The following is a 144,179-nucleotide window of genomic DNA, read 5'->3' as shown; positions in this document are numbered from 1 at the left end:
TTCCCCTAAAGTGAGGGAAATTGGCTTCTACCTCACAGTTTTTTTTTTTGCCTTCCTCTGGATCAACTTGCAGTATAACAGGCCGAACTGGATGGACAAATGTCTTTTTTCGGCCTTATGTACTATGTTACTATGTTACTATGTGTCATAAAGAACATTTCCTGAAGAAGTATAAAAAATGACCAGTATAAAGACTCATGCACATGGTCTTGTTATTGGATCTGTAATATGGTAGTGATACTGTAGGATTCTATTGACCCATACTGTACCTATGTGTGTTTCTGGTTTTGCATGGACAGTAAATTGGGGCATGTTCTATTGAATGCCTCTAGGAGAGAATAAGATGTGGCTCCATACAGAGGTGCACGGGGTACCTCCATATGCTGTTGCTGTATGCATGTAGAGTTGTCCTCTATCAACACTCTGTTTAGCTGTACTGTTGTATGACATATCTATCCAGTATAAGCCCCTTTATACGGGCCTATGATTGAGGCAATTATTCAGAAGGATAATTCCTAGGAACAATTGCACTTAATAATTGCCCTGTGTAAAGGTGCTGTCAATCTCCTGATGAATGAGCATACACTTATTCATCGCATAAAAGAAATTGATGTGGTCACCAAAATCATTGTATCTGGCCAGGGATCTGCTGCCCAGAAACAATGATTATGTGTGAGAACGAGCAATCGTTGGCTTGTAAATGCAACTTTTATCTTCTCTGACAAGCAGACAATTATCAAGAATGAAGAGTTTATTCAATGTAAATGCCTGCTGAATTGGCCCAAGTAAAGGAGCCTAAGGGGCTGTCTCTTCTGAGATGTTGGTGGCATATCTCTAGGATATGCCACCAATACCAGAGGTGAGACTCCTGAAGTGAGCGGAGAGCGGCCGCGCATTAATTTCTAAGGGACTGCCGAAAATAGCTGAGAGCTGGCTCGGCTATCTTCAGCAGTCCCAACAAAATGAATAGAGTGGCAGCTATGCTTGTGAAGTGAGTTGTCCTTCACTTTCTGGGGCCTATTCTGGAGATAGTTGCAGGTCCCACTTCTGCGACATTCACTCTAGTGATATGCCACCAATGTCTTAGATGAGACAACCCCTTTATCTGCCGGGTGTGCAGCGCTGGCTCGGTCAGCGTGATGAAGTACAACTATTGCTCCAGGTCCCAGCACCAGGAGCAGCAGTAAAAGATAGCTCCAAGATGAACCTGCTCACTAGGCCGCTGACAGCAATACCGCCAGTACTGCCCTGATGGTGGCTCTGACCTTGTTGGCCATGGACAGTATCCCTAACTACAGGAATTTAATTTCTAAGGGTTCAAGCTGATGTGTGGATGTGGGTGGACTTATTATTGGCACCAGCTTCATAAGATAAGTACCGTGAGATGTGAATGGAGGCTTCTAAAATCTGAGATGCTAGAGTAGAGAAGAGGTGAGCACAGTTGTATTCCCAAATATAGAATCTGGCACTGTTTATGGGGGCAGTTTCTGGTTGACACTGTGTATGAGGCATTTGGCCACTGATTGTCTGCCTGTATGATAAACTGTCTTTCTGACCTCAGCGCCATATTTGGAGCAGGTCGGGTCCCCGGCTGTCACGTAATCACCGGGTAGAACAGAGCTGCCAGGTCTTAGCAGACTCTGATTAGCTCTGCCTGTGTGGAGTGCTTCCACAGGGGCCTGTTTTCAACTGTAAGTGGGGCTTGTTTGGTTGCAAAATACAAAAAAATATTAAAGTGTCAGTGCACCCCAAAGGTCTTTTAATGGCCTCTTAGAGAACATATTACGTGCCAGGATAAATAAAAAATAATAATTAAAAATATAATAAAATACAAATAAAAGAAAAAGTTAAAATGCCTATGCTAAACAAAACTGTCGTAATTACTGCCCCATTCATGTGAAACTACCCATATTATTTATCAATATGAACGGCACAAAGTAGGGAACTAATTTTAATAATTTATTTTGGTGTCAGTTTGCATATTTTAAGAAATGTTTGCACACTTTTCCTCAAATAAAACGAATTAAAAAAAAATTACTCAAAACATATTAGAAACCCTGCGTGGGCAGTCCAACAAATAAAAAATTACAAATGTTAAACCACCTTTTCATGCCTGTTCACTAAAGAGTTAACCAATGAGTGCTTTCCCCACTAGTAAGGGAAAGTTCTTACTGGTTATTGTACTGTATGGCACCTGTCACGCAGATATAACCAAAACTTGGGGGGGTCCTTTCTGCTGCAACTTTCTCTCTATCAAAGCCCAGGAGGCCTTTGAAAAATGGAACTGAGCATGTGCGTCTACCATAACTAGGTGGCACTATACAGATACATTATATTAAATACTGTAACTCAGTGGCTATACTAAATGTTTAAGTACATGGAGTTACAAAAGTATTCTGATCCAGGTCCTGGTTTTAAAATTACTAAATATTTTTGGTGGGACAACCCCTTTGAGCCCCTATTACACTGCACAATTTTCAGGCCAATTATTGGGAACAATCATTCCTAGGAACGCTCATTCCTGATAATAGGCCTGTAGTATAAGGGTACAGCTACACTGCGACTTTTTGTTGCGCGACTGATAGCGACAGCTGCAGTTCACAAGATTGCATTCAATTGAACACATTCATTTGGCCTGCAACTGTAGTTCAACAGCTAAAATCAATCAGTCCTGGTACAAAATGTCGCAGTGTAGCTGTACCCTAATCGTTCTGCCAATCAGCCCATAAACAAGCAGCAGGGATGTAATCAGGGATGTGCTGGCCATAATCAATAGTCAACTGAGTGAGAGAAGACTGCGGTAGCGATCATTCCTCCTCCCAATCACTGTGCATCAGTCTGTGTAATACGAGCATTGATCAACTTTTTTTTTTGCAACCCCTTGAAATAAAACAATACGACAATGCAGCCCTCAGACCAAAAAAGTATGTGCACCCCTGGTATAAAAGGACTGAGGTGCAGGACTAGACATGCGCATGGACAAGAGTAGTGCTGTTTAAAAAAAGAACTTTATCTAATCCTGCAAAACCTCTTTAAATTAAAGAATGTAATTCTCTAAAGTAAGTGTCAAACTGGAGCTATTTTATATTTTTTCACCAATCTATTTTTCCTGTATGTTATTTTTAAGATGATTTAGACAGTGTAGGATTTTCTTGTTACATTCCTGAACAAACACTGTCACTGTGAAATCTTGTCCTGTCAGTGTGATGAATGGATTCTCAGGTTTGTCCTTTACAGGTCAGTGGGTTACATCAGACTATTGAATGGCAATGCATTGTATGTCACACAGTGTGTAAGATGATAAGATCATATGAGTTTCCAGTGTGACCAAACCCGAGGAGGTTTCATTTTAATTCTGTCTGCTGGAAATAAAGCCACCAAATAGGTCTGTATTTACTACATAGGCAATGAGGATCATAGCCAGGATAGCATAGTGCAGGGGTCACAAAAAGGGCTTAAAGGGTTGTCTTAGATAATTGAAAACCCTAGTGATGCCAATGAATGCTGTAAAAATTAAAAAGAGTACATACTTACCTCTTTCTCTCTTCTACTGGTCCAGTCCTTCTCCTACATACTGTTTACAGACTGCAGAGGTGACGTGGCATCATGTGACTGCTGCAGCCATTCACTGTCCTCAGTAGTATACCATTGAGGACAGTAATTGGCTGCAGCAGCCATAAGCCGTATACCTGCAGGTCACTATTCATGTCACAGTAATTTTCAGACAACCCCTTTAATATTAATTACTCTTATGGTAAAATTCCAATATGTAGCACTCAGTTTTCTAGAAATCTATTTTTGTATTGTCTGTGTTATATTTTTTGTATGCATATTGTAATAGATCTTACATGATCACATTGTACCAGAAAATGTTTGACACACCAGAGAGATGTGTCCATTATTGTGTGTTTCTACACTGAAATATTTTGATCCTGCCATATCCATCCCAAATAGTCAACAAATAGTCTTGATGTTACAAACAGTGGACCCTCTGTTTCAACTAACTGGTTTTACCTTGGGCTTCCAGAGGACATTGTCCTGGCAGTCCTCTGGTTTCAACCTTCAACTCCTGTACAGGGATCTGGCCTTCGCTGCAGGGGAGCCACCAGGCCACTACCTCTTGGAATAGTCACAGTGTAGTGGGTAGCTGACCCATGGGGGTCATAGATGCCGATGCGAATCACTAAGGGATCAAGCAAAACACGCAGTCAGGGAACAGGCCAAGGCCAGGACAGGCAAAGTTTGTCTATATGCGAGAAACAAGTCCAAGTTTGAGGCAGTCAACTGTAGGTCAATATGGTAAACAGGCAGGAGTCAGGGCAGGCAGCAGAAGGTCAGAGTTGTTAAACATTCAGAGTTTGCTACGCGGGCAGACAGACTGAATACATACACCTTCACTAGGACTAGCAAAAACTAGAATGCCTAAAGCTCAGACACCTCTCCCTTGAGAAAGGCTCCTAAAGTACCCACAGGTGTCCAGCCATTGGCTGGCAGAGATTGGAACAGTTGGGTACTGGAGCTTCAAGATCCGTAGAGTGTGTGCACCCCCTATGGGAGCCAAGAAGAGGCCTTGCAGCCTGACATAGACAGTGGCCTCTAACGTGTGACAAAGGATTCTGGTGGCCAGTCCCACTACCGGAGAGCAGAGAAGAAGCAAAGAAATCAGCAGCTAGTGGAGAAGGAGGATGTGCTTCCCTGAAGTTCCCTGCAATAAAACCCTCCTGAGCCCCTGCATACAGTAGGCATTTGAAAGATTTTTTCTGGTCGCTGTCCTGCATGAAAATAGGCGGGGCTAACAAAAAGTAGTCGGAGCCTAGATTTTACCAAATATATATATATATATAAAATCACAAATATCGCAGCAGCACAGTCAGATGTAGTAAACTGGGTGCAATTCCCCACAGAGGCCGGCCCCTCCTCCACGATATATACTTCACAAATAACGAGGCAGCACTTCCAGCTTTAGGTGGTAGGGTGAAGACCCCAAAACTTTAATCCCAGCAACATTTCGGCCTTGATAAAGGCCTCATTGAGCAGGCCGAAACGTTGCTGGGATTAAAGTTTTGGGGTCTTCACCCTACCACCTAAAGCTGGAAGTGCTGCCTCGTTATTTGTGAAGTATATACACTGCTCAAAAAAATAAAGGGAACACAAATATAACACATCCTAGATCTGAATTAATTAAATATTCTTCTGAAATACTTTGTTCTTTACATAGTTGAATGTGCTGACAACAAAATCACACAAAAATAAAAAAATGGAAATCTAATTTTTCAACCCATGGAGGTCTGGATTTGGAGTCACCCTGAAAAATAAAGTGGAAAAACACACTACAGGCTGATCCAACTTTGATGTAATGTCCTTAAAACAAGTCAAAATGAGGCTCAGTAGTGTGTGTGGCCTCCACGTGCCTGTATGACCTCCCTACAACGCCTGTGCATGCTCCTGGTGAGGTGGCGGACGGTCTCCTGAGGGATCTCCTCCCAGACCTGGACTAAAGCATCTGCCAACTCCTGGACAGTCTGTGGTGCAACGTGACGTTGGTGGATAGAGCGAGACATGATGTCCCAGATGTGCTCAATTGGATTCAGGTCTGGGGAACGGGCGGGCCAGTCCATAGCATCAATGCCTTCGTCTTGCAGGAACTGCTGACACACTCCAGCCACATGAGGTCTAGCATTGTCTTGCATTAGGAGGAACCCAGGGCCAACCGCACCAGCATATGGTCTCACAAGGGGTCTGAGGATCTCATCTCGGTACCTAATGGCAGTCAGGCTACCTCTGGCGAGCACATGGAGGGCTGTGCGGCCCTCCAAAGAAATGCCACCCCACACCATTACTGACCCAATGCCAAACTGGTCATGCTGGAGGATGTTGCAGGCAGCAGATTGTTCTCCACGGCGTCTCAAGACTCTGTCACGTTTGTCACATGTGCTCAGTGTGAACCTGCTTTCATCTGTGAAGAGCACAGGGCGCCAGTGGCGAATTTGCCAATATTGGTGTTCTCTGGAAAATGCCAAACGTCCTGCACGGTGTTGGGCTGTAAGCACAACCGCCACCTGTGGACGTCGGGCCCTCATATCACCCTCATGGAGTCTGTTTCTGACCGTTTGAGCAGACACATGCACATTTGTGGCCTGCTGGAGGTCATTTTGCAGGGCTCTGGCAGTGCTCCTCCTGTTCCTCCTTGCACAAAGGCAGAGGTAGCGGTCCTGCTGCTGGGTTGTTGCCCTCCTACGGCCTCCTCCACGTCTCCTGATGTACTGGCCTGTCTCCTGGTAGCGCCTCCATGCTCTGGACACTACGCTGACAGACACAGCAAACCTTCTTGCCACAGCTCGCATTGATGTGCCATCCTGGATAAGCTGCACTACCTGAGCCACTTGTGTGGGTTGTAGACTCCGTCTCATGCTACCACTAGAGTGAAAGCACCGCCAGCATTCAAAAGTGACCAAAACATCAGCCAGGAAGCAGAGGAACTGAGAAATGGTCTGTTGTCACCACCTGCAGAACCACTCATTTATTGGGGGTGTCTTGCTAATTGCCTATAATTTCCACCTGTTGTCTATCCCATTTGCACAACAGCATGTGAAATTGATTGTCACTCAGTGTTGCTTCCTAAGTGGACAGTTTGATTTCACAGAAGTGTGATTGACTTGGAGTTACATTGTGTTGTTTAAGTGTTCCCTTTATTTTTTTGAGCAGTGTATATATATATATATATATATATATACAGTACAGACCAAAAGTTTGAACACACCTTCTCATTCAAAGAGTTTTCTTTATTTTCATGACTATGAAAATTGTAGATTCACACTGAAGTCATCAAAACTATGAATTAACACATGTGGAATTATATACATAACAAACAAGTGTGAAACAACTGAAAATATGTCATATTCTAGGTTCTTCAAAGTAGCCACCTTTTGCTTTGATTACTGCTTTGCACACTCTTGGCATTCTCTTGATGAGCTTCAAGAGGTAGTCCCCTGAAATGGTTTTCACTTCACAGGTGTGCCCTATCAGGTTTAATAAGTGGGATTTCTTGCCTTATAAATGGGGGTGGGACCATCAGTGGCGTTGAGGAGAAGTCAGGTGGATACACAGCTGATAGTCCTACCGAATAGACTGTTAGAATTTGTATTAAGGCAAGAAAAAAGCAGCTAAGTAAATAAAAATGAGTGGCCATAATTACTTTAAGAAATGATGGTCAGTCAGTCAGCCGAAAAATTGGGAAAACTTTGAAAGTAAGCGCTATTTGACCATGAAGGAGAGTGATGGGGTGCTGCGCCAGATGACCTGGCCTCCACAGTCACCGGACCTGAACCCAGACGAGATGGTTTGGGGTGAGCTGGACCGCAGAGTGAAGGCAAAAGGGCCAACAAGTGCTAAGCATCTCTGGGAACTCCTTCAAGACTGTTGGAAGACCATTTCAGGGGACTACCTCTTGAAGCTCATCAAGAGAATGCCAAGAGTGTGCAAAGCAGTAATCAAAGCAAAAGGTGGCTACTTTGAAGAACCTAGAATATTACATATTTTCTGTTTTTTCACACTTGTTTGTTATGTATATAATTCCACATGTGTTAATTCATAGTTTTAATGCCTTCATAGTCATGAAAATAAAGAAAACTCTTTGAACGAGAAGGTGTGTCCAAACTTTTGGTCTGTACTGTATATATACACTCACCTAAAGAATTATTAGGAACACCATACTAATACGGTGTTGGACCCCCTTTTGCCTTCAGAACTGCCTTACTTCTACGTGGCATTGATTTAACAAGGTGCTGATAGCATTCTTTAAAAATGTTGGCCCATATTGATAGGATAGCATCTTGCAGTTGATGGAGATTTGAGGGATGCACATCCAGGGCACGAAGCTCCCGTTCCACCACATCCCAAAGATGCTCTATTGGGTTGAGATCTGGTGACTGTGGGGGCCATTTTAGTACAGTGAACTCATTGTCATGTTCAAGAAACCAATTTGAAATGATTCGAGCTTTGTGACATGGTGCATTATCCTGCTGGAAGTAGCCATCAGAGGATGGATACATGTTCTCATTCTGTTTACGCCAAATTCAGACTCTACCATTTGAATGTCTCAACAGAAATCGAGACTCATCAGACCAGGCAACATTTTTCCAGTCTTCAACAGTCCAATTTTGGTGAGCTCGTGCAAATTGTAGCCTCTTTTTCCTATTTGTAGTGGAGATGAGTGGTACCCGGTGGGGTCTTCTGCTGTTGTAGCCCATCCGCCTCAAGGTTGTGCGTGTTGTGGCTTCACAAATGCTTTGCTGCATACCTCGGTTGTAACGAGTGGTTATTTCAGTCAACGTTGCTCTTCTATCAGCTTGAATCAGTCGGCCCATTCTCCTCTGACCTCTAGCATCCACAAGGCATTTTTGCCCACAGGACTGCCGCATACTGGATGTTTTTCCCTTTTCACACCATTTTTTGTAAACCCTAGAAATGCTTGTGCGTGAAAATCCCAGTAACTGAGCAGATTGTGAAATACTCAGACTGGCCCGTCTGGCACCAACAACCATGCCACGCTCAAAATTGCTTAAATCACCTTTCTTTCCCATTCTGACATTCAGTTTGGAGTTCAGGAGATTGTCTTGACCAGGACCACACCCCTAAATGCATTGAAGAAACTGCCATGTGATTGGTTGACTAGATAATTGCATTAATGAGAAATAGAACAGGTGTTCCTAATAATTCTTTAGGTGAGTATATATATATATATATATATATATATATATATATATATATATATATATATATATATATAGATAAACACACAACTTCTAAGCCTTCTAATGTCCCCCAAAAAATAAAATGGCATTCACAAAATGATCCAAACATGAAGTAGACATATGGGGAATGCAAAGTAATAACTATTTTTGGAGTTATTACTATCTATTATAAAAGTAGAGAAATTGAAATTTGGAAATTTTTCACATTTTTGGTAAATTTGGTATTTTTTTTATAAATAAAAATGAAATATTTTGACTCAATTACCATTGTCATGAAGTACAATATGTGATGAGAAAACTCACCCACATCTCAGAATGGCCTGGATAAGTAAAAGCTTTTTAAAGTTATTACCACATAAATTGACACATGTCAGATTTGCTAAAAATGGCCTGGGCAGAAAGGTGAAAAATGGCTTTGTCCTGAAAGGGTTAAAGGGACCATCCAGATCTATTGATGACATATTCTCAGGATAGGTCATCAGTATCTGATCGGTGGGGGCCTGACAATCGGCATCCCCACCAATCAGCTGGATGAAGAGGAGGCAGTTCTCCATGTGGGTGCTGCTTCCTCTTCATTACACTGCTTGTCGTCTCGCAAGTGCAGTGTAATAGAAGTACTCACTGCATTCAGGTGAATGGAGCCAGTGCTTGCAATTATACTACGTCTCTGCTCCAGGCGAGACAACGCATAGTGTAATGACCAGGAAGCACCGCCTTCTGTTCATACAGCTGATTGTCGGGGTGCCGAGTTTCAGACCCCTGCCGATCAGATATTGATGACCTATCTTGATGATCATGAATATATATGGTAGGACAACCCCTTTCACCCCTTCAGGACCAGGCCATTTTCCAATTTTTACTTTTGGCCTTCCCGAAGCCTTAACTTTTATAATTTTCCGTTCAAATAGCTGTATGAGGGCTTGTTTTTGCAGGACAAATAGCATTTTTTATTAGCACCATCTACTTTTGAATTTGCTGTGGTGTAAAGCTGTAAAATCCTGATAGGGTGTAATGTAAAAAATGGATTAATAAATCTGCCATAGTGTAATTACATTTGCAATTTTTTTCTTTTAATACTGAAAAAGATAATTTCAAAAAAATATATTCTTTTCTTTGCATCTCCATATTCTGATCCCCATTTCTGTTTTAGAATTCTGTCTACGTTGATGAATGAGGGCTCATTTTTTGCGTTGTGATCTGTAGTTGTATTATTTATACCACTTTGGAGGGTGTGGGTGAGTCACTTTTTATTCTTTTTTTTTATTTCTTTACAAAGCAATGAAAAAAAGTCAAATTGGCCATTATTTTTTTTTCAGTTATACCACCCTATGGGATACATATTTTAGTAGTGATAGCTTTTTTTTTTTTTTTTAAAGTGGCGGTGTCAAAGATAATTTATATTTTTACTTTTTAATTAATTTTATCTTTATTATGGAGAAAGAGGGATGATTTTAATATTTTAACAAGCCCTTCTTATTTAAAAGCCCTCCTAAAGGATCTGAACATGCGATCTTTAGATTGCTTCTCCTATAGACTGCTGTGAATTAGCATTTGCAGTCTAAGGGCTCATGCACACAAGCGTATGTGCCCCGTTCCTGTATTGCGGACAGCAAACATCCCATTGACTTGAATGGGTCTGCAATCTGCAAGATACAGAATGGTATGGAGCAGAGGCACGGATCAAAAGCCCACGGAAGCAGTACAAAGTGCTTCCAAAGGATTTCTCTCAGTGCTTCTGCACCGCAAAAATATAGAACGTGTTCTATCTTTTTGTGGTGTGGAGCGTATCTTGCGGATCACAGACCCATTGAAGTGAATGGGTCCCGATCTGCAAACTGCCTGTACTCGGCTAGTACCTGTGCATTGCGGACCACTATATGTGGTACAGCACTCTTGGGGAAAGCCACCTCAGATCTGTCTGGCATCTGTCTGCGATCGGCATTATGGTCAATAACAGACATTAGCCCTGGGTCTCTTTAAAACAGCAGACACCCAGAACAGAATCTAAGCAAACCTGTTTCAGCAAACTACACTTTGCTGAAACCACTGCAGCTTTTCAGTTTTGCACTGCAGGATTTCAGTTATCTCCCCCATCTGAGGTATCTGGGTGAGATATACACACCTTCCACCATAATAGATATAGATACACTCACCTAAAGAATTATTAGGAACACCTGTTCTATTTCTCATTAATGCAATTATCTAGTCAACCAATCACATGGCAGTTGCTTCAATGCATTTAGGGGTGTGGTCCTGGTGAAGACAATCTCCTGAATTCCAAACTGAATGTCAGAATGGGAAAGAAAGGTGATTTAAGCAATTTTGAGCATGACATGGTCTGAGTATTTCACAATCTGCTCAGTTACTGGGATTTTCACGCACAACCATTTCTAGGGTTTACAAAGAATGGTGTGAAAAGGGAAAACCATCCAGTATGCGGCAGTCCTGTGGGCGAAAATGCCTTGTGGATGCTAGAGGTCAGAGGAGAATGGGCCGACTGATTCAAGCTGATAGAAGAGCAACGTTGACTGAAATAACCACTCGTTACAACCGAGGTATGCAGCAAAGCATTTGTGAAGCCACAACATGCACAACCTTGAGGCGGATGGGCTACAACAGCAGAAGACCCCACCGGGTACCACTCATCTCCACTACAAATAGGAAAAAGAGGCTACAATTTGCACGAGCTCACCAAAATTGGACTGTTGAAGACTGGAAAAATATTGCCTGGTCTGATGAGTCTCGATTTCTGTTGAGACATTCAAATGGTAGAATCCGAATTTGGCGTAAACAGAATGAGAACATGTATCCATCCTCTGGTGGCTACTTCCAGCAGGATAATGCACCATGTCACAAAGCTCGAATCATTTCAAATTGGTTTCTTGAACATGACAATGAGTTCACTGTACTAAAATGGCCCCCACAGTCACCAGATCTCAATCCAATAGAGCATCTTTGGGATGTGGTGGAACGGGAGCTTCGTGCCCTGGATGTGCATCCCTCAAATCTCCATCAACTGCAAGATGCTATCCTATCAATATGGGCCAACATTTCTAAAGAATGCTATCAGCACCTTGTTAAATCAATGCCACGTAGAATTAAGACAATTCTGAAGGCAAAAGGGGGTCCAACACCGTATTAGTATGGTGTTCCTAATAATTCTTTAGGTGAGTGTAGATATAGAGATGTAAATAGATACAGTAAATGATGATGGATAGATATCTCTCCATCTTCACACACATATTTTATATATATATATACACACACACACCCTGTACACCTATGTACATATCCACACACATGTATTGTGGCAGGCGCAGCACTATGAAGTGCCTTTTGCACTGTGGCATTAGAAGAATTCTGATATCTCTGACTTTTAAGTCTAAGCAGACTGTCTATTACTCTGCAATTCCTCTAGCGCCGTTCTATGGCAAGAGTAGGTTTAAAGAGCACACCAAATGCTTGAAATAACTTCTTTATTAACTTCAACTTTTCTTCATATATAACAAATCTATTTTTAATTCCACTTCTTCTCTCAGAAACTTGCTTACTAATGATGAAACAACAGCTGCTGTCAGTTCAAGTCTTGGTATTGTCTGAATACTTGTAGGTGCAACTCTGGCCTTCCCCATAACCAGGGAACAGTGTATCTTTTCTTTTCCTATCACTCTGATGTAGGAGCACTGACCATAACCATACCTACTGGCATCTGAAAAGTGATGAAGTTCTATTTTCTTGCACTTCCGAAATCATGAGGTACAAAACAACAAGTTTTGCAAGTCTCTTATCCAACTCTCCCACCTTGGCCTCAAATTTTGAGGTATGGGTATATCCCATCCTAACTTCTGTCTGCATAATTCTTGTAGTATTTCTTTTGCTCTGAGGATTATTGGGGCCAAGAATCCTAATGGATCATATATAGTAGAAATAGTGGATATTCTGTGGAAAGAATGGTACGTCTAGTTGCAACTTTCTCTTCAATAGATACTTCAAAGAAAAATTCTCTACATTCCATCCCAATCCAAGTACGTTTTGAACTGGAAGATGATCATAATTGAGATCTACATTCTTCATTGTTGCTGCTTGTTCAGAGTCACTGATGGATTCCAGTACCTCTCTGTTGTTTGAGATGAATTTGTGAAGGCGCAGATTTCCTCTTGGCTTTCTTTCACTAGTTTGATTGCAGATTCTGTGGACTATAGACTTATAAGACCATCATCTACATAAAAGTTTTTTTTCAGAAAATTTGCTGCTGACGGGCAGTCCTTTTCATTCTGATTGGCCAGGTACTTCATACCATAATTGGCGCAACCTGGAAATGATGCTCCTCCAAAGAAATGTACTCTCATTCTGTATTCTGCTGTCTCTGAATCTGTATCTCCGTTTTCCCACCATAGGAACCTCAGGAAGTCTCTATCTTCATTCTTCACATGAAACTGGTGGAACATCTTTTCAACATCACACATGACTGCTACGGGATACTTTCTGAATTTACAGAGTACTCCAGGCAAAGTGTTTGTAAGATATGATCCTTTTACTAGATAATCATTCAATGCAACTCCATCGTACTTTGCTGAGCAATCAAACACCACTCTAACCTTATCTGGTTTCTTTTAGTGGCAGACACCTTGATGTGGGATGTACCACACTTCTCCTTCTTTAGGTTGGTTATTAACTTTCTCTGCATGTTCTTCTTCGAGGATGCCTTCCATGAATTTCAAATAATCCTGCTGGAATTTGGAATCTCTTCCTATCTTTTTCTTCAAACATTTCAATCTTGCTTGGGCAAGATTTCTGTTATTTGGCAGACGAGGTCGTTCTCTAAAAGATAAGGGCATTTCAAGATGACCTTGTTGATTCTGCTGAATACTTTCTTCTAGAGTGTGTACGAACTTTATGTCTTCTTGGGATACACTCTTTACTTTAGAACTTATGTCTGCAAAGTCGGATTCAAGGATCTTGATTACTTTTGCTGGACTTACAGTTGATAACTCTTGGACAGATATTCGATGACACAATCCTGCCACCTGTTTTGAGTTTGCCATCTGCTGTTTTTCTCCAACAACACCCCATCCTAGATCAGTTTGAACAACGTAGGGTTCACCCTTTCCTCCTGTCATTACCTTTCGTGGTACCAAGGCTTTGGGATAATCGTAGCCTATTAACAGTCCAACACCAAACTCCTTCAGCGGGGACATTTCATGAGATATGACAGATAGGTGATCCCATTTATTGGCTGTTTCACAGGCAGGTATGCAATCTCGATCTAGAGGTATATCGTCTTTTGTATAAGCTGGAGGTAGATCTAATGTGAAGTTTGAATGAAGTCCTCTAACTCTCAGTCCTTTGACCCTTTGACTGTTCACCCGACCCGAGCTACTTGAGAAACCTTGGCGCGGTGCTCGGGCTCAGAAATGTCCTCCATAGTTGGACATGTTGGCTAATCTCTCAATTTTAACATCAGTTTGAGGGTTTAGTAAGACCGCAGAGTTGCAAATACTATTATATTGTTATATTGGTTATCACATCCACATAATTGCTATCTTGTGTATGATGTCTCTTGTGGTCCTCTGCGGGCATCCCTCACTGTATGCATTTTTGCTGGGGAGCGCCATTAGCAATGGGCCACAAGTGCAGGATTTGCTCCCCTGTATATACTTGCACAACTGCATATGGGTTTGAGCACTTCCTGCCTGTTTAACACCATGCCATTTTTTCAGTTCATTTGACTGTTTACTAATGTGTCTCTCCCCGTCATTGTGGTTAGAGTTTCACTGGTTCTGTAGCCACTTGTAATTTCTTGCAGATTTCTTGATCAATGAAGGTGATGTCACTCTGGGCATCCAGTAGCGCATAGGCGTATACCTTATTGTTCCTCCTTTTAGGATTTGAAATGCACACTGGTACAACCATTGATGTGCTATTGCTTTCTCCTACCCTTACTCTGCAAGAGAATACCGATACTTTCTTTTCTTCCTCAGTATCTTTAGGTATTGAGGATTTATCTTTCTTTGGACGTTCTTCATGTAGTGTAGGATGGCATCCTTTACAAACGCTGCATGTGGCCTTTTTCTTACACTCCTTAGTAACATGGCCATTCCTTAGACAACCGAAACACAGTTGGTTCTCAAGTACAAACCGCTTCTTTTCACCTGGGGGCTTCTCCTTCAATTGTTGGCACTTGTGCATGGAGTGGTTCTCTCCACAGAACATACACTTGAAGGTAGTCTGAAGATTTGTCGGTTCTGTCTCTCTACTGATCCCAGTAGTGACTTTGAACTAGCTCTTGTAGGTATCTGGACCTTTAGCTGCTGCGTTGGTTGCAAAGCTAGTTGCTCTTGCATGTCTTATCTCTCTTGCAGGCCTTTCTTCTAAGGATTTTAAGACGCAAGATGATGTTACTGGATTACATGCTATCCGTGCTTCCTTATTGACGAACTCAGAGAACTCTTTAAAACTTGGGAAGTTCTTGCCTAGATCTAACTGTTCAGCCACATAGCGATTACATCTAGAAGCCACTTCTTCAGGTAGCTTGGCTAGCATCCTGTGGTTTTCTAGATAGTCGTTCAGTACTTCTAGACCTTGAACATGTGTGATGGCATTGCTGCATGCTTGCAGGAAGTCACTATACTCTTGGAGTCTGAAGTGGTATTTAGGACCTATTTTAGGCCTCTCTCTAAAAGCTCTTTGTACTAAGAAAGGATGACCATATCTTGCATGTAATTTTTCCAAAGCTTGCTTGTAGGCTTCTTCGTCTTTTCTATAGAAGTTACCTTCAAGAACTTTCTTTGCTTCCCCACCAACATATCTCTGAAGGTAGAATAACTTGTTGACTGGACTGAAGCAATGATGCTCAATGATCATTTCAAAACTTGCCTTCCACTCTATGAACTTCAGTACGTCTCCTGAAAATACAGTAGGTTCTCGAACGCAAAGTCTAGCTAGGAATGTTCTCTGTGGTCTTGTTGGGACAATGGTTGTAACATTCTCCTGATCATTGCCGTGGCATCTAGGAATAGAATCATCCGGTTCTATTTTCTCACTTATTTCTGAATTAGATGAGTCCCTTTCTTATTCTTTTCCGGTAGAGATAGAGGGTAAATCCACACACCATTTTACTTAACACTGGACTAGGCCTCACTTTGTGTTTCTGAGCAGGGATGGAAGGATAATGACTTATTTCCTCACTAAGTGCTGGAGATTTCCTTCCATTCTCCTGGGGGTATGTAGGAAAGTAGGAGTCTGCTTCTTCACTTACTCCAGATTTGAACCTATGACTACTCATATCCTCTTTGTGTACTCTGAGTCTGGCTTCTATGATCTTAACTTCTTTTTGCCTTTCCAGATTTTTCAATTCAGCTTCCATTTGATGGCGCTGTGCCTCCATTTCAGCTTCCATTTGATGGCTCTGTGCTTCCATTTGACAGCGCTGTGCCTTGATGGCAGCTTCCATTTCAATTTCTGCTCTCTTGACAGCAAGTTGTTCAGCTAATTCCTTTCTTTTGGCTGAAGTATTTGGGGACTCTGATATATGGGTGTCACTTCTGCTAGCGAGGGAAGTTACATTTGAGATTATAGTTCCCCCTAAGGACCTAGCATAGTCTCTCACTTTAAATGCAATACTGACAAAATGCAGAAATAAATGACTTTCACTTTAAATACTTTAGAGTCCATATACTACAAACTGTCCTTTGCTTTGACTTTATTCCTAAACACGAAAATGTCTGTTTATGCCAAAGCCTATATGCAATGATAAGTAATAAAGGAAAGCTCTGACCTTATTCTGAAGAGCAGGAACAAATGTCTGTCCTAAATAAGATGTGTCTTATAAATAAGATGTGGCAGGCGCAGAACTATGAAGTGCATTTTGCGCTGTGGCATTAGAATAATTCTAATATCTCTGACTTTTTAGGCTAACCAGACTGTCTATTACTCTGTAATTCCTCTAGCGCCATTCTATGGAAACAGTAGGTTTAAAAAGCACACCAAATGCTTGAAATAACTTCTTTATTAACTTCAACTTTTCTTCATATATAACACTGCCGCCTCCGCAGCAGATAGTTCATGTACATAACACGTGTTGAAAAGATATCACAAAATGGCGGTATACATAACATGGTGGTTCAACTGTTCAATCTTGTCATTCAACATAAAATGGTGGATATATTTCTCTTTTCAGTATCTGTACTGTCACTTTAAGTTATTTGAGCACTTTATGATCTCTCTGAGAGGTATATCTAAGGTCTAACTAATAGATCTACTTGCTGAATTTGGTCGCAATTTGCAGTATGCAGTTAGCAGTAACTATTTGCAGATTGGTTGAGTATGATCTAGTATAGTTGTATGCAATTTGGATTGCAATATGGAATTTGAATTTGGATTGTGAACTTTGTAGTTTGCAATTGATTTTGGTGGAACTTAGTAAACACACATATAACTAGTTCAGTATACAGTTCTAATCACTATATTAATAGTGGGAACATTATACTGTATAACTGTTTTAAATACCTATTTTGGACTCTCTGCTTCCATAAAACACAGCTCCTAGTGGAGTAAATGTCTGTTCAGCTTCTATCTCTGGTGAATAATAATTTCTAGCAGCTCCTGCTACGGAATTTCCCATACAGGCTGTGTGTGAGGCTGGCTGTGATTGACCAAGACTCCTGCTGTGTGTGAGGCTGGCTGTGATTGGTCTAGACTCCTGCCCAGCAACAACAGTTTAACTCTATGCTTTCTGTTGTTTCTGCTATGTTATTGAGCTTACCTCACATCCATGTAATGAATCTTAAAGGCATATTAACTTTTCTGCTTCAGTAAACACAAGATATATAACAGTTATATGACATCCAAACATAAAGTCACTGTAAATAACTCTGCTTTTGTCTTTAACACACAAACATAGGAACTGTATTAAAGTTATTGGAGGGTCTAGCAGTATAAACATATTAGGGTACTTTCACACTAGCGTTATTCTTTTCCGGCATTGAGTTCCGTCCTAGGGGCTCAATACCGGAAAAGAACTGATCAGTATTATCCTAATGCATTCTGAATGGAGAGAAATCCGTTCAGGATGTATCAGGACGTCTTCAGTTCAGTCTTTTTACCTTTTCAGGACCGAGATAATACTGCAGCATGCTGTGGTTTTATCTCCGTCCGAAATTCCAGAACACTTGCCAGAATGTGTTAAATGCATTAATGCCGGATCTGGCCCCCAGTGTTTTGGCAAAACGGATCCAGCATTGCGATCTGCGCATGCTCAGACGGCAAAAAAAATCCGGATAACACTGGAGAGACGGATCCGGCATTTCAATGCATTTGTCATATGGATCAGGATCCTGATCCGTCTGACAAATGCCATCAGTTTGCATAAGTTATGACGGATCCGGCAGGCAGTTTCGGCAATGGAACTGCCTGCCGGAATCCTCTGCTGCAAGTGTGAAAGTACCCTAAGCTATGTTAGCAACATAGGACATGTCTTAGCTGGCCAGCAACATGTAGAAAAATTATATGTACACACAGTATATCTCATGATACAAATACCTCTTGTCTTTAGTTATTGTCTGGGGCACTTTATTGTTTTTTATACTTATGGTGGCCAACCCCTTTTAAAGGTAGTTTCTGCTCCATTTATATTGATGACCTGTCCTCAGGATAGGCAAAATAAAGAATGTCCCAGCATCCAGAGCTTCAGAAGGTTGCTTTGCCTTTATTTAGATTCATAAAAAGAAATACATCGAGTACACAGGATAGGCAATCAATATCAGACTGGCAGAGGTCTGACACCTAGGACCCCCGCTGATCAGCTGTTCTGAGTAGCTCCAATGCCGAAGGTACACAGCTGTGTTCATTTTGTAGTGGATGAAGCTGGATACTGCAGCACTGCTCCCATTCAGTTTAGTAGGAGCATTGCTGCAGTAACCAGCTCTGTCTGCTATAGAGTGGATGAGGCGGTGTAATTCTGATCCTGGCTTCCAGTGCCAGAGCTACTGCAGAACAGCTGATTGGTGGGATACAGGATGTTGGACTACCACCAATCAGATATTAAAAGACTATCCTGAGGATAGGATGTCAATATAAAAGCATTGGCAAATCCCTTTAAGTATGTAGTGAAAGAACTGAGAACCTGGGAATGCCTATTCGAGATTTGGCAGATTGTGTTGTACTGCGACATGCTTTGAGAAAGTCATAGTGAAAAATGTCTGGAGAATTCAATATTACAGCAGTCTGGCTGTGTAGTCCAGACCTCCCCCATAACAGCAGTCTGGTTGGGTAGACAAGAATGCCCCCTGTAACAGCAAGCTGCCTGCGCTGTCTTGGGTGAGCAGTATGCCACAGGAATGTGACGTTCCCTGGGCCATGCAGCGATAGGACGGGTGCACCTGTTCTTCCTTTCAGGGCACTCCCTGATGTTGGGGTTCTCCTGCTTGATGGTGTTTAGGGGTGCCCTTGGTGTTAGTGGGCTGAGGCTCTTTTCAATAGTCCGAGCAATCTTTCCAACTTGACCAAGGGTGTGTTTTATCTCTCTCACTCTGGGTAACTGTTAGCTCTGTAGTATCCTTAGTTGAATACAGTCTCTAAACAGAGGGCCCTTTCTGTCCTGTAGATATGAAGGGATGAAGCCAGCCCTGCCTAGCCACTAGGAATCTAGCGCTCCATACACAACCTTATGAGACAAACTGTGCTTAACATACAGTACATTAAGTACAGTTCATAAAGAACATTACATTAAGACAATAAGTATAAAGGGCAAACACTACCTCCCACTCTGCATCAAAAAAACCTTAACGTGTGGCAGCACCCTAGCACATTACCCACTTGCAGTGGGGACACTGCAATTGTCCCTTAAAAGAACTGTCTGACTTTGTAGTACCCCTATAACAGCAGTCTGAATGTGCAGTCTGGAGAGTTCCCTTTTTCAGCAGCTTGGTTGTGTAGTCTGGAGCGCCCCCCATAGCAGCAGTCTATATGTGTAGTCTGCAGTGCCCCCTATAACTGCTGTCTGACTGTGTAGTCTGGAGCGCCCCCCATAGCAGAAGTCTCTCTGTGTAGTCTGTAGCTCCCTCTATAACAGCAGTCTGGTTGTGTAGTCTGCAGTGCCCCCTATAACTGCTGTCTGACTGTGTATTCTGGAGCGCCCCCCATAGCAGAAGTCTCTCTGTGTAGTCTGTAGCTCCCTCTATAACAGCAGTCTGGCTGTGTAGTCTGCAGTGCCCCCTATAACTGCTGTCTGACTGTGTAGTCTGGAGTGCCCCCTATAACAGCAGTCTGGCTATGTAGTCTGGAGAGCCCCTATAACAGCAGTCTGGCTGTGTAGTCTGCAGTGCCCCCTATAACAGCAGTCTGGCTGTGTAGTCTTGAGCGCCCCCTATAACAGCAGTCTGGCTATGTAGTCTGGAGAGCCCCTATAACAGCAGTCTGGCTGTGTAGTCTGGAGTGCCCCCTTTAACAGCAGTCTGGCTGTGTAGTTTGGAGTGCCCCCTATAACAGCAGTCTGACTGTGTAGTCTGGAGAGCCTCTATAACAGCAGTATGGTTGTGTAGTCTGGAGTGCCCCCTATAGCAGAAGTCTGTATGTGTAGTCTGTAGTGCCCCCTATAACTGCTGTCCGACTGTGTAGTCTATAGCTATAGTATACACTCACCTAAATAATTATTAGGAACACCTTACAAATACGGTGTTGGACCCTGTTTTGCCTTCAGAACTGCCTTAATTCTACGTGACATTGATTCAACAAGGTGCTGATAGCATTCTTTAGAAATGTTGGCCCATATTGATAGGATAGCATCTTGCAGTTGATGGAGATTTGAGGGATGCACATCCAGGGCACGAAGCTCCCGTTCCACCACATCCCAAAGATGCTCTATTGGGTTGAGATCTGGTGACTGTGGGGGCCATTTTAGCACAGTGAACTCATTGTCATGTTCAAGAAACCAATTTGAAATGATTCGAGCTTTGTGACATGGTGCATTATCCTGCTGGAAGTAGCCATCAGAGGATGGATACATGTTCTCATTCTGTTTACGCCAAATTCAGACTCTACCATTTGAATGTCTCAACAGAAATCGAGACTCATCAGACCAGGCAACATTTTTCCAGTCATCAACAGTCCAATTTTGGTGAGCTCGTGCAAATTGTAGCCTCTTTTTCCTATTTGTAGTGGAGATGAGTGGTACCCGGTGGGGTCTTCTGCTGTTGTAGCCCATCCGCCTCAAGGTTGTGCGTGTTGTGGCTTCACAAATGCTTTGCTGCATACCTCGGTTGTAACGAGTGGTTATTTCAGTCAACGTTGCTCTTCTATCAGCTTGAATCAGTCGGCCCATTCTCCTCTGACCTCTAGCATCCACAAGGCATTTTTGCCCACAGGACTGCCGCATACTGGATGTTTTTCCCTTTTCACACCATTCTTTGTAAACCCTAGAAATGGTTGTGCGTGAAAATCCCAGTAACTGAGCAGATTGTGAAATACTCAGACCGGCCCGTCTGGCACCAACAACCATGCCACGCTCAAAATTGCTTAAATCACCTTTCTTTCCCATTCTGACATTCCGTTTGGAGTTCAGGAGATTGTCTTGACCAGGACCACCCCCCTAAATGCATTGAAGCAACTGCCATGTGATTGGTTGACTAGATAATTGCATTAATGAGAAATAGAACAGGTGTTCCTAATAATTCTTTAGGTGAGTGTATATCTCTATAACAACCGTTTTCCTAGATTTAAATAACATTTCACAGGATTATTTTTGCCAGCACCATTGTGCATGACATCAACAGTGAACTTTACTCTCTGAGATCAATTTAAACTACATTTTTGTAAATGATTCCTTCCCATTTTATCTGTCACAGACCTTCAGATAATGACTCATCCCCATAATTAAATAGTTGCAATAATGAAGGACCGGCATTAATTCCATGAAGCAAATATTTCCTGCTGTAAGTGGATTACATATGGTAGAAGGCAGCCAGTGCTTCCTCTTGCTGTAGGGATCCAATCCAATTTGGACGAAAGAAAATATCATGCACCACAGTTGCAAATTTGTTAGAAGAAATTAGAATAATCTCAGCGATGGCGGTGCCTTGTTTGGCCGTTGTCCTCGTGTTTGGTGTTCGCACGTCACACAGAGCTTTGGTTTGTGTTGAGAAGAAACGGCAGACGGCTTTGCATAAGCTCAGGGAGACAGTAAACACGTTTCCAACTCAATGCCTTTGGCATAATGCGGAGGATGTGTTGTGTGACAGAATGAGGAGCCGCACTGTTTTACAACATGTTTATTTAGTCCTAGCTAAAAGTGCAAAAAAAATAAAAATCCAAAAAATGCAGAATTTTATGACTGAGGTCTGTTTTTTCATGCTTCCAGTTAGAAATTGGCTGTAGTATGATATTGTAATTGGAAAGTCCTGCAGATGAAGCTGTCAATCGCCCAGAGTTAAAGGGAAGTGATGGCCAAATCTCAGTGTGCGATTGTGGTCCAACCCTAAATGATCACTGCTTCATTGCTGTACCAACACAATGGCACACGGTTGTCGAGGTGGCACAAGCTCCTTGGGCCTAAGGAAGGGCTTAGTCTTTGTCTCAACTATGCACACAACTAAGCTACTGTATCCAGGGGTGCATATAGCCTTTCTGCTGCCTGGGGCGAAAACTGAAATATTGCCCCCCCATGCCAAATCCTCAACCTAACGCCTTCCCTCCAGCCTTACAGTTAAAGGCATACTTGGAAAACATTACATATAGTGCTACAAAACATACTGTTTAATATAGCAATACAGTTGAGTATGCAGTGACGAGCGCTTCTACAATGAAAGCACTCATTGCCCAGGGCCTTTCCGCTGCGCCCCTCTTGCCCCTACCTGGTGCTGCCTGAGGCAATCGCCTCACCTGTCCTCATTGGCAGTGCACCCCTGACTGTATCCAGGACTTCAGTTTCCCCCCATTTACTTGAAACGGCCGAGCTATTGTTCCAGACACAGCATAAGATGTGTCTAGGGCAAAAGCAAGCATTACTGCCCCTTGGTTTTGATCAGATTCGAGCTTCCCACTGATCACACATTTTCATATCCTGAGGGTAGGTCATAAGTGTGAACATGGGCAAAATGGGCCTTACAGGGGTGGGGCATATGCTAATGTGTCACAAAAAGGGGAAGTGTGGTGAGTTTTGTGACTATTGCTGGGTGGATTGGAGGTAAAGCTTAATGGCTATAGATACCTTTTGGAAACAATTTTTATTATTTCATTTTACTCATTTTGAGCTAAAATCCTTCATTTCAATTGGTCTTTATAAAAAACTGTCATAGTTTTTTTTTTCTACAGCTTTCTTTTTAAGTGCATTTGCAGTCTAGCATGCCCTCTCCTTCAACCTGAAACCATTAGAGATCTGCTTTAATGGCTCAATAAAGTAGCCCTTATGTGTACTTTCTTAAAGGGCCAACACAGCAGGTAATTATTGGGAACAATCAGTGCAGCCCTGCTGTGATTGCTCATCCGCATAGAAAATAATTGTTTCTGAGCAGTAGATCAGTGTTTAGACAGCACGATCTGATGCCCAGAAATAATGATTTAGGTGTCTGCACCAGTGATGCTTTCACTCGATGTACATGCGTGGGCTTGATCATTAAGTGATTGGTGGCACCTTTACACAGGGCAATTATCAGTAATACAAAATTGTGGAATCACTGTGCTAACCAAAGTTTTGGACTTAGCGCTAAACCTAGTAGGGTTATCCTAGAAGTTCCCTGGTTTTCATCTGTTAAACCCTATACAGGGATCTGGCCTTTGCTGCAAGGAACACACCAGGCCACTATCTCTTGGAGTAGTCTTCGTGTGGTTGGCTGCTGACCCACGGAGTTCAAGAGACACTGGTGCAAAGCACAGATAGGGCAGGCTAAATTCATAGTCAACAGGACAAGGTCAGGGCAGGCAAAGTACGTTCAAATTGGCAAAACAGGCCAAAGGGCAGTGCAGGCAGTGGTCAGTCAATATGGTAAACAGACATGGGTTAGGTTAGGCAGTTGAGAATCAGAGTCAGGAATTGGGAAGTCAAATAGAATAGCACACCCTTGCAGGAACTAGCAAGCTAGATACACCTATTGCTCAGGCACCCTTCCCTTAAGGGAAGGTGTCTTAAGTACCCTGAGGCGGCCAGCTATAGGCTGGGGAAGATTAGGATGCATTTGTACTGGCCCTTAAGGAGCTAGGAACCATACGCACCCTACGGGCAGACTGAAGAGGCCTAGCTGGAAAGCACAGGTGACGGCTTGCAGCAGGAAGGTGCACATGGGATTCTGGTGGCCGGACCCGCAAGACCTTCTCTACCCTACAGCAGCAGATCCAGATGCCTGAATCCCTTGTGCACCTTCTACTGCAGGCCACGGACTGTGCTTGCCAGCTAGGCCTCTCCACTCTGCCCGTAGGGTGTGCATGCTCCCCAGCTCTTTAAGGGCCAGCACGAATGTACCCTAATCTTCCCCAGACTATGGCTGGCCACCTCAGGGTACTTAAGGCACCTCCCATAGCAGTGAAACCAGCAGGGTGAGTGGAGCGGTACCCATGTCCGGCTAGGGAAGCAGGACAGCATTGATAGCCTTGATAATATCCTGTGAATGGGAGTTTAAATGCCTGAAAAACTCTAGCATTATGGACTGTTCCATCATAGTTTTGGGATTTTTTTCACAATATGCTTCCTGGTCCAAGAGTCCCATTTTTCAAAGGGGTTGGCCACCATACGCATAAAAAAAAAAGGGTCCCAGATAATAACTAAAGCCAAGAGGTATTTGTATCATGAGAGATATACTGTGTACATATCATTTTTCTAATGTGTTCAGCATAGCATGCTCCCATTGATGAGAGGCTGTGTGGGCGGAGCAGCTTCAAAGTGAAAGTAAAAATCCCAGCATGCATCACAGCAAGCATCTTCAGAGGAGTGATCACATGACATCGCTGGCCAAACAAAACAAATCATGTTTTTTCTGTGTCACCATTTTCATCTTGTGCACGGGGTCATGAGGGGCTAGGCCATGTGATATTTTTATAGAGCAGGTCGTTACAAATGCAGCAATGCCTAAGGCTACTTTCACATTAGCGTTTTTCTTTTCCGGCATAGAGTTCCGTCACAGGGGCTCTATACCGGAAAAGAACTGATCAGGCATATCCCCATGCATTCTGAAAAGAGAGTAATCCGTTCAGGATGCATCAGGATGTCTTCAGTTCAGTCATTTTGACTGATCAGGCAAAAGAGAAAACCATAGCATGCTACGGTTTTATCTCCGGCAAAAAAAAACGAAAGACTTGTCTGAATGCTGGATCCGGCATTTTTTTTTTCTATAGGAATGTATTAGTGCCGGACCAGCATTCAAAATACCGGAATACTGGATCCATTTTGCCTGATGACACCGGAAAAACGGATCCGGTATTGCAATGCATTTTTCTTACTGACCAGGCATTTTTCAGACTGATCAGGATCCTGATCAGTCTGAAAAATGCCTGATCAGTCAGAAAAAATTACATGCGTTTGCATACAGTTTGCCTGATCAAGCAGGCAGTTCGGGCAATGGAACTGCCTGCGGAATCAAACAACGCAAGTATGAAAGTACCCTAATATGTCTACTTTAAAAATAAAATCTGTTTAACACAATGAAAGCATTTTTTTAAAAAATTTCTTGTTTTAGTGTATCTTTTTTCTGAAAGAGATATTTTTTTTATTTTTTGGGCGATTGTCTTATGTCGGGGCTCACTTTTTGCAGGATGAGATGATGGTTTTATTGGTACTATTTTGGGGTACATATGACTTTTTGATCGCTTTATATTATGCTTTATGTTAGGCAAGCTAACCAAAAATGGCTGTTCTGGCACAGTTTTTATTTTTTGTTTTTTACAGTGTTCATCTGACAAGTTACATCATGTGCTATTTTTATAGAGCAGGTTCTTACGGACGCGATGATATCTTTGTTTGTTTGTTTCAGTTTTACATAATAAAGAATTTTCTGAAAGACATATTTTTTCTATTTTTCTGCTGATCGTCTTTGTGCAGGGGCTCATTTTTTGCGGGAAGAGTTGACATTTTCATTGGGTACATAATTTTTTTTTATCATTCAATATTACACTTTATTGGGCAAATAGACCAATAAAATTGGTTGTTTTGGCACACTTTTTATTATTTTTTTATGGCATTTACCTTTTGGCGGAAGAGCGTGTGATATTTTTAAAGAGCAAGTCGTTATGGATGCAGTGATACCTAATTTGTCAGTTTTTTTAAAATTTATTTTGGCTTTACACAAGAAAAGCATTTTAGAAAAAAAAAAACATGTTTTTGTGTCTCCATTTTCTGAAGGCCATATTTTTTTCATTTTTTGGGCGATTATCTCATGTAGGAGCTAATTTTTTTCGGGATGAGGTGACGGTTTGATTGGTACTATTTTGGGGTACATACGACTTTTTCGATCACTTTTAATACCTTTTTTGGGAAGTGAGGTGGGAAAAATTTCAATTCCATCATAGTTTTCCTCCTTGTTTTCATGACGTTCACCGTGCGGGGAAAATAACATGATCCTTTTATAGATCAGGTCATTCCGGACGCGATGATACCAAACATCTGTAGTGTATTTTTTTTTTTTTTTTTAAATCAATTATAAATGTTTGGCTATAAGAAGAAAGATTTTTTTTTAGTTTTTTTTTTACCCAGACCAACTTGGTTGTTTGATTTACAATACACTGCAGTACACTGTATAGTGTACTGCAGTACATTGTCACTCACAGTAAGCCTTATCAGGCTCCCTCCCTCTGTTAACCCATCAAGCATCGGGCCAGCACAGCAGCAGCCCGATGGGAGAGGGAGGGAGCTCCCTCCATCTCTTAACCCCTTCCATACAGCGGTCCCTATGGACCGCAGCATGGAAGGGGTTAAATGGCCGACATCGGTGCCAACACCGGTGTCGGCCGTTTCAAGCAGAGTGTGAGCTGTATATTATAGCTGACACTCTGCTAACCGCTCGGTCATCCTGAAACAACTCGGGGCCGGACGGGGGGGCAGAAAGGGGATTAGCAGCACTGCCGCCGGCCATCCTGAAATTAGGGGGGCACAATGGGGGCTGGAGCCCAAAGGGGGGGGGGATATTATATATACACACATTTTAGAAGGTTCTGATCCCCACAGTCACGGACTGTGGGGATCAGAACCTTTTAGCCAGCATTAGGATCGTGTGATTGACTAGTCTGTATAGACTAGCCAATCAGAGCGATCGCCAGGGGGCAGATTGGGCATGTGCTGCTCTTAGGCAGATTAGGAAAAGCAGCACATGTGCAGTTACAATAAAGGCATAGACGAGCTTTCTCTAAAGCTCCTCCTTGTCGCGTGCAGCTATTGACGAACTGGATGCATGGCAGAGCTGGGCTCAGGGGGCGTGGCTTACTATGAAAAGATTACCAGACAGATTTTTTAAATAAAGTACGGTATATTTGGAATCTCTTTTTTACCCTGCCTCCAACAATGTTGTGTAAAGTACTGAAATAGTGGCCAACCCCTTTAATTTTCACCTCTCTTATTTTCTGAAAAAGTGATGCCTGTGGTGGTGGTGGTGGTGGGCAAGACAGAGGGGGCAAAAAAATCTAATATATACAGAGTGAGAGGGGGCAAAATAAAATATATACAGAGTGAGAAGGGGTAAAATAAAATATATACAGAGTATAAAGGGGCAAAATCAAATATATATAGAGTATGAAGGGGCAAAATAAAATATATACAGAGTGAGAAGGGGCAAAATAAAATATATACAGAGTGAGAGGGGGGCAATCATTCAAGTATATACAGAGCTGGCAAAATTATGTATATACAGAATCAGGTGGCAAAATGAAATATATACAGCGTTGAAGGGGGCAAAATTCAAACCTATAATGGGGGGACAATCCAAAGTTTGACCTGGGACCCATAGAATTCTAGTTACGACACTGCAAGGATGTTTACATTGACCCCTTAAAAGGGTTTTCCAAGATTTTAATACTGATGACCTATCTTCTGGATAGGTCATCAGTATCTGATCGGTGAGAGTCTGACAACTGGAAACCCCGGCGATCAGCTGTTTGAGAAGGCACCAGCGCTCCTGTGAGCTCAACGGCTTTCTCACAGCTTTCCCTAGGCCAGTGAAAGCACGTTCAGCTCAGCCCTATAGAAGTGAATGGGGTTGAGCGTGATGCCAAGCATAGCCGCTATCAAATGTGCTTGGTGAGCACGGAGAAGACCACGGCACTCGCAGGAAAACCTATCTCAGAAAACCCTTTTAAATAAGAAGTAACCTGTAAAATAATCTAGACTCCAGTAACATTTAGATTACAAAACGTCTTGTATGTGAAGGCATACGAAACTCCTTTTAACTGTTTGGTATTTTTTCTGGAAAAGGAGGCAATCCAATTTGTGATATAAGCTTTTAAAGGGCTTCTGTCACCCCACTAAACTCAGATATTTTTTTGGGGTTACTTATAATCCCTATACTGCGATATATCTATACATTATGTTATTAATCATTTTCGTTCTGTAGATAAGGCAAAAAACATACTTTTATAATATGCTAATTACCTGTCTACCAGCAAGTATGGCGTCTATTTGCTGGTAGCAGCCGCAAAAAACCGCCCCCCTCCTCCTGTTGATTGACAGGGCCAGCCGCAATCTCCTCCTCCAGCCGGCCCTGTCAGCATTTCAAAAATCGCTCTGATAAAGACGCCCTAAATTAGGACATTTAAGATACACTCTGGTGTTCCAAATCAATGTACCCCCCCAGGGGTTAATATCCACGCGTGGCTGAGAGACTAGACGCTGACACATAGATGGTCAATGCAATCTCTAACTTTTATTACATGGGGGAAGCGTATATACATCTTCAGAAGAGGGCAGTCCTCACTGAAGCATAAAACACTGTTTCATTGGTCAAAAAGGAAGAAGAGATAAGAGAGAGAAGATAATACACCTGCATCTGCGCACTGGACCCTACTTTGGAATGTGAACTAATGTAAACATCTGGTTACCATCACCATTTTGTAATGGCTTCTATTCTAACAATAATACTGCATACGTCATATGTGACACTTCAAAGAGGTGTTTCTCTATAGGCAGTGAATAATATATACATATCATCAAGCCATATGATTGGCTTATGCACTCCTTCACTCTCTCTATAGCTCCCTTGTTGGGACGCCTGTACAAGGATGAGAAAACAGACACTTCTCACAGCACAGCTCTTTGCCCCCCCCCTCTCTCCTCCAGTCTTGAAACAAAGAGGGGGTGGGTGGGCACTTGGAAGTAGAAAAAGTTAACTCATTACAATCCTAGATATACAAAAATATAGAATAAAATTCACACATCTTTAACAGTCCCCCCTTGAATTTCATTCTCTCCCTAAACCTAAACATCTGTCCCAATGCTCCGCCTCCTCTTCACCAGCTTCCACGACAAACCATACCTAGTGAACAGCCTCCCGTGACACTGGATTTGAGCACGGGGAAGTCAGATGATCTTTCCCTAACTGGCATTGACATTATATGGGGGGGACTGGAGGTCATCAGTGCTTCTGATTTTCTGGATCTAAGTTTTCATACAATTTTTCCCATATTCTTTTGAGTCATGATCAACAGTCACACAAGGGAAAACCAGTCTCAACACTTCCTTGAAATTAATCCAATTATGCTTTACTTTGAGCTTCACTGTGCTTGTGGTCAACAACACTCGGAATGGACTATCAAACCAGGGTTTTAGGACTTTCCTAACGTGTCTTTTTCTACCACCCAATCTCCAGACACAAGTGGGTGGGTTCCTGGTACTTTATCAAAACCTGGAAGTGAAGCATAAACTCGAAAATGTACTGTAGTCAAATGCTTATAAAAAACTGATCACATAATCTGCCAGACAACCATGTTGCATCTGAAGCTGCTGTGGGAAATAAAATCCTATCCTAGGGGCTGACCCAAAAAGGACCTTATAGGGACAAAGGCCTGTCTCACGGTTAGGCGTATACCTTACTAAAAGAGGGCTACCAGCAGGCACTCTATTAAGGCTTTGAATCTTTAACTTGGTGTCCCGTTCAGTTCCTTTTCCCTACTCTACTGCTGCTTTGTGGATGGTACGAAGCATGTAAGGCCTGTCCTACACCCAAAACCTTCATCATCTCCTGCATCACTTCACCTGTGAAGTGAACACCTGTGTCACTTTCAATGATCTAAGGTACCCCATACTTGCACACAACTTCAGCCATAATCTTCTTTACTTCTTTGGGTACGGTTTTGGCCATCCTGAAAACAAGTCATCACATATCAATACATACTCATACATGCCCACCTTGGGTAGTTGAAGGAAGTCTGCAAACGTTGAAACAGATACAAAAAGCAAAACGTGTTTCTTGGGTACCTTAACCACCTTGCCCACGTTGTTTTGGGCACAAACCATTTATCCTTGAGTATGTCTGACTGTTACAGTGCTGAACCCTGGGGCGTACCATATGCTACGTACTAAATCACACATAGCAGTTTTGTCTGGTGCATCACTCCATGGGTTGCCTGTGCCATCGTGGAGTAGAGGGACCTGGGAAGGTAGTTTCCCTTCTTATTTGTAGTCCCCCCTTTTCCATCCACCAGTCCCTTTCCTCCTTCCCCATCTGGTTCTGTAAGGTCTTAAGAACTTTCGGTTGACAGGAGGAGTTATTTCAGGGACCTGAACTGTGGCCACTTAAGACAGGGGTCTGCTTAGGTAATTTGGCAGCCATTTTTGCCGCCTGATCTGCCGTGGCTTTCCCCTTTGCCTCCTCTGCATCTGTTTACAGTGGCCTTTCGTTGCTATCATCACCCCTCATGTTAGTGACAGGAGGGCTTCAATCAGAGACCTCACTGCTTCCCCATTTTCGATGGGTTTACCTGAAGCGATCAAGGAGTCTCTGGCTTTCCATATGGGCCCATAGTCATGGGATATCCCAAAAGCACACCTGGAATCAGTGTAAATGTTGGCTGTTTTTCCATCTGCAAGCCATCTTCAGAGTCTTTTAGCTCCACTTCTTGAGCAGACATGTGTGGTAGTTCACGTTTAATCACCACTGCCCAACCTGTGTAGTACCTGCCATCCTGGCCATACCTCGATCCATCCACAAAGAGCACATGATCTAGATTACCTAATGGCTGATTTACCAAATCCCACTACCTCTTGTGACATCATCTGCAAACAGTCAGGAGCCTCTTCCTTTGAATCTGGAAGAAAAGTTTAAAGTGCGGTGCCCTAACTCTTCCCTCCCCCCTTGGTCCAGAGGCAACAGGGTGGTTGGGTCCAAAGTATTACACCTTTGGAGAGCAACATTGTCAGACAACAAAATGGAACACTGCATTCTCAAATAACGGGCAACAAAACAATCATTTGGATTGTACGTTCATGAGGATAGATGTAATATCACCATCACTTTGTGGTTCAGAACTATCTCAGAGCTTTCATCAAGCATAGCTAATACAACTACTACAGCTCTGATGCAGAAAGGGGCACCTCTGGCCACGGGATCAAGTCTGACTGAATAATATGCTACGGGGCGCTATTGCTGGCCATGCAGTTGGGTTAGGACAGCTGAGTCATGGCCACTCACTTCATAACAATACAATCTAAATGTAATAATCTGATAGTACATTGTGGGGGAACACAAAATTGCCAGTTCTAGGCATAAAAAGCATCTACCACCTCATCTGTGAGGAGGTAGGGACTAAAGGACAAATCAATGACAGTGGAGTGAGTAGGGGTAATGGGAACCTGAGCCAACAAGGTGTGTGTATTGGGCACGCTGTGGGTGTTAGAAACTGTGGCCTCATTAACGGCATGTAGGTCATGTACCATCCAATGGTGAGTGGTTTTGCTTTTTTCAGCTTCTGGGAGTACTGATACAAACATGGACCAGGGAATTTTATCACTAATGGCCAACAAACAAAGTTCCTGGTCGTTGAGGGCACCTGTAAGCTTCACAGTGCCATCATCCTGATGTGAGATACCAGCATGTACTTTTGCAAGCAAATCTGCACCTAGGAGGCAACAAGGAGCGTTACCACTGACCAGCAAACGGGCAAGCGCATCTTGGTTAGGGGCAAATCTAATATGGATGGTTTCTGTTGAAAAGGGAGCGTACTACTTTCCCATCCACTTCTACCCAAAGACTGGTGTCCTTGGGGAGTAAATCAGGGGAGGCCATGTTTGCTGTGCACAACTGTCTTGGCTGCTCCAGTATCAATCAAAAACGGGACTACTTCTTTATCACCCAGAGTGAGGGATATCATTGGGCCAGAATGAATCTGCTAAAAATGTTTAAAAGTAGAGGCGATACTGGATTCCCTGTTTCCTAATCTTGATCTAACTCCCCCCCCCCCTCACTGTCTTTGTGTTCTCCTTATAACAAAAAACATGGGTGTCTGTGGGGACGGACAGTGATCCGGGCATGGTCAACATAGAATACAATCCTCTCGTGTGGTGTGGACGAGGAATACCACACACAGCACAACACTCTCTCTTCTGGGATCTGGGTCCCATAGACTCTGCAGGCCCATCATAGGGTGGCAGACTTACTTTTTCCTCACTTCAATGAGGCGTTTGACATCAGGGCTGAAGCAATGCCAAAGGAACACTACCTATGGTTGGCACCACTGAACCACCCAATGCCGCTTGATGTTACTCTGCATTTTGGCTTAAAGAAGTATCCAACTTTTCCTATCGCGGAATTAGTAGACTGGAAAACAAAACAGGACTTCTCATCTTCCATGGGAGTGTCTTATAACTAGGGGATGGGCACAAGGGCTGTCGTTGTCTGTAACATCCACCCCTATCCTCCTTCCTTCGCTCTGAGTCATCTAAGTCCACCCCCTTCAGTCGGACGCTGTGGTCCTCCTTTTGTCCGTCAGTAATCTGCCAGCTGTCCATTAGAACAGAGCTCTGATGTTAAGCACAACACTTAACATGTAACACGTAACTTCAAACATTGAAACAAACAGATCTGACAATACAGACATGAACACACAAAGGGCCCATAAAAACTTTTCATTGACTTCGATAAAAAAAAAAAATGTACAGCTTGATCAATGCTGTTGGCACCAATAAAAACCAAAAACTTCCAAGAAAAAGAACATAAAATCCTCAATACGCATATTATTTAAAAAACAAATACCGTACTCCATACGCATTCATATACATTTTCATGTACCCATTTTCATTAACAGCTCATAACCACGCCGTTACACATAAAATATCAATTGCATTCACAGCTCTGCTAAAAACATTCATCAGTCACAAAGCCACACCCATTCACATTCCACTGAATCATTTATGTCTTCCAACCTAGCCACACTGTTTTCATCCCAAAGACTTGTAGCACAGACAAACACAGCTTTCCTGGAAACAGATAGCCACACCACACCCAGAATTGCTGATGGTCTGTCGCTGTAAGACAATATACATGTTGTAATCATACAGTCATTTTGTTAAAAGCTGGATTCCCACAGTACACTGCTTGGGAAAGAAGAAAGAAGAAAAAAAAAGATTATTGAACAATTCTTTGTCTTCTATAATAATATTACACATATAACATCACTTACTCTGCATGATTCCCTGCCCCCATGATTCCCTCCCCCCTTTCCCTGCTCCTCTTATCTCAGGAATGTTTCTGTGTGAAGGTGGGGGGGAAATGAATCTCTCTATTTCACAGTTCCTGACCATCTTTTTGGATCTTCCCTATTTAACCAGTTCATTTCTGAACATTTAACACAAGCGCCTTTCTGATTGCAGACACTGGGGCACTTTCTTTCTTGCTAATGCCATCAATTATCATCCTGACACTGCTCTGTTTTCTCACTCGTTAAAACTCCCCCTTCATCATCACCGGAGTTCTGATGCCCTCAGTCTGTAAGCTCTAACTTCACAGTTTCTTACAGATTTTCATCCCTGTTGCCAGCCGGGCGATCTGCTGTCCGGGGCCACACTTTCTCTAACATGCTTTGTCACATTTTAACTTTCAATTCTCCATATCACATCCTATAATCTCCCTCTTCCCTCGCTACTAGCTAGGGGCTGTATTTTCTCCTTCTTAATAATACTGGGACTGACCCATCTCAAAACAACAGTATTTCAGACTGACACACACACAAAACAGAGGACTGATCAGCACCTTTAACCCTTTCCTCCGCAGACAAAGGATTCACCCTCCCCTCTGGTTGGCTCAAATCTGACTATCACGTCTGACTAGTCAGCTGGGACTCCCCGCACATCTTCCCCTGCTCCAGGGGTCAGACGGGCTCCGCCGCATCTTCCTGGGGTCAGGTCAGGTGGAGAATATCACCGCAGTCTTCCCTTATCTCAAGGATCTAAAGGTCATACGCGTCTCCCTGCCAGGTCAGCCGGAGTTTACTTTGTCCCACACCTCGATGCTACAGCGCCCCCTTCTAAACCAGGAGGTTACGGTCCCCTCCCTTTGTCTGTGGTTTTACCGTCTGTGCTCAACTCACTCCTCACATAAATCATAGACACACACAAAACATATACACACCAGAGTGATCTATAATTTCAGACTATTGGTTCAATAGACTCTAAGCTTTCTGCATTACAGCCGACTACTATACTTACATCAGTACCACCCCACAGCAGACTGAGCTATCTGAGCATGACGAAGTAAATAGCAGAAAGGCAGATGAGATAAAAAGTTTTCTCACCTTTCTTTGAGGTTGCAATCCTCTCCCCTCTGCCATTCGTCAAGCTCAGGGGCCCGTCTTGTCAGCTGTTTGATGCTACATTCGCTCAGAGTCCCTTCGTGGTCGCCATTTTGGGGAAGCGTATATACATCTTCAGAAGAGGGCAGTCCTCACTGAAGCATAAAACATTGTTTCATTGGTCAAAAAGGAAGAAGAGATAAGAGAGAGACGATAATACACCTGCATCTGCGCACTGGACCCTACTTTGGAATGTGAACTAATGTAAACATCTGGTTACCATCGCCATTTTGTAATGGCTTCTATTCTAACAATAATACTGCATACGTCATATGTGATACTTCAAAGAGGTGCTTCTCTATAGGCAGTGAATAATATATACATATCATCAAGCCATATGATTGGCTTATGCACTTCTTCACTCTCTATATAGCTCCCTTGTTGGGACACCTGTACAAGGATGAGAAAACAGACACTTCTCACAGCACAGCTCTTTGCCCCCCCTCTCTCCTCCAGTCTTGAAACAAAGAGGGGGTGGGTGGGCACTTGGAAGTAGAAAAAGTTAACTCATTACAATCCTAGATATACAAAAATATAGAATAAAATTCACACATCTTTAACAGCGCGCCTGTGTTGATTCGGCGCAGGCGCTCTGAGATAAGGAGGCTCGCCTCCTCAGCACTCCCTCAGTGCGCCTGCGCCGATGACGTCACCGAAAGAGAAGACGTCATCGGCGCAGGCACACTGAGGGAGTGCTGAGGAGGCGAGCCTCCTTCTCTCAGAGCGCCTGCACAGGCGCGCGATTTTTGAAATGCAGACAGGACCAACCGGAGGAGAAAATCGCGGCTGGCCCTGTCAATCAACAGGAGGAGGGGGCGGTTTTTTGCGGCTGCTACCAGCAAGTAGACGCCCTATTTGCTGGTAGACAGGTAATTAGCATATTATAAAAGTACATTTTTTGCCTTATCTACAGAACGAAAATGATTAATAACATAATGTATAGATATATCGCAGTATAGGGATTATAAGTACCCCAAACAAAAAAAAAATGAGTTTAGTGGGGTGACAGAAGCCCTTTAATTAGACACAGTGGGAGAAAACATTCTTCCAGTTTCACTACAATGGACCTGTTATTTGAGTGGTTTACCTGCTTTTAGCTTCAGATATATACTTGGACACTGTTACCATGCCGAGCTGTTAGTGTCCCTCATATCACTGCTAGGAGTGACTGACTGTCATATACGATGGCTCCCCAGATCATCACACCAGCAGCTGGAGCAGTCTGTCGCTCCACAGCAGGCAGGATTGAAGTGCTCACCACGAGGCCTCCATACTTGAACCTGACCATCATGGGATCCCAAACAGAACCTGAATTCCTCACTAAAGACAATACGCAGCATGTCCATAGCAGTCCAAGTTTCTAATTCATAACACCACTGCAAACAGTGGCTGGCTGTCAATGGCAAGACATGTAATGGGCTCTGTGACACCAAATTTCCTTCTGCTAAGGCCTCTTTCACACGGGCGAGATTTCCGCGCGGGTGCAATGCGTGAGGTGAACGCATTGCACCCGCACTGAATCCAGACCCATTCATTTCTATGGGGCTGTGCACATGAGCAGTGATTTTCACGCACTTGTGTGTTGCGTGAAAATCGCAGCATGCTCTACTTTGTGCGTTTTTCACCCAACACAGGCCCCATAGAAGTGAATGGGGCTGCGTGAAAATCGCAAGCATCTGCAAGCAAGTGCGGATGCGGTGTGATTTTCACGCATGGTTGCTAGGAGACGATCAGGCTGAGGACCCGATCTTTATTATTTTCCCTTATAACATGCTTAGTAAAATAGGGCTGGAGGGATTAAAAAAATAATAATAATAATTTAACTCACCTTAATCCACTTGATCGCGCAGCCTGTCTTCTCTTCTGTCTTCATCTTTGCTTTGCAGTAGGAAAAGGACCTGTGGTGACGTCAGCCCGCTCATCACATGGTCTGTCACATGATCCATCACCATGGTGATGGATCATGTGATGGACCATGTGGTGAGCGCAGTGATGTCATCAAAGGTCCTTCACCCAGGTCCTGAAGAAAGAAGAGAAGCCGGGCTGCGCGAACAAGTGGATTAAGGTGAGCTAAATTATTTTTTTATTTTTTTTAACCCCTCCATCCCTATTTTACTTAGCAACCATGTTATAAGGGAAAATAATACAATCTACACAACACCTAACCCAAACCCAAACTTCTGTGAAGAAGTTCGAGTTTGGGTACCAAACATGCCAATTTTTCTCACGCGCGTGCAAAACGCATTAAAATGTTTTGACCTCGCGACGCACCCGCATCTTATCCGGCCCAAATCCATGACGCCTGTGTGAAAGAGGCCTAAGTGTCTGGAAATGGTGCGAGCAGAGACAGGGGTGAGTGTTGAAGGTGCCACCTGTGTCTGAATGGTGGGCAATGAACCAGTGGGAGCTGGTCGCTCGTCCTTGTCGGTCAATCTTCTCTTATGGTGGTCTGTCTGAGCCGTTCGGAGTCTGTTCGCCGTGTCTGCATTAGACCATTTTCATTGCTGTTTCTTTTACAATTTCATAGACTGTTCATTTTCTTACTGCTAATAAAATGCTGTCAGGAAATCCCAGATAATGAATGTGAAAATAATTGGAAAAATGATGCACATGCTTTTCAGATGATTTTATCTTGATTGGGCGAGTTAAATAATCCAGATACTGAAAGAATGCAAGCCGTGAGCGCCCTGGAACTGCTGATTTATAGTCACACTAATGTTTGCAACTTCTGTCAATCACATCTGCTTTTCTAAGGAAAATAATTAGATGCACAGAGGAAAGCGGAGTAATCCGCTTGTTGATAAAACAGCGCGCCGTCACATGAGGGAAAACATCATTTACCATTTCTGATGCTGCCAGTGAATGTTAATGGCCGATGATTTTGTATCTTAAAATGATGGCTGTTGCCATGGTAGGAGCAGTGAAATAAAACTCAATTATATTTTCCATTTCCCTGAATTGATAATTGGTTTAAATCTATAGCTATGCAGAAGATTCCAAGATTTGTCTTGCTATATTAAACCTATTTCCATCCAATTCAGATTTAAAGTGCATTTAAAGGGGTTGGCCCATCTGGGAGCACCAAAGGGGTTGTCCCAAGATATAAACGTACCCATTATGGCTCATGTACACGACCGTTGAGTGTTTTTTGGTCCGCAAATTGCGGATATTGGTCGTGTGTACTCCACATTTTGCGGAACGGAAGGCCCGGCCCCTAATAGAACAGTCCTATCCTTATCCGTAATGTGGACAATAATAGGACATGTTCTATTTTTTTACGGAATGACCATGCGGAAATATGGATATACAATGCACGAGGAATAATTTCTGTATCTTTTGCGGACGTATTAAAATGAATCGTTCCGCATACCGGCCGCAAAAGAAACAGAACAGACACGTGGGAAAATAAAGACGCTCGTTTGCATAAGCCCTTATCCAAGGTTGAGCTTTCGAAGATAGCCAAGTACGGAGCTTTGTATCTTGGAGCAACCCCTTTAACTCCCATTCATTGCAGTTTCCATAAAGCATACACACATTACCGTCTCAACTAGCAAAACTGGTAGGAAAATATTTTTCTTTTTTCGGTAATAGCAGGTAACTTGTTAAGGTCCCATTCACACGTCCGCAATTTCGTTCTGCATTTTGCGGAACGGAATTGCAGACCCATTAATTTCTATGGGGCCGCAATATGGGTACGCATTTCCGTTCCCGAAAAAAATAGAACATGTCCTATTCTTGTCCGCAATTCTATTAGTGCCGGCGATGTGTAGTCCGCAAAATGCGGAACACACATTGCCAAGTCCGTGTTTTGCGGATGCGCGGATCTGCAAAACACGTTACGGACGTGTGAATGGACCCTTACTCTTTTCCCTTTATTTAAAGGGATTATGTAAGATTAAAAATGAGGGTCTTTTTCCCAGACACAGTGGGGGAGATTTATCAAACTGGTGTAAAAACTTGCCCATCGCAACCAATCAGCTTCCACCTTTAATTTTCCAAAAGTGCTGTAAAAATGAAAATGTGGAATCTGATAGGTTGCTATGGGCCAGTTCTACTTTACACCAGTTTGATAAATCTCCCCCAGTGGCTTTTCTATCAATGGGCTATATCTAATGCTGAAGCTCAGCTAAGGAAATTTGTGGAGCTGCTTCTTTAAAAAAGAAAGACCCTATTTTCCCCCAGATAAACCCTGTATTGTGATGAAGTAACAAATTAACAAAGTATCAAAGTAACAAATACTTTGTTAATTTCACACCTGCGTTAGGTGCCGATCCGTCTGGTATCCGTTCAGAACGGATCCATTTGCATTATGAAGAACAAAGTCAAAACGGATCTGTCCTGACTTACATTGAAAGTCAATGGGGGACGGATCCATTTTCAATTGCACCATATTGTGTCAGTGAAAACGGATCCGCTTACATTGTAAGTCAGGAGGGATCCGTTTGGCTCCGCATCGCCAGGCGGACACCAAAATGCTGCAAGCAGCGTTTTGGTGTCCGCATCCAGAGCGGAATGGAGGCAGAACGGAGCCAAACGAATGCATTCTGAATACATTGGGACTGCACTGATCCATTTTGAACCGTTTGTGAGATCCCTGAAACGGATCTCACAAACGGAATTCAAAACGCCAGTGTGAAAGTAGCCTAACTATTCGGCAGCAGATGAAAATGTGTTTGCTGATTGGCTGTTGTGCCCGAAGAAATAATATTAATATCATAATCATTGTTGTGATTACTATTAATAAAAATAAGATGTCGGGTTTTAATTAATAATAAATGAGCGCTCTGGCAGCCTGGAGACGGTCCACAAGCCTCTTTGTTATTTCGTCTGATGTTTTGCTACTTACAAGCACTTTTATTATTCCAAGCTTTCGAGCAATTTACAAGACTTGTCTGTTTTAGAAAGAAACTAAGGAATTAAAATGTCATTTAGTTATGAGCAAAATGGAATGATGCACGTTTTTACAATTTCACAAGAGAATTTGTTACATTTGTCTCACTAGGAAAACTGCTTTAAATTGAAGGGGTTGTCCGGGTTGAGAGCTGAACCCAGACAAATCCCTATTTTCAGCCATTTCATGCTCGGATGCTCTCCTTTGCCTTGTGCTGAATCGTGCAGGGTAAGGGCTTTTTCTAGCGATCCAGTGATGTACCGGGCTCTCCATGGGTAAGCTAGGCAGAGACTTTCACCTAGCATTGAGCCCAGTGACGTCACTGGCACTAATGGACTGGCTTTAGAGCTGCCCTATTCTAAAACAGGTAGGGCAGCACTAAAGCCTACCCATTAGTGCCGGTGACATCACCAGGAACACTGATAGGCGGAAGCTTCGGCCTAGCAGTGTTAAAACTATAAACAAACAGCCCTTGCCCTGCCTGATACAGCCCAGGGCAAGGGAGAACATCAGAACATGAAATGCACATGTCAGTGGGGCTGCCTGGGTGAAAACGGGGATATGTCAGGGTTTATCTCTCTACTTTACTGGCCATGGTCTGGCAGTGCCAGTCTCTCAGCCCCAGCAGCTGCTGCTCCGTTCCGCACTTGCTTGCGATTTTCACGCAACCCCATTCACTTCTATGGGGACTGCGTTGCGTGAAAAAACGCACAATATAGAGCTTGCTGCGATTTTCACGCAACGCACAAGTGATGCGTGAAAATCATCGCTCTTGTGAACAGCCCCATAGAAATGAATGGGTCGGTGTTCAGTGCGGGTGCAATGCGTTCAACTCACGCATCGCATCCGCGCGGAATACTCGCCCGTGTGAAAGGGGCCTAAGGATTTTCTGTGGTGCCCCATATTGGTATAATGCTCTCCTGTAATGCCCCAGAAGGTATAATGCCCTCCTATAGTGTCCTAGTAGTAATAGGTCCCTCCTGTGGTGCCCTCAATAGGTATAATTCCCTCCTGTAGTGTCCTGGTAGTAATAAGGCCCTCCTGTGGTGCCCCAAATAGGTATAATATCCTCCTGTAGTGCCCTAGTAGTAATAAGTCTCTTCTGTTCTGCCCCAATAGGTATAATATCCTATAGTGCCCAAGAAGGTATAATGCCCCCTGTTGTTCCAGCAATACTTACAGTGCCCCCGAAACAGTTATAATGGCCCCCATATAAAATGACCTCTTCAGTGTCCCCAGTACTTGAAAAGGCCCCTGTAGTTATAACCAACCTCCCAGTGGCTCCAGCAGGTATAATGCCAACATTTAGTGCCCATAGCCTTCACAAAGCCCCCACTGTGGAAAAGATATAAAAAAATACTCACCTGACTTCCCACTGCCGGAGGTCCAAGTTGCAGGCTTCTGGATTCAGACGGGCATGTTGAAGTCACCGCGCCGTCTGTGTCTTGGCGCAGGCGTGCGCGATGACATCATCACGCCGCCTGAGACCCGGCACAGGCAGTTGCTTGGCGACCGTCTGTGCCGTTGTACAAGCAAGCGGCCAAACATAATGGCGCAGATTTACTAAAAACTGGGGTTCATGCTTTTCATCATACTTACTGTTTTAAACTCTTTTCTACACTTGGCTTCATGTAAAAGGGGTGTTACCTAAATGCACCTCGACATTTTGGTGCATTTTTGGAGTGAAACTACGGCAATTTATAGGTGTCATAACATAAACTTAGTTTTTTTGTGCAAAGAGACAAAATTTTTGTCATACAGACAAATTTTTGGTGCACAGACAACATTGTGGTGCATGGATAAATCTTTGCGCACAAAAGAAATTCTAGAGTAAATCTGATGCAGAATTTACGATGCTTTAAATTTATGAAGGTCCATGCACCAGGATAGTAGATTTGTCTAGTATTAAAGGGGTTTTCCCATCTCTGACAATGGGGGCATATTGCTAGGATATGCCCTCATTGTCTGATAGGTGCGGGTCCCACCTCTGGCACCCACACCTACACCGAGAACAAAGCCCCGAAAGTTGTGGAGGGCACACTGTGCATGCGCAGCCACCATCCATTCATTTCTATGGGACCCCCAAAAATAGCCGAGCTATTTCTGTCGGCCCCATAGAAATGAATGGGAGCTGTGGCTGCGCAGGCGCGATGCTCTCCCATTCACTGCAATGGGGAGAGCGCTTAGTGGTGTCTGGATCTGGGGAAACCCAGGGTCCTTCGGCCACCACCTTCCCTGCTCTGTTCTCAGTGTAGCAATATGCAATATTGTGTTCTCCTAGCGATATGCCCCCATTGTCTCAGATGGGAATACCTTTTTAAGACTGTGATTCGTATGCAAAATGCGACTCTATTAGTAAATTGTGCCTTTGTGAATAACCAAGGCAAGAACTTAAGTCTTAATTCCTCTGCTATCCCCCCTGCAGGATAGTCACCACCAGGAACCTCACCTACCATGATATGCATTCTTTTTTCTGTACTTAGATTCTGTGGATGACTTATGATTTTAGAAAAATAAATTATTGTCAGTAATTTGGGTAATTCTATTGTAGATTATGGTACACCAAGTGTTAAACGAATGGGTCTCCTCAGGTCTGCAGGAGTCTTGCTACTAGGTGCTGCTAGATCAATTATCTGCAGTATATGTACCCCCTTTTGAAAAAAAAAAAAGATTATGTTTTTGCATTTCCAAGACCCATGACTTTTTTTTATTTTTCTTTCTATAGATCTGAGGGGTTGATTTTTGAAGAGCGACTTATAGTTTTCACTGCTATCAAATTAGGGTACATAACACTTTTTGGTTGCTTTGCATTCCATTTTTTGGTGGCAGATGGTGGCAAAAAACAGCAATAGTGACATCGTATTTTTTTATGGCTTTCACTGTATGGGATAAATTATATGATTTATTATATTGTTCAGGTCGTTATGGAATGCGGCGATACCAAATATGTGAAAGGCATTTTATTTTTTTAGTTTTTTTCCCATTGAAAAGTATTTTTTTTATGGAGAAAGGTATGTTTTTTTTTACTTGGATACTTCTTTCAAGTAAAACTTTAATTATTCATATTATACTTCTTAGTCCACAAGGGGACTTTGACATGTGATCCTATGATCGTTTACATAATACACAGCACTACTTATGTAGTGCAGTGTATTATGCTGTCAGTAGGAAAACTGACAGGCAGCCTATTAGGCCATACCTCAGACCTGGGAGTCATTGGTACCCTGCAATTGTGTCAACATGGGTGACAGATGTGTGACTGAGGAAACACCCCTCCCTCTGAAACCACTTAGATGTCACTGTCGGTATTGACCAAGGCATCTAAGGGGTTTAACGTTCCGGTTCGGTGGTTCTGCCGATCCTGAGGGTGGACTACACAGAGTTAGGAAGTAGGATCCCCTGTTTAGCCATGTGCTATATGGGCAGACATGATACCAGCTAGTCTCCGCCAACTAGCTCAGAAAAAATTTACATTTGTACATTGCATAGGGAAAACAACTGCTAAAATGACAGACACAAGTCAGATAATGATCAGAAATATTATTTATGATGTACATACACATGGCAGCTAGACTTTGAGCACAGAGATGATGGGACCCTTGTCACATGCAATGTGTCTAAATACATGTTCCTAAAAATTGAAAAAATTGAACTATTCAGTGCCACGTGTAAATGTGAATTATAATATAGAGAAAAATAACAAATGCAAGTATAATTTATTGCTGCAGTTATTTTCTAACCTAACATGTTTTTGGTCTGTTAGTGTGAACACTATGATCCGTGAAGACTTGTGCCATGTTTCCATGATGCCAGTGCACTCACTGGCTGAATATTCAATAATGTCATCAGTCCCTAGTGGCCTGATGTCACTGGGTCCAAAATAACTATAGAGCTATATTTTACTGAGTATCGTACAAACCTATTGTTAAATTTAAAAATGAAAAGTCTAACAAAGTAGATTTGTACACTCTGAATGTTAATGCATTTGTGTTGCCCACAGTTGGGGATCCATGTGGTCCCATATACTGTATGCTTGTTGTCAGAATACTTCTTTAATGTTTGTTTAATTAACAGCCATTAAGACCTTATTATGGAAGGGACAAAAGGACAAACGCTCCAAAGACTCCACCATCTGGGCAACTCCAGGAGTCTCTCAGGGTCATTTGCAGCAGATGCTGATGACAACTTTTTACTGAATCAACATTGACAGACTTGGGAACTAAACTATATGGATACTGTTGTTTTCACTATCCTTGATATAATTTTTTTCTATATTGAATAAGCTTTTTTTGGAGGGTGGGGTGGGTGGTGGTGGTTATGGCTCTCCTTAGAGGGGTTGTCCCTCAAAAATATTCTACAGTTTTAACACCAGTACCTAGATCTGAATACTTTTGTAATTGCATGTAATTAAAAACTTAGCATAGCCACTGAGTTATTCAATAAAATGTATCTATATAGCGCCACCTGTTTTTTTTTTTCTTATTTCTTTGTCCGGCTCACTAAGAAGGCCGCACATGCTCAGTTTCATCCTTCAACTGCCTCCTGAGCTGTGATAGGGAGAGCTGAGACACGCCCCCTGAGCTGCAGCAGAAAAGACACTCCCCCTGAGCTGTCAGCTTGGTATAAATCCAGCACAGCAATGACTGGGGAGATCTCTGGATCCATGTGAGGTACAGGGCCGGTTCTAGCTTTGTTAGAAAGAGAGATTGTCATGTACTATATGATGTCTGATTTTCATTTTTTATATTAGTCATGGGATAACTCCTTTAAGGAGACCATCTGTGTATGGAGACAGTCGCAATGCTACATGGGAAAATAATATGCAAAGAGGTATCTCTCAGGTAAAAAGAACTATCTCTCTGGCGCTTCCTTTTGGAAATGGTCCAACTTTTTAACAAGCCTTGGAACATGAGAAGGGAAAATAGCCTATTGTCTTTGCATTTATATATTGTATTTAAATAAATGGCATTAACTGAGAGTTATATAGCTTGGTGATTTGGGCACAACAGATATTGAGGGTCATTTATTATACAGAAATACGCCTATATTACACCTATTTCAGGCGCAGATAGCGGTGCAACGGTTATAGCGGTGCAACTTCGCCTCGCTCACACCACATCTGTGGGCGTGGCGTGGGCGGGGAAGGGGACAGGCCAGCAGGCCCGTCTCATTTACCATTTTCTACGCCTGTTTCAGGCACAGAAAAAGGTTTAAATGTAAGACAGCAAGGAAACTGTCTTACATTTAGAACTGGTGCTGAATCTGTCAAAGTTAGGCCTCATGCACACGACCGTATTTTTTTTGCGGTCCGCAAAAACGGGTTCCGTTTTTCCGTGATCCGTGACCGTTTATTCGTCCGTGGGTCTTCCTTGATTTTTGGAGGGGGGCCCACTGGCCACCAACGAGTTAACTACAGGGGAGGGAGGGGGGGCCCACTGGCCACCAACGAGTTAACTACAGGGGAGGGAGGGGGGCCCACTGGCCACCAATGAGTTAACTACAGGGGAGGGGGGGGGGGCGGCCGCACTGGCCACCAATGTGTTAACTACAGGGGAGGGGGGGGGGCTGCCCCCTGCTGCCTGGCAGCACCTGCCAGGCAGCAGGGGAAGTCATGTACACAGTTCTTTTAGTATATTCTAACCTAAAGCGTCCCCATCACCATGGGAACGCCTCTGTGTTAGAATATACTGTCGGATCTGAGTTTTCACGAATGAAAACTCAGCTCTGAAAAAGCTTTTATGCAGACGGATCTTCGGATCCGTCTGTATTAAAGTAACCTACGGCCACGGATCACAATCTTGTGTGCATCCGTGTTCTTTCACGGACCCATTGACTTGAATGGGTCCGTGAACCGTTGTCCGTCAAAAAAATAGGACAGGTCATATTTTTTTGACGGACAGGATACACGGATCACGGTCTCGGCTGCAAAACGGTGCATTTTCCGATTTTTCCACGGCCCCATTGAAAGTCAATGGGTCCGCGAAAAAAAAACGGAAAACGGCACAACGGCCACGGATGCACACAACGGTCGTGTGCATGAGGCCTTATTGAGAGGATTGCGCCTCTTCATAACTTCGGCGGAACCGCCAACCAGCTTAGGGCTTTATTAAGACCGGCGTCTAAAACACTGGTCTTAATAAATGTTCCCCATTATTATTTAGGTATTGAATGAAACATATACTATAGTTGGGCATCGTATAGCGGTATTATTTACATACAGTATATTACTGGACAATGTTATTACCTGAGCAAAGTCATTTAAGCACTGCCTGGTAGTATTATTTGAACCCCAATATAATGATCTTATTAGGGGACCGTGTGGTAGTAGTGCTGCTCACAACTGAGTATGGCATTGTGGTATTATTTTGCACTTCACTGCTCTGCTATTTGGGAACCTATGGTATTTCTTTGAACTGTTTGTAACCTTGCCTATAGTTATAATACCCCTTTAATATCCATTTTATTGTCCCACATTCACCCATGCATCCATTCAGGCTTTGATTATGGGAGGGACAAAAGGGCAAATACTCCAAAAAGGGGTGATTATTTAAATGCTTCGTGTTACTATATTTGGACCCTTTATAGTTATTCATAACTCTTTTTATATTCGAAAAATAAAAAAGGAAACTCCAGCATCCCATGCAATGACATTCTTCAGGCTTTATTAGAAATCCTCATAAAATCCAGAAATAACAAAAAGGCACCTATTGCTTACACGTTGCAAACCCCTTAGGCTACATGCACACGACCGTGCTGTTTTTTGCGGTCCGCAAACCGCGGATCCGCAAAAAAAACGGAAGCCGCCCATTGTAGACCTGCCTATTCTTGACCGCAAAACGGACAAGAATAGGACATGCTATATTTTTTTTGCGGGGCCACGGAACGGTGCAACAGATGCGGACAGAACACGGAGTGCTGTCCGCATCTTTTGTGGACCCATTGAAGTGAATGGGTCTGCATCCGAGCCGCAAAAACGGTGGCTCGGATGCGGACCAAAACAATGGTCGTGTACATAAAGGCCTTAGTCGTAGCGAACTGATAGAAAATGCATCATTTAAATACTTCTAAAATCCAATCTAAACATACATACACAGACATGTAAAATAAAATCATTATGTCATCATGTCGATACATTAACCCTTCACAAGCAACTAGAAAATACATAAAGTCACCAGGAATTAATAATGTAGGATCAAATCTTGATGTCTGTTCATACCAAAAGGTATTAATAGACGTCATGATTTGATTCTTCATTATTGATACCTGGTGACTTTATGTATTTTCTAGTTGCTTGTAAAGAGATAATGTGTCGATGTGATGACATAATGATTTTAATTGTATATGTCTGTGTAATGTATTTTTTGAATGATGCATATTTTTTAAATGATGCATTATCAGTATGCTATGACTAAGACCATGAAGATTTTTGTTACTTTTTGTCACTTATGGATCCTATGAGGATTTCTATTAAAGCCTGAATTTTATTCTATGGGATGCTGGATTTTGCTTTCTAATTTTTCTGCTCTGGGTAGAGTCATACACGTCTGTGCCTCCTGACCAGAAGGTAGGGAGCAAACCATATACAGTAGTTCTATTTTTATATTACATTTGTGCAATTTTCATATTTTACGTTTAGTCTATTTTTTTCGATCCTGCTCCCCCATTGCGTCAGCATACTTACCCAGAGGCCTCAACAGCTTTTGTATCCATATATTTTAATGCACCCCAAGTACAGTATATGATACGCTCTATATGAAAAGCGCAACTGAAAATGTCTGAAATGGATCTTCACCATCTCTAAATAGTGCTTTCCTTGTTACTTAACTTATTTGTCTATGCTTGACCCATAAATTGTGCCCACTTTGCTGGTTCTCTTTCTTGACTATGCCAAGGATGCATATGACTAAGCTGAAGATGGAGCATAGAGTATGGGAATAACATTTATTCTAATTCCTAAAACCTAAGCAAGCAGCTAATGCAGTCTGACATATTGGACATACTTGATGAAACTCTCCAAATTGCATGTAAATGAAAAAAAAAAAAAAAAAAAAACAAGTAACCATAGCAACAGTTTCAAACATGTCACGTGGACACTCAGCTGTGTACAACACTTAAATCCCCGAATGTTCTTTTAAAATCAAATATTGAAGCAGAGCATTATGTAACTGTCACAACGGGGGATACCAAGACAGCAAAGGAGAATTTAATCAGCTGCTTACCGTTCCTTCATCCAGATACACAATTATTTAAAGAAACACGCCATGTTATCTCTCCCTCCCCTTCCAGCCTTATTAAAAGAGCCACATAAAAAAAAAAATACTTGCTTGACTCGGCGATGGAGACCATCATCTTCCATTTTTCCCTATGTTATGCAGGTGAATAGAAGAAAGTCATTGGTGAGATCCTCACATTTATCTCTAGTGATTTCTGAAATTATTAATTGGAGAGACAGAAGGACTGTTTTTTTTCTTTAAAAACATAGGTATGCCCACCTTACAACCCATGCGCAAATGCATCTAAAGTAAAATATGGAGTAACATTATCAATGGTCTTCATTAAAAATCTCCTCTACTGCTTAGTGTGTATGGCTCTTATGAAGGCCTATGTATTTCCATGGTTACAGACTACAAACAAACCCTGTGTTGTCTGATCTTGCAGTCATATCACTCCTCCATCGTTTCCTACTTTATAATACATTTGGGACATGGGACGGATCCAGTGCTGGACTGGCTTGCCTAGGACCCACCGATGGAACTTATTCAAGAGGCCCGCTGTACAGCTGCAAGGAAATATTACATGTTCATTTTTAGAGATCACATACATGAACATGTGCACTTAAAGATTTATTCTGGTTTTGCAATTTTCATGATCAATTGACAGGATACCACATCAGGGGCGTAGCTAAAGGTTCATGGGCCCTGGTGCAAGAGTTCAGCTTGGCCACCCTTCTCTCAGTGCTTTGTGGCCAGGGGTAGGGAAGCACATAGCCTTTATGCTGCCAGAGGCAAAAATTTAAACGGCACCTCCCTCCCCCCATGCCAAATTCCTGACCTAACCCCTTCCCTCCAGCCGGCAACTTGACCAGTATGCATTTCCTATAATACTGGTGTCTTCTTATGTGGCACAAGGGTCTTTTTGCCCCTCTCAGGCTCCTTGGCCCGGTAGCGACTGCTACCTCTGCACCCCCTATAGCTACGCCCCTGTACCACATGTTACCACTAACTAATAGTGATTGTTTATCTGTAATGCCCTGTTTTCCTGCACTCCACCATGGTCACGTGACATTTTCCGTTGTGATGGTTCCCTATCCTGATGACATGACTTTTTTTTTCAGGGCCACTATAAGTTCCTAGTCCGCCCATGGTTTTCAAAACAGGGATTCAAACAGGCTTAGATCCAGGGCTGCCTTCATACCTTCAGGAATTTCAGGGCTCCATACAGGTAAACCAAGTGCCTCCCCCTAGTTTCATTTACGCTGCTTGCCAATCACCAATATGTTCATTGTATGGGTTATTAAGATTACAGGAATACCAAAGAGTGTTTTGTGATATTTAATTTAAAAAACAGTAATAATATAAGACATAAAAAAAAACATCTTTACAGCTGAGTTTTTCTATAAAGGAGAGGGTGAGGCAGCTGTTTAATATACAGAAGGTCTGGGGTACAAATCCTACTGAGACCTGTAAAGTAATCTTTATAGTAAACTTTAAGGCCCCTTTCACACGGGCGGGTATTTCGCGCGGATGCGATGCGTGAGGTGAACGCATTGCACCCGCACTGAATACCGACCCATTCATTTCTATGAGGCTGTTCACATGAGCGGTGATTTTCACGCATCACTTGTGCGTTGCGTGAAAATCGCAGCATGCTTTATATTCTGCGTTTTTCACGCAACGCAGGCCCCATAGAAGTGAATGGGGTTGCATGAAAATCGCAAGCATCCGCAAGCAAGTTGCTAGGAGACGATCGGGATGGAGACCCGATCATTATTTTCCCTTATAACATGGTTATAAGGGAAAATAATAGCATTCTGAATACAGAATGCATAGTAAAATAGCGCTGGAGGGGTTAAAAAAAAAAATATAATAATTTAACTCACCTTAGTCCACTTGATCACGCTGCCAGCATCTCCTTCTGTCTCCTTCTATGCTGATTGCAGGAACAGGACCTGTGGTGACTTCACTCCGGTCATCACATGATCCATCACATGATCTTTTACCATGGTGATGGATCATGTGATGGACCATGTGACGACCGGAGTGATGTCACCACAGGTCCTGTTCCTACAATCAGCATAGAAGGAGACAGAAGGAGATGCTGGCAGCGCGATCAAGTGGACTAAGGTGAGTTAAATTATTATTATTATTTTTTTAACCCCTCCAGCGCTATTTTACTATGCATTCTGTATTCAGAATGCTATTATTTTCCCTTATAACCATGTTATAAGGGAAAATAATACAATCTACAGAACACCGATCCCAAGCCCGAACTTCTGTGAAGTTCGGGTTTGGGTACCAAACATGCGCGATTTTTCTCACGCGAGTGCAAAACATATTACAATGTTTTGCACTCGCACGGAGAAATCGCGCGTGTTCCCGCAACGCACCCGAACATTTTCCCGCAACGCCCGTGTGAAAGAGGCCTAAAAGTTATGGCAGGAAAATGGAATTTTTACTTTCCAGCTTTTTTCTTTTATGGTAAAGTTAAAAAATTTCTGCAAAGTTATTGTTACTGACAAATAACAAAGGAAAAACCATTAACGTTGTAACATACTTAGTATGAAATATCACAAAACAGCATTTGGTATCCCTGTAATCATAATAAGCTGTACAGTAGAGTGAACACATTATTTATGGTGATTGATAAACTATACAATGTCTCACCTTCATTTCAGTAATATATTATTTATTCAGTGTAACGCCTGTGAACAAAATAGCTTTTTAAGCACAGAAAATTCAGCCCTTACCACAGAGTAGGTCTGTAGTGTAATGGTAACTTTTCTGGCTGACATACAGAAGGTCTGGAATTCAAATTCTGATGAAGACATGTTAAATAGTTTCTTTAGTATAAGTATATATGCTGGAAGAGGGGCCCTCCCATATCCAACACAGAATTATTAGTGAATAATAATGGGACGGGAAGAAGAGGCAGAGACCTGATGCTAAAGAACTCCTCCTGAGCCTTGCGACGGGATGTAAAAACAGGATGGGGATCACAGATCGCAATTACCCTAGAAGAATTAAAAATGCACTCAGAACATTATCATCTGATTTATATAATGCAGTAAGGTTGAATGCTGGTGTTATTTTTTTTTTGTGTGTAACCGGAAATCCCCTTTAAGCCCATAATACGTTTTGCATACTGCACTATATCAATGATAGTTTATATGTACACTATGTTTGATTGTACATTTATATGTAGACTAAGTCAGACTTTGCCTTTATATATAGTATTTGTAAGAAGGTACCTGGAATCCCCACATATCGTATGCATAGCAGATATATAAAAAGGTATGACCAGGCACGTTACACATATATGCTGTAAATGTATGACCAGACACAGTGTATATGTAAAGGTATGACGAGGCACATTAAACAAATATAAATTGTATGACCAGGCATAGCACATACAGTATATAGAGGTAAAGGCATGTTACACATACATAAATATACTGCCAAACAGTGCATAAAAAAGTGATGACCAGGAATATTACACATATACAATGATACAACCAGGCACAGCGCAGATATAGATGTATGATCAGATATAGCTCATATATAAAGGTGCGACTAGGCACAATAAATGTATATATTTCAAAAATAGAAATTTTTATATTTTAGCAAAGTGCAAAGTGAATGAACAAAAGAGAGATCTAAATCAGATCAATATTTGATGCGACCCAGAGGAAGGCATTCAAAAACTGTGCAAGTGTACCTAGAAGAATTGCTGTTTTGAAGGCAAACGGTGGTCACACCAAATACTGATCAGATTTAGATTTCTCTTTTGTTCAGTCACTTTGTATTTTAATTGATAATTGAAAAATTAACTATTAACACTATTTTTTAAAAGCATTTTTACTATATTTTTCGCTCCTGCCCATAAGATGCAACTAGGGGACCTGTTGCTGACACACTGTTATGGGGGGGACACTTTATTAGAGGACACTTTATTAGCGTTAGGCCGCTTGCACACAAACGTATTTTCTTTTCGTGTCCGTTCCATTTTTTTTTGCGGACCGTATGCGGAACCATTCACTTCAATGGGTCAGCAAAAAAATGGAAGTTACTCCGTGCGCATTCCGTTTCCGTATGTCCGTATTTCCGTTCAGCAAAAAAATAGAACATGTCCTATTATTGTCCGCATTACGGACAAGGATAGTACTGTTCTATTAGGGGCCAGCTGTTCCGTTCCGCAAAATACGGAATGCACACGGATGTCATCCGTATTTTTTGTGGATCAGTTTTTTGCGGACCGCAAAATACATACGGTCGTTTTAGCTGGTACCGGAGCACTCCAAGTGGGCAGGCACTTGGTGAGAAATATACAGCCAGGGCAGGCACCAGGTGAAGAACGTACAGCCAGAGCAGGCACGTGGAGAAAGCCTGCTCCTGCCCATGTTTCGTCCAGCTGAAGGAATGCCTGCTCCGGCCCATGTTTCTCCCATGTCCAGCACACCCGCCCATCGTCTCCCTGCTCCAGCGCATATGTCCAGCGTCTCCCTACACCAGCACCCGCCCGCACATCATCTTTGTCAACTGCCTACTAACATCCTCTGTATCATGGGGGACAGGTCAGTAAAAACATGAGATATACGGTACATCGCATGTGTACATCGCAGGCCACTGTCCGTATGCAGCACAGCACAGCAAGCGATGTACACATTCATCACCCTATAAAACACACTAACATTTTCCTCCACCTTTTGGGTGAAAAAAGGGCAAAAAAATATGGTAGAATGCAGCATTTTTTCTACATCTGCTTAAAACTTTTGCGCAGTATTTTATGTATGAGGTCTGACAATACAGTTTACAAAGGCATCGCTGTAAAATTGCTACATACCTCATTGTTGAATTTCACAGTGTTTGCCTTCAAAATAATCCCCTTGGGAAGCTCTGAACTGGTGCCAGTGCCTCGTCCATGCTTCAAAGCAATTTTGGAACAGATTTTATGGAATGGCCTTCAGCGCTGCTGTTGTATTACCTATGTGTCATCCTTTCAACATTTTCTTTATCTTTGGGAACAGAAACAAAGTCATTGGGGGCTAGATCTAGGGATGGTATTCCAACACAGTTACTAGCTAAAAACTCCCTCACAGACAGTACCAGTTGCCTGTTGTGGTGGAAGAGCCACGAGTTGTTCGTGAACAATCTGGGTAGTTTCTGTCTCACTTTTCCACGCATTCTTTTCAGCACGTCCAGATAGTAGACTTGCTTGACTGTCCAGTTGGTACTTCCTTTTGAACAATCCCTCTAATGTCTTGATTTGAACTGGCAGAACTTTTGTGGTTGGCGAGAATCGGCTATCTTCCATTGTGCGCTTTTCCGCTTCATTTCAAGGTCATATTGGTAGACCCTCAGAAAAACATCTAATTCACGTGTAAACTGCTGTTTTCTTTCTAGCATTATCCCTATAAGCTTGCAATAATATCTCCATCATTCTTTTTCACTCTTGCCAAATTTAACAAGAAATTTTATCACTTTTTTCGTTGTTCTAATTCAAGCTCTAAAATTTTGTGATGGGATACAGAAACACGCACAGACATTACTAGTCACCAATCAAAATGAGATTTTTGTGGGTCTACAAAAACACTGCTGTATAACGCAGATATGATAAGGGTTAGAAACCATACTCACGTTTCTGTATAGTGCTGCCCTGACAAGCTGTTATTGTCAGATCTCATGTGTGTGTATATATATATATATACATACATATACATATCACCAAAAATGTCTCCTAAAGCCTCCATCTATTAAATAAATTACTCTGTACTTCTTAAAATTCATCTGGGACATACTGCAGATGATTTTATGATTTAATACTAGTAGTCAAAAAAATGATATGTATAATATTTAATAAAACAACCAGTCACTGTTATATAGCCTGTTTTGCTGTTGCCAAGGATGACAGCTAGTTTGGTTGCTACGGAAAGTCAATGTTTGTGTAAATTTCTAATGGGTTCTTGGTATATGTGAATTTAAAGACCTTGTGAAGCTTTATGCGTCGGCTTTTCCAGCCAATTGCACGTGTCATAAGTTATTGGTGAGTCTCTGGCAAGTTCAACAGTCGTAAATTCTCTTCGGGTCAGCGCAGAGCTCTAGATGATTTTTATTTTTATATATATATATATATATATATATATATATATACAGTACAGACCAAAAGTTTGGACACACCTTCTCATTCAAAGAGTTTTCTTTATTTTCATGACTATGAAGGCATCAAAACTATGAATTAACACATGTGGAATTATATACATAACAAACAAGTGTGAAACAACTGAAAATATGTCATATTCTAGGTTCTTCAAAGTAGCCACCTTTTGCTTTGATTACTGCTTTGCACACTCTTGGCATTCTCTTAACATAGAAACATAGAAACATAGAATGTGTCGGCAGATAAGAACCATTTGGCCCATCTAGTCTGCCCAATATACTGAATACTATGGATAGCCCCCGGCCCTATCTTATATGAAGGATGGCCTTATGCCTATCCCATGCATGCTTAAACCCCTTCACTGTATTTGCAGCTACCACTTCTGCAGGAAGGCTATTCCATGCATCCACTACTCTCTCAGTAAAGTAATACTTCCTTATATTACTTTTAAACCTTTGCCCCTCTAATTTAAAACTGTGTCCTCTTGTGGTAGTTTTTCTTCTTTTAAATATGCTCTTTTCCTTTACCGAGTTGATTCCCTTTATGTATTTAAAAGTTTCTATCATATCCCCTCTGTCTCTTCTTTCTTCCAAGCTATACATATTAAGGTCCTTTAACCTTTCCTGGTAAGTTTTATCCTGCAATCCATGTACTAGTTTAGTAGCTCTTCTCTGAACTCTCTCTATCTATATCCTTCTGGAGATATGGCCTCCAGTACTGCGCACAATACTCCAAGTGAGGTCTCACCAGTGTTCTGTACAGCGGCATAAGCACTTCACTCTTTCTACTGCTTATACCTCTCCCTATACATCCAAGCATTCTGCTGGCATTCGTGCTGCTCTATTACATTGTCTTCCCACCTTTAAGTCTTCTGAAATAATTACTCCTAAATCCCTTTCCTCAGATACTGAGGTCAGGACTGTGTCAAATATTCTATATTCTGCCCTTGGGTTTTTACGCCCCAGGTGCATTATCTTGCACTTATCCACATTAAATTTCAGTTTCCAGAGTTCTGACCATTCTTCTAGTTTTCCTAAATCCTTTTCCATTTGGCGTTTCCCTCCAGGAACATCAACCCTGTTACATATCTTTGTGTCATCAGCAAAAAGACAAACCTTACCAGCGAGGCCTTTTGCAATATCACTTATGAAGAGCTTCAAGAGGTAGTCCCCTGAAATGGTCTTCCAACAGTCTTGAAGGAGTTCCCAGAGATGCTTAGCACTTGTTGGCCCTTTTGCCTTCACTCTGCGGTCCAGCTCACCCCAAACCATCTCGATTGGGTTCAGGTTCGGTGACTGTGGAGGCCAGGTCATCTGCCGCAGCACCCCATCACTCTCCTTCATGGTCAAATAGCCCTTACTTTCAAAGTTTTCCCAATTTTTCGGCTGACTGACTGACCTTAATTTCTTAAAGTAATGATGGCCACTCGTATTTCTTTACTTAGCTGCTTTTTTCTTGCCATAATACAAATTCTAACAGTCTATTCAGTAGGACTATCAGCTGTGTATCCACCTGACTTCTCCTCAACGCAACTGATGGTCCCAACCCCATTAATAAGGCAAGAAATCCCACTTATTAAACCTGACAGGGCACACCTGTGAAGTGAAAACCATTTGGAGCCACACCTTCAGCTAAAAGTGCTTTCACTGGTGGTGGGAGTGCCACTTTTAACTGTATCAGTGTCTTCAGGATGCCAATACAGTTAAAACAGACCCACAGACTCCCTACACTGCCGTTCTCTAGGCCGCAGACCATTTTAGACCTGTGGCCTAAAAGACTACAGAGTGGCCACAAGATATCAGTGTCCTGGAGCAAGCAGCTCAATGACAATACTGCAAAATGCAAAACACAATGCAACAGAACTCTGAAAACATTGAATATATAGATTATGGGGGTAATTTATTAAGACCTGGAATTTAGACGCTGGTGTTATGAAACCCTCTGCTCTGGAGCCGCCTCTACATCTTCGGCGCATCCGGCTTCCTTGCTGGATTAAATTTAGACCATTTTCTTTTCCTAAACCAGGTGTAGAAAATGATGAATGAGATATGCAGACTGTGGCTCATCTAACTATTGTGCTGCAATCTGAGCCTGAAATACGCCTAATATAGGTGTATTTCAGGTCAATAAATGACCCCCTATAACTTTTACTAATGTTACATTCACTATATAGATGAATATGAGGTACTTAGCAAATATATTTTGATCAAAATTAATGGCGCCCATCCACCATAGCAAGGTGACCCCTTATAGATGGGACCCTACTCTAAAATGACTGCAATGATAGATACATACTACACTAAGAAAAAATAGCCTGTGGGATAATAGGTTAGTTAGAAGTACAGAACCAAGATGGAGGCAGTCACACTCCAAATGCATCCTGCAAAAACGGAACACAGAGTCAGCACATCCTATGAAATAAAGAAAATGCGCAGGTGCACATCACCATGACTGAAACTACAAAAGCAAACACAATGCAACAGCACTCTGCAAACATAGAATATATGAGCTAATGCTATATTCACTATATAAATGAATATGAGGTAATTAGCAAATATATTTTGAGCAAAATAATTTGTACCCAATCCCATCCACCGTGGTAAGGTGACCTCTTTTAGATGAGACCCTACTCTCCAACAGGCCTCAAACTAGTTCAGGGAAAGTAGGCTCCAGCTATATACTGTTCTAAATAAAAACATCCTGTAGGAAAGATGAATTTCTTTCTGGTACTAGAGCTTTTAGGAATGCTATGTGGCACTTTTTTAGGGTGCGGATAACTATTTATGACACCATTATAATTGAAGTTCATAATTTTGGGGTACTGTGCAACACAGCAGTTACAATATTTGAGGCACATTGAGCAGTAACAAACACAGAAATGGGGGGAGTTTGTGTAGGCTATTAAAAAGAAGGGAGGGTGAGGGGGAAAAAAATATCCAAGATGTCTGGAAGAAGTCATCATAGTGGTCTGGGCTGAATGGAAAAGGTTAAAAAGTGAATGACTCCACTCAAAGACATCAGCTGTGAGTCACTGGATATATATGGTCTGCAGAGCATCTGTGCGGAACTGTATCTCCAATTATGTACTCTGATTAGAAAGCCTGGGCAGGTGGGCAGGGGGTGCACAGTCAAAATGGGGCAGCGGCTCCGACAAATGTACAATGCAAAAAATCAAAGTTAAACCAGTACCTGTGAAAAAAGGGTTCAGGTGCATGCTACCATGGCTGCAATGTAAAAGCAAACAGGGACTACAACTAGCAGCACACTGTCATGTGCAAACACTGGAAAGATGAATAAAAGTAGATTGCTTTACTGCTATACTTACTATATGAAAATTAGAAGCTCTTTGTGCACATCTCTATTGAAAATGTTATGCCCAGCCCAATTTTATCTATGTAATTACTGTATACTGTATATGCCATACGGAAAAACGGAACAGAAACGGAAACACAACGAAAACAAAAAACGGATCCATAAAAAACGGACCGCAAAACAATGAAAAAGCCATACGGTCGTGTGCAGGAGGCCTTATAGCGTTGAATGGAGCAGAGGACACCCAGGTGCCCCAGTGGTCGGACCCCTGACGATCAGACACTTGTCCCCTCTCCTGTGGGTAGGGGATATGTTTTCATAATGGGAGCATCTCTTAAAAGGGTTAGTGATAAGAAAATATAAAAGCCTTGCAGTCAATGGGTCTTTATGTTAGATAAAAGCATTATAGTGTTTTTTGGAAACAACACCATGTTGGTCCAGCCCCAGTCAACTACATGGTGTAAAGCTGCAATACCAGACATAGCCATCCACAACAGTGGCACTGTTTCTAAAAAAATATATATATTTTTTCTAATCTTATACAACCCCTTTAAAATAAAGTATGGGAAATTTCTTGATGGTGTAGTGGTTACAGAACATCTGATGTGACATTTCTTCTCTGGAGTCACAGCTCAGATCTAATTTTATTAAATCCTACCATTTAAAGTCAATCTGTGTTTGTTCTGCGAGGGTCATTAATGGACGTCAGGACTGTCAATGATGGAAAATGTTCTTTTTTTTCCCCAGTTTTATTTTTAGAGTCAACGAAACATTTTCCTAGAGTTAAACTTATTTTCACATGGCACTGAGTGACGCCAAATGACAGTAATCAGTGGTAAAGACTACAGTCAAGAAAATAGGTTGAGCTTAATTACCTCGATGAAGGGTGCCATTTCCTCTGCTCATGCATGTGTACACGCTTCTTCTCTTCTTTTACATGAAATTCAAAGACAAAATATGGAGGAAAGTTTTTCATAATTGCAACTGCAGATAAAGCAGAGTTGGTTATGAAATTCATTTGGACATTGTGACAACTGAGAAATATTCCTAGTTTAAAGGGCATCTGTCACTATAAAACTGGCTGACCTGTTACATGTGGCATCTGTGTTGGTCTCATGTTCATATGTGTCCGCATTGCTGAGATAAATTATGTTTTCATATATGCAAATGAGCCTCTTGGAGCAACGGGGGCGTTGTGATTACTCCTAGAGGCTCTGGTCTTTCTGCAAGTGCTGCGCCCTCTGCACTTTGATTGATAGGACCAGGCAGTGAAAATGTCATCATACCTGTCAATAAAGTGCAGATGACATGGCAGTTGCAGAGAGAGCTGAGCCTCTAGGTGTAATGACAACGCCTCCATTGCTCCCAGAGGCTCATTTTCATATATTAAAACATAATATTTCTCAGAAATGCGGGCACATATGAACATGGGACCAACACAGATGTCTTCAGCTGCCAAGGGCACATGCAACAGGTCAGCCAGTGTCATAGGTACAAATCTGCTGACTGATGCCCTTTAACCCCTTCCCGACATACGACGTAATAGTACGTCACACGTCGAGTCTTTAACGATGGCGCCCCCGCTCCGGAACAGAGCAGGCATCATAGCAACCGGGTGCTGCTGTTTCGAAACTTGCCACAGCATCTGAGCTGAAATACAGGAATCGCGTACTTCCGGGTAGCTCCAGCTCCCCCATGTGGCGATCCGAGGAGCTGGACCTTGTATGCGGCAGCCCCTGTCATTTAGAATGACAGGAGGCTGCTGCTTAGTAATTTCTATGAAGCCCTCGTCTGTGGCAGAGCTCTATAGAAACACAGTAAAATCATCATAGACTCCAATGCTAATGCAATCCAATGATTGCTTGTTATAGCTCCCTATGGGAACTATATAAAATTGCAAAAAAATGTTTTTTTCAAAAATAGAAAAATTCAAATCACCCCCTTTTCCAAAAATGAAAACAAAAAACAAAACAAAAGAATACACATCATGGGTATCGTCGTGTGTGAAAACGCCAGTACTATCAAAATATTAAAATATTTATCCCATATGGAAAAAGGCAAAATCAAAAAAAGTGTCAAAATGGCTAATTCGCCGTTTTATGGTCGCTTATGCTCCCACTAAAAATTTTATAAAAAGTGATCAAAAAGTCGTACACACCCCAGAATGGTATAAATGAAAGGTGCAGATAACGCCACAAAAAATGAGCCCTCACACAGTTCCATACACATAACTACAAAAAAGTCATAGGGGTCAGAAAATGACAACAAAAAAAATATATATTTTTTTCAATTTTTTTTAAATTATACATATGTGGTATCCCCGGATTTGTACTGACCTGGAGAATTAAGAGCGCAAATCAGTTCTACCGCATAGAGAACGCTGTAAAAAAAAAAATCCCTGTAAATCTGTGGCAGAATTGCATTTTGTTCCCAATTCCACCCCATTTGGAATTTTCCCCCCACTACATCCTATGCAATATTTAATGGTGGCATTCGAAAGTACAACTTATGCCGCAGAAAACAAGCTCTCATTCGGCTATGTGAATAGAAAAATAAAAAAGTTATGGCTCTGGGAAGACAGGGAGTGAAAATCGAAAACGGAAAACCTGCAAAGGCTGTGTCTGGCATTGCAGCATAACCCCATTCAAGTGTAAGGGTGTGCGTTGCAATACCACACACAGCCAAGAGTAGCAAGGTTTCTGGAAAAATGTAGACCCTTGTAGGAAAATATTAGTTCTCTGTTCAGACATTTCCCATGGGATCTGCAGAACATCACGAGGATTTATACCACTGAGATGTTCCCCTCTTCATTTACTGTGCTGTAACATGAAATGCTGCCTAATTTATTTTTCTCCTCTGCTCTGTGTAGATCTGGGATTTGCAGGATCGCATTGTTATAACACATCCATTGTGATCTGCCTGTTAAAAAAGAGCGCTGTCTTCTCTATGTGGAATGTATGGCGCTATTATGCAAATCCCGGATTTACTGTGTGTTGCAGCCCAAATCCCAAGATTTAGTCTTATTCCTTAGGATATAGGCTGCTGAGTTCAAATCCTGACATTATGGCATCAATGCTGACGGAGTTCGGCTAGTGCTCTTATCTCACTTTTGAGTGTTGCTCTCTGGAGCGGAGATTCTTAAAGGGAACGTTCATTTTTTTTAAACATTTTTTTGTCATCTAAATAAATTCACAGTTCTGGACAATTTTCTTCCTATATCTACACAACAGTTTTGAACACTAGTTTTCTTATACATAGATCCAAATCCACTGCATAGATGTAGAGCGAAATGATAAATCGTCTACCGTTTTGCGAATTCAGCTCCTCTGCACACTTGTGCTTTCCCTTTCCGCTATTGAGATCCGTCATAGTATCTCAATAGCTGGGGGAAAATGTTCCCGTTTTGTCCCCATTCATTGTTAATGGGGACAAAACTAAGCTGAACGAAACGGAGTGCTCCAGAATGCATTCCGTTCCGTTACGCTGCTTCCCTATAGCGGACACCGCGATGTGGTGCGGAGCAAGACGGATCTATCCTGGCACACAATGTAAGTCAATAGGGACGGATGCGTTTTCTCTGACACAATAGAAAACTGATCCGTCCCCCATTGTCTTTCAATGGAGTTCATGACGGATCCGTTTTGGCTATGTTAAAGATAACACAACCGGATCCGTTCATAAAGGATTCAGAAGGTTGTATTATCAGAATGGAAGCGTTTTTGGTGATCCATGATGGATCCAGCAAAAACGCTGGTGTGAAAGTAGCCTTAGCTACAGTGGCTACAGGGAGACTGAGGTCTGGAATCCGCCTCCTGTCTCATCATCGGGCTGCGGCCCTCTAGCTCCTCTGAAGCTCTGTCTTCTAAAACTGGCTGCTGTGTTTGAGCACAAGCCCAGCACAAGCTCATGATGAGGAGCAGTTTCTATGACAGCACTGGCAGAATCAATATAAATTGCCACACATAATGATACATATCTGCCTTACTAGGGATGAACATGAAGAGTCACGTTAAATAGCTACATATCACATAACATCCAATTTTTTTTGTATTTGACTTCTTGGGGTTCTCTTTCATTTTTCCTTTTTAACAGCAGCTCTGAGGTTAACTACAAAACAGTGATAATTAGGGTCTTGCTTGACATTCAGTTTGATCTTAAGGTCACCTCCTCCTGACCTTTTTCTCCTCTCAGGAACCAAATTAGATGTACAATACAAGGACAGCAACCTGTAGTTGCTGGAACAATGGGGGAGATTAATCAAAACTGGTGTAAAGTAAAACGGGTTAAGTTGCCCATAGCAACCAATCAGATTCCACCTTTCGTTACTCATAGCTTCTTTGGAAAATGAAAGGATCAATCTGATTGGTTGCTATGGGCAACTAAGCCAATTTTCCTTTACACCAGTTTTGATAAATCTTCCCCACTTTATTTACAACTTGAAATGCTGCAAACAGAAAGATAAAATATTACCTGATGCAGACATTATCTAATACATCAAAGGTCAAAATAAATTACGTAATACTGTTGATAATCATATTTTTAAACCTGGGTCTTCTAGGCTATCTATCTATCTATTTATTATTATTATTATTATTATTATTATTTATTATTAAAGTGCCATTTATTCCATGGCGCTGTCAGTGGCAGTTCCAGACCCCGGTCTCGGGAGGGGCACTTCCAGATTATTTTCTGTCCGCCGCCACAAGACTACACAGTGTAGAGGTTATACTGTATATTGTGTGGCACAGTGTAGAGGTTATACTGTATATTGTGTGGCACAGTGTAGAGGTATACTGTATATTGTGTGGCACAGTGTAGAGGTATACTGTATATTGTGTGGCACAGTGTAGAGGTATACTGTATATTGTGTGGCACAGTGTAGAGGTATACTGTATATTGTGTGGCACAGTGTAGTGGTATACTGTATATTGTGTGGCACAGTGTAGTGGTATACTGTATATTGTGTGGCACAGTATAGAGGTATACTGTATATTGTGTGGCACAGTGTAGAGGTATACTGTATATTGTGTGGCACAGTGTAGGCTATATGTGTATAACATAAACATATTTCACATGAAAACTTACAGTTACTTGGCTTGGCCCTTGGGGATCTCGGACACCACTTCAACACTTGGCCGGGGGCTCGGTGGAGCTGATGTTGTGTTTTATCCTAATGAGAAAGATTTCATAAAAAGGATTTGGAGAAGGGGCAGAGGGATAGCAGAGCAGGGAGAGGCTGGTGCTGCTACTAGGGGGCTCATACCATGGGGGAGTAATAAAGCCCACCATAATGCCCCCCCCCCCCCCCGTAGTATTAATTCTCTTTATAATAGACAGTGCAAAAAATACCCCTTTGCAATGCCCTCAGTAGAGCTAATGTCCCCAAAGTGCCCCCATAATGTGCCAGTATAAAATACCCCTATATAGTGCCCCCAGTAAATGCCCCCATAGTGCTCCTCTCCCTTCTTCCTCCTAGTGCCCCCCCTAATGTACCAGTATATAATGCCCCATATATAGTGCCCCAGTAGATGCCCTCAGTGTCCCTCCTAATTTGCAAGCATAAAATACCCCTTCTTAGTGCTCCCCGTAGATGAGCCCATAGTACTCCTCTCCCCCCTTCCCCATAGTACCCACCATAATGTGTCCCAGTATAAAATGCTACTTTACAGAGCCCCCCATATAAAATACCCCTTTTTAGTGCCCCTCGTAGATAACCCCATAGTACTCCTCTCCCCCCTTTCCCATAGTACCCACTATAATGTGTCTCAGTATAAAATGCTACTATACAGAGCCCCCCATATAAAATACTTCTTCTTTGTGGCCTAAGTAGATGCCCCTATAGTGCCCACCAATAATGTGCCAGTAAGAAGTGCCCCCAATAATGTGCCCGTAAAATGTGCCCCCATAGATGCCCCCAATCTTGTGCCAGTAACAAGAGCACCCCCCATCACGTGCCAGTAATAAGAGCCCACCCATCACGTGCCAGTAACAAGAGCACCCCCCATCATGTGCCAGTAACAAGAGGTTCCCCCTAATGTGCCAGTAACAAGAGGCCCCCCTATTGTGCCAGTAACAAGAGGCCCCCCTAATGTGCCAGTAACAAGAGGCCCCCCTAATGTGCCAGTAACAAGAGGCCCCCCTAATGTGCCAGTAACAAGAGGCCCCCCTAATGTGCCAGTAACAAGAGGCCCCCCTAATGTGACAGTAACAAGAGGCCCCCCTAATGTGCCAGTAACAAGAGGCCCCCCTCATGTGCCAGTAACAAGAGGCCCCCCTAATGTGCCAGTAACAAGAGGCCCCCCTAATGTGCCAGCAACAAGAAGCCCCCCTAATGTGCCAGTAACGAGAGGACCCCCTAATGTGCCAGTAACAAGAGGCCCCCCTCTAATGTTCTAGTAACAATAGCCCCCCTAATGTGCCAGTAACAAGAGGTCCCCCTAATGTGCCAGTAACAAGAGGCCCCCCTCTAATGTGCCAGTAACAAGAGGCCCCCCTCTAATGTGCCAGTAACAAGAGGCCCCCCTAATGTGCCAGTAACAAGAGGCCCCCCTAATGTGCCAGTAACAAGAGGCCCCCTAATGTGCCAGTAACAAGAGGCCCCCCTAATGTGCCAGTAACAAGAGGCCCCCCTAATGTGCCAATAACAAGAGGCCCCCCTAATGTGCCAGTAACAAGAGTACCCCCTCTAATGTGCCAGTAACAAGAGGCCCCTCCTCTAATGTGCCAGTAACAAGAGCCCCCCCTAATGTGCCAGTAACAAGAGGCCCCCCTAATGTGCCAGTAACAAGAGGCTCCACCCAATGTGCCAGTAACAAGAGCCCCCCCCTAATGTGCCAGTAACAAGAGGCCCCCTCCTAATGTGCCAGTAACAAGAGGCCCCCCTAATGTGCCAGTGACAAGAGGCCCCCCTAATGTGCCAGTAACTAGAGGCCCCAGCCAATGTGCCAGTAACAAGAGCCCCCCCTAATGTGCCAGTAACAAGAGGCCCCCCTAATGTGCCAGTAACAAGAGGCCCCCCCCAATGTGCCAGTAACAAGAGCCCCCCCTAATGTGCCAGTAACAAGAGCCTCCCCTAATGTGCCAGTAACAAGAGGCCCCCTAATGTGCCAATGACAAGAGGCCCCCCCTAATGTGCCAGTAACAAGAGGCCCCAGCCAATGTGCCAGTAACAAGAGGCCCTCCCCTAATGTGCCAGTAACAAGAGGACCCCCCCTAATGTGCCAGTAACAAGAGGACCCCCCCCTAATGTGCCAGTAACAAGAGGACCCCCCCCTAATGTGCCAGTAACAAGAGGGGGCCGCCCCTAATGTGCCAGTAAGAAGAGGCCCCCCCTAATGTGCCAGTAACAATATAGGGGGCCGCCCCTAATGTGCCAGTAACAAGAGGCCCTCCCCCTAATGTGCCAGTAAAACAATTGTACATATAAAAAAATAAAAAAAACTGTTATACTTACCTCCATGGCAGCGATGGGATGCAGGCCTCTTCCAGCCTGTGTCCCGGCAGCCTATCAGAGGAAGGGGAAGGGACACGCCTCTCCCTCCCCTGCCCTTTCGCTCTCCCAGCACAGTCATCTGTATCGCTGTCCTGAGGACGGCGATACAGATGACTATGGAGATGAGCGCTTCCACAATGGAAGCTCTCATCTCCCTGTGCCCTGCGGCCCCCGCCCCCACTTCTGAGCAGCTCGGGGGGGCAATTGCCCCGTTGCCCCCCCTGGATCCGCCAGTGGGCGCTGTACATATGATAAGGGGTACACATACATAATACAGACAGTTGCAATGAGCATGAACAAGACGAGTTACAGACTGGTACAGAAGGAGAGAGGGCCCTGCCCGTGAGGGCTTACAATTGGAGATGAGCGAATTTCATATTTTGAAATTCGTTTACGCTTCGTATACTGGTAAAAGGTGAATTGTGTTATGGATTCTGTTACCACAAACCATAACGCAATTATATAACGGAATGCATAACGGAATGTCTTTAGAGGCATTCCGTTATTAATTCCGTCATAATAGAAGTCTATGGGCTGCATAACGGATCCGTCCCGTTTCCGTTATGCAGGGGGGTCCTCTCTGTTATCCGTTATGCAGCCCATAGACTTCTATTATGAGAGAATGAATAATGGAATGCCTCTAAAGGCATTCCTTTATGCATTCCGTCATAGAATTGCGTTATGGTCCGTGGTAACAGAATCCATAACGCAATTAACCTTATACCAGTAAACGAATCGCAAACAAATTTCAGAACCGGAAATTCGCTCATCTCTACTTACAATCTACAAGATCAATCGATCAATCGATCTATCTATCCATCCATCTATCTATCCATCTATCTATCTCATATCTATCTATCTATCTATCTATCTATCTATCTATCTATCTATCTATCTATCTATTATCTGTCTATCTATCTATCTATCAACTGTCTATCTATCTATCTATCTATCTATCTATTATCTGTCTATCTTGAGGATAGGTCATCAATATGTGTTGCTTGGAGAACCCCATTAAAGAAGCAATTCCCACAAAAATATTTATTTTAGACAGACAGACTGATTGATGATAGATAGGTAACTAGATAGATAGATAGATAGATAGATAGATAGATATGAGATAGATAGATAGATAGATAGATAGATAGATAGATAGATAGATAGATATGAGAGAGATAGATAGATATGAGATAGATAGATAGATATGAGATAGATAGATAGATAGAGAGATAGATAGATATGAGATAGATAGATAGATAGATAGATAGAGATAGATAGATAGATATGAGATAGATAGATATGAGAGAGATAGATAGATAGATAGATAGATAGATAGATATGACATAGATAGATAGATAGATAGATAAATAGATATGAGATAGATAGATAGATATGAGATAGATAGATAGATAGATAGAAGAACAGATAGATATGAGATAGATAGATAGATAGATAGATAGATAGATAGATAGATAGACAGATATACAGTACAGACCAAAAGTTTGGACACAGCTTCTTATTCAAAGAGTTTTCTTTATTTTCATGACTATGAAAATTGTAGATTCACACTGAAGGCATCAAAACTATGAATTAACAAAATGTGGTATTATATACATAACAAACAAGTGAGAAACAACTGAAAATATGTCATATTCTAGGTTCTTCAAAGTAGCCACCTTTTGCTTTGATTACTGCTTTGCACACTCTTGGCATTCTCTTGATGACCTTCAAGAGGTAGTCCCCTGAAATGGTTTTCACTTCACAGGTGTGCCCTGTCAGGTTTAATAAGTGGGATTTCTTGCCTTATAAATGGGGTTGGGACCATCAGTTGCGTTGAGGAGAAGTCTGGTGGATACACAGCTGATAGTCCTACTGAATAGACTGTTAGAATTTGTATTATGGCAAGAAAAAAGCAGCTAAGTAAAGAAAAACGAGTGGCCATCATTACTTTAAGAGATGAAGGTCAGTCAGTCAGCCGAAAAATTGGGAAAACTTTGAAAGTAAGGGCTATTTGACCATGAAGGAGAGTGATGGGGTGCTGCGCCAGATGACCTGGCCTCCACAGTCACCGGACCTGAACCCAATCGAGATGGTTTGTGGTGAGCTGGACCGCAGAGTGAAGGCAAAAGGGCCAACAAGTGCTAAGCATCTCTGGGAACTCCTTCAAGACTGTTGGAAGACCATCAAGAGAATGCCAAGAGTGTGCAAAGCAGTAATCAAAGCAAAAGGTGGCTACTTTGAAGAACCTAGAATATGACATATTTTCAGTTGTTTCACACTTGTTTGTTATGTATATAATTCCACATATGTTAATTCATAGTTTTGATGCCTTCATAGTCATGAAAATAAAGAAAACTCTTTGAATGAGAAGGTGTGTCCAAACTTTTGGTCTGTACTGTATATGAGATAGATAGATAGATAGATAGATAGATAGATACACATGCCACTGGGCAACCATATCTGAGCCTATGATATGCAGCGATAGATGATTAGTCTTACATGTTTGACATGTTGGTAAAGCTATCACTACCCTATAAATGTGGCTGTCAAGGATTTGAAAAATGGGACTGATTTGTTTCCAGAAACACTGCCACATCTATCCACAGGCTGTGGCGGGTATTGCAGCTGGTCACTAATCAACTAAATGAGATAGAAACTGCAATACCAGACAGGGCCCATGAACATATGTGGTTCTGTTTCTGAAAAAAAAACAAAAAAAACAATCCAGGACAACTCCTTCAAAGGAACACCTGTGTCAATACTCAATATTGATATAAAGTATGTTTTAAGAATGTTTGCTTTTTTTATTTTTTATTTTGGCAGTACTAGATCATTGAAAAATCTAATAAAAAATTTCCTTCTGTAGCAGTCAGCACAGAGAGAGATAAAACCTGCAGATAGAAAACCCATTCTTGTTGCCTTCCAGTATAATAGTAGATGCAGAATTTAGAATGACAGTATGATAGCTCTATGATTCTCGTGATAGGCCTAGATAAAGATACCCACAGAAGATCAGTGTCATTACAGGAGGGCTCTCTCTGACCACAATGAATGGTCTGATTAAAAAAAAGTCAAGCAAGGCTGTTGACCATGCTAAACGTCCGAACAAGGAAGGAAGTTAAAGACCCAGGACTAGAAGAAGAATGCAAGGAGTGACTTAAAAAACATTATATTCAGAAAACCATCCGCCAGTTTTTTTGTTAAAAAAAAAATAAAAATTATTACATGGAATATTCACATAGTTCACATATAGGCTGTTAATATATGGTGACAACATGTTGATGGTAGTGTCTCTTTAAATAAGAAAGAACAGTAGAATTAAAAAGGGAGAACCCTGGGGTTTCACATAGTAAATATTATGAGGGAGTCCCTAATAGACTATAATGAGTAAATTTTGTGCTTTTGTGGCAGCATCTGAAAATGCGTCCACGGTTGCCTAGCAACAGATGTTACCAGTAACAGGGGACTTTACTTTGCCTCCTCGTTAGGCAGTATCTCTATAGCAACCAGTTTGTTTAAAATGCTTTAACTCAGAGGCGTAGATAGGACTACAGCACGGAAGAGAAGAGGGGCACATCATTCACCTGAGTAGGTCTCCAACCCAGGTAGCGCCCCACCATGACTACTATGACCAGTGCCAGTATCACTAATTTGACTGAATATTTCCTCTATATTATTACAGCAGAAGAAGACTGCAGAACTGGACATCACCTATAGCAGTCACCTTTCCTAAGTACTAATGGTGCTTCCTAGTACTCATATACCCCAAGACTTACAGTAGGGTGAATTGGATAACAACTACAAGAATGCAGAATTTGGAATGACAGTATGATAGCTCTCGTAATAGGCCTAGATAAAGATACCCACAGAAGATCAGTGTCATTACAGGAGGGCTCTCTCTGACCGCAATGAATGGTCTGATTAAAAAAAAGTCAAGCAAGGCTGTTGACCATGCTAAACGTCCGAACAAGGAAGGAAGTTAAAGACCCAGGACTGGAAGAAGAATGCAAGGAGTCTACTTAGTACTCATCATGTGTACTAAGTAGTCTCCATTATATGAACATTGAACACTGGTAGATAAAAAATATACAGAAATAGGAATTCACTGATAGTTACCAGGAACAGAATGGTGTTGGTAAATGGATGATGGAATAAATGGATGGAGATGTCAGTCAGGTAGTGAAGCAGACGAATGATGATTGAGTAATGACTGATCAGGTAATGAAGAAGATGGATGAAGATAATCAGGGATAACAGAGGCTGACTCTAGCTGTCGCTATATCTGTCCCTGAGCACTGACCCTCAAATCAATAATCACTGACCCTCACTGTCCCTGAAGATATCCCTAAGGAAAAAAAGCCCTTGTCTGAAATAACAACGGGAGGTGCTAGGATCCAGGGACAAGAAAACCAAGCTGAGCAGAGTTACACTGTCATCAAATAATCAAAGCAAACAGATTCAAACAACAGTGGTACAAAAACTACAAGGCTCAAGAACAAGATATGGGCTAACCATAAGAACCAAACTACACAGGCTTGGAGCAACTAGACTAAGAACTATACAAGAATATGCTGGATACAAAGAGCTTATACTCTCACAGCACAGACCAAAAATATCTAAGGAAAGGCCATCTATAGCCATCAAACAGCTATCAAACAAGTTTGGCTTGCATCAGTGATCAACTGACCCACAGTAATGGATCAGTCGAATGAGGCCATACTGGGACGATAGTTTAGGGGAGGCCGGCATGATAGGTTTTGGCATGAGGGGGCCGGCAGTGCAGGGGTTAAAGTTTTTGAAAATTATGGGGGGTGATCAGCGCCATTTTAGTTAAAAAAATTGAAGGAAAAGAACTTACACTATGCAGGCGGTGGAGGCTCTGATCCAGCCGTTGCAGGCAGCGACGGAGGCTCGGGGACCCGAATGGCTGCAGGAGCAGGTGTCCGGCTTGCTACAGGGGGCGGCGGTGAGTACAGCCAGCTCACCTCCACGTACTAGTCCGGGGGAGGCCGCTCGGTGGGGGAACAGTGTGGTCTCGGTCGTTGCTGTGCCCGGGGAGACGACGGAGGCGCACAGGCCGCACGAGTCGAGCGGGCAGCATGGTGGAGGCTCCGCCCACCGTGGAAGGGACGATGAACGATGGCCTTTGCAGAACGCATCCAGCAGGGCTGATGCTGGGATGTCAGAGTCGCCTGGAGAAGTGCCTCTGGGGCTGAGAGGTGAAGATGGTGCAGCGCAAGAAGATCATCAGGAGGCAGGATCATCAGCTGCGGGGTTCACAGCCCCCCAGCAGCTAGGTGAGGCTAATTGGGGTACAGCTAATGCATGGATGGGCTGCCCAGGGGGGGTTAGGGGGCCACAAGGGGACCTGGCTAGGGGTTTGGGTCAGCTTTTCCATAGTTTGGCGGATTGGGTGTCTGGTTTCGGGGCTCCAGGTGTTTCCCCGGTACCGGTGTGGGGGATGGGGGCTGGGGATAGCAGGGGAGCTGGCAGTGTTGCGGGCAGGGCGTGCGACTTGTTGTCAGTGCAGACGCTGGCCGGGGGGGGGAAGAGGATAGACCGAAGGTGGACGACGCAGCGCGTGTAGAGGTGTACGTTTGCTTTGAGGGACCGTTGGGGGCGCATTTGAAACAGGAGGTGCGAGAACGGATTTGGAGGGGGGAGTATATGGAAATTTTTTCCTTGCTCCCCCTGGAGACGGGAAAAATGAGGAAGAAGAAAAACATAGGTTTCGTCTAATTCCGCGCACTTTTTCTAATTGGCTCTAGGGATTCGCTATTTTGGCCAGTGTGATAGGGGAAAAGAGTGCTGTTCGGCTCTTTTTTGTTACATGGATGCGATTGGGGAGGCGTTCCGGGTGTAGGGGGGGAAGGGCTGACTGCGATACAACGAGCAGTTCCGACAGAGGATGGCGGTGCGAAGTAACATAAGATGGGATCAGAAGGATATCGGATTATGGATGCGGGTGATGGCACCGGTGTATACGGGGCAGTCCTTTCGGGGTGAGTCAGGGGGATCAGGGAAGTCAACATTCTCGGTGGCTTCAGCAAAAGGGCTATGCTTCCTCTTTAACGAGGGTAAGTGCAGATTCGAGGCAAAATGTAGGTTTAAACACGAGTGTTCGGCGTGCGGCGGTAATCATAGATTCAACCGTTGTTTTAGAGGTTGCAGGCAAAAAGGAGGGGAGGCCGCTGGAAAAGGGTCGGACTTTGGTACGGGTGGAAAAGATAGGGTTCTACCTAAGTAGATACCCCAATCAGGGGGTGGCGGAATTTTTGAGGGATTGGGGACGGGTGTTGGGGCATTTTGGAGGGCAGATGGTGTACATCTAAATGCCGTGGGTATTGACTTGTAGTCTTTGGGGCTTCAAGGAGGAATTGAAAGAGCAATTGGGTTGTGGAGGAACGCGCAATCCTGAAGGAGGTTTGTCAGTTTGCGCGTTGTTGACAGTGGGAGGTCCTCGAAGTTGGCGGTACAGATGCTTCACGAGAATGGGAGGGCCTCAATGGTGGGGCTGGACTCCCATGGTTGGACAGTTGGCTTGTGTGAAAGGCGTCCGTCAGTTGGTCTCCAAGCTGGTGTTTTACGGCTGGAGGCAAGATGGATATGCCAGTTTGGGGAGTTGTGTTAAACAAATTTGAGGCTTCAAGGACCTAACTCGTCAGGGCTAAACATTGTAGTTATGTTATTTATGGTCATGTATGTATTTTATTAATAAACAGCTGCTGTGGCCATTAAAATCCAAATTTGGTCTCTGTGTATTATTTACTAAGTCTAGAGTAATAAGGTGGGTTAGATCAAGTGAGGGAGACCCCGAGAGAATAGCCAATAACCTACTCAAGTGAGGCCGTACTGGGACGATAGTTTAGGGGAGGCCGGCATGGTAGGTTTTGGCATGAGGGGGCTGGCAGTATAGGGGTTAAAGTTTTTGAAAAGTATGGGGGTGGAGTGTAGAAGGGGCGGGTTTAAGGCGTTATATGAAGAGGAGGTGATCAGCGCCATTTTAGTTAAAAAAATTGAAGAAAAAGAATTTCCACCCTACCTCTTCTATGGAATGGGGTTCAGTAGGATTGGGAACGTGTGGGTTGGGTAGGTGCTGATTTACATGTGGGTTGTCTTTGTGTTGTTTGTGTTTGGGTGTCTTATGTCGCGGCAGTCGGGGCGGTGGAAGGTCCTCGAAGTTGGTGGTATGGATGCTTCGGGAGAATGGGAGGGCCTCAATGGTGGGGCTGGACTCCCATGGTTGGACAGTTGGCTCGTGTGAAAGGCGTCCGTCAGTCCTTGGGCTTCAAGGACCTCCCTCGTCAGGGCTAAACATTGTAGTTATGTTATTTATGGTTATGTATGTATTTTATTAATAAACGGCTGCTGTGGCCATTAAAATCCAAATTTGGTCTCAGTGTATTATTTACTAAGTCTAGAGTAATAAGGTGGGTTAGATCAAGTGAGGGAGGCCCCGAGAGAATAGCCAATAACCTACTCATGAGACACTGCCCAAAACGAAAAAAATACATAGTAGAAGATGAAATCGCAGGTGATAACCTGTTGCTCATAACAGTTACTAAACAAATCACTGCGTAGTATTATCCCCATACAATGACCATGTAACGGTATATACTGTATTACTTTTACAGAGACCACATAACTAATTACAGTATAGTTATATCTCCAATGACTTATAGTTGACCTCTTCTCTGGCAGCAGTTGCTCATGGTTATGTCTTTTCCATCTGGCCCAGATCACGATTACAACTTATTCCAGCCATGACTTGTGCCTCCAGAGTTTGCAACAGAGACATCTTTAACTCACTTTCCATCAACTGCCCTACCTTTCCCAAACTGTTCCTGCTATGTGGCAGTTGCTATGGTCGGCAGCACCCAAAGGGCCCTGTCTTCACTTTAAAGTGCAATCAGGTGTGTAAAAGGATGCAGCAGAAAATGTAATTCAGATCATAGACTGGGGATAGGAGAAAAAGAGACAGGATACCTCTTATCATTTTCATCAGTAAAAAATGGGCATGGTGGAGTGGGGGACAGCCATAGGATAAGCCATCAGCACTCATATTGCGGACCTGTTCATTCTTTTGATCAGTAGGGGTCCTGGACCCCCATGAATCAAATACGGTAGTCCAATCCGATCCAACATCTTTAAATGGTCAAATCAGGTTACATGCTGTCCATAGAAGTCTATGGAGAGGGGTGGGGGAGGAAGAAGCAGGAGCTGAGCGAGAGATTGTGCAGAGAGAGAGAGAGAGAGAGACAGGTTGCTGCTTCTGGTAGGGTTTCAACCGCACCCTGGTGCTGTATTCACAGCAAGATTGCTCACTAGTTTTTCACCCAGTTCTCTCTCTTGTTTGCACACTTTGGGTTGTATAAGGTGTGGGCGATGCTCTGCAAAAGTGCCTAAATGGAGATGGGCATACTATTGATTAGGAGTTCACTGTACATTTTCCAAAACAATCCAGATTTAGCGTTTCTGACAAAAAGGAAAAGAGAGGTACGTCTGTCTGATGCCTGCAGAATTAAGATATGCTAAGGCTACTTTCACACTAGCATTAATATTTCCTGGTATTGAGATCCGTCATAAGTAGAGTTGAGCGAACACCTGGATGTTCGGGTTCGAGAAGTTCGGCCGAACTTCCCGGAAATGTTCGGGTTCGGGATCCGAACCCGAACCGAACTTCGTCCCGAACCCGATCCCCATTGAAGTCAATGGGGACCCGAACTTTTCGGCACTAAAAAGGCTGTAAAACAGCCCAGGAAAGAGCTAGAGGGCTGCAAAAGGCAGCAACATGTTGGTAAATCCCCTGCAAACAAATGTGGATAGGGAAATGAATTAAAATTAAAATTAAAAAAATGAAAATGACCCAATATCAATTGGACAGAGGTCCCATAGCAGAGAATCTGGCTTCACGTCAGCAGAGAATCAGTCTCTTCATGCCATAGCAAAGAATCTGGCTTCATGTCAGCAGAGAATCAGTCTCTTCATGCCATAGCAGAGAATCTGGCTTCATGTCACCCACCACTGGAAGAGGCCACTGTCACATATTTAGGCCCCGGCACCCAGACAGAGGAGAGCGGTCCCGTAACAGAGAATCTGGCCTTATGTCAGCGCAGAATCTGTCTTCATGTCATAGCAGAGAATCAGGCTTCACGTCACCCACCACTGGAACAGGCCACTGTCACACATTTAGGCCCAGGCACCCAGGCAGAGGAGAGAGGTCCCGTAACAGAGAATCTGGCCTTATGTCAGCGCAGAATCTGTCTTCATGTCATAGCAGAGAATCAGGCTTCACGTCACCCACCACTGGAACAGGCCACTGTCACACATTTAGGCCCAGGCACCCAGGCATAGGAGAGAGGTCCCGTAACAGAGAATCTGGCCTTATGTCAGCGCAGAATCTGTCTTTATGTCATAGCAGAAAATCAGGCTTCACGTCACCCACCACTAGAACAGGCCACTGTCACATATTTAGGCCCAGGCACCCAGGCAGAGGAGAGAGGTCCCGTAACAGAGAATCTGGCCTTATGTCAGCGCAGAATCAGTCTTCATGTCATAGCAGAGAATCAGGCTTCACGTCACCCACCACTGGAACAGGCCACTGTTAATTTTTATGAACGTCAGCTTGTCCACATTGGCTGTAGACAGGCGGCTGCGTTTGTCTGTAATGACGCCCCCTGCCGTGCTGAATACACGTTCAGACAAAACGCTGGCCGCCGGGCAGGCCAGCACCTCCAAGGCATAAAAGGCTAGCTCTGGCCACGTGGACAATTTGGAGACCCAGAAGTTGAATGGGGCCGAACCATCAGTCAGTACGTGGAGGGGTGTGCACAGGTACTGTTCCACCATGTTAGTGAAATGTTGCCTCCTGCTAACACGTTCCGTATTAGGTGGTGGTGCAGTTAGCTGTGGCGTGTTGACAAAACGTTTCCACATCTCTGCCATGCTAACCCTGCCCTCAGAGGAGCTGGGCGTGACACAGCTGCGTTGGCGACCTCTTGCTCCTCCTCTGCCTTCGCCTTGGGCTTCCACTGGTTCCCCTGTGACATTTGGGAATGCTCTCAGTAGCGCGTCTACCAACGTGCGCTTGTACTCGCGCATCTTCCTATCACGCTCCAGTGTAGGAAGTAAGGTGGGCACATTGTCTTTGTACCGGGGATCCAGCAGGGTGGCAACCCAGTAGTCCGCACACGTTAAAATGTGGGCAACTCTGCTGTCGTTGCGCAGGCACTGCAGCATGTAGTCGCTCATCTGTGCCAGGCTGCCCAGAGGTAAGGACAAGCTGTCCTCTGTGGGAGGCGTATCGTCATCGTCCTGTGTTTCCCCCCAGCCACGCACCAGTGATGGGCCCGAGCTGCTTTGGGTGCCACCCCGCTGTGAACATGCTTCATCCTCATCCTCCTCCACCTCCTCCTCGTCCTCCAGTAGTGGGCCCTGTCTGGCCACATTTGTACCTGGCCTCTGGTGTTGCAAAAAACCTCCCTCTGAGTCACTTCGCAGAGACTGGCCTGAAAGTGCTAAAAATGACCCCTCTTCCTCCTGGGCCACCTCCTCTTCCATCATCGCCCTAAGTGTTTTCTCAAGGAGACATAGAAGTGGTATTGTAACGCTGATAACGGCGTCATCGCCACTGGCCATGTTGGTGGAGTACTCGAAACAGCGCAACAGGGCACACAGGTCTCGCATGGAGGCCCAGTCATTGGTGGTGAAGTGTGTCTGATCCACAGTGCGACTGACCCGTGCGTGCTGCAGCTGAAACTCCACTATGGCCTGCTGCTGCTCGCACAGTCTGTCCAGCATATGAGGCGGTGAGCGGGAAGGCCGAAGTTACGCTGTAGCGCAGACAGGCGAGCAGCGGCAGGGTGTGAACGCCGGAAGCGCGAACAGACGGCCCGCAGTTTATGCAGCAGCTCTGACATGTCGGGGTAGTTGCGAATGAACTTCTGCACCACCAAATTCAGCACATGCGCCAGGCAAGGGATGTGCGTCAAACCGGCTAGTCCCAGAGCTGCAACGAGATTTCGCCCATTATCGCACACCACCAGGCCGGGCTTGAGGCTCACCGGCAGCAACCACTCGTCGGTCTGTTGTTCTATACCCCGCCACAACTCCTGTGCGGTGTGGGGCCTGTCCCCCAAACATATGAGTTTCAGAATGGCCTGCTGACGTTTACCCCGGGCTGTGCTGAAGTTGGTGTTGAAGGTGTGTGGCTGACTGGATGAGCAGGTGGAAGAAGAGGAGGAGGAAGCTGAGTAGGAGGAGGAGGAGACAGGAGGCAAAGAATGTTGCCCTGCGATCCTTGGCGGTGGAAGGACGTGCGCCAAACAGCTCTCCGCCTGGGGCCCAGCCGCCACTACATTTACCCAGTGTGCAGTTAGGGAGATATAGCGTCCCTGGCCGTGCTTACTGGTCCACGTATCTGTGGTTAGGTGGACCTTGCCACAGATGGCGTTGCGCAGTGCACACTTGATTTTATCGGACACTTGTTTGTGCAGGGAAGGCACGGCTCTCTTGGAGAAGTAGTGGCGGCTGGGAACAACATACTGTGGGACAGCAAGTGACATGAGCTGTTTGAAGCTGTGTGTGTCCACCAGCCTAAATGACAGCATTTCATAGGCCAGTAGTTTAGAAATGCTGGCATTCAGGGCCAGGGATCGAGGGTGGCTAGGTGGGAATTTACGCTTTCTCTCAAATGTTTGTGAGATGGAGAGCTGAACGCTGCCGTGTGACATGGTTGAGATGCTTGGTGAAGCAGGTGGTGGTGTTGGTGGTACATCCCATGTTTGCTGGGCGGCAGGTGCCAACGTTCCTCCAGAGGCAGAGGAAGAGGCCGAGGCGGCGGCAGCAGCAGCAGAAGAGGCCGAGGCGGCGGCAGCAGCAGAAGAGGCCGAGGCGGCAGCAGCAGAAGGGGAGCCTGAGTGACTTCCTTGTTTTTAAGGTGTTTACTCCACTGCAGTTCATGCTTTGCATGCAGGTGCCTGGTCATGCAGGTTGTGCTAAGGTTCAGAACGTTAATGCCTCGCTTCAGGCTCTGATGGCACAGCGTGCAAACCACTCGGGTCTTGTCGTCAGCACATTGTTTGAAGAAGTGCCATGCCAGGGAACTCCTTGAAGCTGCCTTTGGGGTGCTCGGTCCCAGATGGCGGCGGTCAGTAGCAGGCGGAGTCTCTTGGCGGCGGGTGTTCTGATTTTGCCCACTGCTCCCTCTTTTGCTACGCTGTTGGCTCGGTCTCACCACTGCCTCTTCCTCCGAACTGTGAAAGTCAGTGGCACGACCTTCATTCCATGTGGGGTCTAGGACCTCATCGTCCCCTGCATCGTCTTCCACCCAGTCTTGATCCCTGACCTCCTGTTCAGTCTGCAGAAAGACGCAGCAGTTGGCACCTGTGTTTCGTCATCATCAGAGACGTGCTGAGGTGGTATTCCCATGTCCTCATCATCAGGAAAAATAAGTGGTTGTGCGTTAGTGCATTCTATCTCTTCCACCCCTGGGGAAGGGCTAGGTGGATGCCCTTGGGAAACCCTGGCAGCAGAGTCTTCAAACAGCATAAGAGACTGCTGCATAACTTGAGGCTCAGACAGTTTCCCTGATATGCATGGGGGTGATGTGACAGACATATGGGCTTGGTTTGCATGCGCCATCTGTGCGCTTTCTGCAGAAGACTGGGTGGGAGATAATGTGAACGTGCTGGATCCACTGTCGGCCACCCAATTGACTAATGCCTGTACCTGCTCAGGCCTTACCTTATCCTTAGAACGGCATTGGGCCCCACCAAATATCGCTGTAAATTCTGCTGGCTACTGGGACCTGAGGTAGTTGGTTCACTAGGACGTGTGGCTGTGGCAGAACGGCCACGTCCTCTCCCAGCACCAGAGGGTCCACTAACACCACCACGACCATGTCCACGTCCGCGTCCGCGTCCCTTATTAGATGTTTTCCTCATTGTTCCCGTTCACCACAATTTTGAGAATGGCAAATTTGGGAAGTAGGCCTCAAATACCAGAAACTAGTTATTTTGAGAATGGCAAATTTGGGAATAGTTTTTCAACACAGAAAAAAAAAAGTGCTTTTACGGTCACTACAAATAACTTGACCAGCTAAAACAGTACAGATTTGGTTGAATAGAGATGTGAGGCCTGTTTTTTTTTGCGCTGTGTGACAGGTATAGGTTTAATCACAGAATCAGACTTCTATCAGCACGGTAGCGTGTGTCTTAGGTTTTTCTGAATGACACTATTCAGAACCTTCAATGTAAGATATCCTTTTTGGGATAGATTTCAAGTAGGCCTCAAATACCAGAAACTAGTTATTTTGAGAATGGCAAATTTGGGAATAGTTTTTCAACCCAGAACAAAAAGTGTGCTTTTACGGTCACTACAAATAACTTGACCAGCTAAAACAGTTCAGATTTGGTTGAATAGAAATGTGAGGCCTGTTTTTTTTTGCGCTGTGTGACAGGTATAGGTTTAATCACAGAATCAGACTTCTATCTGCACGGTAGCGTGTGTCTTAGGTTTTTCTGAATGGCACTATCAGCACCTTCAATGTAAGATATCCTTTTTGGGATAGATTTCAAGTAGGCCTCAAATACCAGAAACTAGTTATTTTGAGAATGGCAAATTTGGGAATAGTTTTTCAACACAGAAAAAAAAAGTGCTTTTACAGTCACTACAAATAACTTGACCAGCTAAAACAGTACAGATTTGGTTGAATAGAGATGTGAGGCCTGTTTTTTTTTGCGCTGTGTGACAGGTATAGGTTTAATCACAGAATCAGACTTCTATCTGCACGGTAGCGTGTGTCTTAGGTTTTTCTGAATGACACTATCAGCACCTTCAATGTAAGATATCCTTTTTGGGATAGATTTCAAGTAGGCCTCAAATACCAGAAACTAGTTATTTTGAGAATGGCAAATTTGGGAATAGTTTTTCAACACAGAAAAAAAAAAGTGCTTTTACAGTCACTACAAATAACTTGACCAGCTAAAACAGTACAGATTTGGTTGAATAGAAATGTGAGGCCTGTTTTTTTTTGCGCTGTGTGACAGGTATAGGTTTAATCACAGAATCAGACTTCTATCTGCACGGTAGCGTGTGTCTTAGGTTTTTCTGAATGACACTATCAGCACCTTCAATGTAAGATATCCTTTTTGGGATAGATTTCAAGTAGGCCTCAAATACCAGAAACTAGTTATTTTGAGAATGGCAAATTTGGGAATAGTTTTTCAACACAGAAAAAAAAAAGTGCTTTTACGGTCACTACAAATAACTTGACCAGCTAAAACAGTACAGATTTGGTTGAATAGAGATGTGAGGCCTGTTTTTTTTTGCGCTGTGTGACAGGTATAGGTTTAATCACAGAATCAGACTTCTATCTGCACGGTAGCGTGTGTCTTAGGTTTTTCTGAATGACACTATCAGCACCTTAAATGTAAGATATCCTTTTTGGGATAGATTTCAAGTAGGCCTCATATACCAGAAACTAGTTATTTTGAGAATGGCAAATTTGGGAATAGTTTTTCAACCCAGAACAAAATGTGTGCTTTTACGGTCACTACAAATAACTTGACCAGCTAAAACAGTACAGATTTGGTTGAATAGAAATGTCAGGTCTATTTTTTAGGCGCTGGATGACAGGCTCAACTTGCCCCTGATGTAGTATATGGCCAAAAAATAACCACACTGTTGATGGTTAAATGCACTTGGGTGACACAGGCTCAGCCTGCACCAGATGTAGTATATGGCCAAAAAATAATCAGACTGTTGATGGTTAAATGCACTTCGGTGACACAGGCTCAGCCTGCAGCTGATGTAGTATATGGCCAAAAAATAACCAGACTGTTGATGGTTAAATGCACTTCGGTGACACAGGCTCAGCCTGCAGCTGATGTAGGATATAGCACAAAATAACCACACTATTGATGGTTAAATACACTTGGTGATAGCTTGTGCTGGCGCACCACAAGTCACAAAATGGCCGCCGATCACCCCAGAAAAAAAGTGATCTAAAAACGCTCTGGGCAGCCTCAAAAAAGTGAGCAAGTCAATATCAGCACTTCAATGATCCACAGCTGCAGATCGATCACAGAATGAAGTCTTTTGGAGGAGTTAATCTGCCTAATCTCGCCCTAACGTCGCAGCTGCAACCTCTCCCTATGCTTCAATCAGCAGAGTGACGAGCAGCGCTACGTGACCCAAGCTTATATAGAGGCTGGGTCACATGCTGCACTGGCCAATCACGGCCATGCCAATAGTAGGCAAGGCTGCGATGGCCTCTTGGGGCAAGTAGTATGACGCTTGTTGATTGGCTGCTTTGCAGCCTTTCAAAAAGCGCCAAGAAAGCGCCGCACACCGAACTCGAACCCGGACTTTTACGAAAATGTTCGGGTTCGGGTCCGTGTCACGGACACCCCAAAATTCGGTACGAACCCGAACTATACAGTTCGGGTTCGCTCATCCCTAGTCATAAGGTCTCAATACCGGAAAAAAAAGACTTCCGTTTTATCCCCATTCATTGTCAATGGGGACAAAACGTAACTGACCAGAACGGAATGCTCCAAAATGCATTCCGTTCCATTCTCATACCAGAGAGCAAATCGCAGCATGCTGTGGTTTGCTTTCCGTCCTGGGATGTGGAGCAAAACGTCATGACCCACAATGAAAGTCAATGGGAATGGATCCGTTTTCTCTCACACAATCTTACACAATAAAAAACAGATCTGTCCCCCATTGACATTCAATGGAGTTCATGACGGATCCGTTTTGGGTATGTTACCGATAATACAATCGTATCCGTTTATAATGGATGCAGATGGTTGTATTATCAGTAACGGAAGCATTTTTGCTAAACCCTGCCGGATCCAGCAAAAACTCTGGTGTAAAAGTAGCCTAATCTCCATGTATTTTTCCTAGAAACCCAGAGCAGTGTTGCCTGGCATACAGTACTCATCATGTGTACTAAGTGGTCTCCATAATGAGAAAGAGTCCCCCCCCCCTCAGACCCTGGCAAAATCCTCTCAGATATAACTTCTGTTGGTGTGAGACGCTTTTCTTGTCCTTTTGGAAGGAGAAATGTCTAGGTCTTAGCTGTGCCTTTACCATCCTTTTTAAGTGTCCCAAAGCTAGCTCGATGATATTTATGGCTTTGCATACACAGCAAAACGTGGCATGCTATGGGTGGTATTGTTCTTCACATTGAACTCACTTTCCATGTGATGTCCACTTTGCTGTTGTTAAATTCCATCAATGACAAGCAGTACAATGCAGGTTTCCATTGCCATTAAGAGAAATTTGACTCCTCCACAGCTATCAGCTTCCCTAGTGCACTTGTACATTGTCATAGGCATTGGCTGTACCCATCAGGTGTTACAGGAAGAAATTATGTGTACAGTACTTTCATTTCAGTTAATGACTGCTTTCTGCTAAAGTAAATATTACAGTAGCTGTAGTTATATAAAATAATGGGTTATAAATCATATAGCGAATAACGCGTGCATGCATATTGTATTGAAAAAGAATCTAGCATGTCCCCTCCCCTGCAGAGCTTACATAATAGCACTATACAGAGCTCACATAATTCTGCTGTGCAGAGCCCAAATGTCAATGCCATACATAGTCCGCATACACAGCCCATATAATACTGCTATACAGAGTCCTCATAAGTCCACCATACACATATCAACTTATACTGTACAGTAATATTGCCATACAGAGCACAAATATTGCTACCATAACTAGTTCACACAAAAGTTTACATATAGAGCCCACATAATACCATACAGACCTCAAATAATACCATTACAGAGAGTTTACATAAGGCTGCCATTCAGAATCCACATAATACCACCATATAGAGCTCACATAATTCCAGCATAGAGAGCCAACAATTTGCTGCTCCTCAGTGGGGAAGACTGCAGCATTTGCATGCAGCGATCTCCTCCTCAGTATGGGGAGGAGTGATCGCTAATGCCATCAGGCTCGGATTGGCCCACAGGGGTACAGGTAAATCCCCTGGTGGGCCCCTAGTCTCCCATCCCTGCACAAGTAGCACATAACACAATAGACTCACTCAACTACATACTGTACATATACTCAATGTACAGCATCACAACCAGCCTATGTCCATATAAAAAACTTGATAGACTATTAACCCGTACAGTACCAGCACTGTAACTGTACTGCGGACCGTATTTAAAATACCAGCGCCGTACAGCTAGGGTGCGCTGATCTGACGGGCACAGGAGCTGCGCCCACCTGATTAACTGCAGGGGTCCGGCAGTCACTGATAGCCAGACTCTTGCTGTATGCGCCGGTGAAAACACAGATGCTGGCGCATTAACCCTTGCAATGCCGCGATCAGCGCTGACCACGGCATGTGCGGTATCACTATCGAGTCTCCGCGCTGCTGTGACGGGGACCCGATGGCTGGGACGGCAGCCTGATGCCTTCCTTAGGCATCGTGGCTGCCTCACCTGTGAGCCTGTGATATCCAGCCCCCTGGATCTCACAGGAAGCAGGCTGAAGTGTATTACAGTGTGTAATACAGATATATTGTAAAGCATTGTAAAGGGGATCAGAACCCCAAAAGTTGAATTCCCAGAGTGGAACAAACAAAATGTAAAAAAAATAAATGCATCCTTTTCCCAAAATTAATAAAAAAAAAATGAAAAAAAAAAAAAAATGAAAGTAGACCTATTAGGTATCGCCGCGTCCGTATCGACCGGCTCTATAAGAATATGACATAATCCATCCATCCCGCCAGGCGTAAAAAATAAATAAATAAAAAGAGCCATTTTCTGGTCACCTTGCCTCACAAAAAGTACAATACCAAGCGATCAAACCGTCATCTCATCCTGCAAAAAATTAGCCCCCACATAAAATAATCACTCAAAAAATAAAAACCAATGGCACCCGTAACCAGTCCATCAAAATCCAATCCTTCCATGTGCCTCAACAGCAGTTTACACCACATATGGGGTGTTGCCGTATTCAAGAGAAAATGGATAACAAATTATGGGGTGCTTTTTCTCCTGTTACCCCTTGTGAAAATAAAAAATTTAGGGCTAAAGCATTTTATTAGAACAAATGAAACTTTTCATTTTCACAGCCAAGTGTTTCCAAATTCAGTAAAACGCTTAGGGGCGGGGCAGGGCGGGCTCCCGGTTCATGTGGGCCCTTGGACGATAAATCCCAGTGGGCCCCCTTGAGGCATTTTTTTTACATTTATATGTCCCCCTGTGGCTCCCACACGGTATAATGACCCCCACTGGCCCCTATACAGTATAATGACCCCCCCAATGCCCCCCCACACACAGTATAATAACCCCACAGTGGCCCTCTATTCAGAATAATGATCCCCAGTCTCACCCCATTCAGAATAATGACCCCCAGTGGCCCCCACACTGGGGGTTATACTGTATGGAGGTCACTGGGGGTCATTATATTTAATGGTGGCTATGGGGGTCATTATACTGAATGGAGGGTTATTGGGGATCATTATACGAAATGGGGGGCACTGGGGGTCATTATACTGTGTAAGGGGCCCTCACAGTGTAATGACCCCCTGGTGGCCCCCCTCACATACCTATCATTGCTGGAGAGCAGGGGAGCCGGCGGTCCTGTCATTCACTAACCGCAGCTCATCTCCCTGCGCTCCTTCTCTCCTCCGTCCCGCTGCAGCAGTGAGACACAAGTCATGACTTCACCGCTGGGCCGGGCCTGGAGAAGAGAAGGAGCTGTGCAGTGATGTAGCTAGAACTGAACTGGGCCCCACAGCAAATTTTAGTACGTCCCCAGGCATCTGTTATTAATGTATACATTTTTGGTATACATTAAACGGATGGCAAAAATGTGATGTGAACCCAGTCTTAGTGTCAGAATAAGCACCAGTACACAGCGGAGCAGCGTGGTGGATAGGGGAGGCCGCCAAGTACTGAGAGAGCGCTAACTGGTCTTGGTGGTCAGGGATGAGGACTGTGTCTCCCAAGGATCATTTATCTATTGGGAAATACAGGGCACAATATAATACACTAGAACAGGCATGCTCAACCTGCGGCCCTCCAGCTGTTGCAAAACTACAACTCCCAGCATGCCCGAACAGCCTACAGCTATCAGCCTACAGCAGGGCAATTGTGGGAGTTGTAGTTTTACAACAGCTGGAGGGCTGCAGGTTGAGCATGCCTGCACTAGAATCTATATAATATAAAGATATTAGCCCTACCCCCGAATAATAATACAATTAGGGGGTCATTTGTTAAATAGAAATACGTCTATGTTAGGCGTATTTCTGACACAGATTGTGGTGCAAAGGTCCTTAACACCGCAATCTGTATCTTTTCCCCCCCACTCATGCCAGGTCTAAAAAAGGTGGCGTGGGCAGGGAAAGGGATACAGTTATGGCCATACAGTTATTGGATACCACCGCCATACAGATAAGGGTACTTTCACACTTGCGGCAGAGGATTCCAGCAGCCAGTTCCGTCGCCGGAACTGCCTGCCGGATCCATCAAAACGTATGCAAACGGATAGCATTTGTCATACGGATAAGGATCCTGATCCGTATAACAAATGCATTGAAATGCCGGATCTGTCTCTCTGGTGTCATCCGGAAAAACAGATCCAGCATTTATTTTTTTTCACATTTTTTGCGGTCTGAGCATGCGCAGACCACAACACCGGATCCGTTTTGCTGGAACACTCGGGCCCGGAACCGGCATGAATGCATTTCAATGGAAAAAAATGTGTTCCACAATTTTGGACGGAGATAAAACCGCAGCATGCTCTGGATACATGAGGGAGGAAAGGAGACAGCAGGGGCTCCATGAGGATGAGATAGGACAGGATATGAAGGGGGGGGGGGCAGGTGTCATCGAGGCAAACTGCTTAATGAGGCAGTAAAACAACCAAATAGCATGATGCTGCTGATATACAGCATCCAGCAGCAACTCAAAGAGTTCAGCCTGCCCACCCTCCTGTCCCACAGAGAAGAGGCAGTCAGAGTACAGACTCACAGACTGTGTTCACACTTCTGCTCCAGCCCTGCGATCTCTCTCCTCAGGCAGCACATCTTGTGTAGAGTGGGCGTGTCTGAAGCTCTGCAGCAGCCGGCCTCATGTGACTATCAAAGAGCCCACCAGAGGGGTACTGCGTAAGTGAAATGACAGCAGTGCTCATAGCAGCTCAGTGGGCCCCCCTGGAGCAATGGGTATGCCGGGTGCTGACATGGCCCTTCTTAGGGGGTCAAAGTGCTCTGTACCCCCCTTCATATATTTTCAAGGGGTGCAGTTTCCAAAATGGGGTAACCTTTTGAGGGTTTCCACTGTAGGGGTACAGTGTAAAATGATTAACATAAAAAGTCTACCAAAAAAAAATAATTTTGAAATTTCACCTCCATTTACTTTTAAAGGGGTTGTCTGGGTTTAGAGCTGAACCCGGACATATGCCCATTTTCACCCAGGCAGCCCCCCTGACTTGAGCATCGGAGCAGTTCATGCTCCAATGCTCTCCTTTGCCCTGTGCTGAATCGCGCAGGGCAAAGGCGTTTTCTGGAGTTCCGGTGACGGACCGGGCTTTCCTTAGGGCTGCTAGGCGGAGGCTGCAGCCCAGCAGGGAGCCCAGTGACATCACTGGCACTGTTGGGTGGGCTTTAGTGCTGCCTTAGCCTGTAAAACGGCTAGGGCAGCACTAAAGCCCGCCCATCACAGCCGGTGACATCACCGAACACACTGCTGGGTGGAAGCCAGGGCAAGGGATAGCATCGGAGCATGAAATGCTCCGATGCTAACATCAGGGGGGCTGCCTGGGTGAAATTATGGAAGCTGAACCCGGCAAACCCCTTTAATGCCGGTCTTAATAAATGGGTCCCTTTGTTTCCACATGAATGATCTATTACCTGATGAAGAAACATTTTGCTCATTCATCAGGTAATCGGCAGCACATTTACACCGCCAGATAATCAGTAACGAGCGATGCTATGAACATTCGTTAGCGATTATCTTGCGGTTTCTCGGCCTGTGTAAAGGGCCCTTAAGTCACAAGTTTCATGGCAGGCTTTTACAGTAAGTGTTATGTCATTGACTTTTGTGTAAGAGAATTTAGGAGGGCCTCAGCCCGGGTTACTTATAGGTTAAGCAGTGGACTCCCAGAGAAAAGCCAACAAGCTACCTTGACCATAATATTTAAATGAAAAGCTATAGATGTAAACTGAATATTTTTCCCTGAGTAAATGACAGCTTAGCTATGACTCTGCAGAAGTTTCATGACAAATGCAGCTCTGCTAGTGTTGTGTTTCACCCTACTGAATTTCAAAGTACCGAATGTTGCTTATTGACTAATTATATCCATCTTCTGCCAGCAAAGAGGATTGGAAATAATGCAAACAATCCTAATTATCTTCTAAGTGACAAGTTTCATGACAGATACCAGGCTTTTACAGTAAGTGTTATGTCTTTAGGAGGGCCTCAACCCTTATATGTTAAGCAGTGGACTCCCAGAGAAGACACTCACCATCATTTTAACTTCAAGGGTTTCCCAGTTTTAGGACAATAATACTTAAAGGGGTTATCCGAGTTAACTTAACCTTATCTTTATGGCTTTATTTCTCCTATACCTTAGTTTTCCTAAATCACTTACTGTACCTATCTTGTGCCGTTTCTCTGCTACACTAAACAGTCATGTGACCGCCCACGTCATCAGCTGTGACGTTCCGTTGACATGGAGCTCTCTGCTTGTCGGAGTGACTAAGCCATGTCAACGGAACGTCATCAGCCTTGGCCACGCCCCCCACCTCTCTGCATTACAGTCCGTGCGGCTGTGAGTTGATCGCGCATGCGCGATCCTCACTTGTGCCGCGGCTACCTCCAACTTTCTAACTGCGGCTAATAGCTCAACCCCTCCCACAAATATAACAGATCAACCCCTCCCACAAATATTCATGAGGGAGAGATGAGTCATTGTTGTTACTGCTGCATGTAAACACAGCAATAACAGAACCTGGAAAAGGTGTAAGGATCGTTCTTTTTTCAAAAAATCAAGCTTGACTAATGTATATGTATATCCTGATTAATTTTGTTAGGTTTTATTTTTTTTCCCATAACTCGGATAACCCCTTTAAGTAGTATATAAATAAAATGTTCTACAACCTTCAGTATTTTTCATTGCTTCTAGCATAAAAAACATGACTGTTTATTAACTGCTGCTGCGGCTGCTAAACTGTGCCGTTGGGGGCATGATCTGTGTTGAAGTGGTCTCCTTCCCCATCTGGCAGCTGATAATATAATCCCCTCTGAAAGTGGTCTTCCAGTACTACATAAAATGGTCCATGTTTGTCAATGGACTTTGTTCACTTGAATGGAGGAGCTGCAATACCAGTCACAACTCATATACAGTGAATATAAAAAGTCTACACACCCCTGTTAAAATGTCAGGTTTCTGTGATGTAAAAAAATTTGACAAAGATAAATCATTTCATTTTTCCACCTTTAATGTGACCTATAAACTGTACAACTCAATTGAAAAACAAACTGAAATCTTTTAGGTAGAGGGAAGAAAAAAAAAATAAAAAAAAAATTTGGTTGCATAAGTGTGCACACCCTTAAACTAATACTTTGTTGAAGCACCTTTTGATTTTATTACAGCACCCAGTCTTTTTGGGTATGAGTCTATTAGCATGGCACATTTTGACTTGGCAAGATTTGCCCACTCTTCTTTGCAAAAACACTCCAAATCTGTCAGATTGCGACTGTGCAAAGCCCTCTTCAGATCACCCCACAGAATTTCAATCGGATTCAGGTCTGGGCTCTGGCTGGGCCATTCCAAAACTTTAATCTTCTTCTGGTGAAGCCATTCCTTTGTTGATTTGGATGTATGCTTTGGGTCGTTGTCATGCTGAAAGATGAAGTTCCTCTTCATGTTCAGCTTTCTAGCAGAAGCCTGAAGGTTTTGTGCCAATATTGACTGGTATTTGGAACTGTTCATAATTCCCTCTAGCTTAACTAAGGCCCCAGTTCCAGCTGAAGAAAAACAGCCCCAAAGCATGATGCTGCCACCACCATGCTTCACTGTGGGTATGGTGTTCTTTTGGTGATGTGCAGTGTTGTTTTTGCGCCAAACATATCTTTTGGAATTATGGCCAGTTCAAGTTCAACCTTGGTTTCATCAGACCATAACACCTTTTCAAATATGCTTTTGGGAGACTTCAGATGTGTTTTTGCAAAATCTATCCTGGCTTGGATGTTTTTCTTCGTAAGAAAAGGCTTTCGTCTTGTCACTCTACCCCATAGCCCAGACATATGAAGAATACGGGATATTATTGTCACATGTACCACACAGCCAGTACTTGTCAGATATTCCTGCAGCTCCTTTAATGTTGCTGAAGGCCTCTTGGTAGCCTCCCAGACCAGTTTTCTTCTTGTCTTTTCATCAATTTTGGAGATCCCTCTGATGCTTTGGAAGCTCTCTGTGGACCATGGCTTTTGCTGTGGGATACGACTAAGAACATTTCAGGAAAGACCAACTAGAGCAGCTGAACTTTATTTGGGGTTAATCAGAGGCACTTTAAATGATGGCAGGTGTATGCTGACTCCTATTTAACATGATTTTGAATGTGTTTGCTTAATTCTGAACACAGCTACATCCCCAGTTATAAGAGGGTGTGCACACTTATGCAACCACATTATTTTAGTTTTTATTGTTTTCTTGTTTTGAGTGGTACAGTTTATAGGTCACATTAAAGGTGGAAAAAGTTCCGAAATAGTTTATCTTTGTCTCATTTTTTTACAGCATAGAAACCTGACATTTTAACAGGGGTGTGTAGACTTTTTATATCCACTGTATGTGACACAAGGCAGAAAGCTATTTCTGTTAACTGCCCTGCAGTGAACAGAGGATCCCTGGGCAGAGAACTGGCTGTGGGGAGAGAGACTGAGCATGTGTGTCCTCCAGCACTCAGCTTATTAGGTGGACGTGCACATTGCGATACACATTGAACAGCAGGTGACGACCATGCTATGTAAATAAATGTATGTAAATGGGAAATATTGTTCATTTTTTAGCATCTATTCAAGGATTATATATATTTAAGGATGGAACAACCCTGTAAACCATTATCATAAATGTGGGAAACCCCTCTTAGAGGGAGAGATACTGGGTGTCTTTTCTTCAGGAACCCACAGCTTAAGTAGTTGAGGTCCTCCTAAAGTCTTTCAAGCTAAATTCATTTGCCTGTCATGAGAAATTGAGATGGCAAGGCATATTAGGTAAAATGCTAACTTCTCAAATTGCTGTCACCAATTCAGACTTCTAATTTACTTAGGACTTCGCCTTCACTCCACATACTGCCATTAAAAGATGGGGAAGTTACAATAAGCCTGAATGGCATAACATGGCACACAAACCAGATGCCATTTTAGTCCCTAGGTCCTTCACTCCTCGACCATCTTGTCTAGTGGAATTGCTCTTATATAAGAATATTTTTCCTCCAGACATATAATATGAACGGTTGACTCCATTACTGTCTCTCCAATATGAACATTTGTGTTTCCTTTAGGGTTTCCCCGAGGATCACTTGAGCTGTCACTTCTATTTATTGTATACACTCTTTACTATTCTAGGAATCAGGTGCCTCAGTATTGACGACATATGTGCTGGAGGTAGAGCTATGTCTGCAGTTTGTCTAGACCCCTACATCTGTTCCACCAGCAGCTTGTAAGAAGGTATGTGCAGGGATTTATGTCTTTATTGTAGTCCGGGGTTGTCATGGCTCCTGGGGTGTAAAAATACCATTTTGCTGAGGTGCTACTGTGCTGCACATGGTCTGAGCAAATACGGTATGTGCATGCTTCTTTTTCTACTAAGAAGCAGAGTTTATGCTTGACAGCAGCAGGGAACGTTCAGAAGTATGACTGAAGGACCTGATGTATAGTAAAAGCATGACGTATAGAAGGCAATATGTATTGAGATGTATATGGCTCTCTACATTTGAAAAACCCATCGGAATAAGCGCTTGAGTTTTTGTAATAACACTTTTTTTTTGCTGCAGTTTTTGTGGCATTTTTTGCACAAAGTATGTGTTACCGCTAGTGTTTTCAGCAGTTTCCAGTGCCAGGAGTAGGCGCTGGAGCTACACAGGTCCATCCATTGTGTAATGGACGAAGCTGGTAATTGCAGCGCTGCTCCAATTCACTTCAAATAGACGTCTAACCTCTCCTGACATTTCTGTTCAGTAACTAACTGCATTCCCCATGCAATAACAATTCTGGAGCGTGTATTCTTCTGACTCTATGATGTGCCATTTCTTTATTAGGTTGAGGTTATGAATGATTTGCTAGCAATTTGCAATGGTCCAGATGGGTGTTGCCAGTTGTGTGTGTGTGTGTGTGTGGGGGGGGGGGGGGGGGGCGGGGGGAGTCGGTCTCCCTGCACAGTCTGAAACTGGCAGCACCAATTGGATAGGGTCAGACTGTGCAAGGACACACCCATAACTGGTAACACCCTCCTGGACCTTCATTGCAAATTGCTAGTGATGCATTGATAAATTCTAGAAGGAATAATACATGAAATTGTTATTGTTGTTATTACAAGGGGGATGCAAATAGCTGCTAAAACAGACTTGTCAGAAGAGGTCATAGATCCTCTTTAAGTGGGATCAGTGCTGTAGTAAACATCTCTGTCTACTACACAATTCCCAGAACTATGTAGTTCCAGAGCCTACTTCTGGCACAGGATCTAATCTCAAACATCTGATTGGTGTGGTTGTTGTGGGCCCTCAAAATCCCTGCTCAATGTCCACCTTTTAACACCATGGTTACCCTGTTTTTTTTTTTTTTTATGTTCCAGAGCTATTAGTCCTATGTATGGACCAGGGATGCACAACTTTTTTCTGGTCCAGTGACTACATTGTCAAAGTGAACCAATCCCAATGGTGACAATAAAAGTTAAAGCTGTACTACCATCTGAGACATATATGCTTTATCAAAAGGAGCTCTCTTCTTTGGGAGTATGGGGTTTCCTTTTCCCCAGTGTCTGTAAAGATATATTCAAGTAGTGTCCTGGGCTACAGAAATTGATGACCAACTCAAGGTCATGAACAGAAATGGGAGCTGAGCTGTAGTAAGCCAGCACTGCATAGAGAATGGAGCTGTCTGCTTCCAGCCATGTTCTCTGTGTGACTTCCAGTGCCGATGGCTGCCTCGAACAGCTGGTCAATGTGGGGTGTCAGCTGTCGATCTCCAACCAGTCTGATCATTACCTATTCTAAGCATAGGTCATCAATATCTGTAGCCCAGGAACAATTCAATCAGGGACATTTATCAACCAATTCAGACCACTATTGTGCTGTAAATATGTCACAAATTATGGCATGGACCATGTGTGCACAATAATTAGTGACTTTTTGAGCTTGAGAAGTGGCGAGATAAGGGGCGTGGCTTTGCAGGAGAAGCAGAGCATAGATGTCTGTTTCTGGAGCATGGACTGTCAGAGATGCACCTAATTTATTAGGAGTCATCTGTATCTTAATAAAATAGGCGCATCTCACTCCAGTGCAGACTAGAGTTTGGGAACGTCATTCTTGATAAATGTCCCTCAGTGTCTTTTAAAGTAAATTTTTTGAAATAAATTAAAAGTAATAAAAATAAATAAAATAAATAAAAATAAATAAATAATTGAAACTACCAGGAGGATATTACTAAAACAAATGCAGGCCTAACATTTCCACAGTTGCCTCCCTCTGGATGGAATATAAAATATATATGAGATTAAATTCTCTTCATATTACATATTCCTTTGAAATTGAAATATCCTCTCAAGACGTCTTAATTACAAACGCAATATAAGACTTGCGGTTCATAGCCCACTGCACTAAATAGAAAGTACAGGATGGTAGCACAAAGTACAATGTCTAGCCAGAAAGTCTCTAATTCACATAAACTTTAAAAACTCTATGTGGAATGTGGAAGATGTCATGGAGATGTTAGAAGTGGAGGATGTTATCTGGACCAAACAAATCATTTATGTGGTGTAAGCATTTTTCCAAGAAGATAGAGATAAAGAAGGGATATGTTCCTCCAGTAGGGAGATAGGAGTATGTGCAATTGTGCATGTGGATGAGAAATGTTCTTGGGTAATGCGGAAAGGAAGCCATTTCACACTCTAAGAGAGGTCCTAATTGAGAAAAGAGAGGTTGAAGAACTTGGTATTTGCCAAATGTGCTTGATGAGGGCAACCCTAAGGGAGGATTCTTGACACAGTGAGAGCTCCAGATCTACCCAGTGTTTATCAGGATGGAGGTGCCACCAAAGTTGATCCAAGACACAAGCTTTGCATAGAAATGTAGTTGTGTAATTGGGGATTCCCAGACATCCCACTTTTCTGTGTTTAGTAAGGATGACTACAGTGATCCAGCGATGGATGCGATTCCGGATGAAAGAAGAAAGTAGTTTATGGGCTTGTTTAAAAAAAGAAATAGAAAGGTCAATCAGTGTTCTAAAGAAATAGAAACATTTGGGAAGAAGCATCTTGCTGCTACTCTACCAAACCATGAGAGAATATACATAGATTGGAAAGGGCCTGAATGTTCTGTTTTATAACATCTAGGAAAGGGAGAAAATTATTCTTGTAAAGCTTAGAGGAGGGAAATGTTAGATTCATCCCCAAATAGGAAATATGGTCCTCTTGCCAGTCAAGAGAAAACCAACACTTCTGCAACTGAGAGGCAGAGTCCAAAAGATGAAGTGGGAGGATTTGAGATGTTTTCATTTAATTTTTTGTACAATATTGAGATAAACTGATTAAGTAGAAGTGTGAACACAGTTTCAAGAGAGGTCAGGGTTTTGGTAGTGGTAATAATAATGTCATCGACGAATAATGCTAGTTTCTGTTCTACATCTCCCACCTGTTAAAATATTGGGGCAGGTGTGTATGTGTTGTTCTATCTCTATTGGGAACAGGGGGCAGTCCTGTCGAGTTCAAATGGTTAAAGGAAATTCATCCGATAGTATGATATTGAGAAATACTCAAGCTGTAGGGTTAGAGTAGAGGGCTTGAATTGCAGACATTATTGGACCATATAATCTGGCGATTAACGTTTTTTTCGGCTTAAAATGTAGTTGGAGTTTTGGACTGTTCAGTGATCTGCATTAGAGAAGTCTTCTCATGTTGTCAGGAGCCTGTCTCCACTGTCCAAATCCCATTTGGTCGTGTTGAATCAGTCATGGGATAATAGATATCAGTCTGTTAGAAAGGATTATAATGTAATCTTAACATCCCAGTATAAAAGGGAGATGGGACAGTAATTCGAGGTCAAATCAGGTTATTTCCCAGGTTTGGGTATGTTAACAATTAATGCAGACAGCATTTCTTTACTAAGGGAATTGGAGGACATGGCCAAAGAGAATAGTGATAGCATGTGGGGCACAAACAAGTGGAAAAATTTATTGTAATAGTCGTTGGATAAACCATATCTTGTAAGGAGACTGGGCTGTTTAAGCTAGAAATATGGGCCAGAGAGAGACTGAGAAGATCAACTGCCTTTAGGAAAGAATTAATAGACTTGATCTCAGATTGAGGGAGTCAAGGGATATTTCCTAAAATGTGAGCGCCGCTGCCTTCTCGCAGCTTACCAAGCAAAAGTGCCATACATTGTATAGCAACTGTGCTTGGTATCGCGCTCAGCCCCATTCACTTCTGTGGGGCTCAGCTGAGCCTAGGCCATGTAACCGATAAGTAGGCTGCAGCACTACTGCAAGCCCCGATGCCTTCTCAAACAGCTGATCAGTGGGGGTCCCGGGTCTTGGACCCCCACTGATTAGATACTGATGACCCATCCAGAGGATAGGTCATCGGTATTAAAATCTCGGAAAACCCCTATAATTAGTAGCTTTGCGGGGAATCCTCATCTGTATGGAATTGTATGATTTGCAGTGAAAAGGTGATCTGTGCATTTCCTCGCTTAATGCATAGCTGCAGAGAGATCGGTAAATAGCTTTAAAGGGGTTAGCCTATCTCACACATTGGTGGCATGTCACAAGGTGCGGGTCCTATTTCTAGCACTGGGCCCCCAAAGTAAAAGAGTGCACCACTTATGCACAGCGTGATCTCCATTTATTTCTATGGGAGTTCTAAAAAAAAGCCAAGCAAGCACAGTCAGCTTTTTCTGGAACCCCCATAGAAGCACGGCCACATATCCATTCGCATCTTTCGGAGTTCCGGAAATAGCCTAGCCAGTGCTCAGCTGTTTTTGACACTCCCGTAGAAGTGAATGGAAGGGGGCCGCACTTGCACAGTACGCCCTTGTTCCCTTTGGGAGCCCTGTTGTAGAGATAGGTATGGGTACCAGGGGTGGGACCACCACCTATCTAACATTGGTGACATATCCTAACAATACACCACCAGTGTGTGAGGTGGGCCACCCCTTCAAGTAAGCATAAGTAAAGCGGGCCAACACATGTCTGGGAAAGGACTGTGGAAGGTTTGAGGGCTTAGGAACCTTGTGGGTCCAGTCAATACCGACTTCATATTCAGCTACATTGGGAAGCATTAGTCTAGTTAACGTCTGAATATAATCCTGAAAATCAGTGTTGGAGATGGATTCCGGAATACCTCAAAATTTTATATTATTTCTGAGACTCCGGTCTTCAAGATCTGTTAGTTTAGCTTGTATAGGAGAGATTATATCTTTCATGGGGTTATTTGAGGCCACACGTTTTTTGTGAGCCAAGGAGAAGGCAGCCATTTTAGTCTCAATGTGCAGAACTCTCCTAATATCCTCCAGACTGTTTTCCAGCACCACTTTATCTGAATTTTGAAGTTTGGAGGACGAGTTGGAAAGGATAGGTGCCAGAGTTAAGGTCTCCTCAGTCTTATGTCCTGCCTGTGTGTTTGCCAGCTTTTGCTTCTGCTTAGCCAGGCTAGTAAACTAATTGAATCATATATAGGAGGGTAAGACCATCCAGTGCATGTGAAGGTTGACTCAAGTCCTAGGTCAATTGGAACAGGAAAGTACAGGGCAACGGCAGTGTGGAGATGCCAACTTGATTTAGACTTGGAAGTCATTAAGGGAAAACTGGGGATTCTGAAGGGGTGGGGTTTCAAGATGAGAAGTATGTACGTCTTGTCTGCTGTGTGGTTTGCTCTATTCAAAAGGCCTAGTCAGGAGAGTTCTGTTGTATGTGATGAGGTATTAGAAGTTCTGGCAGCGCCATCTTTGCTCTGCTTCTCATGGAAGAATAGGTGCTCCAGTGGCTTCTGTGCCGAGGATTTCGCACCTCTTTTCCTGCCAGTGTTTGCTGGGGACATTCTGCCTAGGTAGGTGCTATGTGGAGACACTGGTGGGTTGCATGAAGATGCTGAGCGAGTTGAGATGTGAAAGAGCTAGCTAATCAAGCTGCCATCTTAAGCACCAGACAAGCCATGCCCCCTGGGACAAACACTTTTTCACAACAATATATATTGTAGGAAGGCGCAAGGGTCCGTCATTGACGAAAGGTATATGTCACCGAGATTCCTGTGGCCTCGGTGAGGTAAGAGCCGGTAATTTTAAGTGTCAGCAGCAGTTAGTGCTGACTGACACTATTTGTTATTTAATATGGCTGTAGAGCCGATCCGGGCCGGCTCATACTGGGAGCAGCCAAATTGCAGGGTGGGTGGCTTTTCCCCACGCTCCAGGCCGGGTTTTGGCTGGGATATAAAAACCCAGCCAGCAGTCTCAGCTGTGTGGATTATCCTCCATTTCACAGTGAAGCTGTGGAGACGCTGTGGTTTGGGATCTGCATGAGGTGTGCCGTACTAAAGGGCTGAGAGCCGCATTGCTGGAAAACAGGCCCCCTAAAGCCTGCAAAAAACTGCTAACCAGGTGAACGTTTGTGTTCTGTGGACTTTCCATGGTGTGAACATACACCAATACTGCGAACTGTTATTTTGTTTTACCTTTTGTGTGAATAAAGACTGAACTATTTAAAGGGCTTCTGTCACCCCACTAAAGTGATTTTTTTTTTGGGCTAGTTAAATTAGTTATATTGCGATATATGAAAATATAATGGTGTTACTTACTTTGATCCAGCAGTTTCTTCCAAAAACGAAGTTTTATAATATGTAAATTAGGTCTCTACCAGCAAGTAGGGCGGCTACTTGCTGGTAGCTGCTGCAGAAAACCGCCCCCTCGTCGTGTTGATTGACAGGGCCAGCCGGGATCCCCTCCTCCGGCCAGCCCTGTAGGCATTTCAAAAATCGCGCGCCTGTGTTCATTCGGCGCAGGAGCTCTGAGATGAGGAGGCTCGTCTCCTCAGAACTCCCTCAGTGCGCCTGCGCCGATGACATCACCGAAATAGAAGACGTCATCGGCGCAGGCGCACTGAGGGAGTGCTGAGGAGACGAGCCTCCTCATCTCAGAGCGCCTGCGCTGAATGAACACAGGCGCGCGATTTTTGAAATGCCGACAGGGCTGGCCGGAGGAGGAGATCCCGGCTGGCCCTGTCAATCAACACGACGAGGGGGCGGTTTTCTGCAGCAGCTACCAGCAAGTAGCCGCCCTACTTGCTGGTAGAGACCTAATTTACATATTATAAAACTTCGTTTTTGGAAGAAACTGCTGGATCAAAGTAAGTAACACCATTATATTTTCATATATCGCAATATAACTAATTTAACTAGCCCAAAAAAAAAAAATCACTTTAGTGGGGTGACAGAAGCCCTTCAAGTGAAAGACTTTGTGATTGCCTCTATACTGCGTCCGCTAAGCTGCCTACCAGAGCAAATCCCCACAATATATACTGTATACATAGACACACACACACTTATATAGACAGATACATATATACTGTACTGTGTAAAAACACACACATATATACGGTGTGCATATACATACAAACACACAGATATACACATACATATGTACACAGCTATATACACTGCTCAAAAAAATAAAGGGAACACAAAAATAACATATCCTAGATCTGAATTAATTAAAGGGATTCTGTCACCAGGTTTCACCCCTGTCAGCTAAACATATGCTGATGTTCAGGGCCTCATCTGGATTCCTAATGTGGGCTTCTAAATGTGATCCGTAGCCTTATTTTGCTAAAAAACTGGTTTTACTAACCTGTCACTCAGGAGGAGGGGGGAGGGAGGGAGAGCGAGAGGCGGCACAGGGGATTAGGAGGCGGTGCAAAAGTCTGGAAAGGCGGCGCTGGGCACAAACGGCGGCGGGTGCGGCCGGCACCTTGCATCCCTTGACATCCCCTTGGGCACCTTATTTCTTTGAGTGACAGGTTAGTAAAACCATTTTTTTTTAGCAAAATAAGGCTACGGATCACATTTAGAAGCCCACATTAGGAATCCCGATGAGGCCCTGAACATCAGCATATGTTTAGCTGACAGGGGTGAAACCTGGTGACAGAATCCCTTTAAATATTCTTCTGAAATACTTTGTTCTTTACATAGTTGAATGTGCGGACAACAAAATCACACAAAAATAAAAAAATGGAAATCAAATTTTTCAACCCATGGAGGTCTGGATTTGGAGTCACACTCAAAATTAAAGTGGAAAAACACACTACAGGCTGATCCAACTTTGATGTAATGTCCTTAAAACAAGTCAAAATGAGGCTCAGTAGTGTGTGTGGCCTCCACGTGCCTGTATGACCTCCCTACAACGCCTCTGCATGCTCCTGATGAGGTGGCGGACGGTCTCCTGAGGGATCTCCTCCCAGACCTGGACTAAAGCATCTGCCAACTCCTGGACAGTCTGTGGTGCAACGTGACGTTGGTGGATAGAGCGAGACATGATGTACCAGATGTGCTCAATTGGATTCAGGTCTGGGGAACGGGCGGGCCAGTCCATAGCATCAATGCCTTTGTCTTGCAGGAACTGCTGACACACTCCAGCCACATGAGGTCTAGCATTGTCTTGCATTAGGAGGAACCCAGGGCCAACCGCACCAGCATATGGTCTCACAAGGGGTCTGAGGATCTCATCTCGGTACCTAATGGCAGTCAGGCTACCTCTGGCGAGCACATGGAGGGCTGTGCGGCCCTCCAAAGAAATGCCACCCCACACCATTACTGACCCAATGCCAAACCGGTCCTGCTGGAGGATGTTGCAGGCAGCAGAACGTTCTCCACGGCGTCTCCAGACTCTGTCACGTCTGTCACATGTGCTCAGTGTGAACCTTCTTTCATCTGTGAAGAGCACAGGGCGCCAGTGGCGAATTTGCCAATCTTGGTGTTCTCTGACAAATGCCAAATGTCCTGCAAGGTGTTGGGCTGTAAGCACAACCCCCACCTGTGGACTTCGGGCCCTCATATCACCCTCATGGAGTCTGTTTCTGACAGTTTGAGCAGACACATGCACATTTGTGGCCTGCTGGAGGTCATTTTGCAGGGCTCTGGCAGTGCTCCTCCTGTTCCTCCTTGCACAAAGGCGGAGGTAGCGGTCCTGCTGCTGGGTTGTTGCCCTCCTACGGCCTCCTCCATGTCTCCTGATGTACTGGCCTGTCTCCTGGTAGCGCCTCCATGCTCTGTACACTACGCTGACAGACACAGCAAACCTTCCTGCCACAGCTCGCATTGATGTGCCATCCTAGATAAGCTGCACTACCTGAGCCACTTGTGTGGGTTGTAGACTCCGTCTCATGCTACCACTAGAGTGAAAGCACCGCCAGCATTCAAAAGTGACCAAAACATCAGCCAGGAAGCATAGAAACTGAGAAGTGGTCTGTGGTCACCACCTGCAGAACCACCCCTTTATTGGGGGTGTCTTGCTAATTGCCTATAATTTCCACCTGTTGTCTATCCCATTTGCACAACAGCATGTGAAATTTATTGTCACTCAGTGTTGCTTCCTAAGTGGACAGTTTGATTTCACAGAAGTGTGATTGACTTGGAGTTACATTGTGTTGTTTAAGTGTTCCCTTTATTTTTTTGAGCAGTGTACATACATACATACCTCTGTACACATACATACATACACAAACACGTGCATCTCCACAGTGATACATAACTGGAGACTCATTTAAAAATTACATATTACATATATGCAGGGGCATACACATACAGTACATACACATGTAGGCACATCTATATGGACACATATACAAACAGAAATAAAGATACATATATAGGACACATACATGCGTATATGCAGATCAACGCAGACACGGATACACACAATACATACACATTCATTAAGTATACAGTATGCAGGAGCTACGATAGACCGAACTTAACCCTGGAGTGAGCATGGATTCATATTGTCCCCATAGAAGTCAATAGGGTCAGAATTATGGAACTGTAGAATATTAAATATTCACTTCTACGGGATACAGTTCTGTAATCATAGAAAGCGGTCTAGAAATACAGATCCATAATCTTGAAACAGAAATCCTATGTAAACTCTCATAATACATTCATTAATGTCAAACAGCAAACTCTGTCTAATACGTGACATTTGTCTGAGTGGGAATGTGTGTGTGTGTGTGCGTGTGCCCAGGACACAGAAACACATGATCTTTGACATTTCAGCCATTTTCCTTGGTGCACACCATTAGTTTTAGTTAATATGACCTTCATGGTGTCTACTGATCCTGGTTTAAATAAGCATGTAAGTCAGAGGGTCTCCCCGGTGTCTATTTAAGGAATGGAATACACACGGAACAGGCAGCAGGAGTAATGTGTCACAGAAATGGCACCACCAAGGTCATTATATTCCAACAATTCCTGAAGAATCTTCTGTGAACTATTTGTACATGAGACCTATGGTTCAAGGAGATAAATTCTATGACAAGAGCTTGGCTGGGGAAGATGTAATGTGCATTGTACCAGATGAGCAGCTGCAAAAATGCAGTTTACATGACAGAGGTAACCCTGATTACAGTATAGCAAGGTCCTTCTAACCCCCATTGTAAGTGAAAAGAAAAGAAAAGTTGCATGTGGGCGCAAGGCCTTTTATTTTAACATTTTACTTGACATACAATAAAATATACTTGGCCTTATCAGCTGAATAGCCTGTGTATATAAATGACATATCCTCATCAGGACTATGTTCACACTGCATTTGGGTGAATACATTTGGCATATGCATTGGGAAAGCTCCTGACACATATACCAAACATAGTCATAGGCCCGTTCACCTGAAAGAAGTCAAAAGGATGTCCTTTGGACTCTTATCGGGGTGAGATGTACTTTTTATACAGTTGGCCGCTGCCTATCTAATTATCTATCTCATATCTATCTATCAACCTCATATCTATCTATCTCATATCTATCTATCTTGACAAAGTGCAGCGACCGGGCCGCAGGGGCAAATGTGTGAGTGTAGTGTATGGTGAGTCGATGGGAGTAGTAGTTCTACTCACTGTTCTGTGTAGCTCCCTGGGCCAGCGTGCGGTGATGGGAAGGACAGCACCAAATCCCTCTGGGCACTCTCTATTTGTCCAGGACCTCCTGCCAGATGGTAGTTGAGGTGCCCTTGGTGGAATGGATTTCAGGTGCCTTGGCGGCAGGATTACCGGTTGTTCGTGACGCCAGCACCATTAGGTGCAAAAGTTGGTGGTGGAACAGAACTTTTACTTGATCAATTGTCTTCAGGTAGTCAGTACAGTTCATGGGAAAGCAATCACTCAAATATTGGTTCAGCTGTAGTCCTTATAACAGGCTTGGCAATTGTAATTTGAGGAGTTCTCCTTCTTTCTATATCTGTCTATACCTTGTCCACATATTTTTTTGCTTGTCCACACTATAGCACTCAGGTACTGAATATAATAAACTCTTACTAGTCAGTAGCAATCCACAGGGCAGCTTCCTAATGGCAAGCATCAGTCTTCTGCTCCATTCTTTGGAAAGTATGCTCACTGAATAATTACGGTCCACAATGTCGATAGAGGCATGTGGTAAAGGATAATTCTGCGCACTAATCATCCAGCTGTGTCCAGGTACTTTTAGGTTCCTCCTGGGCACTGTTGCTTGTGAAGTCCATTGGCTAATTTAGCTCCAACCTCCACTAGACTTTCTCCATATCCAGAACTAGACTCACTGGTCCGTGCTGTGCTGCTATCATACTGTTCTCTGTACTCCCTTGGCTTGATCAGGGCCAAGGGGATAAAATAGCAGCTACATTGTGGACTAGGCCTGTTCTGCACCTCCATTAACTTACTTTCTCAACTCTGCACTCTCAACAACCACCTTTATTAGCTAACTCCAAACTATATATATAAGTCAGTGATGCCCAACCTACGGCCTGCGGGCCAAATCCAACCCACAAAGCTGTGTCATGCGGCCCGTACGACTCCCTGGAAAAAGTCTAAGGCGTACCAATACGCCTTAGACTTTTCCCCCACATTTATCAGCGCAGTGAGCTCTGTGAACGGCACAGGCAGCGCAGCAATGCTGCCTGTGCCTGAAATAACCAATAGCATGGCACCTTACAGAAAGGAGCTTTGTTCTTGGTTGGTATAGGCGTGCGCCAGAGCGATACAGGTCCTGCAGCAGGTGAAGCCGGTGGGAGCTGGAAGGAGGAGGGGCCGTCTCCAGGGGTGGCTCTTGTAAGGAGAGCAGGGCGCACTTCCCAAGGACCTTGGGAAACATGACAGGGCTGCTGGAAAGGTAAGGAGCCGTGGACTGCTCCCCACTCCTTCTGTCACCCCACTAGAGACCCTGCTCCCCCCTCCTCCTGTCACCTCACTAGTGACACTGCTCCCCCCTCCTCTAACCTCTTATTTGAGGGACTCCAGCCACTTGATTACACTCCTCCGAGACATCAGCTAGGAACCAGGGATGCTTTGGGTTACACTTGATGTATTGGCCCTATACAGCAATATTCAACATCATCTAGGCATCGGGGCAGTCAAAGGCTTCCTTAATGAGGACATGTTTCTACCCCCAAGCCAGAAAACATATCTTCTGGACTCCATCCATTTCATATTAACACACAATTACTTTCATTACAAGGGGTAGCTTTATCTCCAAAAATGTGGAACAGCCATGGGCACTAAGTTTGCCCCGTCATACGCTAACTAGTTCATGGGGGCTTTTGAATGTAAGGAGGGTCTTCTTGATCATTTTTACAAAAGATTTATCGATTACATCATTTTAATCTGAAAAGGGGAACCCTCCACTCTATCCGCACTTATCCAGTAATTAAATCATAATGATTGGAATTCCATAGTCTTCTTGGATCTTCATCTCCAGGTCCAAGAGGGCAAAATCACAACAAGTACGCACTTTAAAGAAGTGGATGCTAACAGCTACTTGGATTTTAGTAGCTGTCACTTCTACAAATTGAAAAAGAACATTCCCTACAGACATATGAAACGGGTCTGTAAGAACTGCTCGGATGACAAGATCCTAGCCAACCAACTAGCAATACTGCAAAAAAGGTTTAGAGACAAGGGGTATCCGAAATATCTAATACGAGATTCTAGATCCGTATTTTAAAAGAGATGATTGTTTGAAACCACGCACGACCCCTCTAAAACAGAATCACTAGATGTACAGTTAAATTTCTTACCTAGGTACAACTCCCTCCATAATTCTATTAAACTGATCCTCCAGAAACATTGGTCAATTCTTTGTCAAGATCCAGTTATTGGTAAAGCACTTCCCACTAAACCCAGTATTACCTTCAGATGGGCTCATAGTTTGAAAAATATTTTAGTACCTTCCTGCCCTAAACTCACTGGCCACAACCTGGGTTCCAATGGCAATGCTGGAATGCCACCTAAGGGTTGATTTCGGTGTGGTTCCAGACGATGCATGTGCTGCCTCAGCGTCTCAGACAATGTAGATACAGTGACTGTTTCCAACATAGGTGAATCCATTCCACTCAAACAAAACATGAACTGTAACTCCAGATACGTTATCTATATGTTAGAGTGCCCTTGTGGCTTACAATATCTAGTCCGTACTACCCTAACATCCAGCGAGAGTATTTGAAACATGGAGCGTCAAAACATTTTTCCGAAGTGCATGCAGGCAACTTCTCTGGCCTAAATCTGACCCCCATAGATGTAGTTTCCCAATCCTATTCCCAGCTCTGCAAGAGAGAAATGTACTGGATTTATAGGTTCAATACCCTCGCCCCATTTGGCCTGAATGAAACCTTGGAATAGAGTCACTATTAAATGAATACTAAATAAAATGAAACAGTAACTCTCACAAAGGATAAATAAATGGTTCTATGAACAATAATAATAATAATATACCGTTTTGGTCAACAAAGAGCTGCCTTCTTAACAAAGCCACTATGAATAATTTGTAACTTTATATTGGTGTACATACCGTATACTGTATATGTATATATATATATTATTATATTTCGCCCCCCCTCTAATAAACAACCATTTATTATGATAAATTTGCATGTGCATGTCCATGCAGACATACGCCTACATATCTGCATCACCATGATAGTCAGATGGAACAGAAACGCATCATCGGACTTTATAAATTCAATAATTTGTCATAATTTCAATAAATTATCATTTCACTCCCTTCCAAAATAATTACATGATCATTATAAGGTCCATTATACACTTATTTTCCCTCTGTTATTTCCAGCATGATTTTATTATTGTAAAGATGAAGGGAATAGAAAAGGAGAAGGGGAAGGAAGTACTGACATGACCCCATATATCGGTATATCTGTTTTTATCTGGGGTTTTTTATTACTGCATCTAGGAGTAGATCTCTTATTCTTAATCCTTATTTCTTAAGATTCATATGTAAGTCAGTTTTGTCATTTATTTATACATAGGGTTATAACAAGTAACCCTTTATTTATGTATTTATTTTTCCAGTCAAGTATGTATTTATTTATCTGTTTATTGATTCAGGCGGCCATCCCCCTCGTTCCTCTGATTTTCTATATCTTCCGGTAGAATCTTCCTTGCGTCTCACTGTGGAACGCGGAAGTTCCAAGATTTTAATAATAACTTTATTTCCATGTGTTTTTTCATTCCCCCTTTAGTAGTTAATATGGCCGATTGTGAAACATGTATACATACACCTTTGTGTTTCACATTATTATTACTAATATTATTTTTATTATTTCATGCAGTGATGACCTGGGACCTTGGGTGGTTCCGGCATTGGCTCGGCCGTGGTGTGTTCCACCGGTGGAACGCATTTCCGGCCTTCGGCATCACATGACCGGAAGTTAATGGATAAAGCGCTCCCACAATGTTTACAGCTGCCCCAAGAAGCGGGAGCATACTGAACACCACACTCCTACACTGTATTTAATCATTGTAGCCGTCTATTGGCTTGTTTTAAATAGAAAAATGTGTTTTATTAAATATGTGCTCCACGGGTGGAACGCACTTCCGGTTCTGGGTCGTGTGACCGGAACTGAGCTTCCCACCACGTGTAACAAACTTTTTCATGTGCCTCATGACTATATAATACTGTGAATTGTTGCCCATGTGTACCACATGATGCTCCTGAGGAAGGGGTTTTGATTGCCCCGAAATGCATTGAGCTAAATACAATAAAAGTCACCTTTGTACTACTTTTAAAGTCCATTGGGTCATCTATAGGACGATGAAGGGGCCACCATTCTATAGGCGATCTCGGTGAGGGAGGGTCTGGCGTCAAGTGTCTTGAGCTTATCTTGAGCCACCTTCCCTGGTGAAGTGAGTAACACACAAGATTGTGTGCATTTTTTTATTGAAGACCACAGTAGTTGTCTCATACTGATTTTATTGTTGTAATTATATGCCAATTCTTTTATATATCTTTTATTTATACAGCTTCACATTATATATACCTTTCAATTTATGAGGCTTCACACTATATAGCCTCTTTCTACAGTATATAGGGTGGCTTTGTAAGCCTCTTATAGCCATAAGAGGTGTCAGCTTTGCTGTTGTTTTCTTTCACCACCCTTCTATTTATTCTTTATCCCTTGGCGCTCCACTGCCCTTTTTTTTCTTGTGTATCTAACCCCCTCCTCCTGTCACCTCACTAGTGACCCTGCTCCACCCTCCTCCTGTCACCCCACTAGTGACCCTTGCACCCCCCTCCTCCTGTCACCTCATTAGTGACCCTGCTTTCCTCTCCTCCTGTCACCCCACTAGCGACCCTGCTCCCCCCTCCTCCTGTCACCCCACTAGTGACCCTGCTCCCCCTCCTCCTGTAACCTCACTAGTGACCCTGCTCTTCCTCCTCCTGTAACCTCACTAGTGACCCTGTTCCCCCCTCCTCCTGTCACCTCACTAGTGACCCTGCTCCCCCCTCCTCCTGTCATCTCACTAGTGACCCTGCTCCCCCTCCTCCTGTCACCTCACTAGTGACCCTGCTTCCCCCTCCTCCTGTCACCTCACTAGTGACCCTTCTTCCCCCTCCTCCTGTCACCCCACTAGTGACCCTGCTCCCCCCTCCTCCTGTCACCTCACTAGTGACCCTGCTCTCCCCTCCTCCTGTCACCTCACTAGTGACCCTGCTCTCCCCTCCTCCTGTCACCTCACTAGTGACCCTGCTCTCCCCTCCTCCTGTCACCTCACTAGTGACCCTGCTCTCCCCTCCTCCTGTCACCTCACTAGTGACCCTGCTCTCCCCTCCTCCTGTCACCTCACTAGTGACCCTGCTCTCCCCTCCTGCTGTCACCTCACTAGTGACTCTGCTTCCCCCTCCTCCTGTCACCTCACTAGTGACCCTGCTCCCCTCTCCTCATGTCACCTCACTAGTGACCCTGCTCCCCCTCCTCCTGTCACCTCACTAGTGACCCTGCTCCCCCTCCTCCTGTAACCCCACTAGTGACCCTGCTCCCCCCTCCTCCTGTCACCTCACTAGTGACCCTGCTCTCCCCTCCTCCTGTCACCTCACTAGTGACCCTGCTCTCCCCTCCTCCTGTCACCTCACTAGTGACCCTGCTCTCCCCTCCTCCTGTCACCTCACTAGTGACCCTGCTCTCCCCTCCTCCTGTCACCTCACTAGTGACCCTGCTCTCCCCTCCTCCTGTCACCTCACTAGTGACCCTGCTCTCCCCTCCTGCTGTCACCTCACTAGTGACCCTGCTTCCCCCTCCTCCTGTCACCTCACTAGTGACCCTGCTCCCCCTCCTCCTGTAACCTCACTAGTAACCCTGCTCCCCCCTCCTCCTGTCACCTCACTAGTGACCCTGCTCCCCCCTCCTCCTGTCACCTCACTAGTGACCCTGCTCCCCCTCCTCCTGTAACCTCACTAGTGACCCTGCTCCCCCCTCCTCCTGTCACCTCACTAGTGACCCTGCTCCCCCTCCTCCTGTCACCTCACTAGTGACCCTGCTCCCCCCCTCCTCCTGTCACCTCACTAGTGACCCTGCTCCCCCTCCTCCTGTCACCTCACTAGTGACCCTGCTCCCCCTCCTCCTGTCACCTCACTAGTGACCCTGCTCCCCCTCCTCCTGTCACCTCACTAGTGACCCTGCTCCCCCTCCTCCTGTCACCTCACTAGTGACCCTGCTTCTCCCCTCCTGTCACCCCACTAGTGACCCTGCTCCCCCCTCCTCATGTCACCTCACTAGTGACCCTGCTCTCCCCTCCTCCTGTCACCTCACTAGTGACACTGCTTCCCCCTCCTCCTGTAACCTCACTAGTGACCCTGCTCCCCCCCTCCTCCTGTCACCCCACTAGTGACCCTGCTTCCCCCTCCTCCTGTCACCTCACTAGTGACCCTGCTCTCCCCTCCTCCTGTCACCTCACTAGTGACACTGCTTCCCCCTCCTCCTGTCACCCCACTAGTGACCCTGCTTCCCCCTCCTCCTGTAACCTCACTAGTGACCCTGCTCCCCCCTCCTGTCACCCCACAGGGAAGAAGCTGAACAGACTCCACCGACTATGATGGGATCCGTTCAGTTTCCGTTCGGTATCCTGTCCTTTTACCGGACACAAAAGTGTAGCATACAAGGCTTTTTTGTCTGGTCTTTCGACAGAATCTGCAACAGAGGCTCCAAACGCAGCCTCCAATGCAGATTTGAAGGCCTATGTATTATGTATTTTAGCAATGCTCACACGTGCCCCCTCACAAGTGTTTGCATTTCTTTCTGGCAAAGCTACCTGGTTCTGGCCCTCAACATTTATACTATGTCTAGTGCTGCCCTCAGACGGAAAATGGTTGGGTACCACTGATATAAGTGTTGCCAGCACCACCTAGGGGCGAATAGATGTGAAGACGCTCTAACAGCCTGGTAACAGGAATTACAGCTTCAAACCACAATACATTAAATACACATATATCAAAAGTTTAAAGTGCCCACAAATAACACATAGTGGGACACTGCAAAAGGCCCCATTTAGCTGGGCTAAAACGTTGCGACTCGGGTATTAAACGAGTCCACCACCCTATTTTGGAGTGCTGCCTCAATTGTTGTTCTTTGGACTTTATCTGTGGATTCGTTCCTGGTATCTAGGAGGGATTGCACCCAACTTAACCATAGAGGAGTGTGCTGCTGTTTTTGTTTGTCTATCTATCTATCTATCTATCTATCTATCTATCTATCTATCTATCTATCTATCTATCTATCTATCTATCTATCCATCCATACATCTTTCCATTTTTTTTTTATCTATCTCATATCTATCTATCTATCTATCTATCTCATATATCTATCTATCTATCTATCTATCTATCTATCAATAAAGCTTTATTGGCAGGTCTAAAATTATACATTAGTATTGCCAAAGCATGTGGGATATAGGGGGTTGAGAAATTGGGACACACCTGTGGTCGGGGTATAGGAGTCCGTGGCCTATCATGGGGGGGGGGGATGTGGTGCCGACACTCCCCGGGGTCAGGGTATCGGAGTCCATGGAATATCACGCTCCTCTCAGTCTGTGGCAGGCACTGATATATTGTGTTGCTATGTCCACAGTGTTCTCTGTTCGCTGAAGTATGGGAGTAGATCAGAAAGTCTTCTAAACTGGATGTCCCCCACTGCTAAGTATTTGGCACAGTATATCAGGAAATGAGCCTCATCCTCCACCTCCTCCAGATGGCACTGCTTTCTCTAGGCATGTAGCTCTGTTGATGTCGCCTAGATTCGATGGCCAAGCTGTGGGCGCTTAGTCTGTAGCGGCTCAGGATTTTTCGGTCTCTGGGGTTCCCTAGTTTCTCCAGATATGGGGCCAGTTTGTCGTCTCTCTGCAGGCTCTCGTACACTGTCAGCTTCTAGGATGCTATCACCTCCTTCCTCCATTCACTGACGTATTCCTCTTGTCTCTTGTTTACTGTGTTCCTGATCCCGGCTTTTGTGAGGTGGTGTGGGGTTATTTTCTGGTCGGGCTGGGTTTCAGTAAGTTGAATATGGGGATTTGCCTTGCCTGGGATCCCTTGGTGCAGCAAGGCTTTATGGTGATGGGAGCCTTCACTACTACCATGTAGATGGCCTGGCCCCAGAATGATAGCGCCCTCTTTTGGATTGTAAAGTGTAGAGGGAATCTGCACAGTTCCCCTCGACAGGCACTGTTAGAAGTGCCCCGATGGACCTGGAGAAGATGCTTACAGAATTCCAGGTGGAATATTTCTGTTGGGCTGACCAGTTGGGGTACGTGTGAGGGCCCCAGACTTCACTGCCATACAGGAGGATTGGTAAAATGAGGGAGTCAAAGAATTTAAGCCAGACCCTCATGGGTGCCTTGAGGTAGTACAGTCGTCTTCTGATTTTGTAGAAGGTTTTGCATGCTGTCACAACCAGACAGCTGAGAAGCTCTGACAGGAGCCTTCCAGATCCTCCTCCTTGAGTTTCTTTGTTTTGGTTTCAGTTCCTCATCTCGTTAGTCTATCTCAGCTGTCATGCAGTTGGACTGATTGCTTCCCTTTAAGTTCCTCCCCATAATGCAGTAGTGTGCGGCTTATACAACTTCCTGGAGTGTGTGTGCATGCTGTTCCTTTTTCCCAGTCCTCTGCAAGATAAGTGCTGTTCCTTTATTTGTGATTTTCTGTCTGCTGGATTTTCAGGTGACCCTGACTCCCTCCGTGTCTAGTGTAGGGAGCCGGTGGTCGTGTCCCCTCACTATTGTAGGGTCTTCAGGTATTAGATAGCCGAGGTACGTGGATTTTTCGCCCATCCACCTTTGGGGTGTTCGCATAGGCTGAGCAGTCAGGGAGAGTGGCAGGTCTCATGCAGGGGTCTCCCTTTTGTTCCTTAGTTGTGGATCCAGTGAGTCATTAATTATATTGCATTGTCTTGTTTCCTGTACACCATCCGTGACATTATAAGCCGCCAAAACCGTCTCAAGCATGGATCCGGTTTCACTTTTGGCTGAACGCTTCCAGGGTCTTTCATTGGAGGTAGCTGATCTCCGTAAGACTTTTTCTCAGTTTTAAGTGACCGGTTCAGCTTGCGTTCATGGAGTTTGTTCTGAGCCTAAGATCTCGCTCCCGGATACGTTCTCCGGGGGTAGTGAGTATTTTGTGCGTTTTAGAGAGGCTTGCAAACTCCATTTTCGCCTTCTTCCCCATTCCTCTGGTGATGAGCAACGGAGGGTGGGGATCATTATATCGCTGCTCAGGGGTAACGCTCAATCCTGGGCCTTTTCGCTGCCGGAGGGGGCACGGCCCCTCCGTTCAGTGGATGAATTCTTTTTAGCCCTGGGTCAGATATATGATGATCCGGATCGTATTGCTCTGGCTGAGTCTAGACTACGTCTGTTATGCCAGGGTAAACAATCCGCAGAGATATACTGCTCAGAATTTTGGAGATGGGCAGCTGATATTGGTTGGAATGATGCTGCACTCCGAAGTCAATTTTGCCATGGTCTTTCAGAGGGATTGAAAGATGCATTTGCCTTTCATGAGAGACCTACCTCCTTGGATTCTGCTATGTCTCAGGCCGTTCGTATTGACAGGCGTCTTAGAGAGAGAGGAGAGATCTCTCCTTCCTATCATACTCAGTCCCGGGACAGTGCAGCGGTCTCTTTCTGTGCGCAGGGGTCTCAGTCGCTGTCAGTCCCTTCTGAGCAGGAGCCCATGCAGCTGGGGTTGATTGCCTCTGACAATAGAAGATTCAGCCCGCATGGGAGGGTTTGTTTTTGTTGTGGAGGTATAAATCATTTGGCAAATGTTTGTCCCTCTAGGATATTCAGGCAGTCTTCTGGGAGTAATAAAGAAACAAAAAGGAAAAAATCTTTAAAAAATGTTCCGTCTGTTACTATTGGCAGGGTTGAGGCGGAAATTGAAGGTTTTCCGTTTGCTTGTAGTTTCCGTTTTGTCCTGCCTGCTAGGGTGGCGCTAGAGAGCAAGAGCATTTTTTGTGAGATTTTTGTGGATAGTGGAGCAGCTGTCAATCTCATTGATAATCAATTTGCAATAACTCATGGTTTCCAGGTATGCACTTTGGGAAAGGATATTCCTGTTTTTGCTATTGATTCCGCTCCACTTTCTCAGAAATCATTAAAGGGCATAGTTCACAATATCCGTTTAATTGTGAGTGATGCTCATGTTGAGGATGTGTCATGTTTCGTCCTTAGCGGTTTGCCTACTCCTCTAGTGTTGGGGCTACCCTGGCTCACTAAACATAACCCCACCATTGATTGGCAAGCGAGGCAAATAAATGGTTGGAGTGACTTTTGCAGAGAGAATTGCCTCATGACATGTGTTTCTGAGGTTTCTACTAAGACTGTACCACCTTTCCTCTCTGAATTTTCGGATGTCTTCTCTGAGAGTGGAGTTCAAGATTTGCCTCCGCACAGGGAGTACGATTGCCCTATTAATCTCATCCCAGGCGCCAAGCTGCCTAAATCTCGTTTATACAATCTTTCCCAACCTGAGAGGGTCGCTATGCGTGCTTATATCTCTGAGAGTCTGAGAAAAGGACACATACGACCCTCGAAGTCACCTGTTGCCGCTGGTTTTTTCTTTGTTAAGAAAAAAGATGGTTCTTTAAGACCTTGTCTGGATTTCAGGGAGCTGAACAGTATCACTATTCGTGACCCTTATCCGCTTCCTCTGATCCCGGACCTGTTTAACCAGGTTGTTGGGGCTAAAGTCTTTTCCAAATTAGACCTAAGAGGGGCATACAACCTGGTCAGGGTCAGAGAAGGAGACGAATGGAAGACGACTTTCAATACCCCTGAGGGCCATTTTGAGAATTTGGTTATGCCTTTTGGTTTGATGAATGCCCCAGCTGTTTTTCAGCATTTCGTGAACAGCATTTTTTATCATTTAATGGGAAAATTTGTATTAGTGTATTTGGATGACATTTTGATTTTTTCTCCTGATTTCAAGACTCATAAGGAACACTTACGTCAGGTCTTGCTCATCCTGCGGGAGAATAAATTATATGCGAAACTGGAAAAATGTGTGTTTGCGGTTCCAGAAATTCAATTTCTGGGGTTTCTTCTCTCCGCTTCTGGTTTTCGCATGGACCCCGAGAAGGTCCGCGCTGTGCTTGAGTGGGAGCTTACTGAGAATCAGAAGGCGCTGATGCGTTTTTTGGGCTTTGCCAATTATTACAGGAAATTTATTTTGAATTATTCCTCTGTTGTTAAACCACTCACTGATATGACCAGAAAGGGGGTAGATTTTTCTTCCTGGTCGGTAGAGGCGCGTAAGGCCTTTTTTAATATCAAGGAGAGTTTTGCTTCCGCTCCCATCCTGGTACAACCTGATATTTCGTTAACTTCATAGTTGAGGTTGATGCTTCTGAGGTAGGGGTGGGTGCGGTCTTGTCTCAGGGTTCCTCTCCTGCCAAATGGCAACCGTGTGCCTTTTTCTCAAAGAAACTCTCCTCCGCAGAGAGAAATTATGATTTGGGAGATAGGGAATTATTGGCCATCAAGTTGGCTTTTGAGGAATGGCGCCATTGGCTAGAGGGAGCCAGACACCCTATTACCGTGTTTACTGACCATAAAAATCTGGCCTACTTGGAGTCAGCCAAGCGTCTGAACCCGAGACAGGCCAGATGGTCTTTGTTCTTTTCAAGGTTTAATTTTGTTGTCACGTTCCGCCCTGGGGTTAAGAATGTGAAGGCAGATGCCCTGTCACGTTGTTTTCCAGGAGGTGGGAATTTTGAAGACCCGGGTCCCATTTTGGCTGAAGGTGTGGTGGTCTCTGCTCTTTTTCCTGAATTGGAGGCAGAGGTGCAGGCAGCCCAGTCAGAGGCTCCTGATCTTTGTCCTCCTGGGAGGTTGTTTGTGCCTCTCCCTTTGAGACACAAGATTTTTAAGGAACACCATGATACAGTTCTTGCTGGGCACCCGGGGGCAAGAGCCACACTGGATCTCATCGCTCGGAGATTCTGGTGGCCTGCGCTTCGTAAGTCGGTTGAGGGTTTTGTGGCAGCTTGCGAGACTTGCGCTCGTGCCAAAGTCCCTCATTCACAGCCATCAGGTCCTCTCCTTCCCTTACCCATTCCTTCCCGTCCTTGGACACATCGGTCCATGGACTTCATAACGGACTTGCCTCGTTCCTCGTGGAAGACTGTGATTCTGGTGGTGGTGGTGGACCGTTTTAGCAAAATGGTGCATTTCATCCCTTTTCCTGGTTTGCCCAATGCTAAGACGCTGGCGCAGGCATTTATTGACCACATTGTCAAATTGCATGGTATTCCTTCAGACGTAGTCTCTGATAGGGGCACGCAGGTTGTTTCCAGATTCTGGAAGGCTTTCTGTTCTCGCTTGGGGGTTCGGTTGTCATTCTCTTCTGCTTTCCACCCGCAGTCGAATGGCCAGACAGAGCGCGTCAATCAGAATCTGGAGACATATCTGAGCTGTTTTAGAAACATAGAAACATAGAATGTGTCGGCAGATAAGAACCATTTGGCCCATCCAGTCTGCCCAATATACTAAATACTATGGATAGCCCCTGGCCCTATCTTATATGAAGGATGGCCTTATGCCTATCCCATGCATGCTTAAACTCCTCCACTGTATTTGCAGCTACCACTTCTGCAGGAAGGCTATTCCATGCATCCACTACTCTCTCAGTAAAGTAATACTTCCTGATATTACTTTTAAACCTTTGACCCTCTAATTTAAAACTATGTCCTCTTGTAGCAGTTTTTCTTCTTTTAAATATTCTCTCCTCGTTTTGTGGCGGAGAATCAGGAGGATTGGTGTTCTTTTTTGTCCCTTGCTGAGTTTGCTTTAAATAACCGTCGTCAGGAGTCCTCTGATAAGTCACCATTTTTTGGTGCATATGGGTTTCATCCGCAGTTTGGGACTTTCTCGGGAGAGGGGTCTTCTGGTTTACCTGATGAGGACAGATTCTCCTCGTCTTTGTCATCTATTTGGCAAAAGATTCAGGATAATCTAAAGAGCATGAGTGAGAGATATAAGCGTGTGGCAGATAAGAGACGTGTGCCTGATCCGGACCTGAATGTTGGTGATCTGGTGTGGTTGTCTACCAAGAATATCAAATTGAAGGTTCCCTCCTGGAAGTTGGGTCCTAGGTTTATTGGGCCTTACAAGATCCTGTCTGTCATCAATCCTGTTGCCTACCGTCTTGATCTTCCTCAGACTTGGAAGATTCATAATGTTTTTCATAAGTCCTTATTGAAACCTTATGTTCAACCTATTGTACCCTCGCCTTTGCCTCCTCCTCCGATTATGGTTGATGGAAATCTTGAATTTCAGGTCTCTAGGATTGTGGATTCTCGTCTTGTCCGCGGTTCCCTCCAGTACCTCGTTCATTGGGAGGGTTATGGTCCTGAGGAGAGGATGTGGGTCCCAGTGACGGACATTAAGGCCACTCGTCTCATCAGGGCTTTCCATAGGTCCCATCCTGAGAAGGTGGGCCCTGAGTGTCCGGAGTCCACTCGTAGAGGGAGGGGTACTGTCACAACCAGACAGCTGAGAAGCTCTGACAGGAGTCTTCCAGATCCTCCTCCTTGAGTTTCTTTGTTTTGGTTTCAGTTCCTCATCTCGTTAGTCTATCTCAGCTGTCATGCAGTTGGACTGATTGCTTCCCTTTAAGTTCCTCCCCATAATTCAGTAGTGTGCGGCTTATACAACTTCCTGGAGTGTGTGTGCATGCTGTTCCTTTTTCCCAGTCCTCTGCAAGATAAGTGCTGTTCCTTTATTTGTGATTTTCTGTCTGCTGGATTTTCAGGTGACCCTGACTCCCTCCGTGTCTAGTGTAGGGAGCCGGTGGTCGTGTCCCCCCACTATTGTAGGGTCTTCAGGTATTAGATAGCCGAGGTACGTGGATATGCGCCCATCCACCTTTGGGGTGTTCGCATAGGCTGAGCAGTCAGGGAGAGTGGCAGGTCTCATGCAGGGGTCTCCCTTTTGTTCCTTAGTTGTGGATCCAGTGAGTCATTAATTATATTGCATTGTCTTGTTTCCTGTACACCATCTGTGACACATGCTTTGTCTTTCAGCTCCTCAATGGCTGATTTGAAGCTCCCGGTTTAGTCAATTATCAGGCCCAGGTAGGTGTACCTGTTGGTGGCTGTAAGAGGGTGGTTGTGTAGTGTGAAGGTAGGGGGCCTGGCTGACTTTGTTTTCCTTCTCTGGAACACAACAGTATTGGTCTTTTTTAAATTGATGGGAAGGGCCCATGTGGTGCTGAATTTCTCTGGAATGACTAGCTGGTCTTGGATACCTTTCTCAGTTGGTGATAGTAGGAGAAGGTCATCCACATACAGTAGAAATTTCACCTCAGTGTCATGGAGGATGAGACCTGGTGTTTAGGAGGACTCCAGAGCCGCTGCCAGCTCGTTGATGTAAATGTTAAAGATTGAGGCTGCAGCCCTGTCTGACTCCTCGGCTCTGCTGGAAGTAAGCCGTTCTTTTCCCATTTACCTTCACGCTGCTTTGGTTCTCGTGTAGGAGCTTTTGATGACGTCATATGTCTTTCCTCCTATTCCGCTCTCCAATAGCTTCAGGAGCAATCCTGGGTGCCACACCGAGTCAAAGGTCTTTTCGAAGTCCACAAACCAAGCATGTATCTTTCCCTGCTTTGTGTTGTGGACATGGCTCTGGATGAGGTGGTGCAGGGTGTACACGTGGTCTGTGGTGCGATGGTTTGGCATGAATCCTGTTTAACTTTTACTGAGTACATTGTGCCGGATGAGAAAGCTGAGGATTCTCTGGTTCAGGATACTGTTAAATAGTTTCCCCAGATTGTTGTTGACACATATCCCTCAGTAGTTGGCTGGGTCATACCTGTCCCTGCTCTTGTGTATTGGGGTTATGACGCCTTGGTTACAGGCTTGGGGGAAGTAGCCAACACTTAGCACAATGTTGTACTGTTTTGCTATGGCTGCCTGTATTGCTGGTGGGCTGTACTTAATCATTTCAGGTGGGATGCCATCTGTGCCGCTGGCTTTCTTTCCTCTTATGGTTGATATTCTCTCTGATATTTCCTGCAGTTATGGGTAAGTCTAGCGGGTTTTGGAAATCTTTAAGTATCTCTTCCATGCTCTTCAGTTTTGACCTCATTTGTTCTTGGTCTGGGTTACATTCTTCTTTTGGGATGTCTCTGTAGAGGTCTCTGAAATACTGGAGCCAGATGTTGCCGTTCTGAATATGGAGGTTGTTTTTCTTCTCATTTGTGTCCAGGTGGTTCCATAGTTCCCAGAAGGAGTTATCTTGGAGGGCATCTTGAAGCTGTGTAAGGCTAGTTTCACACTAGCGGCAAGGGAGTCCGTCAGGCTGTTCCGGCGGGTGAACAGCCTGTCGGATCCATCCTGCCGCTAGTTCACGTGTGCCCCCGGACTGTCACTCCGTCCCCATTGACTATAATGGGGCGGGGGCGGAGCTCCGGTGGCAGCACGGTAGCGCACGGCGAGAGAGGCAGCAGGACTAAAAGTACTGCATGTTATACTTTTAGTCCGGCTGCCTGCTGCCTTGCTGCCACCGGAACTCCACCCCGCCCCACTATAGTCAATGGGGACGGAGTGGCAGTCCGGGGGCACATGTGAACTAGCGGCAGGACGGATCCAACAGACTGTTCACCCGCCGGAACAACCTGCCGGACTCCCCTGCTGCTAGTGTGAAAGTACCCTAAGTTTGGTTGAGGTACTGTATATTCTTGCCTTTTCCTTCTGAGGAGGGTTTTGTATTTCCTCTGCGTTGTGTCGTAGACTTCCTACAGGTTGGTGTTGTTGGGATCTCTATGCTTTTTATTTGAGGCTGATCTTAAGGTCTTTCATACAGCTCTGCACTCTTCATCAAACCAAGTGTTGGGGTTATCTTCTTTTTGCTTCAGGTGGCTATACTTTTTCAGGTTTGCCATTTCTGCCACGGTGTAAAATATATTATACAGCTTGATTGACTCCTTCTGGGTTTATCTCAAAAACCTTGTTGATGAAGTAGTAGAGCATCTCTTGGATTTCTGGTTTCTTGTGCCTCTTTATATTTCTGAGCCGATGTCTTGGACCACTTATAAGATGGAGGTAGTGTGAAGAGCCCGGCCTGCTGAGGTATTTGTCCCGGTGGTTTGTTTGTGGACTTAATATATAGGGATGTTTGGTTGTGATCAGACAAGTGCGATTGTGGGCTGACTATGAAGGCCCCAATGTTTGCGGGGTCCATGTCTGTGATGGCATAGTCCACTACGCTGCTACCCACATGGGAGTTTAATGTAGTCCTTCCTAGAGAGTCTCCCTTGGTGTGACCGTTGAGGATGTGGAGTCCTAGGCTTCGGCAAAGATTCCACAATTTTTTGCCATTTTTATTTACCGTGCTGTCGTAACTGTTCCTCTCTGTCGGTCTGTGCTCCATATATATAGATGTTTTCATCTGTGGGCAGGTAGTCTCTTTCTCTGCCTGTTCTGGCATTGAGGTCTCCCATGATAAGGACTTTGCCCAGGGTTTGATAGATGGCGACTTCCCTTTGCAGGATCTCAAAGCATTCTGGGTTGCAGTAAGGGGACTCAGGTGGTGATATGTAGGCTACACAGAGGTAGATGTTGGACTGGGAGGTGAGGATGGAGTGGTCTATTTTGATCCAGATATGACTATTTCCCCGTTTCACTGGTCTGATCTGCTCATGGAGCTCCACTTAATACCACACTAGTATTCCTCCTGAACAGTGACCAAGTTTGGTGGTTTTATTTTTCAGGGCCGGGACAGAGATTTCCCTGTATCCACTGGGCTCCAGGGACTCGCTCTCTGCCTTAGTCGATGTTTCCTGAAAGATTTGAATGTCAATGTTTCTCAAACTCTGGGTGAAGTCTGGATCATTTACTTTACATCCAAAGGCTGACGCGTTCAGACCTTGGATGTTCCAGCTGCTGATTATAAAGGATGTCAAAGCGGGTCCTTATACTTTGTAATGAGCGGGTTTCATAGGATGAGCTGGGGATCTGACTGTTTCTGGTATGATAGATAAGGCTTGTGTTGTCCAGTCACTTGAATGTTCTACATAAAGTTCTGAGCAGGTTTTTTATCTTGTCTAGATCTCTGCTTTGTATTTCTCTGTGTGAAGCGGGTGGTTTCCTCCATGGTTTTTGCCTCTGGTGGTGTAACGAGGGGCCGGCGACACGTGCTTCTTTCACAGCGCCGCCGGCGCCCTGCGCAAGGAGAGGGTCAAGAATGCAGCCTGCGTCCTTGTCTCCATAGCAGCAGGCGAGCAGCAGAGGAGCTGAGCTCCGATAATGTTGATCGGTGCTCAGCTGTGTTGGGCTGTGTACTGTGAGTCACGTGATGCTGGCCATGTCATGTGACTCACCAGCCAGGGCTGGCCACAGGTTGCCTGTGATTGGTCTTATTTCATTCTCCAGCATATCGTCTGTTAGTGTTTGTTGTGTTTTGACCTCTGCTCCGTATTTTGACCTCGCTCTTGCTACCTCCTGCATTTGACATGACCTCTTGGCTTTGACCCCGGCGTGAGTTTGACTTGATCTTGCTTTTCCCTTTTGTATTGTTGTTCCTCCTGGCTCCTGACCTCGGCTCGTATTGACTTTGATATTTGATTAACCCCTCGGTGCCAGCCTGTCACTTTGTTTGTTGTTTTCTCCTTTATTGTATTCTTACCTTTAAGGCCATGCATGTACTCAGATTAGGGACCGCCATCAAGTTGTACACCATCGCCTAGGGTGACCCGTGCAAGTAGGCAAGGACAGAGGTGAGGGTGGAGCTCAGGGCGGCACACACTCCTCCCGTACGTGACAGATAGCCCGCGTTCGGGTACAGGGCTTGTTTCCTGTTTGTGGTGTGGCGTTTGATACTTGAGGTCTTTGTGTTGTCGGTGGACTTTACCTGTTATCTCCAAATTGGCCTGTGTAGGGTCTAGGCCGGGGGGTTCTGTTTAGTACAATGTCCTGTTTTTTTGGCCAGGAGGCTGATTCCTTGCTTATTGAGGTGTTTGCTGTCATATAGATGAAGGCGGTTGATGGCGGGGTGTTGTGCCAGGTTGACGTTTGGCACAGAGCTGATTTTAGCTGCTAGTTCAGTGCTAATGGTTTGGATGGTATCTTTGGGCACATCCTTTTTGGGCAGCAAGGATGACACTACTATTTTACTGGCCGGGAACTTCTGTTGTGCAGTTTTTACCAGCTGGATCAGCTGTGCCACGATTTGCTGCCAATGGTCTTGAAGGTTGTTTGTACCCGTATGTATGATGATACTGGTTGGATTGGTGAAGTGTGGATCGTTGATAACTGCTGTGACTTGTTCGATCGTTGCACAATAAATTATTTGAACCCTTTCTTTTGGGAAAAGCCGCCTCATGGTCAGGTATTTCCCATTGGAGTCTATGATTAGTACTGTATCCAGACATTGGGGCTTACGGGCCGCTTGCTGTTTGGTGAAGGTTTTCTAGGTGCTTTTTGGTCCTGTTACTGGATCTTCATGTTGGTTTGTGCTTGGGGTTCTAATAATTGTTGGCTCTGTCTCTGCGTGTAGCAATCCGCTATTGGTTGGTGTGGTTACATTCATTTCTGGTGTTGTTAATGTGTTACGGATCTTTGGTATAAAGTTCTGGATGCTGGTTATCATTGTGTCTGTGCTCTTCCCTGATTCCCTTCCTGATTCTGTATCTGCATCTATAGATCTGTTATCTCTTGTTGTAGCTTTCTATTTTCTTGTTGTCAGGCCTGCAGTTTACATTGCATTTCTCCCAGAACTGCTGTAAATTCACATTTCAGTTTGTTTATTTTGTCATTTGCATTTTTGTCACTTCGGTTTCTTTGAAGTTCTGCCTTGAATTAAGCGAAGTCTCTTTCTAATTGAGATAAACAGTCTATGAGAATGCAGGGTGTTGGGTGGGAAGCATCCTCACCTAAAGCCTCAGGGGGTCTTTGGGGGTTGTCTCTGGTTTTTCTTCTGACTTGTATTTTTGGGCCAGGTTTTTTGATATGAGGAAAGTTTCTTTCAAACTTTGTTAAGTTGTCCTCATTGCCTTGTATCATGATGGTGCCAGTTTCGTATAGATTTATAGTGAGTACAGTGTCCTCCTCATCCTGTTTCCTTTATCCTGATCTGTCGGCCCCTGTTGATGCCACACTCTTAAACGTTAATATAATGTCTGCAGATATCTATCTATCTATCTATCTATCTATCATCTATCTAGCTTTATTGGCTGGACTAAATACATTTTAGTATTGCCAAAGCAAGTGGGAAATAATTGAGTAGGTTTGGGGGATGAGGACACATCCATGGTGGGGAAATAAGAGTCTGTGACATACTGTATCAGGCTCCTCTCAGTCAATGCAGGCAGTAATATATTGTGCTGCTGTGGCCGCAGTGTTCTCCTCTTCCCCCAGCAGTATGGAGAGTCCCTCTTCCTCCTCCATGGAGGTGAAGTCTGGGCAAAGATCAGTCTCCTGAAGTGAGCGCCCCTAACTGTTGAGTATATGGAGCACCGCAGCAGAAAGTGAGCCACATCCTCCTCTGCTTCCTGGTCGCACTGCTGGCACAGTCTGCTCTCTCTGGGCATGTACCTCTGTCAGTGCCGCCCAGATTCAATGAGCAGGCTGCGGGAGCTCGGTCTGTACCGGCTCAGGATCTGTCGGTCTCTGGGGTTGGGGAGTTTCTCTAGATATGGGGCCTGTTTTTGCATCCCTCTGCATTCTCTGGTATACTGTCAGCTTTTGTGATGTTCTTATGTTGTTCCTCCAGATGCTGATACTGCTCTTTGACCGTGTATCGTCCTCTGGATTGCCCCCTTTGTCAAGCTGTATTGGTTGGTGGCTTGGTCACGCTGGGTTTGGGTGACTTGTTGCGGGGTGCTTCGTTTTTCTGAGGCTTCTTGGTTTATCAAGGCTTTGTGATGGTAGGAGCTGGGACTGCTGCTATGCAGATGGGCTCTGAATGATAGTGCCCTCTTCTGGACAGCAAGGTAAAGTGGGAATCTGCCCATTCTCTCTGTTATCTCTTGCAGTGTGATTGGTGTGTCCAGAGGGTTTGGGAAATCTTTGATTTTGTCCTCCATATCCTTCAGCTTTTTTGTGATTTATTTTTCTTCTGGGCATTGGTCCTCCTTCGAGATGTCTTTGCAAAGATCTTTGAAGTACTGGAGCCAGATGTTGCCGTTTTGGATGTGGAAGTTGGTGTTCTTACTGGTTTTGTATAGTGTTTCCATAGTTCCCAGAAGGCGTTGTCCTGGAGAGCGTCTTGGAGTTGGAGGAGCTTGGTTGAGATGTTGCCTTGCTTTTTCTTTCTGAGGATAGTTTTGTATTGTCTTTGTATGTTGTTGTAGGTTTCCCTCAGACTGGGGTTGTTCGGATCTTGATGTTTCCTATTTGAGGCCATTCTTAGCTGTATGGGTGAATAAACTTATCTCTTTTTTTTTTTCACTTTGAGAGTCTATCTATCTGTCTATCTATCTATCTATCCTTCTGTCTATCTATCCATTTACATCCATTGTTAGGCTGTCACCTTACAACCAAAAAAAACTGTGAAGGAGGAAAGATGCTGATCCTTTTGATGTGCCATTGTAATTGTATTCCTTTAGGAATGTTACAATGTATTTACCCTACACTTGGTTAATGGGTGTACATTCCACACACATATGATATAGATTTAGGTTTCATCCTAGTGCTAAAAAATGCACCACAATTATCCAAGCTGCAATTAGCCACCACAATGTTTAATGGTAATGAAGTCTGCATTAATCTAACAATCCAAGAAATCACCGATAATTACAGTCTGTGTCCTGGTGGCAACACATTTTAGAAACTGTAGTGACAGCTAATATGGACATCAATCTATCTACAACAAATCTAATATATCGATTATCTATCTATCTATCTATCTATCTATCATCTATTTATTTATCTATCATCTATTTATTTATCTATCTCTCTATCTATCTCCTCTCTAATTGGGTGACAGCTGATGTAGTCAATAACACAACACTAAAGCAGGTTGGCACCCAGCTGTTCAAATTGGTGAATCTACCCACTTATGTGACAAAACAGAGAGATACATCACATATAGAGTATTTGCTGTTCAGAAGTCTAGGAAAGTTGAGTGACAAATATTGTGAAAGCTGACACTCAACTTTTAAAGAAAGAGATGTCACTAAAGTTTGCTGACTTATATGATAGAAATGCTTAAACATAGAATATGTTCACTTTTGCAACCGTTTTTTACCATCTTTAACCCAACTTTGTAATGCAGGTCCTATGCAGACCTATGTCTCTCTATGGTTACTGACTACAAACAAGCAAAAACAAAACAAAAAAAAACCTTTGTTATAAACAGTGGCTCAACAACAAGCACTAACCATAGAAATGGTGCTCGCTCCCAGGGCCACTCCCTCTGCCCAGCTGAATGAGTACAATAAAAAAGAGGAAAATTGGAGGGCACATAAAATATCTGGATGTCACAAGGATATTCAAATAGAAATATAAAACCTTTAATTCTAAAAAAGAAAATATTCCAAGGACATATAAAAGAAATAGGTGTTACTATATGTTACATGCACTTCCCATGGTTGATCATGATTGCATATAAGTACTTGGTAGTGATGGGATATAAAGCATTGGTCAACACATATTACAGCTGATTCAAGTAGTGCATTGCACTCAGTTCTACGTTTGTGTGGATCAATGTTCCATAACCTTTGCCTGTTATGTACATAGAGGAAAATATACCCTAAAACACCTAATCACATTTGACAATCGTATAAAAATAGAAAATACATATGTAGATGTATCGCAGCAAACCTTAGATGGTTGCGCTATATCAGCGTTTTTTCGTGGCCGCAGCATACGGCTAGATGTATCGCAGCAGTCCTTAGATGGCTGCGCTATATCAGTGTTTTTCGTGGCCGCAGCATACGGGTAGCAGTCTTTTGGTAATTGCGCTATGTCTGCGTCCCGTGGTTTAAAGTTCGCCGGTATGTACTGCGCTTAGAAGTAATCTGCTCCTTGGGGTAACAGAGCACTTCTATTGTTCAATATAGCAGTTTAATCGAATCCAGGTGCTGATGCTTATGGACGCATTGTCCCCAATATACAGTCCCTGTGCCTTATCACAAAACGCGTTTCGGGGCTTAGTTGCCCTTCATCAGTGGCTTTTTAGAATTAAAGGTTTTATATTTCTATTTGAATATCCTTGTGAATATCCAGATATTTTGTTCCTCTTTTTTATTGCATTAAAAAAAAAAAAAAAAGTGTGTAACATAGCAACAAGTTAATCCTACAGTTACATGTTACTCTATTCCGTCTTCCACCAGCTTCTTGCTAATTATTTTAAACATTTCAATGTTTTTTGAACTAAAAGAAAAGCTTTTAAACAAGAAAAAAATCTTGATAAAAAGTGCCTGTGTCTTATAGCCCACAGTCAGGGTTGTCCAGCAGTGCCAGACCCCCCTGATTGCCTCGATGAATTTTCCAGCAGAGCGCTCATACATCACTGTGCTGGATCAATGAGAGAGATGTGTGATTTGTTTATATTTTAACAGTGTAGCAGAGCTGTGTGTGTGTGTATATCATCTGTGTCGCAATGCTGAGTTTGTCAGGTGTGTATGCAGCAGAGCTGTGTGTGTATATGTCATCTGTGTATCAGGGCTGTGTTTGCCAGGTGTTATATATACAGTGGATATAAAAAATCTACAAACCCCTGTTAAAATGTCAGGTTTCTGTGCTGTAAAAAAATTAGACAAAGATAAATCATTTCAGAACTTTTTCCACCAACCTATAAACTGTACAACTCAATTGAAAAACAAACTGAAATCTTTTAGGTGGAGGGAAGAAAAAAAATAAAATAAAATAATGTGGTTGCATAAGTGTGCACACCCTTTTATAACTGGGGATGTAGCTGTGTTCAAAATTAAGCATCACATTCAAAATCATGTTAAATAGGAGTCAGCATACACCTGCCATCATTTAAAGTGCCTCTGATTAACCCCAAATAAAGTTCAGCTGCTCTAGTTAGTCTTTCCTGAAATGTTCTTAGTCGTATCCCACAGCAGAAGCCATGGTCCACCGAGAGCTTCCAAAGCATCAGAGGGATCTCATTGTTAAAAGGTATCAGTCAGGAGAAGGGTACAAATGAATTTCCAAGGCATTAGATATACCATGGAACACAGTGAAGACAGTCATCATCAAGTGGAGAAAATATGGCACAACAGTGACATTACCAAGAACTGGACGTCCCTCCAAAATTGATGAAAACACGAGAAGAAAACTGGTCTGGGAGGCTACCAAGAGGACTACAGCAATATTAAAGGAGCTGCAGGAATATCTGGCAAGTACTGGCTGTGTGGTACATGTGACAACAATCTCCCGTAGTCTACATATGTCTGGGCTATAGGGTAGAGTCGCAAGGCAAAATCCTTTTCTTACGAAGAAAAACATCTAAGCCAGGATAGATTTTGCAAAAACACATCTGAAATCTCCCAAAAGCAAGTGGGAAAAGGTGTTATGGTCTGGTGAAACCAAGGTTCAACTTTTTGGCCATAATTCCAAAAGATATGTTTGGTGCAAAAACAACACTGTACATCACCAACAGAGCACCATACCCACAGTGAAGCATGGTGGTGGCAGCATCATGCTTTGGGGCTGTTTTTCTTCAGCTGGAACTGGGGCCTTAGTTAAGCTAGAGGGAATTATGAACATTTCCAAATACCAGTCAATATTGGCACAAAACCTTCAGGCTTCTGCTAGAAAGCTGAACATGAAGAGCATGACAACGACCCAAAGCCTACATCCAAATCAACAAAGGAATGGCTTCACCAGAAGAAGATTAAAGTTTTGGAATGGCCCAGCCAGAGCCCAGACCTGAATCCGATTAAAAATCTGTGGGGTGATCTGAAGAGGACAGATTTGGAGTGTTTTTGCCAAGAAGAGTGGGCAAATCTTGCCAAGTCAAAATGTGCCATGCTGATGGACTCATACCCAAAAAATTTTCTTCCCTCTACCTAAAAGATTTCAGTTTGTTTTTCAATTGAGTTGTACAGTTTATAGGTCACATTAAAGGAGGAAAAAGTTCTGAAATGATTTATCTTTGTCTCATTTTTTTACATCACAGAAACCTGATATTTTAACAGGGGTGTGTAGACTTTTTATATCCACTGCATATATATATATATATATATATATATATATATATCACTGATGAGCAAAAGGGTAACAATGTTTTGAACTTTTGACTTTCAGGCTCCATATCTCATCATCCACTACAGCAGTGATAGCTAACCTGCGGCTCTCCAGCTGTTGTAAAACTACAACTCCCAGCATGCCCATACTACCAACAGCTATTACCCTACAGCAGGGCATGGTGGGAGTTTTAGCTGGAGAGTCGCAGGTTGGCCATGCCTGCACTACAGCTTCCAACGTGAGACTACCATCATTTTATAGACAATCATCTTGGCTATGTAAGCCGTGTTCCGGGGTGGGCTCCCCAGGATACAGCAAAGTCACAAACCAGGAAAGCAACCCCAACACCAGCTTTTGCCAAAACAGTACTTTACTTAGATGTGGTAATGAGCATGACTATAAATGCTGGTAACACACAATTAAATGTACATACATCCAGCCAGGAGGCTGAGACCCTTGTGCTGCACAGCGCGGCATCCTCCGGAGGATGCTGGAGGTAAGAGCAGTAATTTACCTGTTGGCGGGTGTGAGGAATATGGAGTATGATTTCATTCCTGCCATTTGCTCCAGGAGTGGCAGAGGAAATCAAACTCCACAGGGAGGCCCTGTTTCAAAGCGCAGCCAGATAGCAGAAAACTCCTAGCAGGCCACATTTGGTTACATTTCACACCTCCTGATCCGTCTGAAAAATGCAGTGAAATGCCGGATCCGGTGTCATCCGGAAAAAACAAATCCGTCATTTATTGTTTTCACATTTTTTGCGGGCTGAGCATGCGGAACACTCGGGGCCGAATCCGACATTAATGCATTTCAATGGGAAAAAATGCCGGATCCGACATTCCGTGAAGTGTTCCGGAATTTTGGACGGAGATAAAACCGCAGCATGCTGCAGTATTATCTCCGTCCTCAAAAGTCAAAAAGATTGAACTGAAGACATCCTGATGCATCCTGAATGGATTGCTCTCCATTCAGAATGCATTAGGATAAAACTGATCAGTTCTTTTCCGGTATTGAGCCCCTAGGACGGAACTCAATGCCAGAAAAGAATAACGCTAGTGTGACAGTACCCTTAGGGGAAGCAGCTATAACAGGACTATGGACCAGGCACATTGCTCACCCATTTCCGTGAGCCGCGATGTACATGGAAACCCAGAGGGCTTGCAATGTATCCAAAGGTGCATATTGTGCACACAAAAAGTATATAAGCCTCTCACAGGCGTAATAAATAGAACTTAACATAATGGCCCCTGTGGCAGGCGCAGCACTATGAAGTGCCTTTTGCGCTGTGGCATTAGAAGAATTCTGATATCTCTGACTTTTAATCTAACCAGACTGTCTATTACTCTGTAATTCCTCTAGCGCCGTTCTATGAAAACAGTAGGCTTAAAGAGCACACCAAATGCTTGAAATAACTTCTTTATTAACTTATAATATATATAACACTGCAGCAGATAGTCCATGTACAAAACACATGTTGAAAAGATATCACAAAATGGCGGTATGCATAAGATGGTGGTTCAACTGTTCAATCTTGTCATTCAACATAAAATGGTGGATATATTTCTCTCTTAAGTATCTGTACTCTTACTTTAAGTTAAGCACTTTATAATCTCTCTGAGAGGTATATCTGTGGTCTAACTAATAGTTCACTTGCTGAATTTGGTTGCAATTTGCAATATGCAGTTAGAAGTAACTATTTGCAGATTGGTTGAGTAAGATCTGGTATGGTTGTTTGCAATTTGGAATTTGAATTTGGATTGTGAACTTTGTAGTTTGCAATTGGTGGAACTGTAAGTAAACACACATATAACTGGTACAGTATTCAGTTCTAATTACTATATTAACAGTAGGAACATTATATAACTGTTTTTACTTATTTTGGCCTCTCTGCTTCCATAAAACACAGCTCTTAGTGGAGTGAATGTCTGTTCAGCTTCTCTCTCTGGTGAATAATAATTTCTAGCAGCTCCTGCTAGGGAATTTCCCACACAGGCTGTGTGTGAGGCTGGCTGTGATTGCCCAATACTCCTGCTGTGTGTATGAGGCTGGCTGTGATTGGTCTAGACTCCTGCCCAGCAACAACTGTTTAACTCTATGCTTTCTGTTGTTTCTGCTGTGTCATTAAGCTTACCTCACATTCATATAATGAATCTTAAAGGCTTCTCTTCGATCACGACCCCCTGTCATTTAACCCCTCAGATGCCGCATTCAACACTGATCGTGGCATCTGAAACTCACATTCAGGTTCTTAGGGGTTAATCCAGGGTTAAAAAAAATTATACTCACCTTATCCACTTGATCATTGAGAGTCTGCTCCCATCTTGATTGATTTAAACCTGCCAAAGGACACGCGATGAGTGTGATGATGCTTGCCGCGCGTGGTGATGTCATCATTAATTACATCACTGCACGTGGCCAGCGTGATCACGTGGTGACATCTTCACGCTCTCTGCAGGTCCTTTGATGCATTGGAGGAGGTGAGTATAATTTTTTTACTTTCATCCACCATTTTAGGAAATCAAATTTTTTGTGAAATTCCAATCAAAGTCCACTTCGGATACTTCGATTCGCTCAACACTAATAATATACATGCAAAAAACAACATAGGATATCACTTGTAGGTGGCTAAATATCTCCTCCCCATTATCTTTAGAATAACTGAAAAAAAAAAAAAGAAATAAAATGTAGTTAATAACTCATCAGAACAGCAAATTCGCTAAATTGAACAGGACAATGAAAGACCAGTGGCAAACATCAAGCCATTATGCCCATGGTCAAATTAAAATCCATTTTTAGACCATTCAGTTTAAGCAAATTTAGAAAAAAATTCCAGTAAAGTTCATGTTTTTTGAGGAGCGATAGTCTGTAACCCCCTCTTGGGTATGGGAATGTGGTGTAGAATCAGGTATCTAAGATCCAGTTTCTGATGTCCCTTTTTTTAAAAATGTTTAGGTACAGGTAAGTCAGATTGCTTATTGCGAATAGTAAAGCGATGGTTATTTAGTCAGTTTTTTTTTTTTATATCACACGTGGTTTCACCCACATACAGATATCCACATGGGCACCAAAGTACGTAATTCACCCAAGAATCACAGGTAAGGTAATGTTCAATGGAGAATGTTTCCTGTGTGGCTGGACGTATAAAGCAAGAACCCTTTTGCATAAATTTAGAATTAATACATCTCAAACAAGGGAAGTAACCAAAACTATGAGGTCTCAAATATGTTTGTTTATCACTCTCCATACTTTTTTTTTTATCTCCGATTTGACTATTCTGCCCCTGATGATCCTGCACCTTCTGTAGGACATTAAAGCTACTCTATCAAAAGCTGTAATTTCAGGGTGTCATTTTTTAAGGATCACCCAATGTTTACTTAAATTACTGTAGATTCTATTTTCTGACTTAATTCATTAAATGTGGAGACAAATGGGACCATCTGTGTGTTATCTGGCTAGGGCCTCTTGAATCATAATAAATCGTCCTTTACTCGTCATCTTTACTCAATCTTTGTGTCTAGCTACTAGATTTCTAGGGTAGCCCAGATCTGCAAAGGACCTACACATGCTATTAAGTGCCACTTCTGATGCCTCTTCTTGTTCAACTATTCTCCGTACCCTTAGTGGTTGACTATATGGTAATGAATTAATCATCCTTCTAGGATCACAGCTCCTGTAATAGAACAGGGTATTCTTATCCGTAGATTTAGTGTGTATGCTAGTGTGAAACTCACCCGCTCTAATGAACACCAACGTGTCCAGGAATTATAACGATTCATCCAAGTATGTCAGGGTAAATCTAATATTTTCATCAACCGTGTTAAAGTAGGCATGGAAATATACTAGCGACTCCCTCGTATCTGTTCATATCAGGAACACGTCATCTATGTATCTTATTTTTTTTTTCACATTATTTTTATTAATATTTTGTAATGAACACAGCTTGAGTGTGGACGCAGCCACTAAGAATGCGAGATACACATAGTGTAAAAAGTGGACGCAACCACTCGGAAAAGGTAACAGAAAGAAAGTCAACAGAAAATATGTCCTACTGCACCCGCACGGTCATCTACGTATCTTCACCACAACAAAACATGTTGTAAGCGGGGAGTAGTGATGTGTGAACATCGCGATCGCGCGAACACGATCAAATGTTCGCGAACCGCAAGTTCGCGGCAGGTCCCATTCATTTTAATGGCAGGCGAACCTGAAAAACCTTCAGCTCATATTTGCAGCTAAGAAATAATTACTAGAAGTGCACAAATAGTCCCACAACATGGACAGTGACATACCAGATGTATTATTCGAATTTGCGATCTCCATTCATTTTTTTTTTCAATGCGAAATATCAGCAATTCAATTTTCACGTCCGCACATGCGCAAATGCACTATACAGTACCAAAATGCACTATAAAGAAAGTATATTGGTATATAACACCCCGCTTCAATCAGTTTTTTTGGGGGGCGACTGGTATATCACACCAGTAGAAATTATTTGTTCCAATAACGCTTGTCCCTCTATATACCTGCGGTATCGCAGCAGAACCGCACACAACTGCCGCACAATACAAATGCACTATAATATACTTTCTAACATAGAAAGTATATTAGAACATTGTACAAGGAAGGCAATCCATTAGAATATACATAAAGATAAAACGTAACCTTTAATAATTTTACTATGAGGGTCTATTCACACGTCCGTAAGTGTTTTGCGGATCCGCAAAGCACGGACGCCGGTAATGTGCATTCCGCAATTTGTGAACCGCACAACACCGGCACAATAATAGAAAATGCCTAATCTTGTCTGCAATTGCTGACAAGAATAGGACATGTTCTATTTTTTTGAGGAAACGGAAGCACAGATGCGGAAGTGTGGATCCGCAAATGCGGACAGCACATTCCGGCCCCATTGAAAATGAATGGGTCTGCACCCGTTCCGCAAAATTGCGGAACAGATGCGGACCCATTTTGCGGACGTGTGAATGGAAAAGATATCCCTCAAAATGAAAACATATTAAATTATTAAAGTTAACTAAAAAGCATAGATGTGGTAGGCAATAACAAGTGCTCGGCGGCACTAAATCAGGTGCTCGGCGGCACCAAATCAGAAACCATATGTCCTGCCACAATCCGGGGGGTTTCAGTGCACATCGATGAATCCAGGAGGGAAAGCAAAAAAACATCCATCCCTGGGCTAGATGATGATGTGGTATTGAAGGACAGGGTGGGCAAAGAACTGTCCCTGATATTGCCCTACAGGGGGGTGCTATTCTGGCCCTGATAGCCTAACCACAGATAAGAGTGACCCCGTCCGGAACCTTACCCTATATAGAAATGGCCCTAGTAAGCCCCTAGCCCCCTGACTTCCAGGTGATCACTATATAGATCTATGTGTTTTTGACTTTGAATTATAAAAGTATATTATAAGTATATCACCCCTCTGTGTATCACACCTATCGATAGCACACCTATACTAGTGCTTAAAATGACTTTTGTGGCCCTATTAGCTAGCGTTTGGTGTCCCTAACAGCCTGTCCCTGCTCCACACAGCAACCTCTCCCTACACTGGCAAAACACTGAATGTAAAATGGCGGCCAGATCCGGTTTATTTATAAGGTAGGGGGTACGTCCATGTGCTGAAATGTCTCAATTGGCTGTCCTGTACCACCTGATGGATGTGTCATGGGTCAAAGTTCTTCATAATGTAAAAGAATATGGCGGGCGCGAATTTCTCCATATGTTCGCATGTTCGGCGAATCGCGAACACGCAAAGTTCGCCGCGAGACGACCGCCGGGCGAACCGCAAGGCCATCTCTAGTGGGGAGCCAGATAGATGCACCGATCCTCCATCATACAGACAAAGATATTTGCATAGGTGGGAGCGACATTAGGACCCATTGCTGCACCCATGTGTGTTAGTGAGTATGTATAATGTGTGTGCTTCAAAGCTGTATTTGTACAATGTGTGTATAATGTGTGTACTGCAGAACTGTATGTGTGTATAATATGCACAGTGTGTGTATGCAGCAGAGCTGTATGTGTATAAAATACTTACTGCAGAGCTGTGAGTCTATAATGTGCAAGCTGCAGGGCTGTGTCTGTCTTTGTATAATGCCATGATCATGGAGCGTAAAACAAATAGCTAAAAAATGAAATACTCTAAGAGAACAAGTATAGTAGGACACGGCAGAGCAATGAGAGGAGACACATCTACTTGGATAGGTACATTTAATGTGGTGACCACATGCACCATTGCTGTTTGTTACAATGGTAAATAGATGACACACTAAAGTTAGCAGGAGCTGACCAGAACTATTAACTCCCTTGATGCTAGACCTCAAAGTTACTCACCTTGCCCCTTGTACTTCATTAAGCCACCAGGGAAGTTTGAATAAGTAGAAAATATTTTTTTTCTAATTTTCTGTTGTCTAAACCTGTGTGCGTCTGAGGGTACTTTCACACTTTTAGTCCGGCGGCCTTTCGCCGTGCACTGCCGTGCTGCGCCGGAGCTCCGCCCCGTCCCCATTATAGTCGATGGGGACGGAGCGGCGGTCTGGCGGCACAGCGAAATAGCAGAAGGACGGATCCGACAGGGTGAACAGCCTGTCGGATGCGTCCTGCCACAAGTGTGAAAGTAGCCTAATAGTCCAAAAAATAAGGTAATTATGTCCACTTTTAGAAGTTCTTTTTTTTCAGGTGCAGATTGATGTAAGGATAATCAGCTACAACATTCTAAAAGAGAATATGTGGTGAAAAGACGCAGGGTAAGAGTGCAATTCATTTACAACAGCACACCCATGGTGACAAGGTATTACCATAATCTAGAATAAAGTTGCTATCTTAAATTGCAGTTATCCCTGATAGTCTTTAATTTTTCACAAGTCAAGCTATGCTTGATGCTACAGGTATATAAGAGTCTTTTTTCCAGTCACCTTCTCTATATGAATCAAAACATTTAAATTAAAGATGAGCGAAACAGTCAAGATTTGTTTCGGATCCAGTTCGCTGAATTTTTGAAAAAGTTTAGTTCGAACTAGAATTGGTTGCTCCAATTCCCCTGAACGTTGATATATAACCCACTATAACCTCATAGGACTTTTTAGAAAAAATATTTATTTTTGTTTATTTTTCAGATTTTTTTTCCCTCCCACTCCCCAAGCTCTGGAATGCAATGACCGCAGTAGTAAATTATGTCTGAGTGACTCTGACATACATAGCTATGGGTAAACTCACGTTTGACGGCGTTCACATACAGCATCGGGACATGTGTTCTGCTTTTTCTCATTCCAAAGCTTCGGGAGCAAATGATGTTTAAATACACACGTGTTATGGGAACTGAAGGAGGTTCAGTGTGAGCAACCCTGTGCCCATCTGCTGTTGGGGGCAGGAACATGTCCATGGAGGAAGAGGCAGATAAGTGCCTGGTGTGGGAGCCAGGACGACACAATCATGTGTGTGTGTGTGTGTGGGGTGGGAGGGCAAAAGGACCTTGCCTTGTTGCTGCGGTGCTGCGGCCGGACAAAACATTGACCCAGTTGGCTGTGAAACACATGTACTATCTTTACCCATAAGAGCTGCTCAAGGTGTCCACCATGGAGTGAACCTTCCCGCGTTGTCCGCCATGTGATAGTACAAGGCAACTATATATGCTGCTAGTTTGAATATAATCAGTCCAAAAAAAAAAAGATAAAAAAGAAACGTGTTTGTGAATTGTGAACACAGAAATAAAAGAAAACTGATTTAGGCCTAAATTCGTTGTCCCTCACAGATACTTTTATGTGCTTACCTTTGTATTGGTGTTGATCTCATATTTGCTAGTTTAATAAAATTGAACAAGTCTCAAAAACAAATTTAATTGCAACTATGTGAAAATGGAATTCATGGAAACGGACGATTGAGGCCAGATGCTCAATATCTCGTTATCACTCACAGGTAGATTGCTGCCCTACCCTGTGTTTTGTAATAATCACATATATATGCTGGTTTAATTAAATTTAACAAACTCTCAAAAAACAAATGTAATTGCAAGCATGTGGAAACTGAATATACGTAAATGGGTGACTGAGGCTTGACGTTCCAATACACACAGGTAGATTGCTGCTACACCGCAGGTATTGCTGCTGTAATCATGTATATATGCTGCTTAATTAAATTAAAAACCCACAAAAAAGGATTTCTGAGAAAATGGGGGGGGGGGGGGGAGTATTTGATTGCCGGTAGCTGCTTTTGAGGCCTGCAGTGTAGCAACTGCACTTCTGATAGCAGTCATAGCCAGCCATAGCTCCTGTCTTCTCTTTCACTGTTTGTCAGCTTCCCTGCTTGTCTTCTAGCCTTTCACTTCACTCTCTCTGGCAAGCTTGATTGATTTCTGACTGTCCCTGATTAATTTCTGACTCTCCCTGACTCCCTAAGATTGTTTTCCTGACAGACACTGTAACACTCAACAACCCTCATTCACAGCCTGGCACAGAATGGCGTTCTGCTCGTTCTGTTAGGGCACCTCCCTGCCTGCTGCAGCACTGATTGGCTCATCTAGACTGTCAGCCTCGGAGCCAATAAGGACAAGCCCCTCCCACTTCCTTTCAGAGTCATATGAGAACCCTTCGTCCTCCCTAATGCTTTTTTACAGCCGATATGTGCACTAAAATGGCCATTTAGTGGATTCGTCCACGAAACTAACCTGAAAATATTTGGGTTTGTCTGCCATCCAAGAAATAGCAAAGTTTGGACGGAAGCCGGTTCGCTCATTTTTCATTTAAATCTAAAAATAAATCATGGAACATATTAAGCCACTAATCCTATTTAATGAACAAGACCTCCCACAAAGCTAAATATATGTTTTATGTATGTGGAGGTCACAGAGCATGCCTAGAAAACTCTCCCATAGAAATCAATGAGTCCCCTTCTGTCCGTTGTATTTAAAGCTCTTGGTGGCTGCTGTAAAGCATAACTCAAAATTCTATTAATATTTCAGGCAAGATGGCAGCTCCCATAATCATGGTCAGGAAACAGAGTAAAAAATCTGCAATCAGAAAATAAAAACAGATTAGAAAAAAAGGATATGTCTATCTCGTTAAAACTTACATAAAACTATTTTGATGACACAAACCACAAATAAGTAAATGTCATAAATCAGGAAGCCAACACAAGGGTGTAAACAGCTTTATTTCTCACAATGTATGGGGTAGTTCTGGACCCCATTACTGTACCAAATTAAAGATCAGTACTGAAAACACTTGTTTGCAAACTCACATACTTTTTTTTTTATTTAGGAAAATTTTAAATGGCTGTAATGGTCCCTTTACACGGGACGATGATCTAGCAGATTGTCAGGAAGAAAGTGTTCCTTCCCGACAATCTGCTGATCGCTAGCGGAAGAGTCTCGTGCATTTACATGCACTGATATCCTCCAGCATCTCCAGAGTATGGGGAGGAGCAATAGCTAATGCCATTAGTGTTGATCACGAATATTCGAATTGCGAATTTTAATCGTGAATATCAGCACTTCGAGAATTCGCGAATATTTAGAATATCGCAAAATATATTCGTAATCGCGAATATTCGATTAAAAAAAAATACCAGTCCATGCAAAATTTTTATGCGAATAATTTAGGCAAATTTTATGCGAATTTTCGCAATCAAGAAAATAATGCCTGGAGATTATGAATTCTCGAATATATGGCGAATTTTCGCCCAAATATTCGCGAAATATCGCGAATTCGAATATTGCCCCTGCCGCTCAATAACTCTTCCCCATACTGTCTCGTTGCCACCAGGCAGCAGATAATATTTACACAGCACTGCCACTGGGAAACGATGACCTTTTGTGCTGCAAAAAAGATGCATTTACACAGCCAGATCATCCTTAACGAGCATTACTAGTAATGCTCGTTACTCGTTAGCGATGATCGTTTCAGTTGTTGGCCCTTGTAAATGGTAAATAATTAGGATACAAAGGGAAAGACAAATAAATAGATAGATAGACAACTATTCCCTTATGTGTACTGTACTGTATATGCAGCTCTATTTGTGATGGTGCACACTGTTGTAGTTTTCTTTCAATGCATTGCCCTCTGGTGGCCAAAAGTGTATAAGCACTGTAAGATATTGCATATATATGTGTTTTGGTTTAATGTTGCTTAAAATTTATTTATTTTATTTTTCAGGACAAAAATCCAGTCTTCACTTATCTGATCAAAGATTTTTCGTTGTACACAAGGACACCTCAGATGATGAAAGTGTGTGTGACATGAGCTTTGTTTGTTTCTCATGGACTATATAATTTATGTTTAATTTATTGGAATATTCCACTACACAGATTTTTTTCAATTATTTAAATATCAAATGTACCTCGCATATTAATTTATTGAAATTGTAATTTATTAAATCTTTTTAGGTGCCATTTTTCTTCACACAATTTTTTCACAGTTCAATTTATTTTCACATTTGAACACATTCTCTCTAAATAAATATAGAAAACAAGTTTTTGGTTTATTTCTACTACTAGTAACACAAAAATCTGATATTGGTCTGGTAACAGAAGGGCCATTTATGTGTTGTGTTGAATGCTTAGGATGCTGAGCAGCTCAATGTGAGTAGTGCTGAATTATATTTGACTTATATTATCAGCTCCCATTAACCCCTTCCTGACCATGTACATGTACGGGTCTTGAAAGATGATGCCCACTCTCTGTGCACTCTCAGACAAGGGGATCCGTGTGTGCCTGAAAGGTTTGTGCTTATCCAGGATGAACAGAGGACCGGGAGTGCATAGTCCACCCTACCTGGTGCACCCTGGAGAAGACTGTACATCTGCGCGGGATGTGTGCAAGATGTGTAGAGACAAGGAGATGACTTTACCACTGCTCTGGAACATCAATCAAGGGGCAGAAAGAGGGAGCGGCAACCATGACTTGGAGGATGCAAGAGATGGCCTACTATACTTGAAAATGCTCATTAGCATACCGTTAGAGCAAGAAAAAAGTTGATTTTCTCTACAAACTCAAAACCAGAACAATGGCACCATCAGGGACAACATGAAATGATAGGGCAATGCACATAGTTAAAGGTTCCTTTTAACCCAGTGCTACTTAAAGTGTGAGGCTTGGGTCTCTGTCAGTGTGTCAGCCGTGTTCCGGGGTGGGCCCCCCAGGATACAGTGAGGTCACGAACAAGGAAAGCAACCCCAACACCAGCTTTTGCCAAAACAGAATTTTACTTAAATGTGGCAATAAACACAACCACAAATGCTGAGAACATACAATAAATTTACATACAGCCAGCCCGAAGGCTGAGACCCTTGTGCTGCACAGCAAGGCGCCCTCCGATGGATACAGGAGGAAAGAGCAGTAATTTACCTACTGGCGGGCACAACTAAACTGCCACACCATACCTGTTATTACCCTAAAAGAACAAGAATCACTGTATGGGTGTCTGGTACGGGCTAGCCTGCGGTACAGCACAACAGCTTACAAACTTACCAAGTTCTACAGTATTCCCCCTCCCATTACTGGTCCTGTAGCACGTGCCTGAGTTTTCCTTCTGAGCAAAACGCCAGCCTGGCTTGAGTTTGTGGGAATTTTATCAGCTCTCCAATGTGAAATGTCACCTTATGTTATGGAGTCCTTGCAATGAACAGTAGTAACACTTGTGGCCTGACACAAACAGAAACCCTAACTAACTAACTAACTACAGGTCTGGTCTCAGTCCCTAGGCGCCAACACTGTAATGAGGTGCGTACACGATCTTACTGACCCGGGTCTGTTCTGCATCCGCTGGTGACTCTGAACAGAAAAAATGCCTCTCCAAAAAGCATGCGGTACTGCAGTGTATGTATCTTTGCTCCTCAGCTCTCATCAGCGTTCTTGGAAGCAACCCTCGTTCCTCTGGACAGGATCAGGGTCTTGAACACGATCAGCTTCACTTAGCTACACTCACACCAGGATGCCGTCGGATTCACTGCTCACACAGTTCCTCGGTGTCTCTCACAACCTCACTATTAGATGGCTGCTGCCTTCCTCTCCAGACTTGTAACTCCACCCCCTGAGAGTTCCCAACATCACATGAAATGCAGTCTGTTGCTGTGCTTAGGAAACACTTGGGTAGGAGTTAACAGGCATGTCTGGTCCATTATTGTGGGCTCAAAAGCCTGGGTTCCAAACTACGGCATAGTAGAATTTATACCAGGGATGGGGAACCTTTTTGCTGCCGAGGGCCATTTGGTATTTGTAAGTGACTTAGGGGTAAGTTACAGAAATTGTGCTTCAAATAAAAAAATCCAGAGCTCTGTATTTCTGCAGCACAAAATGGCCCCTGCACTATATATTACTAATAGTACACGTGCCATTTCAACCACATATAGCAATCTAATTTTTAAGTTGAGAATGTTATATATTTAGTTCTTTATTTGGCATTAATGGCAGCCAAGCTAAACCCAGAGGGGTCCAGAGAGGGGTTCACCCAGCTTTCACTCTCCCTGCCACTGCCCCTGCCTCTTTCTTCACAACTGTCCCTGCCTTTGTCCCTTTCTCAGCCTCAGATCTGCCCCCGACCTCCATCAGCCTCAAATCAGCCTCCTATCAGACCCCCAAGCCTACATCAGCCTCAGATCAGACCCTCATCAGACCCTCCCCAGCCTTAGATCAGACCCTCAGATCACACCCCCATGAGACCTCCCAACCTCAGATCAGATCCCCATCAGACTCTCCCTAGCCTCAGATCAGACCCCCCAGCCTCAGATCAGACCCTCATCAGACCCTCCAGCCTCAGATCAGACCCCCAGCCTCAGATCAGACCCCAGCCTCAGATCAGACCCCCCAGCCTCAGATCAGACCCCCAATAGCCCCCCAGCCTCAGATCAGACCCCTCAGCCTCAGATCAGAGCCCCCAGCCTCAGATCAGACCCCCCAGCCTCAGATCAGACCCCCAATAGCCCCCCAGCCTCAGATCAGACCCCTCAGCCTCAGATCAGAGCCCCCAGCCTCAGATCAGACCCCCAGCCTCAGATCAGACCCCCAGCCTCAGATCAGACCCCCCACCTCAGATTAGCTGCCATCAGACCCCCCAGCCTCAGATCAGACCCTCATCAGACCCTCCCCACCCTCCATTAGCCACAGATCAGCCCCAATCAGACCTCAGATCAGATATAAAAAATAAATAAAAATAAACTTACCTCTCCAGCTCTGGACAGTGCTGCCTCTTGGCAGATTCACTTACCCTCCATGGTCTTCTTCCCGCTGTGCTGTACTGTGACCTGACAGTGCAGTGTCAGGTCACAGTGTGCGTCAATAGGGAGTGCAGAGATTGTAGTCACACTGTGTCTGAAGGGGTTAAATGACTATTGGTCACATACAGTATGAGGAACAAAGCATAATAAATAGCCCATGGTGGTGGTAGAGGCGATCAGCCTGGCACAAATTGTGCATCTGAGCCTAGGAGCTTTAAGTCACTGAGTGCTCCACTCTTTTTTTCATTAAAGTTAATAGGGCTCAAAATTCCATTCCCCATCACACATAATAATATTCTAAGAGCCTGCTGCCACCACAAGTGGGCACTGCCTGGATGTGCATTTAAAAGGCTAGTACTAAACTGAAAGGGAACTCTCACAATCTGTATGCGGTAAGCTCCCTCTAGTGACAATTGCAGTCAAATGCTACAACTTTGTAACAGGAGGCAAATCAGTGCCAGATACCATCTGATCAAAGAAAAAGTGATCATACCTGGCTCTGCGAATCAAAGTGAAGAGGGCACTTTTTGCTTCACCACCCACAAAAAATTTAATAAAAAGTGATCAAAAAGTCTTACACCCCCAAAATGGTATCAATGAAAAGTACACATTGCCCTGCAAAAATGAACCCATACACAGCTCCATACACATAACAAAAAAAAAGTTGAAGGGGTCAGAATAAGGCGATAAAAAAAAAAAAAAAAAAATTTCAAGGTTTTAAGTTTTATTTTTCAGTATTAAAGCACAAGAAAAACTAGACAAATGTGGTATCACCGTAATCGTACTGACCCGGAGAATGAAAGAAACAGGTAAGTTCCTGAAGCACCTTTGAAAGCCAAAATCAGGAGTGGATCATAAAATTTGAGAAAGTATACATGACAGATACCTCCCTTTTTTAATTCACTCCTGGTTTTGGCTTTCATAACTGCATCAGGAAACCTGACCAGTGGCCATACTCTTGGATATTTGGTGAGTGGGAACTATGATACAGATCATCACCCTGTTTAGCCATTCAATGATGCGTATTGGTAGTGGGGAGTGAAACCGAATTTCTTTGTGGTAACGAATCAGTTTTTCCTAAAATGGCAGCTGCACGTGTTACAAAGTGAAAGTCAGAAGCCCCAGAAAGCATCATCCAAATTGCCGTGCAGACAGCCAATCTGCAGATAGCTATTCCCTTTGATGTCACTGCCCTATAAAACCCTCATCCTGCGCGGTCTCTGCCATTGTCCTGTGAGCTGAGCATAGGAAGAGACGTGACAAGCGCTCATGTGCTAGGGACAGTTGCAGCACGCCAGACCTGCAGGGTATAGCGACAGTGAGGTCACGGTATGGGCAATCGAGGGTTACTCACTTTTCTGAGGAGAACCCTGGGCAGGCATGCAGCAGTGAAGGAGAGGTAGACACTAGTTCCTCTGGGGCACACTCTGTAGTTAGGGACCTGGCCTGATGTTGTGTGAGGTGCCCTGGGTGTTGGAGGTGTTTTGAGTGCCTTAGGTAAGGTCCCTTTAAGATTCGTGACGCCAGTGCCTGTAACGGTGGCACACCGATTTGTAGGAGGATTAATAGAGTACGCAGTTGGTAAACCAAACGTTGCTTTACTTGGTGGAAACAGTCCAACTTTATACATACAGTTGCAGTAGATGATAATGCAGTCCTTTACAATACTAAATGCACAGCAGGTTTACTTCACAGCAGGTTTCAATCTTGCAAGATACTTGGAGGGCAAACAGTTAATACTTTGCAGTGCAATGCTGCTCTATCCCCACAGCTATTCTAGCTGGCTGGATCCCAAAGCCCGGATGCCTAATTGCTGGCTTAAATCCTTGGTACAAAATCCTTCCTACAGTATTGGCACTTGCTCAAGGTTACGATACCTTCTTTTCCTAGCTTAACTCGGTGCTGGCTTTAAAGGTGGCTGCAGGTTTCTCCCAGGAGGTGCTCTCCTACTACTGGGGTATCTCAACGGGGTTGGCTGAATCTCTGGTCTCCAGGCAGGCTGTACTCTTCATAGCCTCCTAAGGCAACTAGAAACCAGGACTGTCTAGCTGCATGTTAGGAGGAGGCCCTCAGCATATCTCGGGCTGGTGCCTTCTCACTTCTGTCTCCACAGACTCCTGACTATGAACTAACTCCTCCCTGTCTGGGCCTGGACATTTATACTAGGTGCTCCCCATCTCCCTCTAGTGTCTGGGATGCCTAACTACGCCCTAATAGGCCTTCTATGCATAATACAGGGGAAACATTGCATGTAAAAACACATAGAAAAATACATTAAATGCATAGAAAAATATAATATTACTGTCCCTTGTGAGTAGAAGTAACACGCAAACCAATTGACCCTTGTGTAGTGCCCACGCCTACCTAGTGGGACACTACACAGTGTTTCTGAAAATGATTAATAGAGGAATATTGGAGAGGGAGGGTGCAGGGACAGTGCAGGGAGAGTGTATCACTGTGTGCGTCACATTCTAGTGCACCGACATTCAGAGTTAGCATGGAGCTTATCATAGCAGGCCTGAAAAGCTTCAGAAAGCATCCAGGCTGCGATGGTAACCAATCGGAGCTCTGCGATTTAACTGCGGGGGCTCCGATCGGAAGGCAGAGGAAGCCGCAACCGAGGGGTTAAATGATGGGGTTCGGCAGGATCGCTATTCCCCGTCATTGCGGCCGGGTGTCTGCTGTATGATACAGCCAGCACCCGTCGCTGCTGCAGTGAGCCCGCTCCATACATTCCCTCAGCCACTGTGACATATGCCAGCTGAGTTTTAGGCTTTTCATGTCACTGAAGGCCACAGAATAGGATCGGTAGGGGAATGATGAGCAGAGAAAAACAATGATGATATTGGGAAGAAACGGCTGGAAAGTGGTAAGATTGGGGTATCCCTTTTAGCCAACAAAATTCGTACATTGTGTCATGTCTAGTGCAGGAAAGAGGGGACGGAGCATGACATGGGAATTCAGTGATCACCAAAGACAGAATATAGGTATAATAAAAGTGTATCAATCTTGTTCAGAGTGAATCAGTGGGGTACAGATGTTGCTCAGACCTCCGGCCCATGCACCTTAAGTAATTAGGACCTATAACCAGAAAATAATTTTTAAGAGGAGCTTTAAAGGGGTTTTCCAACTGTTTTATACTGATGATCTATCTGACACCTGGGACCCTCGCCGATCAGCTGCTTGAGGGGGCCATGGCACTCTGTGGCCTAGGCGCAGCTCAGTCCTATTCAAGTAAATGGGGCCGAACTGCAATACCAAGCACAGCCACTATCAAATGGACAACACTAAGCTGGGTAAGCAGTGATGAGGCCACGGAGCTCACCTAAATGCCACAGGTGATTGCCGGGGGTCCCAACCAAACAGATACTGTTGTCCTATCCTGCTGAGCTGAATTCACTCCATACATGGTGGGTGTCACGTGTATAATACAGCAGGCACCCAGTCACAGTGAGCGTGATCGGCGATAACACTGAAAGCGGTCATTCAACCCCTCAGATGCGGTCAATAGCAATCGCAGCACCTGTGGAGTTATGCAGAGGGAGGCGTCCTCGCAACAAAATTGCAGGGCATTGCATGTTATGATGACAGCTTGGGGCCTGCTGAAGCTTCCCAGGACTGTTATGGTAAGCTTCCAATAAAGATGGGCACAAGGCACAGCTTCACAGGCAGGTAATGAAAATTGCATAGACCATATTAGTTCTATACTAAGCTCTATAAGGGGTAAAAATTTTGTTTTTGTTCTACCCCCCAAAGAATTTTTTTCTAATTTTCCAATATAAATAAATTAAGAAATACTGTAACACTCTATAATGATGATTAATTGTTATGTAATCACGAATCAAGATAGTAAATGTCCCGAAAAATCCACTTTTAGTATATAGGATATGCATACACCACATAATATGCTGAATCCTGAATGTTTCGGTCCAACAGCACCTTCCTTAGCAGGTATATCTATAATGGAACATAACATGATCATAAAGTAATGCGTTCTGGGCTTGGTCATTTAAAATAAAGGATACAATCTCAAAAAGTACATAAATAGATGCATGATATAGTCCTGAAAAAATAAAGACATATAAAGAAATATAATGGAGCTAGTATATGGTTGCCTAAGTGAATCACAATATAGATGTAGATAGTAATAGTAAGATCTAGTAAGATGTGGGTAATGACAAGTAAGACAAAGGCATAGTAAGTAACAAAAAGTAGGTGGTAGCAGTAGGGCTGAAACGATTACTCGATTGAATCAAGTAATTCGACACAAAAAAATCATTGATGCAAATTTTTTGCATTGAGGATTCGTTTGTGTCATGTGACCACGGAGCGGGAGTGAAGCGCTTGATATTACTTACCGCTCCGTGGTCACCCGCCGGCCCGCACCACGCTGCACTGGATCCTGACACGTCGTCAGGTCATAGTTCACGTAAGCACGCACTATGACCCAACGCTTTGTGACGTCAGGATCCAGTGCAGCGTGCGGAGAAGAGGAAGGAGCTGTGGAGCGGTGTCCCTACAGGAAAGGTAAGTATTTTATTGCACTGGCGCTGGGGACATGGCACTGAAGGGGGACAGCCGGCAATGGATGGCATGGAGGGGCAGATGGTAGTGGGGGACATGGAGCGGCTGACTGATGGCAGTGGGGGACATGGGGATGATCTGATGGCACTGGGGGAGTGGGGGACATGGAGGGGCTGATCTGATGGCACTGGGGGAGTGGGGGACATGGAGGGGCTAATCTGATGACACTGGGGGACATGAAGGGGCTGATCTGATGGCACTGGGGGACATGGAGGGGCTGATCTGATGGCACTGAGGGACATGGAGGGGCTGATCTGATGGCACTGGGGGACATGGAGGGGCTGATCTGATGGCACTGGGGGACATGGAGGGGCTGATCTGATGGCACTGGGGGACATGGAGGGGCTGATCTGATGGCACTGGGGGACATGGAGGGGCTGATCTGATGGCACTGGGGGAAATGAGGGGCTGATCTGATGGCACTGATGCACTTGGGCTGATCGCACGGGGGGGAATGAAGGGTGTTGGGGACTGATGGCAGGGGTCTGATAAGTTTTTATAAAGGAAAACAGTCTATTAATTATTTTTTTCTTATTAGATTACTCGATTAATCGTAAAAAATGTATCAATAGAATACTCGATTACTGAAATAATCGTTTACTGCAGCCCTAGGTTGCAGCAGCTGCATTACTTTATGATCATATCATTTTCCATCATAGATATCCCTGCTGAGGAAGGTGCTGTTGGACTGAAACATTCGAGATTCAGCATATTATGTAGTGTATGCATATCTTATATACTTAAAGTGGGTTGTTCTGGACATGTACTATGTTGATTCGTGATTAAATAACAATTAAGCATCATTATAGATTGCCACAGCATTTATTTCGAGACTAACAAGTCTTTTGTCGGCACTGTGAGGAATATGAATCATTATATAATGGCAGCCATGATTTTCATCTGATTCACCTTTGTCAGTGTACATGCAAAATAAGTTCTCACTCCAACCATCTGCTTGTCGGATAGCAGAGGTAGTGAACTCCACAGGGGCTCTGGCTTCAAGGAGGCCACATGTGGGCATAATCACACCTAATCCAGACAGCACGGAGGCCAAGCTAATCCAATACAAAAGTCAAATATATATTTGCAATCCTGTGGCCAAGATGGTCAGGCTCCTACTCTTAGTTTGGTAATAGGATGCCCGGAAGGGGAGATATACATATCTCCCCACAGAAACCAAATGACGGTACCATGTTTGGACTCTACTTGTAGCCGGAACCCAGGCGGATCTGTTGGTCCCAGAACCATCTCCCTGGGACCTCCTGGTCTGGAGCTATGGGCCCTAATGTGTTTTGTGGGTCCTTGGCTGCCAGCCCAAAAGAGGAGGAGGGGAGCCTTCCCAGAGGCGGAGAGGGGAGCGGTCGGCCACAGGTCAAAAGCCCATGCAAGCCAGCGGGCGGTGTCTTTCTCAAAAAGGGGGTCACATCGTGCCATGTGTTTGGAGAGACCTGGAAACTGCTGACATCACCGCCCCCACGTGACCACAGCCAAGGGCTATTCCACCATCATAACCCAAAGAAGCATTCATCTGCCTGGCAACTGACTTGTACTCTGTGTAATCTAGTTTGTACCATACTACCTGTATTCGTAACCTCAGACCACTGTATATGTAGTGTCCCACTAGATAGGGGTGGGCACTACACAAGGTCAATTGGGTCACATGTTACTTCTGCTCACAAGGGACAGTAATATTATATTTGACCATGTATGTTAATGTCTTTTCTATGTGTTTTTACATGCAATATTTCCCCTGTTTCATGCATAGCAGGCATATTAGGGTGTAGTTAGGCATCCTAGACACTAGAGGGAGATAGGGAGCCCCTAGTATAAATGTTCAGGCCCAGACAGGGAGGAGTTAGTCTGTAGTCAGGAGTCTGTGGAGACAGAAGTAAGAGGGCATCTTAGCCAGAGATATGCTGAGGGCCTCCTCCTGACATGCAGCTGGATAGTCCAGGCTGCTAGATGCTTCCAGGAGGCTAGTGAAAAACTCTAGCCTGCCTGTTGATAAAGTGAGCCACAGTTAGCTCAGAAGATTACCCTAGTGGTAGGAATGGACCTCCTGGGAGAAACCTGCAGCTTCCCTCACAACAGGAACAACACAACCAGCTCAGAGAAGTAAGCTGAGAGGCAGAGGTACTATAAGATAAAAGCAAGGGTCAATACGGGAGGAAGATTATTTTTACCAAGGATTAAAGCCAGCATTTAGGCATCCGGGCCTTGGGATCCAGCCAGCTAGAATAGCTGTGGAGATAGTGCAGCCAGGGCTGTGAAGCATTAATTGTATACCCTCCAAGTATCTTGCAAGATTATTACCTGCCATATTGAAAGTAAACCTGCTTGTGGAATATTGTTATAAGGGACTGCATCATCATTATCAACTGTCTGTATAAAGTTGGACTGTTTTT

The sequence above is a fragment of the Bufo bufo genome, chromosome 1 (assembly GCF_905171765.1).
Source record: "Bufo bufo chromosome 1, aBufBuf1.1, whole genome shotgun sequence".
Taxonomy (NCBI): domain Eukaryota; kingdom Metazoa; phylum Chordata; class Amphibia; order Anura; family Bufonidae; genus Bufo; species Bufo bufo.
Note: the sequence above shows the minus strand (reverse complement) of the source record.